The sequence below is a fragment of the Terrapene carolina genome, unplaced genomic scaffold, assembly GCF_002925995.2.
Source record: "Terrapene carolina triunguis isolate 2854851 unplaced genomic scaffold, T_m_triunguis-2.0 Scaffold112, whole genome shotgun sequence".
Taxonomy (NCBI): Eukaryota; Metazoa; Chordata; order Testudines; family Emydidae; genus Terrapene; species Terrapene triunguis.
The window spans coordinates 10,664,069-10,808,247 of record NW_020664463.1 but is presented as its reverse complement, the minus strand read 5'-3'; the positions used below and the strand labels follow the sequence as shown (position 1 = coordinate 10,808,247).

At 41.3% G+C, this 144,179-nt stretch overlaps 2 protein-coding genes across 3 annotated transcripts in view; one reads left to right on the top strand and one right to left on the bottom strand.

The window, feature by feature from the left end:
• The window catches only part of EFCAB6 (EF-hand calcium binding domain 6), a 146,757-nt gene extending 123,143 nt beyond the window's left edge, over positions 1-23,614 (top strand). Inside the window, exons 25-30 of the mRNA XM_026652311.1 lie at positions 1,997-2,209; positions 11,471-11,698; positions 15,115-15,292; positions 16,119-16,303; positions 19,228-19,377; positions 23,492-23,614. Of these exons, the coding sequence (XP_026508096.1) occupies positions 1,997-2,209; positions 11,471-11,698; positions 15,115-15,292; positions 16,119-16,303; positions 19,228-19,377; positions 23,492-23,614 (1,077 nt within the window). The remainder of the gene's footprint in view (positions 1-1,996; positions 2,210-11,470; positions 11,699-15,114; positions 15,293-16,118; positions 16,304-19,227; positions 19,378-23,491) is intronic.
• A 26,073-nt stretch (positions 23,615-49,687) lies between these two features.
• MPPED1 (metallophosphoesterase domain containing 1) lies at positions 49,688-123,745 on the bottom strand. 2 transcript variants are annotated; one of them, XM_024213904.1, is made up of 7 exons: positions 123,676-123,745; positions 109,193-109,457; positions 104,078-104,259; positions 88,345-88,570; positions 61,928-62,043; positions 54,829-54,942; positions 49,688-51,501 (listed from the first exon to the last, which is right to left on the bottom strand). In XM_024213904.1, exons 2-7 carry the CDS (start codon positions 109,342-109,344, stop codon positions 51,383-51,385), a joined length of 909 nt encoding a protein of 302 aa, XP_024069672.1. In that variant the 5' UTR covers positions 109,345-109,457; positions 123,676-123,745; the 3' UTR covers positions 49,688-51,382. The 2 variants fall into 2 exon arrangements, with proteins under 2 accessions (XP_024069672.1, XP_024069662.1); XM_024213894.2 differs by lacking the exon at positions 123,676-123,745 and adding an exon at positions 123,100-123,190.
• Between the last annotated feature and the right edge of the window lie 20,434 nt (positions 123,746-144,179).

The window sequence follows — 144,179 nt, the reverse complement described above, 5'->3', positions numbered from 1 at the left end:
GTTAGGGAATGAAGACTGCCAGGCATTATACAATAGATCTTTCTAGGTTTCTAACATTCTGAAAACTGCAAAGCACTGCACTTCTGTTTTTAATTATTGTAATAAGGCAAAGGACATTATTAGTAAAAATCTAACTGCTTGGGAGTGTTTGAGAGAATGACACATTTTGGAAGGCTAGCTTTTCTTATTTATTTCAAGAACTTTCATGTAATTTTGTTTTACATAAGACTCGATCCATCTTAATGTTAAGGAAAATTAGAATAACAGCAACAAAAAAGAGGGCTACTAAATCTGTTTGCAAAGCTCACACTGACAACTGGAAAATCTGAAAAAATTACAACTTAATGCACCAGCTATGACAATCTATAATAAACATCTCATTGTCCCACCTTGAACACATCTAAATGCTTTATACAGTGGAGTTGTGGTCCAATGCTTAAAAAAATGGACTGGGAGTCAGGAGTCCTGGATACTTTTCCTAGCTCTCCCACTAACTTGTGTGATTTCAGTAAGTCTCTTAACCTTTCTGTAACTGAATTTACCCAATTGTATAAAAGGGGATAACAGAGAGCAGCTGTGCAGCATAGTTCATATCAGTAATATGCTTTTGGATTATGAATGAAAAGTGCTAGATAGGAACAAATACTATTTTGTATACTGATTTGCCACTATTAATTGCGGTTTGCTTCACGAACCTCCTCTAGGATTTCAGAGCCCAAGCCCAGACCCAGGAGCTCTGCAGATTGCATGGATTCTGCAGCCCAGAAAACTCCTAAGGAGGAAGCACCGCTCTAGGGCACCCATGAAGCACGTACATGGGCTGCCAAATTCTTTCCTAGATACTGGAATAGCAGGGCCCACATGATTGTCTCATATGGCAGTCAGATACTGGGAAGGTGCTGAGCATGGACAATGTCTCTCCGATGTCCAGAAAGACATGGGTGCTTCACTGGCTTTCCTAAAGGAATCTGGGGGAACTTTAAAGAATCTGTATGGGCCAAAGACAGTGTCTTTTCACCCTAACCACTGAGGCAATGAACTTTGCACACCGAGCTAACTTTTACTAGCATTGAGCATACCATTGTACAGTTTACAGAGTCTGAGGGTCTTACGTGCCCTAGAGATCCATGACAACTGGGGTCACGATTGGTCTGTCAGTTACTACAACAAAATGCATCGTTCTATTAATTTGTGGGAAGAGTACTTTTCAATAAGATGTGTGGGAGCAGCTGAGTTAGCTGTCTAGGCTTGTAATTGGATGGAAATGCTTGTGTACTAGTGCTCAAATGACCAGCAAAGCATTCTCCACCTCATCTGATAGCAAATTTTGATTTTAGGACTATGTTTAAAAGATTCCATGGTTACATAAAAAGTTTTAATCTTGTATTTTATCACTCGATTACAGTGGGGGCCAGATCCTCAGCTGATGTCAACCAGTATAGCTCCATTAACTGAGGATCTGACCCATGGTTTGCCCACAAAAACATACAGTAATAAATACAATGATATATACAAGATGGAAACTCTATCTAGGGTTATTCTGCAATATACCATTTTTCTTTTGACCAATTTTTTACAGCAGACATGGTTTCAAGTTTATAGGTTACTTTTTCAAGATAAAGTATTATCAAGAATGTTTAGAATTCATAACGGGATGTTGTAGTTTGTACCCAGTGGCACCTCCATCAGAGGTTGAGGGGGATATACTACCCTAAGCTCAGACATTTTTTTAGACCTCTGTAAAACTCAGCTTTGAATTTCTTTGCTTTTATTGGCTTAAGTTTCACCCTTTATGTTATGTCAATTTAGGCTTTTGTTCTTTTTAACATGACCCTTTTTCTCTTTCATGGTATATGCGAGCATTACTTGGAATAGATTGAACTATACGGCTGCCTTCTCCATAGACTTTCCCCACTATGACTGGCTGAAGGCCGCACCATGATTTATAATATATTCTGTGAATCCATCACTGATTTTGTGTGTATGTTCTGTCTAGTCTGAGGAAGGGCAGAAAGTCGCTCAGCCTAAATCTTCTCAGGAACTGTCAAAGAAAGATATCCTTACACGTATACAAGAAGTAGTGACTGCTCGCTTTAACACCATTGCACAAGAATTTAAAGATATCGATTGTGAGAAAGTTAATACAGTATCAAAAGAGGACTTCCGGGGTATTTGCAACCGTCACTTTCTGCTTCTGACAGATGAACAAGTAAGAAAAGTATTGATTATTTAAGTGTACAATTAACTAGATTGGCATAGAGTATAGGGATGTGTGTATACATGCTAGTGTATATATGCAAGTAACCTGATATTTTTGGTGCAAAACAAAAGGGATTGGAGAATATTATTTCATAAATATTTATTGCTGCAATTATGAGGGATTGCTTTTTCAATAATATCTGAGTATGTATGTGAACTACAATAATTGCACGCTCCCTAAAGGTAAGCAGTACGTAGTGCATACCTATATTAGGATACCAGCAGAATAAATTCAAATGTCAGTTGCACAAATCTTTAGGCACACTCTAGGCCTACAGTCCTGATGAGGAGTCTGTCTGTCTTTGTTGCATAACCATTCTGGTCCCTCAACAGGATCTCCACTGGTTAAATTCTGTTCTCAGATATACAGTGCAGCTTTCATTGAAGTCAGCGGGAATAGCATGCGTGTAGCTGAAAGCTGAACTTGGTCCATTGGGTCCAATTTTTCCCGAAAATATATGGTCACAACTCCTATTGATTTAAGTGGAAGTTACACACATTTATACAAGGGAAAATTGGGCTCCAAGTCTACTTTTTTCTTTTGCATCTTCTGACCATTTTTAAAGCTTTCTATGTGCCAGATCCTGCAAGCCAGGCTGGAAGTCAAAACAGCTTGGTCTAAGGGTCAGATTCTCAGTTGGTGTAAGGAGGCATAGCTCCAGTTAAGGCAATGGAGCTATATCAGTTTACACCAGCTGAGGATCTGGCTGTAAGTATTTTATTCAAAGGACTTTATTAGGTCTAGACTATACATTGGTGCACACGAGATGGGGAGAGGATGCAAGAAATCCTCCATCCTTGTGCCCTGTGCAGTGTCTGGATACAGTAGTAGTCTTTACATCTCCCTGAGCCAAGGACTTCTCAAGTCCAGTTGTATTGCTGTGCTCACATCAGCCATCATACGGATTAGCTGAGTTGACTTGCTCATGCAGAGACAGAGACTTCATCCTCTGCAAGGATGGCATAACGGCCTTGCTATCCTATGGACATTGAATACATTGTATCTATCGGAGCCACAAGGACTCCAGGAGTTTCTGCTCAAGTGGCAAGTTTCTGCCCTGCTCCCTACAAAACCTGCACACAGTTTGACTGAAGAGCTTATCCCATCTTGATTCCATTAAATTCCTGTACTTCCATATCAACAGAGAAATCTGTAAAAGTTCTTCTATCATTTGTGATTTTTGTGTGCCAGGAGGTTTTTTTCTCTTGGACAGATACCCTCTTGGCCACTGTATTTTCCAACATTTGCTTGACTGCTTCAGTGAATATTTTTTCAGGTGGAAGATGTGCTTTTGATAGCCCCCGATTCAGAACTGTATTCCATAGGACCACCTGCTGCACTGACTTACTGTTGCCAAAGTAACTACAGTTCACCCACTTCATAGACAGCTGAGTTCCTTGCAATTTTTCAGTTCTCTGACTCTTCATATTCACATATGTTGAATAACCATATTTCTTGTTCTTGAGAATGACTCAAGAGTAGTCAGATTACTTCTGTAGGCACTGGCTAGGAGATCAGCTGCTAGAGGAAACTATGTCAGCAAATTCATCCATGCTGTCTGGCAGTGGTACACAGGGACTCCTTCATTTTCTTTATAGTAATCTTCATAAGTGTCTTCTGTCATTTGCTTGTGTTAATAACTTTACTGTCTGACTGAGCTTCCAGAGGAAGCTTCACCAGCATCAGTCAGCAAGCTGGTGGCTTTGGTTTCCATGCTCCCCTTAGCAGGGAGAAAACTAACAATCGGGAAAAGACAAATAAAAGTTGAAAGTCTTCTAATACCAAGACTTATTGGCACAATTCAGCAGCTCCATGCTAACCTCTTTTGGATGGACACTGCTGCAGATTCTTTTTTGGATTGTACTGATGTTCCCCATGAAATGATAAGTGATTTGTAAACAGAAAACCATCTAGTCGCTGGCCATGTTCCTGATCATACAGGCCCCCGAGCTAGCGTGTTTTCAGTGAGATCTGGTCAAGGGTCTTGATCTGGGTTCCTTGCAGATGGGGTATGCTGCTATGTCTGATCTTCAGTCCCCTCTGCTGAGGTGCATTGGCTGGGGTGTCGTGTGAGGTTTTGCTCTAGGTTCCTTGGCACCTGCTTGGGGTGCCCTTGGTTCGTTGGTTCTCTGAAGTTGAAACTGGTGCTCTTTATCCTACTGTCATGCAGGATAAAGGTACTGCAGGTACTTGCAGTTTTCTGTTGCTGCTTCTTTAGACTGAATGTTTTCTTGTACTATTGATCTGTCTGTATCCATCAGTTGTCTCTTGTCATATACTTTAGATTGTAAACTCTTTGGGACAGGGACTGTCTTTTTGTTCTGTGTTTGTCCAGTGCCTAGCACAATGGGATCCTGAGCCATGACTGCGCCTCCTAGGCATTATGATAACACAAATAATAAATAACAACAGAGGCAGGCATAAGAGTTAGTTGCTGGCTGGTTGCTAAGCAACTAATCTTCTTTCTCGGCAGCTGTTTGGTCTCTCATCCTCCTGGGGCAAAGGAAGTGACAGTGGTTTGGAGCTTCTCTCTAGGAAATCTCTTCCACTGCTCAGCTACATTTCTAAAGCTCCCACTGGATCAGCTGCAGCCTCAGTGGAGCTTTTTATGCCCTGACTGCAGCTTGAATTTGGCAAGAATGACTCTGATTAGCCTGCAGTGCTGAGACAATGGAATCCAGCCCCTCACCCTCCTCCCAGATTCTATATCTGCTAAACCAAATGTGAATAGTGCTGCAGCTTCCTTGGCTGGAGTTATCGTTATTCTGTCAGAATGGGATTTCTGCCCCAAAGGCAGGGTGGATAGAAAAACAGAAGGCAGCCTGAGCAGAGATTTCAGTAGCTCAGCAGCTGTCCAACATTCCTGCTTCACAAGAGCAGCCATGTCATAATGCGACAACCTGAAAAATGTGGATCCTCTAAACAATAAAGAGTTCCTCACTGCTTTCTACAAAATGTCCCGAGTGACTTTTTTCGTAGCAGATACATCCATGGATTTCCAAGTCCCCGCATTTCACAGCTAGACTCCAAACTGTGGCAGAGACTGTGGCCCTATGGCATAAATTTGATCTAGTTGGTACTATTGAAGTCTAGTGGGATGACTTGGATGATTGGAATGTTAAAATAATGGTTATAACCTATTTAGGAAGGATTGAGTGGGGAAAATGGGAGGAGGAGTGGCTCTTTATAAAGTCGACAATGGCATTATCTGTTTCCATGTTACTGGTAACTCAGAAGAAATTGTCTTAAATGCTTATGGATTAATGTCCTAGAAATAAAGCACAAGATGGGAATGAGTTGGTGTCTGCTACAGACCACCAGATGACACTAGGAAACAAGAAAACTGACTTCTCACACACTTATCTATAATGTATAGGGGAAAAGGCTGTATGACCTTGGGGGACTTCAGGTAGAGTAACATATGCTGGATGTCTCAGGCCTCCAGTACTAAAACATCCTTGGAGTTTCTAAATGTTCTAGATGACAATTTCCTAACTCAAAAAGGGGGGATTCTATATTAGATCTTGCCTTGACAGATAAAGAGGAACTGATCACAGAATTAAAAATTTATGGCAGGTTAGATATGAGTGATCACGACTTGATCATACTTATAATGTGCAAACAGAATAAAGTCCAGATCAGAACTATCTCTACTTGGTGCTTTAAAAAGGCCAATTTCACAAAGCTGAAAACAATTGTGAGCCAAATCAGCTGGGAGGAAGAATTTAAACAGAAAAATGTGAATGATAAGAGGGAATTGTTTACGGACACTTTACTAGATGCTCCAAAAGCCACAATCCAACAGTGGAGGAAATAATATGTTATAAATGGAAGAAAGGGGAAGTTGATAGTAATGAACATAAGTCAGAAGCTAGGAATTATAGACAATTGAAAAGGAAAGCAAAGGGACACAAGAAGATCAATGGCCAACAGAGTTGATGACACCAAGAAGGTTTTTAAGTATACTAGGAACAAAAAGAATCCCAACAATGGTATTGGTCCTTTACTAGATGGAAATGGTAGAATTATCAATAATAATGCAGAAAAGGCAGAAGTGTTGAATAAATATTTTTCTTCTGTATGTGAGAAAAAAACAGATGATGTAGTCATATCATATGAGAACACTTTCCATTCCATCTCAGGAGGATGTTAAACAGCAGTTACTAACGTTAGACGTGTTTGAATCAGCAGGTAACTATCATCCAGATAACGATCATTGGAACAATGGGGAAGACTGGAAGAAACCTAATATTGTGCCAGTATTTAAAAAGTATAAACGGGATGACCTGGGTAATTATAGGTAAGGCTACAATTTAATCACAGAGGTTGTGGAAGTCACGGAATCCATGACTTCCGATGACCTCCGTGACTTCAGCCTGTGATGGTCGGGAGCCCGGGGTTTCCCCCGCTGCACACGGGGGCAGGGAGCTCCAGAGTACCACAGGTGGTGGGGGTACCCTACAGCTCCTGGCTGCCGCCGGTGGCAGAGGAACCCCCGAGTTGCTGGCTGCCGCGGGTGGCAGGGGAACCCCCAAGCTCCTGGGCAGTGAGGGAACCCCTGAGCTCCCAGCTGCCACAGGTGGGGGGGAACCCCCGAGCTCCCGGCCACTGCGGGCCCCCAGAGCTGCAGGAGGTACCCAGCAGCTCCTGGCCACTGCAGCTGGCGGGGGGACCCCTTGGAGCTGAGGGCAGCAGAGATACCCTGCAGCCCCCAGCTGCTGCAAGCGGTGGGGACCCCCACAGCTCCTAGCTGCTGTACAGCTGCCCTGCAGATCCCCATTTTGTCACAGAACTTTTTAGTAAAAGTCATGGACAGATCACAGCTTCTGTGAATTTTTCTTTATTGCCCTGACCTTCTTGTGACTTTTACTAAAAATATCCGTGACAAAATCTTAGCCTTAATTATAGGCCTGTCAGTCTGACATCGATCCCAGGCAGGATAATGGAGCAGCTGATACAAGATTGAATTAATAAAGAATTAAAGGAGGGTAATATAATTAATGCCAATCAACATGGGTTTATGGGAAATAATTTCTGTGAAACAACTTGTAATATCAAGTTTGGATGACAAAAGTAATAGTGTTGATGTAATACTTAGACTTCGGTGAGGCATTTGACTGTGCCCTGGACAACATTTTGATTTAAAAAACTAGAAGGATATAAAATTAATATGACTTATGAAATGAGCCAGGAACATCAACCCCAGAGGAAAGTCCTGACAGAAAACCCAAAACACTTCTTCATTCCAAGTAAAACACTCAACACGACAGCTAAAGAATGGGCCTAAAACCAGACCCTAGGTTGGGAGGGAGAATGGGCAGCGCCCAGAATCAAGGTATGAAGTATTTCACTTTCCCTTTTTAGGAGCAAAAAGCCTCCCCCTCCACCTGAAGAGTCCTCCACCCTGGATTCCATAGTCTTTAGAGTAAAAAAGCAGTCAAGGGGAGTGGTAGCTGTTTTACAGCTCATAAAGCTCAATAAGCAGATGACAAAATAAAAATAATGGGATGGAAACTCTGCCATCCATGATAGCAACTAGCAGGGTGGGCCTGATTCTCATTTACACAAAGGCCCCTTTATACTGCCAGATATTATGTCTCTTCAGGTGATATTTTGATATTGACAGGCCCTGCAAAGCCATGCGTACATACAGCTATATGATGTTGCCATGGCAGATCTTTCCAATCTGCATACAGCAATTTCTGCTCCTAATACAAGACCCTGCTGTTAAGGCTGTTATTGCTCAAAGTCTTTACTCAAGTGTTACTAATGGTCATTGCCAGGATAGAGACACAAAGGACCTCACCGTTATCCCTTTCTGGATGATGCCCAACTTTTAATTACATTAGAAAGGCTCAGTTGGAATCCATGTAACACTATAGATCAGAGGTGGGCAAACTATGGCCCGCGGGCCACATCCGACCCGCAGGACCGTCCTGCTTGGCCCCTGAGGTCCCGGCTGGGGAGGCTCGGTCCCGGCCCCTCCCCCGCAGCCTCAGCTCGCTGCGCCGCCAGCGTTCTGGCACACCACTCCTGCTGGGCAGCGGGGCGGCGTGGCTGGCTCCGGCATGGGAAGGGGGCGGGAAGGGGGAGTACTGGGATGCAGTCAGGGGACAGGGAGCGGTTGGATGGGGCGGAGAGTCTGGGGAGGCGGTCAGGGAATGGCAAACGGGGGCTGGATAGGCTTGGGAGTCCCGGGGGTCCTGTCAGGGGTCAGGGGTGTGGATAGGGGTCGGGGTAGTCAGGGGACAGGGAGAAAGGGGGGTTGGATAGGGGGTGGAGTCCCAGGGGGCAGTTAGGGGGAGGGGGTCCTGGGAGGGGACGGTCAGGGGACAAGGAGCAGGGGGGGTTGGATGGGTCGGGGATTTTGAAGGGGGCAGTCAGGAGGCGAGAAGTGGGAGGGGGCGGATAGCGGGCAGGGGCCAGACTGTTTGGGGAGGCACAGCCTTCCCTACCCGGCCGTCCATATAGTTTTGCAACCCCAATGTGGCCCTCGGGCCAAAAATTTGCCCACCCCTGCTATAGATGGAGTATTTCATATTAAAAATAAGTTTCACATGGTCTGGTCATTCTTCGTGAAGCAATGGAAAAATCAAGACTCTGTTGTCATGGACCGTTTTGTAAAAGTAGAGGGCTTAGCCATGGTGCTCTTGCCAAATGCCAGGGAGGTATTTATAGTGTATCTACCTAAAACTCTCTCCCTCCTTTTCTACAGTTTCCATTGTATGAACATTCTGCTTCTTCTCTTCTTGAACTCAACTGTTGCTATATGCCATCCCAAAAGTGGCTGTAATATTTAATGTTTGTAAAGCACTTCGAGATCCTCAAATGAAATGTGAAGTAATTTTTTTTTTATAATTCATGACATGGTAGCAGCCAGGCCAATGGGGGAAAGTTGAAAGAACGTTCAAAATATACGTTTGCCCTTTGAAGTTTGACTGCAAGCTTGCCATATCCACCAAAGCCCTAGGGGTGACTAGCTTCCTTGAGGGTTTACGTTTCTGCTGAAAAACAGATTAAGTCAAGAGCAGTTTAAGTTTCACAATTTGATTATATTTAGAAAAAAAATCAGAAATGAAGGCTTTAAAAGGAGTGCTACTGCCTACTGAAGCATGGTTTAGTGTGACTCATTTGACTGTGAAGTGTGATACCCTTACTTACATTGATTAGTAGTTTATACCATGAGTAGTCCCATTTAAGTCAATGGAACTACTTGTGGAATAAAGTACTATTCAGTGTGGATAAGTGTATTGCAGTCTGGCCCTTAGAATTCTGTAAGTTGCCATTGGGCCAGATTCTTTATTATTATTTGATTGTGGTAGTACCTAGGAGCCTTAGTCATGGATCAGATCCCATTGGGCTCACAACTTGGGGTCTGATCAGAGAACAAAAAGAGCCCTGCCGCAAAGAGCTTGCAATCTGAGTATAAGACAAGAGACAACAGATGAATACAGATAGACTAGAGCAGGGGTCGGCAACGTTTGGCACGCAGCTCGCCAGGGTGCTTGCCCGGCCCGCCAGGGTGCTTACCCTGGCGAGCCGCATGCCAAATGTTGCCAACCCCTGGACTAGAGAATACAAGGAAACAATGAGACGGTATTGGTCAGCATGCAAGGCAATGGTATCAGAATACCAGCAGCCCGTTATTTTTTTTTAGTCAGCATCACAGAAATGGAAAGTTTTAAGGATAGTTTTGCAGCTGTTTATGGGAAGCTCCTCTCAATATATGGGGCAGCATGGGAGAAACCACAAGTTGCCTGTTTGAAAATTTAACAAATGGACCATAGATGTTGACTTAATGGGTCTGTCAAAGGCAGGTGTAATGAATGAGAGATGATGGGTGGGGTGAAGGGCCTTCAGAGTGAAGACAAATAGCATTTTTGGTATGACAGGAAAGACAGAACCAGTGGGAAGATGTAAAGTGACAGGCTAGGAACATGACCTTCGCAGCAGCATTCTGAATTAATATGAGCAGGACAAGATTTGATTGGTCAATGCCAGAGAGAAGGATGTTGCAGTAATCAAGAGGTGAGATGGACAAGAGTGTGTGTGGATGGATAGGAAAGGCTATATCTTAGAGATGATATGCAGAGAGAATTTGCCAGATGTAGATATAGCCTGGATGTGAGGATCTAGAGAGAGGTCCAAGTCAAAGATGACACCCAGGTTTTGGTCCTTGGTGACTGGCAGGATAGTGGTGTTATCCACGGTGATCAGGAAAGGAGATGGGGGAGTCTATGAGGTGAAAGATCAAGAGTTCTGTTTTAGCCATGGTGAGCCCGAGCTGATGGCTAGACATTCATGAGGACTTGTGAGAAAGGCTGAAATTTTAGTTTTGACAGAAAGAGACAAGTCTGGAATATAGAGGTAGTTCAACTAACTTACTGTACCAGTAATCCCATTGGAATCAATGGGACCATTCATGCAGTGAGGGGCTATTCAGCATGAATAATAAGGGTCAAGGGTGCTGGAATAATTTGTATAGTGGTGGTGCTGAGAGCCACTGAACCAAATTGTAAACCCTGTATATGATAAAAACCACTTCAAGCTAGGGTGTGCAACAGCACCCCCAGCACCCCTAGCTCCAGCACCTATGATAAGGGTATCTGAATCTGGCCCCATCTCTTCTGAAGTAATACTGTATATTATACTGATGCAGTTCATGACACTATATTTTAACTATATAAGGCTGTAAAAGGCTGTAAAGTTTTCCTACGGCATTCATTTAAGTTTTGCAATGAGACATTTTTGCCCTCAGAGTGAAATAAAATTGTTGATGCAAATACAATAACTGAAAAATCTGAACAGCCTGTTGAGATGTTAGTAGAATTTAGGTGCACCTGATAGAATGAGAAACTTGCTTCATGGTACTTAGACAGGATGCAGGTGCATCGTGCATTTGATTTACATTTTCTGTTAAAGCATTCTTATATACTGTAGCTCAGTCAGTGTCTAATCAGAAGGTTTAATAGTCTTAAACAGCTCACTAAGGGCCCAGTTCAATTAAAAAACGTCCTACAGAAATCCCTTTTTCATTGTTTTCCCAGACTTACACAGACTTCTGCAGAGAAGCTGTAAATTTTTTTATTAAATTAGGCCCTAGGATTCCTGTGATTCCAAGTCACTTTCAACAATTTCTTTAACAGTCTTAGTACATAATATACTTTTCCAGCTAGCATTTACAAAAATGGTCTTTTGCTTCTCCATTAGTTTGAAAACCTCTGGAATACAGTGCCTGTTGATGCCGATGGAAAACTGAAGTACTGTGATTTTTTGAAGAAGTTCAACTCCGAAGTAGTGACAATGCCATCAGATTCTCCATCCACAAACAATGCTCCATGTTCCTCCAAGCCCACTACCCCTGCTGAGCCTGGGTCACGGTTACCTTCTCAACCTTCACGTCCCAAGACAGCATCTTCTCCATTAGGTCAAGTAAAAGTAGGTGTTTGATCACTTAAGGACTTTTCTAGGTTTTCACATTTATTAAGGGCCTGATCCAATACCAATAGAAGTAAATGAAAATATTCCCACTGACTTCACTGGGCATCAGATCAGGTCCAAATGTCTGTTGATAAGAAGCTTTGGCACTTAGCAGAGAATTTGGGATGATAAAAAAAATGGACTTGATCCTCGGTAGATATAAACTGAGTAGCTCAATTGAAACCAATGGTGTTATGCTGTTTATACCGGCTGGGGATCTTGGCCATTGTCCTACTAACTCACAAATGAGTCATATTGCAAATAAATACCTGTTATTTAACATAGGACAGTCACATTTGTGGAAACAAAGTAAACAGGCCCAGCCATAAAAGCTCAGATGCTGAAAAAGCAACATAAAAAATGTAAGATTTTTACCCGTAGGTCACCAGCCCAAGCTAGTATTGACCAAAAGTTATTAACCTCTGATAGCTGTTAGGCAGTGTGACGGGGCAGACTGGCCCCGCACTGGGACTGAGAGAGTTAACCCTTCCCTGCTGGCAGAGGAAGCCACGCCCCTGAGGCTCTGCTGGGCATGCTCCAACCGGGAGTCAAGCATAAAAGCCTGCAGAACTGCTCAGTCAGGGCTGGTGGCTGGGGAAGGAGGATGCCCAGCAGAAGCTCCAGCCCAGGAGCAGTTGCAACCCTTCCAGGAGGGAGCTGAGGAGCCAGGAAGCAGGCCCAGAGACTGGCAGCTGTGCGAACCCCAGGAGCATCGGGTGCTGAGGAACCTGGAGACCCTGATGCCACAAGGACTGCTACGTTTGGCGGACTGGTAGGAAGTTACTCAGGGAAGGGAGTGGTATCTCCCACCACTCTGAGGGCAGCGTGTTGCGGTAGGATTCCCCGCTGACCCGTGGCGGATCACGCCATCACTGACAGGGCCCTGGGTCAGAGCCCGGTGAAGGCGGGTGGGCCTGGGCTCCCCTACTGGGGGTCTCTAACCCCCCTCCCCTTTTGGGGGATGACATAGTTCACTGACCCCTCTCTCACCCCAAAGGAGGTAGATGAACTCCGGCCGCTGGGCCACGCTATCCCCCGGGGGGAAGAATTTAGAAAGACTCTGGCCACTAGGCTGCACTATCCTGCCGGGCGAAGAGAGTGTAGAGAGACTCTGGCCATTGGGCCCCACTGCTTTAGGAGCACACTATAGGGACTCTGGCCACTGGGGAAGGCGGATTTGAGGGACTCTGGACATTGGGCCATACAGCCCTGACTACCGGGGACGTAGTAAGACCAACGTAGATGCAGGGAGGCGGGGTTAACCTTGCCCCCCCCCTTGAATCAAAGGGGTTGACGAGGTACAAAACCCGCCACAGGCAGTCTCTAGGAAATGTATTGGTGGTCTGAGTCCAGTTTTTGGTGAATGTTTACTTGGGTCACAAAATCTACCATCACAATTGGCAGCCTTCTCTTCAGACTCAGCACGGAGGCCAAAGACTGAATGGACAGAGGGACTAACCTGGCCCCATCTCCCATTTTGGTTAGAAGCACCTTGACAGGGCAATGTAGGGGAGTTTTTCCACTACAGCTTTCCAGGACTGCAGTCTCCTGGAATATCTCTCTGGCATCTCTCCCAAGCACTAACATTCATAGAAGATTATGAAAATCTTAAAAGGAGAAAGAATGAAAGAGTTAGCCAATATTCCTCCTGACAGTTTGAATCTCTTGGCTGTATATTCTTCTAGTCAGCAGCTTATAAATTCTTCAGTGCTTGGAAAAAATGATTCATATTACTGCTGACTATACTTAGATGTTTAGCTGTTGAAAAAGCGGTAGCCAATTGAATAGATTTAAAGATGCAACAAACTTCCCACAGTTGGTAAGTCTAAAAGCATTGGCCTGTTGTGAACTTGATGATTGATCTGTAAGTCCTTGCATTGGAGAGGCCTGACAGTTGGTCACATGCTTCATTTTTGACTAAGGGATTGATCAAATTCCCACTGAAGTCAACGGAACTTTCCTCATTAACTTCAGTGGGAATTGGATCTGGACCCAGAAAGATCATAGAAGAGGAACACAGGCCCCCCCAAAATGCACATCTCTGGAACAGCCCCAGCTCAACCTCATCGCCATGCATCTCCCTAGAAGTGCCCTCGTGGCTGTGCATAAAAGGGGTACGGGGATCATGGCCAAGATTTATGATGCAAGCCTGAGATCTGCAAGAATACACAGCAAAGACCCAGTGAATATTGCATTATACTCTGGCTCCCTTCACAAATGTCAGTGCAGCTCACACCATACTGCTAAAGGCTGAGGTCTTACAAGCCCATGCTTAATCCCTCCTTATTCTCAGAATGAATCATAAATTCTACTGAGTAAGGAACCTACTACAAAGAATAATTGTTCCCCTTCTCCTGGTCACACCCTCTTCTGCTGCTGAGGAGAGCTCCCCTGTGGTGATCTCTGAAGGGAAAGAGGTGGTTGGAGAATATACAGGGAACATACTCTGCACCCTTCCAATTCTTTTCTGTCGGAATGGGGCTTTACTGTTCCTCTCCATGCTGCCTAAAGAGAGGGGAATATATGATCACATTATAGGTAGGCTTGGCAGAATTCGGGTTTTTTTTTGTAATTGACAGATAATATTGATGTTTATTTTTAAGCATTTTTGACATCTATTGATTTAGATTTTCAAAGTTGTAGGAAATTATAGGGAGAACATACAAAGCGAGGGGTCAGACAGCAGTTATTTATGACAGTAGATATTGAGACTTTAAGTTAGTTTTATAACCATTAAAACACAAATTGTCAACACTACATGTTGAAATCTACAAAATAAATATTCCTATATCAAACTCTATTAAATTCTCAAGCAGCATTTTTCTTACTTTGCCTGTCTGTAAATTTCAGTTATAATCTGACAATATTTTTGTTGGGTTATGTGTATATGGTGAAATCGTTGTTTACTGACATTTACTGATAATCTAATACTTTCAAGCCTAATTATAAGGTTCTTGTACTTACTGTTAAAATTTATAGTAAGCAAATTAGTATACTTGCTTTAAATTGTCGCTATCCAAGAACTTGTGCATCGATCTATTTATTGTGAGATTGACATCAAATTACATATCTTTTAAAAACAAATATATCTGCCACTTAAGGAACAATAGGTTCAAGGGGGAATATATACAACTGAGCTATGAGTTGAGCAGACTCAAGAAATTACAGACAGAAAAACACTCGGTAGATTCAAGGTAGATCAATTTCCAGCCTACTAATACGTTCATCCAAGTAGAAGCATTTTTACTTTAATGCTGACCCAAATCAGATCATAAATAAGGATGCATGAGGTATGCTAAAGTTCTGAAGCACTAGAACTGGGATTTTTTTAGTGTTTTGTCTACCTAAATATTCAAATTTGCCTGTTACTTTAGACTCCAATGTCCAGCCGGCCTCGTACTGCAATGGCATGGTCCCCACCTTTACTGAACTGCGAACCAATAGAAAATAAAATAAGAAAGATCATTCAACATTCCTGGAGAGAAATACTGAAAGACTGTAGAGAGAAGGATGTTGACCGACTAGGAGAAATCTCAACATCTGATTTCTTAGGTTTGTTGCCATCTGAAAATTGTGTTCCCTCATGTTAAAATGTGCTCCCGTTTCTTTCTAGGTGCCAATCTATGGGAAAACACTGCCCTCAACAAGTGGTATCAGCTGCATGAGCGATCCAATTCTGTAATGCAGAGTGAGGTTTGGGGGAATGCACTACTAGGCAGACTTCGCTGCTCATTTGAAAGGGAGAGCATGGTTTTAGCTGGTGTTTGCTACACAGCATAGCATATGTACTGGAAGACTGGCCACACTCCCCAGTAGAATACTCCCTTGTGGAGCTGGGGAGTGATAGTAAGTACAGGCCCCGGACCTTTTTCCTAGCGCTCCCTCAAGTGGTCCTATTGAAGTGAATGACAAGACTTTTATATATTTCAATGGGAGCAGAATTTCATTCTTAGATAGGTGTGCTGCTCTTCTGCTGTGGAGTTGTGGGGGGACAATTCTCTGTGCCCTCTTTCCCCAATCAGGGTATCTGCATGGACAGGACAGACTTTTTGCCTAAATAATAGCATATAGATTCGTATACCATTCGTATAGGAACAGTTACAGCTCCACTAATATTGGGCTTATTTCTTGCGCTGTCTTTAAAGCTCATTAAAGTTTTATCACTTACCTGTTATCCTGCTAAATGGGAATTGTTTCCTCCACCCCCCCTATGTATAGCAGGATCCAGATAATCCATTTATGTGACAGTCACTGGAACTGGTGGCCTGTCAACATATCCCTAATAACTAGTCAATCCGAATTTTGTTTGGATACAAAAGTCACCTATTTTCAAGGATAGCAAATTGACTGTCATTTGTTATTTCTGTGTTTCTTTCAGCCATAGCAGAGAAGTTCAGTTTGGATTTAAGTAAAGAAGAGATTAGCCAAATAGTAACAAAATACGACATTAAGAACAATGACAAATTTGCATACTGTGACTTTCTCCAAAGCTGTGTCCTATTAATGAAACCACAAGAAAGTTCATTGCTACAAAGGATGATCATTCAGAAGCCACGAATACCGGTACATTCAGGGGTTTGTCTAACTGTTTCTGGATAGTTTCTGATGCAGAAACAGAGTATTTTAGGGCCTGAGGCTATAGTCATTGTATGCATAGAATCCCAGTGACTTTCCATGGAATCCAGTTACTTCAGTTGACTTATTTTATTCATGTGGTATTTACTTTAGTCAGAGCATCTCCAGAATCAGACCCTGCATGTCCAGTTCATAGTACAATCTAGATACAGTTTGATTAATTATCAGCAATTGACCATATCTGTAAACTTTTTAAAAAATGTGTTGAGGGGTATAAGAAAGACCTAGAGGAAGACAGTTTGGGCTGATGAGTTTCAGGGTTAGATTCTGTCTGAAGGCAACAGAAAGTGGGGGGTACTGTCAGGAAGCTGGTTACTCCGAGTCTCTGCTTCAGCCCCAGCCCAGCCAGAGCGGAGAGCAGCTCTAATCTGTGCCTCTTGTCAATGGTCTCAATCTGCCAGCTGGGGATAGCCAGTATGCATTCCACTCTGTCTACTCTTCCTGACCTGCATCCCCACCACCAGCACACATGCTTCCAGCGTGCCCCTTGTACCAGATACAGGGAAGAGAGATGCATAGAACCTAGCTGTTCCCAGCTGGGAATCCCCCCCAGGAAAGTTACAGGCTGTTTAACATGCAATGGCACCCCCGGTATATCTGGCTTCATAGGAACTATCAATCGTTCATTATCAGTATGGAAACTAAGGCAAAACTATCACCTTTTGCTTCAGACAATTTCAGATTTTTCACATGAAGTTCCCTTTATGCACAGATTTGAAACTGTGAAATTCTGTCTCAGACCTTGGGATGGATAGAGCCATAATTTGAGCCCTTGTCTAGTATCATTTTCTGTTTATTCATTTAAGTTTATAAAGTATAATGAAGTGCCCATCCCATCTTCTGGGCACCTTTACATAAAGTAATTTTCACAATAAATTTTTTATAAGAGATTGCTCCACCCACTCCACTGTATACAAATTCACACCAATAGGCATAATAAAAAAAAAAAACCTTTCCACGACAGGAACAATAATAAAAATATCCTGTGGGTCTCAACCCCCTCCTTTCCTCAAAAGCCAAATAAAGTTTGCCGGCAACACAGAGACTCGGGGATTGTAAATAAGAGGACAGCTCACTAATACAGAGTGATCTGAATTGGTTGGTAAACTGGTCTTAAGCAAACAATCTGAGTTTTTTAATATGGCTAAATGTAAAAGTATACATTGAGCAACAATTTAAGAATATAGGCCATATTTTCAAGATGGGGGGACACTGTCCTCAGAAGCAGTTATTCTGAAGATTTGGGGTGGTGGATAATCAGTTGAAAATGCTGAAAATCAGTGCAATGCTGTGGCCAAAAGGACTAATGCAGCAATCCTTTGATGCATAAACTGGGGAATATCAAGTAGGAGTAAAAGGTAAAATAACCTTGCATTTGGCACTGGTGTGACCACTGCTAGAATACCGTGTCCAGGTGTGGTATCCACAATTCAAGAAGCATATTGATAAATTGGAGTGGTTCAGAGAAAAGCCATGAGAATGATTAAAGGACTAGGAAACATGCCTTATAATGATAGATTCAAGGAGTTCACTCTATTTAGCTTAACAGAGAAGAACCTACATGGAGAATAAAGATTTGATAATAGGCTCTTCAGTCTAGCTGCGAATGGCTGCAAGTTGAAGCTAAACACTTCAGACTGGAAAGAAGGTGTAAATTTTTAAGTGAGAGTAATTAACCATTGGCACAATTTACCAACTATTGTGGTGGATACTGCATCACTGGCCATCTTAAAATCAACAGTGGGTTTTTTAAAAAATACGATATGGTCTAGTTCAAAAGGAATTATTTTGGGGACGTTCTACTGTCTATATTATACAGGATATCAGACAGATGATCACCATGGTCCCTTCTGGCTTTAGAATCTATGAGAAGCTGGGCCTTTAGCTCCCGTGGAGACATGCAGACTCTGAGCTACGGAGAACAGTCTGGGTCCCTACAGCCAAGGTGAAGGGCTCTCTTTATACTGTAAAAGAGGGTCCACAGGGGGCCTCACAATAGTTGACAGAAGTTTACATTAGGCAGCTGAGTTTGTCATGATTGGACAGCAAATCCTTCCTTAGCTCTAGACTTCCTGAGATTAAGGTGAATTTCACGCTCGGTGCTCAGGGCATTGCTCCAGCTGCCCACACCACTTCAGCCCCACATAGCAGCGGTACAGTGCTGTCTGTGTATTCCCTGCATGCTGTGATAGAACTGGAGTTTCCAGTACCCTGTGCAGCATACATGAAGCAACTGCCCGCTGGCTGGAATAACAGCTGGGTGGGGGGCAAACAGCAGCCCCTACCAAAGTCAAAAACAACAAGAGGCAATAAATACTCCCCCAGTTATTCCCATACTAGATTTCGACTGTCCTGCCCCAGCTATTTCAACTGTAGAACTGTTCAGAACCTGGTTACAAGAAATATTATATAAGTGGTTTTTTTACCCTCCTACTGTACTCTAATTCATTGGCAAAATTTGAATATGAAAACTTGCAACCTGAACAGTGAATTTTCCAAAGAGTTAAGTAACTGAAAACAGAGGCTTGGAAGGGGAGCAGCTGTGTGACTTTAATTGCTGCTTCTCTGTAACATGTATAAAAGCACTGAGGCCTTTGTTTTTTAAAAAAAAAAAATCTGATAAAGAATTACATTAATTTTACAAACACAGATTTTGGGCTTTGATAGTGCTTAAGTGTTTCAACTTCACCTGCTGAAGAATATTAAAAGGTGAAGAGAATCTAATAGCATTTATTCTGCACCAGAATTTCACTGTAACACCTTTACATTTCAGCATATGACTGCACTCATCTACCATGTTCTTTATATTAACACATGCCCATCTTTCTCCCGCACCCACTCCACTTTGCTAGAGGAGTCCTGGACCACAGAGCCTGACATTTTTCAATGCAATGCTAAGAATTCAACCCCAGATCTTGCACTGCTGGAGACCAATGAGACGAACGTTTAAATCCTATGATGAAAGTGGGAGCGGGCTGTTAAGTGTTCAGGATTTCAGGCAGGTAAATTGCATTTACTAATCTAAAACTAACAAACTGAAAACCAAAGTCTCTAAATAACCTTACTGAAGCAGTTTCTAAAATCATGACAACTGTACATTTGCAGACTTATTTCCTGTGACATTAATACTAAGTGCTAATAATAATGATAATCACCCTCTTTCCAATGCATATGCAAGCACACAACTTCTTTCACACCAGAACTGAGAAAAGTGGGCTTCACAAGCCCGGGAGGGAGAGAGGGAAGCAGGTTGATGAGGAGAAATGCTTTCTACTATGCCTCTGTGCAGTCACTACTACAGCCTCAGGATTCCAGTGACCCACCAGCTGGTATGTTCGCTTATGAAGGGGGAAGTAGCCTTGCATACTCCTCCTTATCATAAGGCAGCCTAGCTGGAGTGCCACCCTGTTGCAGGCCACAGTTTGACAGGGACACCTGTCTCAGTTTCCCCTTCAAGTCCCCTCCCTCCCCCCCCCCCAAACAGCCCAGAGAGTCTTTTTTAGTGCAAATGGCCCTTGTGGGTTAGTTTGTTACAGGAAAAAAAAACTCCATACACATAATCCCAACACTGTAATCCAGACTATACATTAAATACAGCACCAGGACTCCTCACCACACCCCAGCTCTCCAGCACAGCCCTCTCTGGCCCAGTGGCTTCAGTTCTCTGACTCCAAGAGCCTTTAGGTATCACCCTCTACTGCTCTTAGCCTTCATCCCTCTCCAGCTTTCCCTGGCTCAGGATAGACAGCTAAGTAACCCCTCCACTGGCTCTGCCCTGGTCAAGTAGCCCCTCCTAGCTTTCAGCCCTGGTCATGTCTCCTAGCACTGGCTCTGCCTGTCTGGAAAGTCAGCAGGTTAGCCTCTCCAGTAACTTCATAATAATTCCTCCCTCCTTCCCAAGAGGGCCTACTGAGAGTCTTCTACTCACTATAGCTTTTCCTAGAAATCACCTCTACCAGTCTCCTGGCTTCTCCTATCTACCTCTTACTCACTAGGTTTCTTGCTGATCTTTTATTGCTCCCAGGTGCTGCCACACACCTTTAATTGGCCAAACTGGGAGCACCTGTTCTGGCACAAGGCCACTGGATCTGCTTCACTTACAGGAGCCAGACATCCTTGTATAGTTGGAATGACTCTATCCCCTCTTTCTGCCCCTGTCCTTGCCAGTAGAACACAGATCTGTGGTACACAGGGATACGTATCCTCTGCATGGGCTTCTTTGATCCAGCACCTCGCCAAACAGCAGAACCACACCTTTTTCAGTGTCTGCAAGTCTGCTCCTCACCTGCAGTGCCTTATAGCACTGTGAGGCCAGGGATTAGTGCTGTACTCCTGGATTCAGACTTCTGGGGAGTTTGATTGCTGCTTAGCATACATTTTACTTCTTGTTTCAAGATCCTTGACATTTCTGTAAATAGAAATCAAACTCATAATATGAACTATAGTAACTACCTACATTTACCAGTCACGTTGCAAGGATAAAAAAAAGATCCATAAAGCTGTTTAATTAACGTTGAGTCCAAGTGAGATACCAGTGACCTTCTCCACCTGCTGTCTCTGCCACTCAAAACATCTGGTAAAATAATGGGCCAGTCCTCAACTGCACTGAGTAGTTAGCCATCATTCTGCTCCCCCCTTCCTGAAGCTGCCAGGAGCCAAAACGTCCCCAGGTGTAACTTAAAGCAAACTGAAGACCTAAGGGCAGAGACCCCATAGAAATTGCTCTAATTGTCTGGGATCAGTTAGAGCAAGGTGTGGTCCAGCATCACCACATATACGTTCTTCAGACATGCCCCTACATGAAGGTTGGGGAGCAAGATACATAGAGCTATATCAGCTTTAGGCCTGAGGTTTCCCCTATATGAGAGTAGCTTTCTGGCTGCTTTGTACTATCTCAGGAGTGTATAGTCACTGGAATAGGGGTGAGGATCTGGCCCACTGTATTTTTTTTTTTTTTAATTTTTGTGTAATGTCAAGTTTATTTGTCAAGCATTTAGTAATAACTTTTTAACTTAAGTCGCTCTATCTCAAGCAATTTATTTACATTAAGAGAAAAATGAAACCAGTTCATTTCTGTGATAGGATCTATTAGGTAAGTTGATTTTTCCCCTACAATGCTTAAGTGCTACTCTAAAAAGTTTTCCTTAAGCGATTACGGACACAAAATAAATGTGTTGCATAAAAGATGGTGTGCTTGGCAAGTACTTGGCTTCAGCGGCTCCTTAGATTTCAGTTGATTTCATGAGGTCAGGAATTAACTGCAGCATAAGCAATCGAAGTGCATTTATATGTATTAAACAATACGCATTGAGCATTTGTGTGCCAGGTAATGTTTTGTTAAGACAGTCAAATAAACCCCAAAAGAAGGGAGAAATCAGAAACGGGGTTGCAGTGAGGTGTGATTGAAGTGAGATGTTGTAAGATGGAAGAAGTGAGCAGAGAGATATTTGGATAACTTATAGTAGGGAAAAGCTCTCTGCTATCAGCACTCTCGCAGTTATCAAGGCTGGGAGATATAGGAAAGGGAGGAGTGAACAGACCAATCACTTTTGATGCCAGTGCTCTGCATAAGCACTGAAGTAGACACACATACGTATATGTGGTTACTGTAACACCAGCACTATAGTGATTTCAGATACTGGCTTGGCTCAGACTTATCTGAGTTTCACATAAAATCAGTGGCAACCAGTAAAATACAAAAGGAGTTACTCAGATCAGAAGATGTCAGGTGCTGGTGGAGATCCTGCTGGACAACAAACTATTGCAGAGCCTGTGGACAGCACCTACAGGTACCCTGCAAGGATGTATGCTTTAGAAGCAGGTTAAACTAAAAGTAATACTCAGAAATGAACATCTCATTAGCCTTGGTGTCAAAGGCATTAAGGGCCAGATTTTTAAAGGTGTTTAGGTGTCTAAAGATGCAGATAGATGCCTAGTTGGATTTTCAAATCACCTAGGCACCTAACAATCACTGAACTCAATGGGAATTAGGCACCTAATTCTGAAAATCCCACTGTGCACCTGTCTGTGCTTTAGGCACCTCCATACCTTTAAAAATCTGGTCCTTAATGTCTGTAGCATCAGGTACCACTTGGTCAGTAGTGCTCTCATTAAAGTGCCCCTTCAGAAATGCATATCGCCCCATACATAAGGGTTCTCACAGGTGGAGTGAGTAGATATATTGGACTGGCTTGTTCCTTCCACTTCTTCGGATGGAGGGGACCCAGATCCCCCAAGCAGGGTGCAAAGGGAGAAGCCACAGCTGGTTAGCATCATCTCCTGCTCATGTGGAAGCCCTGTCATGGGTGTATTATGTGATTCAACCTCCACCTGTGGTGAGAAGGTGGGTAGGTGCTAGCTATTCTCAATGGCACTATCACATGGATCCCTGCAGGGCCTCCGAGAGCAACTGCTGTTTGGGCCAACATACAAGAAATCACTACCCGAGGGAGGATTCAGGAGCAGCCACCAGGGGAGCTATGCTGGCATAGGAAAGCTGGGAGGCAATAGGAAGATTCTGGTCTTTGCAGAATTTTTATGAAATTCAAGACTGTGGGGCTGAACCCTCAGGCAGTTTTGCAAAGGGTTTAAGTGAGACTTATGTGGTGCATGGGCCTTGTGCAAGCCCTGTGCCCAGCATTGAATTTCACCCTTGGCTCCTAACTTCACGTGAGCAATGTGGGTGTTGGGAGGCTGTAGAATCCCCATTGCTGGAGGTTTTTAAGTTCAGAGAAACACCTGTCAGGGATGGTCTAGGCATACTTCATCCTGCCTGAGCCCAGGGGGATGGAGCAGATGACTTCTTGAGGTTCCTTCCAGCCAGGGCTGGGTCCAGGCACTAGCGCAGCAAGCAGGTGCTTGGGACGGCCAACGGAAAGGGGCGGCACATCTGGCTCTTTGGCGGCAATTCAGCAGCGGGTCCCTCAGTCCCTCTCGGAGGGAAAGACCTGCCGCTGAATTGCCGCCGAATAATGAAGCAGCGACGGTAGAGCTGCCGCCGAAGTGCTGCCAATCGTGGCTTTTTTTTTTTTCACTTGGGGCGGCAAAAACGCTGGAGCCGGCCCTGCTTCCAGCCCTACCTCGCTATGATTTTATAACATTCTGTGTTTTTTGCAGGTGCTGCGTCAGTATCACATCAACCTGACTGAGGAAGAGTTTTTTCACATTTTGGAATTTTATGATAAATCATTATCTTCAAAAATTTCCTATAATGATTTCCTCCGGGCATTCTTGCAATAGGAAATGGAAGGTGTCATCAAATGCAAGAAACTATAGATAACAGAGCTAAGGACTGATTTATAATTTCTAATTAATAAATTAACCAACTATAGCTTTTTTTGCATCAGCAATCTCAAAATACTTACAATTCTGACAAATACAGTGGCCATAGGTTGTAGAGCAAATCTACATGACAGAACTATTAATATTCACATAATCCATTTATCTGAGAAAAATGATACCACTTAAAGTTGTTATAGTAATGATTCCGAAGACCTTACAGGCATCTGCAAAAGAAATACGGTTAAGAAAATATTTTTTGTCATTAAAGTTTTATTAATTAAACCCCCTTTTTAATTTCAATAAAAAGATTTGAAAGGCCTACTATTCACTTTTATAAGATATAATAGAAATAATACATTTGGAAAATTATATTATCCTTCATTATTAGAAAATTGTCTGCTTTACAATCTGTCTTTCCTCCCACTTGATCATGCAGTGACATATTTAGATCTCCAGTAGCTTTATATGTTGACATGGAACAGCTATTATACTCTGAACAGACACACTAGCTGTGCCTTGACGTGTCATCTTTTTCCAATGAAACCTTTCCCCATAATTTTCCCATATTTTAACATAAAAATGGAAGTTAAAAATAAAATTAGAAAGAGCTAATTTGCCATTCACTATTGTATTTGTCACTGCAAAGGTGGAAGTGTATACCTCTAACTTGCGTCTCCTCATGTTAACCCGAGATTTATTTTTATGAATTTTTTATGGATAAACTATTTTTCATAATGTGTAGTGCACTAAAAGTAAAATATCCAGTTAGATTTATTGGTTTTGCGAAAGTGAATAGTTTGAGCACCTATTAGAAAATTATGGGGAAAGGTTTAAATGGAAAAAGATAACATACCACAAACACACTAGCTGTGTCTTGACATATGTAGATTTTAAAAGAGAAATTAAAAGATAATTAATTTGGCTGCCAGTCTCTTTGGTAAACAGTGAATTTATGATCATCAGGTTCTGTTTTCTGGGCTTATATCAAGACTCAAATGGGTACATTCAGTAAGTATTAGGTCAGTACATCTCTTTGTGGCATCTTGGATCTGTTCTCTGCCACCCGGTCATTTTCACTGATCTACTGAAGAGCTCTGTCACCACAATATGTGGTTGCTTTCCATGTTTCTTTGCTTTCCTTCAAATCAAAAATAAAGTTTATTTTTAAAAAAGGGAAAGAAACCTCTCAAAGAACAAGTTCTACATTTATAAGTGAGTCTCTTCAGTCATTGTCTAGAAAGTGATCTGTGGTAGGATGTTTGAATGAAGGCATAAAAAGTGCAAACATTTTCTATACCTAACATTTTTAATGCATTTACAGCAACATCTTAAAAAGAGTTGGTAAAGTAGCACCAAAGATTTCAATACAAAGCAGAGTAACTACTAACTGGGGTAATGCACATCCAAACAATTTCTCTTTCTTATTGCTGGTGGACTTGCCAGCCATTACTATGGGTCTGATCCGAAGACCACTGAAGTCAGCTGAAAGATTCCCACTGACTTTAATGGGCTTTGAAACAGGCTTTATCTGAGGAAATACTTAATCTCATTTGAAACTTCAAAGAAGATGTTTGGTGGATTTTAAATGAAAAGTGTTAATGAGACTTGGGGTTGTTTGCCTTTGGTGATTTTGGTTCTTGATCTCTCATATCAATATGATCTGTATTTTGTTTATCACACACAGTTCAGGAACACTTGTTATATATTCAAGGAATTATACTTGAAAATTGATACACTTGAGATAGTAGCACAAAGGATACTTTGTTACATTTTCTTTAAAAAGTATTTGCCACATATAAATCCATTCAATTAGAACTGCATTTAGTGCTTAGGTATATAACTAGAATGATGTAAGGGGTTCTCCTCTACCAACCCAATGTGCAAAAGTTCCAAGTTCCATTTACAGGTAATTTATATGGATTCACAAATAAAAGAATCTAAAATCCATTTAACCTTTTTATCTTTAATTTTATTCTGAAAACTGATCTCAAGACATTCCTTTTTAATGAATATTTTCCACACTTAATGTACGTCAGTCAATGAAATTCAAATGCAATATACCTGTATTGAGTTCTGTTATTTCTATGCTGTTTGCAGTTGTAAAAGAATTAATTTTCACCAAATTTACTATTTGGAGTGTACCTAAACAAAGTATAATAAAAATCAAAACTTGGAGTAATTCTTTTGGAAGTAGGGATGTTTCTTTAGGATATATTACTAGTAAGAAAAGAACAAAACTAGAAGTTCAGTAAATTTTCTTTCGTGTTCCTAGGATGGGAGTGTGATAATTTGGTCCGATTTTAGATCAAAAGCAATACGAACACCTCCATCTCTGTGCTGCATTATGGCATGTAGCACAGCTACTGTGATTCATGTCAGATTCAGGAGTCATCTCCTTGCTTCCAATCATCTCAGGATCTCTGTTGTCTTCAGGAGAAATGGCTCCGGGAGGGGGTGTCTCATGATTTCTTGACACTTTATGCCAGTGTATTTTTCATTAGTGCTACTGGCAGGAAAATCAGACTCAACAACTCCAAAGGGATTAAAGAACAATCTTTTTGCTGTAAAAACAAATCAAATCATGCTGGTTTTTTTAGTGAGTTCTTAAAGGCATGGATGGCATTTGCCAACTGTTTATCCAACCTCAAAAACAAACTGAATTTCCACTGCCAGCAATTTGAAATGATCTGGGTAAACTGCTACATACATAAACTTTGCAATAGAAGAGGGTTTGCTTTCTTTGGTGTTTTTTTGTAACTATTATCAGTAAACAATGGTCAGCCATTCAGCAATGATTGGCTGGCACTGATTCCATTTGTTTTCGCTAAGAGATAGATAATGTCAATGGAATTGTGAACATTATCCCGTGATAATGGTCTCCTGCTGCTACATGTAAATGCTGAGGCAAAGCCGAAGCAGTTATGAAAATAAATGTCAAGGCGAAGCTCAGAAATTTATTTTCAAAGCAGAAGACATTGATCCTGTGCCTGTTACAATATCTTTACTTCTTTTATGCCATCGGCTGTCATTCTAACAGCACCAGTATCAGCCTGATAATGCTGCACTGATTGCTTCCTGTGCTATTATTGACCTGCTGCATTGACTTGCTGAGGTGTTTCAGCCAGCCAGAGTAGTTTGTCCATTGTAATGAGTTTTTTAAAGTATCCCCCTCTATAAAATACAAACTTAGTTTGTAGGATGAAGTCTTAGGGCTTGAGTCTGGCTGTAGCAGTGCCTCAGATGCTCTTCTAAGGCACAATTCCCTCTCTGTTTCTCCCTTGCTCCTCCGTGGATGGCCTACACCAATAGTAAACTATCACCTCCTTCCCTGCTCTCTGTGTTGCACCACTCACTCTCGTGAGTGATTGGGAGGTATGGAGCAAAGGCTCCACCCATTCCCCTCCCCTCCCAGTTTGCCTTCTCCAGTGAGGGAATAAGCAGGTGAGTAGCTGCATTTACACCCACCCAGGTAATCTGCATAGGCGTGGTAGGGTTCTTACTCATACTTGCTTGGGCACATTGTCCAAGTCACAATCTAGCCCGTAACGTTTACCTTGCAATAGATGGTCATCCAGCATCTGATCGGATGAAGAAACCATGATGTGCTAGGTGCTCTGAAGTGCTTAAGGTAAGTCAACAATGCCCATTTCAGTTAGTGGGGCTGATATGTTCTTTGACAGCCACTTCTGGACTTGTGTCCTCTAGGCTCTTTTTGGAAATCTCCCACCATTGCAGGTGCAGCTCCACCTGTGGCAGCAAATGTGGGAATGTCAGTGTAGCCCAAGCTCAGGCAGCTGCTGGTGTTTTCACCACCATGACATCTAGCCTTGCTCAGACAGGTCTAGCAGACATGGCACCAGTCTGTACTAATACTCCACCACTGCTGGTCCAAGGGCAGGAGACTTTCAAAAAAGGAAAGGCTTGGATGGACAGAGCCTTTGAGGCTTGTCCAGGCAGAACATGAGGCTGCAAAGTCATTTACTGAATTCAGGATTAAAGCAAATAGAAGATTTTAAGATGTGTTTTTCTTTCAGAGGACATTTTCCAGGCCCCATGCACAGTTTGACTCTTCCTCACCCAGTCCCTTCCTAGACCATCCAAGAAGATTTGCTGCAGTCTCTCTCTGCTGCTCTTGAACTGGACAGAGAAGGGCTGCTAGAAACTGATGGGAATTCCCTCCTCCAGCCAGCGGGTGAATGTGCCACCTCTGCAGTATAGTTTTAATATCAATATGAGTTTATTTTTCCTCATTCTTGTCTCCTAAATTGTCTGAAGAAGGCTGAAGTGACTGAAATTATAACCAGTGCAAAGGAGCGTAATCAGACCATTGTTCAACAGCTCATCCATCCACCAGATACCTCCGCTTATCCTACCGACGTGTTCTCTTATCTGTTAAATACAGGCTGAGGCACTGAATGTGCGCCAGGTTGCAGCCCTTATTCCAGCTCCTCCAGAACCTCCTGCTGAGGTTCTGGCTGCACTTCTCCCCCACACTTGTGTATATTTGCACACCCTATCCATGGCCCCACTAAGTCGAGAGATCTCCTCATCAACCTCATCCTGGCCCTAGCTAAAGTAGCCATCTACACCACCAGGAGGAGGATGTTAGACGAGGGGGTGCTCTGTGACTGGAAGGCCTATTTCCGCTCCTCCCTGGTCTCATGCATCTGGGCAGAGTTCCTCTGGGCGGTGTCCGCTGGCTCCCTTGATGCCTTTGAGGAGCCGCGGGCGCTATCCAGGGTTCTCTGCTCGGTGTCCCTGTCAGGTTCTCTTCGTTTAGCCCTGTGACCGCACTTCTGTCCCTGTTATATCTTTAGTTATCCCCTGTAATTAATTGAGATCCTGGACCTTTTGGATCCTCCCCTTAGGCTGAGGGAAGTCCTTTAGCAGTGGGCGGGCTTCTGCCCACACACTTCCAGGATCCCAACAGGCTGAGACACAGAATGCAGAGAAAAGACTCATGCATTGGAGAGGCTGAAGGTGATTGGTCTCTGCTTATTCAAGACTACCCCACAGGAGGAAAAAATATTTAGATATACTTCAGTAAACCAAACCCCAAATATTGGCTGAAGGGCTGAGCATGCTCAGTAATCAGCTGCTCTCACAAGGGAAAATTCACCCCTGTGTTGGCAGACGGCACAAGGAGTCAGCTTCTCAGCTAGTGTATATCACTATTGCTCTGTTGAAGCCAATGGAGTTACATCAGTTTACACAAACTGAGCATTTTTAAGGCCTATGCAGCTCTAAGTGGGAACATAGCCATCATCCTGCCCAGTGGTGAATTTCACACACACTAAGAGTCCAGGAGAGCTGGGCTTTTATCACCCTCAGACAGGTTTCCTAGCTAATCTGCCAGGCTGGGCTTTACACTCCCCTGCCTTATGCTTTTCCTAACTCCAGGGAGCCGTTAAATCAAGAATTTAACTGTAAACATCTGTTGCTCATTAGCACTTCCTCAAGTTCACCTGCACTGCTCTGCTTCTTTATAAACCCTGACCTCAGGCCAGGTGGCTGCTATTGTAAACAGGGGTCGGAGTAGTGAGGAGTAAGGGAATAGTTTTAATAGCTATTATTTTTAGCTGGATATGGGGCTTCTGAGTCCTTTTAGAACAGTACCTTAGTGAAAGACAGGAAGGCTACCTGTAGGAAAATATAGGCAAGCAGGGATGGGTTTTCTGGGCTAAGAGAAAGGGCTAGAAGGGCAATAGGAAATTGGGGATGAGGAAGAAGCAGGAGAAGGGAATTCACACAATCCATGCTGATCACCCATTTCTCTCTTATGTTATTAGCTTTTATTTAATTTTAATTCTAAAGGCTTAGCCTGAAGCCTGCCTTATAAGGACAGAGAAGGAGATACAGCATGTTAAAATCTTGTACCTGGAACACAGCCATTTCAATTCTGTTTGATTAAAATACTGAGGTGAGCTAATATAGACACAATTACTGTTTTTAGCTGAGTGATATACATTGGGTCACATGTTGTAAGGGAAGCTCCAAATGCTGCAGAATGAAAATCAAATCAAAAATTTTTTTTTTTAAAGAAAATCTCTGAGTTTCTAAACTTTTCTATGCCAAAAGCTGTCATGCAATAGAAAAAGCATTATTATGCTGTGAAAGAGACACAATACAAAATTCTTTTTATATCAATACTTAAAATATGCAAATATGATGTCTTCACAACGCCCCAAAAATTATGCTTGGCATGAATTCTTAGTAACAACACAAATATCATCATCTTCAAATAAGCAGGTATAACATGCCGCTCAAGTAGCTGTAAAAACAACCTTATCACAGTTCCAGAAGCATCCATTTACTATTAGCACTGCTCTAGCAGATTTCATCCTTTGATGCAGGTAGTTTTAAATAGGAATAGAAAGACAGGGAAAACAAACAAATCCCTGTTAATATCAACAAGTATTGAGGTCAGCTTTTAGAGGAACTGCTGCATATTTAACCTGATCTAGAAAGCAAGCTGCTAGTGTGTGTGTGTGTGTGTATGTGTGTGTGTGTGTATATATGTGTGTGTGTGTGTGCAAAGAAGAGCTGAGTCTCTCATTGTCCAATAATAGATTATCATTAGTTCAGAACTTAAGTGGATGGCTCAGCTAGCTGGTGAAATCCTTTTGCAGTGTTATGGTTTCTTTGCAAGGTACTGGGCATGTTTTAAATACTACGTAGCAGGAGCAGAGGATACGAGATTGATTGGCTCTGAATTTGTCAATGAGTGAGCCTGTTTGCAGCATCAGCCACTTATACATCCCCAGCCAGCCGCTTAGCACTGATGCCCCATTGGCTAATTGCAGTGTTGTTAAACCCAGAGATCAAAAATCAGAAGAGAAATCAAAATAAACACATGAGATTTATTATTTCCACCCTGAAATATACACACAACCTGCTCCCAGTGCACACCCCCTCCCGTTCCAGCAATGTTCATCATGGGGCCAATGACAGCAATCTTGGTTCCAGAAATGAACAAGAAACTTGCAGAAAGCATACCAGGGACAGAGAGTGCTGCACTCCTTGATTTCCATCCAACCAGCACTATGGTACTGCAGCCTTGGCTGGCCCATTGCAGAGCTCTCAGGTTTTTAAAGCCAGGTTTGTGAGGGAGTGAACCAGACCACTTACTTTTACAATGTAAAAGGCAAATACTTTTGCCTTTTTTAAGCATTAATTCATGTTGCCGCTGGAAAGCTCCACTGCACTGATGAGTGTGCACACCGCTGTGTGTACAGAGGCTGACACCGTTGTCAATGCCATATGAAAATTGTATTTCTAAATGGAAAACTATTTGCCTGAAAAGAGGGTGTCTGGGTTTTACAGCCAGGATTAGTTAATCTGCCTCAATTTAAGGGAGAGCAGGGAATTTTTGGCATCTTGCATCTCTTGCAACTGCCTTCCCAGGTGCCTCTTCCCTTTCTGTAGAGCAACAGAGGGCTAGCTTGTGTGTAGAGGTCATAGCACTGAGTAAAGGGTGACAGGGAACAGCCTTGTGTGAGTACAGGTGGGGATTATACCATTAGGGTGTTTCCTTTTAAGGAATGAGCTGCCATAATGCTACTCAAAGCAAGCAATTGGAAATGCCTATTTTTCATTGCTGTTATTTGAGGAAGTGGCACCTCCTCTGATGACTGACAACACTGGCCATCTCACTTTGGTGTGAAAAATACATCCAGAGAGAAAGATTCACTGCTTACCATCAGGCTGGCCAAATTCATCCCTGACATGACACCTTTGAACTCAGTAGTGTTACACCAAAGTTGAATTCAGTCATATGTGTCAAGGACCTCTACTTTGTGATATTGACAGCGATCTAGTCCCTGGTTCCTGTTGGTTTTAAAGTCTTACACTCTGTCTTGAACTTGCATTTCAGTCTTAGCTTGTCATTGCTCCATAGCTGTCAGCGGCCTCTTCCTTTCTTGTTTAGATGGAGCATTGTCAGTTCTGGAGGTTAAGGTCTGGCAGGATTTCTGTACTTTGCTCCTTCAGCTATATGGATCATGTATCCAGTGGCTGCAGTCCAATGTGTTTTAAGTTTTGCTTTAGCTAGTATCTGTCTTATTACCACACTTAGAGCTTGGTTACAATAAAAAATAAACTATGAAAAAATAGGATAACACAATACTCGTGCTGTAAATATTCTTTCACACCCACTTTCAGTGAAAATATGTTTATGGGGCTTGATTCTGATCTCATTAAAACATCAATGTACTGTAACTCCATTGACTTTGATGGGTTTACTCCAATGTATATGAGATTGGAATCAGGCCCACAAATTTGATGTTCTTTCCGTTGAAATGAGTTTCTCAGAAAGTAGCCGCTCTTTCTGCTCAAACTAGCACATGAAGGGAAAGTTGATTTTGCCTCGGGAACAACGCATCTTTCTCTGTACCCTATACTCAATTCCCATCTTTTTAATCTCATACATTAGAATAGATGTTGAAACTGTTCTAATTACCATTTTTAATTTGCATTTTAATTGCCTCTCAGGGTGTAAAATGACATGGTTGGGTAAGAGAACATTTTGCTTAGTGGTTTGAAGTACCCTGGGGGTGGGGTAGGGGAATAGATTGATCTACAGTGGTCACCGTTAAAAACTTTCCATTTTGTGGTTGGGAAGTACGTGCCTGATCCAAAGCCCAGTGAGGTAAGTTGAGAGATGCCAATTAACTTTAAAGGGCTTTAAATCAGACCCTTACTAAGTTTATTTCAGTATACAATATGTCCTATACTTAGTGTCCATGGGGAATAGTGCAGGTTGAGGTACCGTATTACTTATCAAAGGCAATCAACTACTTTAAGGAATCACTGAATAACTTCTAAACCAGAATTCTACTCAAAAGAATGAATCTTTTTCCTTGTTATACAGCTAGTATCTGAATGTTCATGTCACTTGCTTTCCATCAAAGCCTAAATCAAAATGCCACTGTTTAACCAAACAAAAACCAACACCTCAGCTGTCTGACTTTCTTACAAAGATAAAAACCTCATCTCCTTGACTAACATGAGGGTGCTCGTCTGGGCCCTGCTGCAGAGTTGATTTTTCACTTTGAAGATCTGTTCCTTTGGACGGCTAAAATGCCTCCTGGAAAACAGCAACAAAAATAAAACTAGCAGGTAGTGTATCTTCAGGCATAATGAGACACAATCTTTCATTAAAAATGATCAGAGTATTTTCTTCTGGAAAGAATGCCATTTCCCTGCTTTGCCAGGAGAAGCGATGCTCCAACATGTCAAATAGCTCTCTTGAGTTATCCAACCACAATTAGAAAATGAAAGTTTGCAGAGAGAAATGGAGCTATTATTGAAAAAGTTCCTAAAAGTTGCTTAAACTTCAGTCAGAAAAGCCAACACAGTGGCTGAGTATGTACAGCCTATTACACTCTGGGGTTAAAAGACCATATCGTCAAATGTATTTAGGCATTTGACTCCCATTAAATCAATGGAAGCTAAGTGCCTAGATATCTCTGAGGCTCTGGGCCAAAATCCTTGGGTGAAATCCTGGCTCCACTGAACTCAGTGGCAAAATTTCCATTGACTTCAGTGGGGCCAAAATTTCACACAATTTATTTTTCTTCAATAGGTTTGATTCTGCTTTTGCATATCTTATGTACATTGTAAATCTCTCCATTGAAGTCCATGGAGTTACACTGGTCTAAGTGAGAGGATAAGCAGGCTCATTGGTTTTCTAAATATAGGGTGAGCCTTTAGGTTGTGGTAGCAGTTGTGCAAACTTGGGCCATAAAACCAGCAATCACCAAGAGCCAAACCTTGCCGCTCCACTGACAGGAGTAGCTCTTACTCATGGGAATAGTTCCATAGGCTTCAACAGGACTACTTGTGAGTGCAGGACACAGGACTAGGAACTGAAGCTAAATACTGGTTTACACTGAAAAACCTATGCGGTGTCTAGAAAAGTGGGTGTTTGAAGCTAAAAAGAACTATTTTCAGGAAAATTGCCTTATTTTCTTTATTAACAAAAAACACTTCGCCTTCTTATCTTTGACTGTGTGTGGGATGTGATTTCTCTGATGAACTGAGTCAGACAATTTTAGAAGTTAACACCACACAATTATAGACCACAACCACTGTTAATAATGTGGATGTGGTGACTAGCAAGACAACAGTGCACTTAAAAGGACACTACCATTTTTAGCTTAGAAACAGCAATGGAGCCAAGAAGCAGAAAACAATTTAAAAGCCACTTCTGTCAAGTCATTTGGTTCATACACTTTGTTAGTCTTGGATTTGGGATTTTTTTATTATTAATATTACTATTATATGAAACCCAAGTTTGGAAGAAAGTGTTGTTGTTGTTTTTGTTTTTTTGTTTTTTTACCAGTTTTGTCAATTTTTCCATTGAGCAAATGTTGATTTTGAGCTGGATTTAATATGGGTGCTTTGACTTAACAAAAACTTTCCATAGTTTTAGCCCTAGCACAGTCTGCTTGCTTGCACCACTGGATCGGTGACTCACCTCAGCACAACTGTGGGAATAGCATTATTAGCTTTTGCTGCTGCTCAGACTTTAGAAAGCTGAACCCCTCCCATTAAAATTTGAAACCAACTGCACGACCCCCGCAAACCTTTCATTAAAGGCCTATCCAGAACTTTAGAATTGTAATGAAACGTGTCCTTAAATGTTTGTGAGTTAAGAAACGTTGGCGACCTGTGATGTTGTTATTTAAAACTGAAAGGAAACACCACTTTCCAAATTGACAATAGTCTAACAGAACACGGATTTGTTGTAATGGTAAGTGGCCACATTAATGTGACCCGCAGTCTTTTTGTGGGATGGATGAGCTCGTTGATGTAGGTCCAGAGTAGATTGTGTAGATCTTGAAAATCTGACACTTCCTCTCCATTCGTATGTGCTGTTGATGAGCAGTGAAATGGTTCACAGGACTGACCTTTTGCAGGGCAGCGACTATCTACTAGTTTCTGTTTGTACAGTGCATAGCACAATGTGGTCCTGGATCTTGGTTGGTCCATAGGCCGACTGTTACACATAAGATAAATCACATTGGCATCTGAGTTAGCATGCATTGAAATGAATGAGGGCAGGTCACACCTTGGAAGCATTGGTTTAGGCTTTCTGTAAACTCAGGTATACATTGCTGCATTGACTGCACTCATCTTGAAGGTTTGGTTTGCAACCATAACAGCTAGTGATTTAATTAAAAAAAAAATGAAAACCAAGATTCTGGAGGAAAATTGAAAGGTCTATCCACATCTCTTTGCCCCTGCATCAGTCCTTTGCACCCTCCCCAAGTGGGCAGGCTCTATATTTTGGGACAGCAGAAGGAGAACAAATGATAGTGACTAGGGGCACGTCTTCACTAGACGCGGATTGCTACCCGATCCGGCGGGTAGCAATCAGTCTATCGGGGATCGACTTACCGCGTCTAGTGAAGACGCGATAAAATCGATCCCTGATGGCTCTACCGTCAACTCCAGAAATCCACCGCGGCAAGAGGCGGTAGCGGAGTCGACGGCGACGCAGCAGCGGTCGACTTGCCGCCGTCCTCACAGCCAGGTAAGTCGACCTAAAATACGCCACTTCAGCTACGCTATTCACGTAGCTGAAGTTGCATATCTTAGGTCGACCCCCCGCTGTAGTGTAGACCTAGCCTAATAGTGGAGCGAGCGTCTTTCATCCCATCCAGAAAGAACCCAAATTGTCTTTTAAACAACGATGCATCAATTGTACTGGTCAAACATGACTTAAGTGTGACAAAAGTGGACATAGCCTTGTGCTGGTCTGTATAGGTATAAATTGCACTCCAAACCAATCCCACATCCTCGCCCCTCATTTAGGGTTGCTATCTGGCCAGGTTTTCCCATGATCATCCTTTTCTGAGGTAGCAATCCCAGGAGAGCTGTGAGGGTACGCAGCACACACTGCCAGCTGTCCGGCTTTATGGACAGCAGCTAGGTGGTCCTCTGACACTGGGGAATCTCCTGTGTGATAGAAGGCAAGAATCGGTGCCACGCTATGCCACCTTCCCCCATTCCAGGGGTAGGGGAACTTCCTGGCAGGGCTAGTGGCATGGAGGGGCATGGATAGAGAGCACAGCCCTCCAGGATCTCCAACTGGCAGTCTGCTGTAGCTGACTGAGAGCAGGCCTGAAACTTAGATGTAGTTTTCTTCCACACCAGCATGATCGGGGGTGTGTGTGTGTGTGTGTGTGTGTGTGTCTGGCCTATAATTCTTTTAAAATGTTTACAAAAAATATAGATTTGTATTCATGTTGAGTGTTTTGGGGACAATACAGCTCCCATGCTTTCTAGACACCACACCCCCTATTTAAACATTCAGTAACCTTTTTAGAAGACAGGTATTTTTGCAAAAATCTCTTTGGCACCGTTCATGAGCTTAGTGTAGTAACAGCTTTCCTGTTTTAGCTAAAGACCGATACTATAATGAGGTTACTGAGAGCTTTTCAACTGATTGCCAAAGAAGTAAATTGGACTTTTTAAACACTCAGTAACTTTAAGAGTAAGCATGTGACATGAAATATTGTTATTCAGCCCCACGGTGCCATTTTCACAAACCATTACCCATGATCTTAGTTACATCCTTCCACTAGCTAGTGTTTCTCAGTGTCATTGCATCTTTAACGCATTTCACAGAGCACGGCACCTGTAGCTGTGCAGCCAGAAATAACCCACCACAAATCCCTGTTTCTTTTCATAAGTAGAGTCTGATGTAAATTCTGACATTTTGAAATGAATGAGCTGTAGGAGTACAATCGTATTGAAATGATTATGCTTAATACGTCCGGTGTCATTAAAATAAATATGTATTCTTCCAAGAGAGCCAAACATGGGGAAATTACACACTGGGGGTGGCTGTCTGGAGACCTTAGCAGGTAAGAAGGCAATGTCATAGCAACAGGAATGATGTGTGGTCCCTCACGTTGTGCTGCTCCAGCAGTGCTAAGGAGTTGGGAAGCTTCCCTCTCAGGTGTGCAATCTGCTGATTCTAGGTGCCAGTTTGGACAGTGCTGTTTGTTCTGACACTGGGTGGGGGGCGGGGCAGGGGCTCCTGAGTGAACTGGCTGTGACGCCTCATGGGGAGCATGTGAGGGTTTGAGACTGAAGTTTTTGTCTGCATAAATACCAGATTCTCTTTCTCAGTGTGGCTCTGGCCACGTGCCTATAGCCCATGTGGTAAGCCCCACTGGTGAATGCGTTCATGATCCTGCAGGTTGTGATTTCATTCAGTTGTCTTTGTGGCCTTTGCTTTGCAAGTTCTCATCGCCTAGGAGAGGTGCTTTGTGGTTTTAGTTCAACCAGAGGTTTTAGTAAATCGGCAGCACGTACTTCCTGCACTAGCTTGTGACATACTCAGAAGCAGAGGCCTGAATTTGTCAGTGGTGTGACGTCAGTGGAGATACACCAGGGATGAACTTGAGCCACAGGCTGTGAACGATTCAGGTTCCATCACTCAAAGCTGTTGAATGGCCAGTAATGGAGAGGGCAGTTCAATGAGTTACTGCACTCTCTGCAATCAAGTGTGTGGCAAGCAGCGTGAGTCACACTGGTGGCTGCACAAGGTGAAGGAGGATGACAAGAAGGCCTGGGATGTGCTGAGCAGAGAAGTCAGTGACAAAAGGAAAACAGTCGGCCTCTGACAGCCTTTAAAAGTAGCTGTTGATTTGGTTTAAAATCAGGCAGCAGATGTCAGTCACAGTGACTTTGCTATGCAAATGCTCTACAAAACAATGCAATAAATACAAACATGGGTGTGATTCCCTACTGCAGCTAAACTGCTTTATGCTGGTTAACTTCACTGGTTCTAAGGAATCTGGCCCAAGATGGTTTGTTGGAAGGTAAAGTTTGCAAAGTCTATGAAACCCTGAGTTACAACAGCATCAACCGACTGTGGGAGGCATAGTATGTGCTTTAGATTAGAATATTCTCTTAAACTAACTTTTCAATACGCACGTAAAAGGCAAGACTTAATGCTGTGCATCTGGAGGGGAGGGCAAGGCAAGGCTGGAGCCTACCAGTTTGTTGTGTGTGTGCATTGCTTGTATCTGCGGAGACACCGTTTCATTTAGCTGAAATGGAAAATGGAAGTGATGTAGTAATTTATCTGTTTGGTCATATGCTGTTTTTTTTTTTTTTTTTTTTTTACAGGGCCCAAATGCACCCAGCTATAAACCTAGGGTGGCCAATGGATTGATCCCACATTTACCCCAGTGCAACTGAGGGAAAATTTAGCCTCCAGCATAGCCACACAGGCCTGCCTACAAGTTCCCATTGTAACCTTAGAAGACACATTTCCATTTCTAGTGGCTAGATCCTAGTCCCCGCTAAAACCCAGCTACACTGCACTGGTGGACCTCTGTTGTAGCGCTTCACTATCTCCATTCACAGCCCCTGGGGTAGGAGGCCTGTTGAGGGGGTGGTCACAAACAAGAGGCTTGCCAGGCTGCTGCTGCACAACAGCTGATCCCCCCACTTAGCCAGACAGTCCCTTGAGGGGTTATTACCAACCCATCTGAGTAACCCTGAGGCTGCTCTAAGTGTGCTGGAGCTGACCTGGTCTAAAGGTGACATAAGGCCATGTTTGCTTTCTTCTCCTTTGGTCCGGCACTGACTGGTGCTTTCCTGTTCCTGAGGCTCACAGCCTGAGCTTATTTTTTATTAATCCTTTCCTTTTGATACAGGCATCAGCTTAATGTTAATATTAAGTTTGTTGCAGCATTTTTATATTATCCAGGATTTTCCCATAAGTGAGCTGACCTTCCCCGAGCTGCACATTAATATCAACAAAGCAGAAAGCATTTTTTAAAAAAAACCCTCTCTGTAATGCTAGTAAGTGAAATAGCCATCCCAACCTGCCCATGCCATTAATTCCCATCATTGTTCTACAGAAACCATGCAATTAGGCTGGAAAAAAAGCCATTGCATCACCGCATGCAATAATTGACACTAAGTTCTCTGTGAGCAAGAAATCTGTTATTTTCAGCTGACAGGAAACAGCTTGTCAGTTAACGTTAAGCAGGCACAATTGCATTGGATTAATGCAAAATGGTTTGGTGCATGGAAACAGTATTCCATTAGCTTAGCTGATATTAAGTGGGGTTAACTACCATGTGCACAGTTTTAACCCTCCCAGGGCTGCATGGTTTCTGTAAAGGAAAATCCTGCCTTTTTAATCTACTCAATTCTTTTGAGCATGTCAAAGTAGTGGGTAGGAGAGGCCTGGTTTGTATAACATATGTGGATGTTTGAAAAGGTTTTGACAAAGTCCCTTGCAAAAGGGGCAATTCATGAGGGGAGAGGCCAAAGTACTGTCATCAGTTAGAGACTGGCAAAGATACAGGAAACAAAGAGTAGAAGTAAATGGTCAGCTTACAACATGGCCAAAAGGCTAACACTGGGGTGCCTCCCAATTTTCTATACTGGCCCCAGGAGTTGTTTAATACAGGTATCAAAGGCGATGAATGGATAGTTGGCTAAACCTGAAGGTGACATAAAATGTTTGAGGTTAGTGAAGACTTCAGAGGGTCCAAATAAAACTAGATGAATGGGCAGTGTGCCAACCATCATGGAACTTGAAGGGAGGAGCACAGGTTGCAGGAGGGAAGAGTTTGGAGGAAGCACCAGGAAGTCAGTCTTTGTGTGCATGGCTAGAATGCTAACTTCAGATACATCTCTGAAATTAGTTCTCTTAATAAAGAGCTGTTTTACAAGTCCTTTCATGTTATTACCTAGCATACAGCACCATGGAAGATGGTGGTGGCAGTCAGTCTAGTGAGATCCACAGCAAGGGACAGTGTGGTAACAAACAAAACAACACCTAGAAACAGAGCAAAAAGCAGCAAGGAGAGACTCCGACACTGGGAATGCTGAATTTTCAGACAAAAAACCTTCCACGTGCATGGAAGCAAGAATCGAATCTATATACAGAGCTGACCAAGAGAGATAAGAGAAAACAAAGGTAAATCTTTTGTACTATCTCGTTGGCAAAAAAGGACAATAAGTGAGACTCTGTTACCAGGAATAATGCCCAAAACACTGGAATGGCTGATAAAAGTATTTCATGAGTTCTGTGTCCCCAGACAGAATGAGACTGTAACAGAAACTGGTATTTTTACCCAAAACCCCCAAAGAAGGGATACTTTCATTACAGAGCTGAGGACTCTTCCATCCACATGTAACGTTGGAGACATTAAAGATCCCCTAATTAGAGAGAGGATTGTTTATGGACTGTGTGATTTTTATCTTACAGGAGAGATTGTTGAGAGGAACAGAACTCACCCTAGAGAAATGCCGCCAAATGGCAAGGGCAGCTGAACTGCATCAAAACCATAACAGCTGATAATGCAGAACAAGAACATAGGCTCAAGCTAAAGGAACCCAAGAAGCAGGGCAGAGACTGACTGAGAATACAGGCATTATGGTACAGTGTATACACTGTGGAAAGCAACACAAAAGGCAGAAAGAGGAATCCCATCTTATGGGTAGTAGTACTTTATGTTCCAATTTTGCAGCTACCCCTCAGAGAAACAAGCAGCAGTTCACACAGTGATTGAGGGTGTAAAGATTTCCAATGAAGACCAGGATATCTGCAGTGAGCTGTTAGATCTGGAGATGCTTATTATACATGCACTGCTAAAGCAGGCTGCCAGCCATTCAAATAGCATATTTGCAACTATGCTATTAGATCAACAGCCAGTTCAGTCCCAGATGGATTGTGGAGTCAGCTGCAATGCACTCCCAGCAAACACTGATAATTAGCAATATTAGACTGGAGAAATATGACCAGGTGCTGGTGATGTACGATAAAACCATTCTGAGGCCAGTGGGCAAATGCAAGTTGTCAGTAAGAAACCCATGAAACAAGAGACATTATCACCTGGAGTTTATAGTAGGCAGCAGGGCAATGCAAGCTATACATTTGATAGCAATACGGTACCGCAATATCCTGAATGTGAGAGAAGGGAGAAGAGTCACCATGGGCCATGTCCAGAATATAAGGACATATTTTGAGGAGATGTACACCTAGAGGGCAAGTGAAGTTAGAAGTAGCCCCCCACATGCAGCCTGTGAGCCTACCAGAATGTAGAGTTCCATTAGCCCTGCTGGAACCACTGAAGAAGGACCTGGCAAGTCTGCAAAGAAGAGACATCATTACAACCCTGGAAACTAGTGTAGAATGGATCAGAAGCATAATAGTGCTGGGAAAACCTGCAGATAACATGAACAATCCTTATAGACCAAAAGGCACCGAACAGAGCATTGAAAAGAAGTCATTACCCATTAGCAGTGATTGAACATACTACCCAATTTATCCAGGGCAACAGTGGTCACTGTGATGTCAAGAATGGAGTTTGGCATATTGAGCCAGATGAGCCATCCAGCCATTTGACAACCTTTGTCACATCTTTTGGCAGAACAACTGGATCTGGATGCCTCTGAGCATCAGTCCAGCCCCAGCGGTGTTCCACCGGGCACAAGAGGGATTCCCAGGCATCAGAACTAGAGCTGAGGGCATACTTATTGTAGGAGAAAGAGATGTCAAAAAAGAAGCAATACAGGACCAAGCTTTGGCAACTCTTGGGAGCTGTGAGCAGAATATTAGGCTGAATGTAGACAAGCTGCAGTAGAGGTGAACTGAGGTCCCCTGCGTCAGACATCTGTTGACTTCTGAGGGATTCCAGCTGGACCCTGAGAACTTGAGTCTTTAGGGAAATGCCCAGAACAAAGGACGTGAAAGGAGTTCAGAAATGTATAGGGATGGCCAACTCTTTCCAGATTCTGCACACTCTAATCAGACACCTGTGAACCCTTGGAACAGTTCACGCCCAGTAACACTGACTAGGAAGAGTCAGACACCCAAGAAAAGGCATTTGAAAGAGTAAAGAAGATTATAAGTGCAGCACCAGTGTTCCCTCTAATTTTTTCCATCCATGCGCGGAATACATTTTGTTATGTGCACCGAGGTATGTGTGGATGTGCGCCACCAGGAGAAACAAAAAACCTAGCTATAATATATTTTTTAAAAGTTACCATACGGATAATTACTCCAGGAAAGGTTAGGCATTTTAGAACTCACTACTCAAAGAATTAAATTTAAGTGTAAGAGAAATAAAAATTATGAAATGCATAGACCAGTCAAAGCACTAAAATAACACACTTTGAAAGAATAAAATTACAGAGAATATATGTGCATTGCAGGAAGTACCAAGAAGTAACAACAACAATAATACAAGTATGTGTTGGGAGGTGAGTGTGAAAGAGACAGTGTGTGACACAGAGTCAGTGTGTGTGCTGGCTGCTGGTTTCTGAGAGACGCCATGTGCTGTCTCCTTAAGGCACTCACTGAAAGCTCTCCTGCTCTGTCCTGAGCCCCGGGGAGGGGGAAAGAGAAAGAGAGAGAGTGAGACAGAGACTGTGTGAGCTGGCTGCTGGGGAAGTCTCAGAGACCATAGACTATCTCTTTAAGAAAGGCACTCACCGCCCCCGAGTTGTTCTGTCCTCAGACTGCAGCAGCTCTGAGTCCTGAGCCAGGCTGTCCCCTCTCCCCTGCTCTGCAGAGATGGAGTGCAGGGGAAGGGGGACACCCTGACATCAGCCTCCCCACTCCCCCGCTCTGGACAGCCAACAGGAGGGTCCTTGCAAAGCAGCAGGGGCATCTGAACACATGCTGCCAGATGACTGTGCATGCTCTGCTAATCAACTGCGGGGCACTTGAATCTCTCTTGGGCGGCCGCCCAGCCGCGCAGCTTACAGGGAACACAGTGCAGCACCAGTCCTAATGTTTTACAACCCCGTGGTGCAGCTACAGCTACAGAGTGATGCCTCAGAAGGAGCAGCACTGATGCAAAGGCAGCAGCCCATAGCATGTGCTACTAGATCCCTGAAGGACACAGAAAGGGGATTGGCTCAGATAGAAAAGGAGCTAGTAGGGGCTGTGCTCTTTGGAAAGGAATAATTCCATCAGTTCACCCTCGGGCACAAGGTAGATGTGACCATATTGTTCCCATCATTAAAAGTGAAGAAGACCTTTTCCCGGGGTGGGTTGGGATTTCATAAGGTTGTAGAGTCTCTCTCTGTTGTGGGGCACTATACTCTTTGGCTCACCTCATGCTGATCCTTGTCTGCGCTCAACTGGGCATTTGCGCCTGGCCAGAAGATACACACCCCAGCTCATCTCAGGCATTCTTCTAAACCCGGATGTGAAATGTGTATCCATCTCATGATGTCAGGTCTGGAATCTGCTGGGATTACATCTTGGTCTCCTTTAAACAAAATCCCATCTTGTACACACAGGACATTTCTTGCCTGATAGTAGGGGGCAACCGTCTGTGACTTGCTCCTTGAGATCTGGCCAAACCTGGAGTATGAACTGTTTTGGTGCCTGTAGCACCTCATCCTGCTCAGCACTTGTTGGCTTCCTTGGAGCCTCCTGTAAGAGATACGGAGCTATTGCAGAAATGTTGATAGACTCTATCTCTTGTTCTACAGAGCCACCAGTGTTGTAGTCTGGAAGGTAGGCCCTGCTCAAGTGCATCTGCTAGCAGTAGTGACTTTCCTAGGCAGGAGCTTATCTGCACATCATAGCTCTGGAGTCTCAACATGTGTTGTAGTCACTTGGATGCACTCAAGAATGGCTTCTTCATGATGCTTCAAAATGGCTTGTGCTCAGTAGATTTCTACTCCAGTTTCTGGGAGGTGGACTAGCTAGAGGGCACTCAGGCAAGAACTGTGCTCAGGAAAGTGAAGGCAAATTTTGCAAGGTCCGACATACCCGACAGGCTACTCTCAGACAATGGGCCACGGAACACTGCAGCAAGATTCAAATGATTTAGGACCAAATGGGAATTTGAGAACAAGACAGCTTCCTCTGAGTGCCCACAAAGCAATGGGAAGGCAGAGTTGGCAGTAAAGACAGCCAAGAGACTAACAGACATAAAGGGACTATCTGGAAATATTGGACCATAGCAATACACCCTCCCAAGGGCCCAGCACAGGGAAAGATGGGCCAGAGACTGAAGACTCTGCTTCCATGAGGGTCTGCTGCTGCCCAGCTAGAGGAATGATGGACAGAACACAGAGATAGTTAAGAGAAGACCAAGCTAAGGGTCAAAGGAGCCAAGGACCTGAGGCCACTACGCATACAGGGGAGCAGGTCTGGGTCCAGCCATCAAATAGCCATACAAAGCAATGGCAAAAGGCAACAATCTAAACTGCAGTGGGGCACAGGCCACGTGAGGCAGCTATAGACTCAGGACAGTGGTAGAGACCTAACTGAAGAAAACTGCAGAGTAGTAGCAGACAGCTGACACACCCAGAGAGATAGGAAGGCCAGGACCCAGGAAGACATGGCAAAAGCCTCAGCCATCAGATGGCCTGATGTAGGATAGTCAGAAGAAACAAGGTCTATGAACTACAGGATGCCACCCAATAGAATGAAGGCAGCAATAGGGTGGAAGCAACTCCACCACCACCACCAACACAAACAAGAAATAGGAGACTGTTTCAAAGACCTGCACACTTGAAGGAATATGAGGCCAATAGGCTGGTGGTAAAGGCCATGTCCCTGTAGTGGGCTTTGTACTAGTAATCTCTAGTCCCTGCACGTCAGCAAATGCTAGCACAAAAAAGCACAACAGCAAAAAATGGTAAAAGGAGAGAGATAGTAATGTGCATGGAACTTGTAGGGGGAAGCACAAGTTGCAGGTGAGAAGAGTTTGGAGGAGGCACCAGGAAGTCAGTCTGTGTGCACATGGCTAGAATGCTAGCTGTAGTTGCAGCATCTCTGTCAATAGTTCTTCTGATAAAAGAGCCAGATTAATTTTACAAGCATGGAGTCCTTTCATGCAGGACCACCCTATACCAAATGGTACCCCCTCCCATTTGTTAAACTTCTGAATACCTTATTTTTTATTGCATTTGTAGCCCATTTCGTGACTTTGATGAACGATTTGCATGCATGATTTATCCCTGTCAAATAAGATGATAAATTTGCATGCTAGCTTCTGTAAATCTGTATTTATTCATGTATTCATTTATAAGTAAAAACAAAAATTGTTTCTGCTAAGCTTATAGAAACTTTTTAATTTGAAGACTAACTGAAATGTGCTAACATCAAGAAATTGAACTGTGCACCAACATTGGGTGGACCAGTATTAAATAGTGTTACGGTAGGTGACAGCCTTAGAATGTTAACCCTAGTCCTGTAGTTCAAAAGGTCGCTTTTCTCACCTTTGCCCTCGCGAACTAAAGCACAGTGTCAGAGAGATCCAAAGACTGGCCAATGGCATTTTCAAGTGGTAAAATAACAAGCGATGTCAGTCTCTTGTTTGCCATCGTTGATCGAAGATATGTTCTAATGAGCCTGAGCTTCGAAAAGCTGCGCTCACCAGTCGTGCCTGTGACCGGCAGCGTGAGCAGACTCATCAAAGTTACCCACACATTAGGAAAAGTGTCCTTCGGCTCTGCATCAGGAACGAATTGGAGAACTTGGAATGGAAAGTGCTTCCTGTGTGGCAAAATGTGATGGATTTTGTCCAATTCAACATAGAGGTCTTTATCATTGATGTCCGAACATTCCCCATGTGTCAGCGTCTTATATACTGGCAAGGGCATAGCTGACAACATTCCAGGAGGTTGGAGGAAAATGTAGTTCTCAGAAAGTCAGGAAGGTTCCATAATATTCTACAAAGGTCCAGAACATTCTAGGAGGTTGGTGAAAAATGAATCCTTATACGGAATACCTGCAACGTTACTTCAAACATTCTATTTTCCTTTTTGTTGCTAACAACAAAAACAACACCCCCAAGCCCAGCACCCCACGGCCCCTAACTCCAGCCCTGCTTTCACGTTTTCACCTAGCACATGGTACATGAAATAGGTGGCATGATGGCAAAGGGAATTTCATGTTGACAAATGCACACTGAAAGAAATAATTTGAAATACTTGTGCACTTTGCAGGATTCTAGATTAAATGTCACCTCTCAAACAAAAAGACCTGGAAATCATTATAGACAGTTAAATGAAACCCTCTGCTCAGCGAGCAGCAGCAGTTTAAAATATCAAACACAATGTTAAAGTGCATAAAACCAGGATAGAAAATCATATGGAAAATATTATAATGTCATGATATAAATGAATGGTACACCCTAATCTGAAATACAGCAATCTGCCTACCTACTTCACTCTCAGGATATACCAGGAATAGAGGGGTTCAGAGGCGGACAACAAAAATGTTTACTGGTAGAGAGACACTTCCTTATGGAAAAAGATTGAATAGATTGTAACTGTATAATTTATATATTAGATGAATAAGAGATGACATGATCCAAGCATATGAAATAATGAATAGCATAAAGAAGGTAAATCAGTGGTCCTGTTTATGCTCGCTCTTCATACAAGAACAAGAGGACATTCAGTGAAACTGAGGGGGCAGCAAATTTAAATGGATACAAGGTAATACTCTTCTTTTTTTTTTAACACCCAGTGTATAATTAGCCTATGGAACTGTGACAAAGTGGGAATGTTCTTAATGTTTTCTCTGAATACTATGTGTGTGTGCCTCAGTTTCCCCTATGTGTTGCACAAGTATCTAGGTGGTGGGGTGAGGGTGTGTGATTTCTGAGACTCCTAGCAGGCAGGTGTGACTGCTGACTGGCTGACTAGGCACAGAGAATGGCTGACACTCTGTATCCTGGCAGCTGATGGCCAGAGCCCATCCTCTGCAAGGAGCCAGCCGAAGGTGTTGGACAACAAAGAGAGGGGGGGAACAGGTGACCGGTTTGCCCAGGAAAGAGACAAAGCATGCAGCTGGGCATGACTGAAGCTGGGTGGTTAGAAGCGAGTCAGTATCCTAGTTTGGAATTCAGGGCGGGGGGAGCCCTGGGCTCTGGATCTCCCCAAGGCGGATTTTGCTGAATGTTCCTAATTTCTGTGCTAACAAGGTCTGTTTTACACTGTGTTCCCAACGACTAATAAACCCTTCTGTTTGCCAAGCTGGCTAAGAGTCACTGCTAACTGCAGAGGTGGGGTGCAGGGCCCCTTTGGGGGAGTGTGTAGGGCTTCCCCAGGTGTCCCATCCAAATGGACTCACTGCAGGGAGCTCATGGTGTGAACAGGGGTGCTGAATGCTCAGAGGTCAGATCCAGGAGGTGCTTGCCCTGGTGAAAGTGTGCTCTGCAGGGGGAGAGACTACCCTAGAGTCCTGTCTGACTTCATTCAGAGCACCGAGCCTGTGACTCCGTGACAGCAACTCACTGCTCCAAGATACCTTTGAGTCAAGGAGCTTAGTAGGTTTCAGGAACGGACTAGGCATTTATCTAGATGGTAAGAGCAGCCACAGTTACATAAGGCTTCATATATTTTTCAGAAGAAATACTAAACCCTCAGACCAACCACTAATTGATGAGGGTAATGAAGAACCTTCCCCATCAGCAGGTTATTCCAGAATTGCTCACTAAGGGGTTTCTTGCATGTTCTTCTGAACTATTGGCTATTGCCAGAGATAAGATCCTGGATGGGCTGGACCATCGTTTTGCACAATTCCAGTGTTTCTTCACCTTCTATACATCTGCGTCCTTCCTTTTTCCTTGAGCCAAACAAGCCCACTGCTATCTGGCTAGCCCTTCCTGCTTTCCTGCCCATTCCACCAAGTCCCAAAATAGTCTGACACATTCAAGGCCCAACCCAGCAGGTCTAGAGCATCACAGCTCTAGCTACCATTTCTTGACATCAGCCTCACTTCTCAAACAGTTGTTTGGGGACTGCAACAGTTTCTCTGTGTCTTCGGCTTCAGTTCTTGTTGAGAACCATCTTCTTACATCTAGTTCCCAGGCTTGATACATGTCAGGAACTAGCATCAAGGATAAGTGGGTGACAGAAGGAAGATGTATTCCTAGGGAGGCTGGGGATGGGGGAAAGCAGGTCAGACTGGGCTTGGTTGCAGAGTCTCAACTAACTCTTTCTTGGCAGCCAAACCTTTCCCGTTCTCCCAGGTAATTAGTTGTTAAAACACTCACTCATCCCCAGGAGTGTGAGAGACTTTAAATCACTTTTGTCCTTATCCATTAGCCTGTAGTGATATTCCCCCCACCACCACCCTTTCCATGTTTGGAAAGGAACTGAAATTAACCAGTGTTTAACAACACTGCCGACTTATGGTAAAGCATCATTCCTTCACAAAGTATGGAGAGACATCAGCACAGCTCTGGGAGCGATGTCAGCTGATTAACTCCCAATGTAAGTTAACAAAGGGAGCACAAACCATTGCCTTGATGTATGTGCTAAACATTCTTAACTTTAAAAAAAAAACAAACAAAACCCACACACATTCTCAAAACTGGAGCTATGTAGAATCTTTCCTAAGTAACTAATACTTTGGAATGGAGTTAAAAAAAAAAGAAGAGAGCATCTTTCTTAATCTCCTCTTTGAGGTCCATACTGACGATACACTCAAATATTTCCAACACTCATACATTCCTCAAAGGGTTTTACCCGCATCCTAGTTATGGACCCCACAATCAAAAGTTTCCAAAGCTATTTTTGCTAAATTAGCCACATTAGCTTTTCCTAAAACACCATATTGTGTAATAGAAGGATTTCATATGTTCCATCCATGGGGATCTTTAATTACAAGAAACAGTTATTTTTCTCTTGTTGCAACCATCGGTTTCAACTCATTCTTTATTTTTTGCCCTAAGGCAAAGAAGTCTCTATTAAAGTGGTGGAGGCATTAAAGAGTGCATCTTTTGCTAAGCCAGCATGCATAGACATCCTTGCAATGACAGATCTTGCAAGATTGTTTGGTATACAATCATGCACAAGGCTTAACACCTTCAAGTCCAGCTGATCTCTCACTAGTAGATTTTAGGTTTGTATGGTAACTGATCCACAGTACGGCGTGCTTTGGCACCTAAAATAAAGGGCAGATGTGCTGTATTTTACAGTAAATATTTTACTACCATGCCAAATGGAATGTCTGATAGATGTAAACAGAACTTTTTTTTTTTTTAAGATTTTATTTGTCTAACATGCTTGACAAAAAAATTACAACATCAAGTTATGCCAAAATGATTAAATAACCTTTAAGCTTTCATGCCGCAAGTCTTTTAATGATAACCTTTAAAGTAACAGCTGCTTTCAAATAATTTTTTCACATAAAATACATAGTATTTTGAAGATACCTTAGGAAATTTTTTTTGTTAAGAGCATGTTTTATGGTTGACATAGAAATATTGTTGCAGCTAATAAAAGCTCCCCCCCTTAACATTTTAGTAACAAGTGCTGAGAGTGAATGTAAACATTTCAGACTTCTTTAACATACAGCCAGTTTCCTGCCACACTTGTTTCATAAAACACTTGAATTGTGACTGGTTAAGACACTTTTAGTCTAACGACACACTATCATTTTTCTTTCCATTGATGGTCGAAATCAGTAATAGGCTATTAACTTCCAGCCCTGCTGATGTGGGCTGATCCTATAACCCTTACACAAACAGTTCTTGCAAAAATAGTCCCATGTAAATCTACTGCAGACCACTCATGTGCATATAAACCATTCACATAAGAAAGGGTTACAGGATGGGACCCACTGTTTGCTTTTTAGTTTCAGCAAGGAGCAGCAAACCATGTTAGGTCCTAATTCACTGAACAGCTTACAAGAAATGAGAGCTTTGTGGCATGTCATGTTTTTGGGCATACCAGTTTGGATAAAGTTACTAGGCTCAAACTTAATTGCTTCCCAGCACCAGGTGGGGGAAGAGTTTTTGCACATATGAAGCATTGGAAATGAACCTAGTGTCCCTCCCAGATTTGACTTTGAGGCTCAAGCTTTCAGAAATAGTGGCCCTAGTTGTGCATGTGAATAATGTACATACAGCTGCTACATGCAAAGCTCACATTTATGAGGGGGGAGGGATAGCTCAGTGGTTTGAGCATTGGTCTGCTAAACCCAGGGTTGTGAGTTCAATCCTTGAGGGGGCCATTTGGGGATTTAGTTGGGGATTGATCCTGCTTTGAGCAGGGGGTTGGACTAGATGATCTCCTGAGGTCCCTTCCAACCCTAATAATCTATGATTCTATGTCTTCACATTGAGTGAGTGTGTGTGCAAAAGGGCACTAACATGCACAATTACATAATCTGTGTGTGCAAATGTGGGCTGGGTACATGCATGTTTTTTTTCTCCAGCATCGGTGTCTGAATGCCTCACCCATGAGGTTTGCCTAACGTGTGTGAAGGTTATTTAACACATAGAGCCTGTTAGTACCACAATTCTGAAAATCCATATCCAAAGTATCATACCCAGATAATCGCAGTTAAGGCAAGAGGTCTCCTTTTGCTTTCTTTGAAGTTGGAGAAATTGGGTAAGGTCAGGACAGAGGCCCCTTTCATGGTTTGCTTTTTAAAGTGAATGTTTGGGCTAGTGTAAAGTGCTGGAATGAAAACTCTGCCAACTCAACTCCTCTGTGAATCCATAGACACAGAGCATGAGCAGTGCTAGTTCTCACATCTGGATGGGCTGTATCTAGGGGTTAAAAAAGATTTCAGTCGCCTGGGTTCATTTAGTTCTTGGTCTCTACTACCACTGTTCACAAGGAGGCAAATGATGGGGCTTGTGATGTGGACACCTGTGCTGGACGAATTGCAGTGAGCTCGCCATTCATTTCACCCATGCTGCTGAACAGCTATTAGAAGGTAAAGGGCCATCCTTGGGGTAACTCCATCAAAGTCAGGGGCGTTAACCCAGGGATGAATTAGCTCAGACTTTTAATCATTCCCAACCTGGGCCAGATTCAAAGCAGTGGCCTTATGAGAGGCTGCCCAGCCCTTTACCAGTTCTTTAAACCAAACAGTCCCGCTAGGCTACCTTTTAAAACCACTACTGAACATCACAGCTTTTCTATTTTATGTTAAATCCAATCACAGATCAGCTCTCATGTTAAACCACATGGAACTCTTTAAAGAAAAAAAGGGAAATGACATTTTTCAGAGCTTACAAATGCCTGAGTTTGTACTGCATTTAACACCATCTTCCTTCTAGAACATTCAGCTGTTTACCACTCACTGGCAGTATGCACCATTTCCTCTTCCATCTGTAATGCCAGATGTGTTGCGACTGCATTACAGAACAGCGATTAGGACCTTCTCCTGCACTGGCTTTGAAAGCATGCAAGGGCACAAACTTCAGAAGGATTTGCAATAATAACTGGCTTCTTTTAACTGGTTCAATACAGTACTTGTGTATTCCTGTACTCTTTTCATATTTGCCATATTATTCAGCAAAAATATCAACATGATTTGATTTTACCAAATACTCATTGGAAAATATTTTAAATGGTTACACCCTAGTCTAAACATTCACGTTTAAACTGTAAACATTCTTTAAGAAACACACCTTTGAAAAGACTTTATACTTTTAATAAGTTCAATATATGGTAGATACAAAAAAAAACCCAGTTCCCTGCTCGATATATACGTGGAATGCATTCACTTTTGTGTATTCACAAGTATTTTAATGCTGAAATTTTAAAGTCCTTAATCGGCTTCTGGCAGATATTGGCACTAAAATGTCTTTGCTTCCCATTCATTTTCATCACTCAAATTTGGTTGTGAAGAATTAAAAGAAAAAAAAAAAAGGGTCTTCGCTTCTTCATTGAACAGTTCATCATCATGTTTCTTAGCCAGCAATAGAAAATTGCTTGTGTGATGGGTACATCATTAAATTCCTATAACAATCATGTGTTCCTTGGAGTAGGTAAGTCAATAACTATAGGTGGATTGAGAGGCTGGTAGTTCACAGTGCACACTGACGCATTCACATAGGTAGTAGTTCCATCAGCCATTACCCCATAGCCTACAAAGAAAACAAGTTCTAGTTACTACTATTATTCACTCATATATTGCCACAAATGGAAGTGTCATTGAATAGTGCTACATCCAAACGCTCAAGGATTTAACAGGGCCATATTCTGCTCTCTGTCATACTAGTGAAGCTTCCATGAGAGTAGTAATAATACCTGTGTAACAGAAGAATTTGTGCATCCTTTTAGATTGTAAAAGAAAGCCAAAGAGAACTCTCCAGCGTGTACACGTAGCGTGATATTGTAGCCACTGAAATGTGAAGTCTTCACAAAAAAGTTTAGTAACTTTAATATTTCTCTTTGAAAATCAGTTTTAAAAAATATTCTCTCTCCCGTTTTAGAAGAGGGTGGGAGCTAGGCTGTACTTCAGGCTTTAACACACTCAAATCTCTTATTTGTTGGAAATCTCACATTCAGAACTTGTCGAAACCGTCACCTTTTGGGGCTGATATTTCCTAGGCTTGGTTTCTGCTCAAAGATAATTTTTTGTTTTTTTTAAAGAAATGTTGAGTGAAACATTTTTGGACTTATGGAAAAATGAACATATTTTTTCCATTATAAAAGAATTCTAATCACTTACGAAAAGAAAAAAAAATCAACTGGGCTTCAGCAAAACCAGCAGAAGCATGAAATCCGCAACTTGGCATGGATATAGGTATGCCATGGCTTAGCATGAAAAAACTCGGTTTGATGTCAAGGTTTGAATATCTGAAAACTATGTGCTCACTAGAAACTGTCTTTAATGGGCTCTATCCTACTGCCACTGAAGATAATGGTGACACTCCAAATCCCTTCAGTGGGAACTTGATTGGATCCAATGTGTGTTGTTGTACACTTAAACATACTAGAGAAGTTCTAGGCATGTATATGTAATTACGTAAGTGCCTGACTGAGCTCCCATTGAAGTCAATGGCAACACTCCCATGTCATGTCTACACTGCAGTTGGGAGTGAGCCGAATAAACAGTTGCACTAGTGGGGCTTAAGTGAGTGCACCAAACACAGCAGTGTGGCTGTGGCAGCTCAGGCAGTGGTGACCTGACCCCCTGAGTCTGAGCTCGCTTGACTGGTTGAGTGTCCACTGGAGCCACACCATCCACACTGCTATTTTTAGTGTGCTAGCTCAAGCCAAGCTGTCTACTTGGGCTGGGAGGCTTGCCCCCCGCTGCAGTGTAGACATACCCTCATAGACGTCAGTGGGGATTGAGTCCAGCCTATGTACACTCTCTTGGGTCACAAACTCCATGAAATAACAGCAGATTCTTTTATTTTCTTTAAAAAGTCAACAAACTCAATGCTACAAACTGTGGGTCCAACTGCGGTCTGCTCATGGAAAACCATACAAGAAGAGTACTTCAGCAAGGATGAAAACTCTGTCAGGTTCCTGTCATGGAGATTTCTCCCAATCATTTGTGGTTTGACACAGAACAATCGTTGGTTGTGAAACATGAACCACAGAACATAAACGTGAATTGCAGTTAACATTGCTAGGGGAAGCTTCAGAATGTTCTCTCTCCCTCTCCAAGTTCTTAAAACACCCAATCACCATGGTACCCAGATACTAAAATGTTAATTTTTGTGCATGATTTATAATATTGCACTTTTCATTCCTATCATGGAGACTCCTGTATCACGACCCCACCTGAGCCCTGGCAGGAGCATGGGAAATAGGATTTTAGATGACATTACTGTAGGCTGCCTGTCATGGTGACAGGTGGGGCATTTTTGGCAGTAGCAGCAGTTCAGAGGAGGAAATGGGGAGGAAACAGTCAGTTCTTTATTCCTCCTGGATATTTAGCAGATGACGGCTGTAGATGTAGCTGTGTTTAGTCAGGGGAGGATATCATCTGTTCATACCATGCACTCACTTTGCAAAGAGCACATTCATTTGCAGAGGCTGTCTATGAGAACTTACTTGGGAATTCTTCTCTGAGGAGTTTTACCATCCCACAGCAAAACAGGCTTGGCAGTTTCCCATTTGTTTTCTCTGAATTATGATAGTTTACAAGAACTCCCTGTCTCTTAACTCTGCTACGTACTGCGACTGAAATGGTAACTGAAATAAGTTACCATTCTTTGAGAGTCAACAGTTTTTTCTTTGGTGAGCCAAATTCAGACATGGGGTAAGCAGATGCAACTCTATTTACCTCACAGGAGCTTACAACAGGTCACTTACACCAAGTTTAAACTTACTTGGCCTATAATAAACTAAAGGGATAATGTCAATTTTAAAATGGGTTTTGTCTGAAAATTGTTCACACACTGTCTTATAAGTAACCTCTAAGACTGTTGTACCTGAAAGTGATCTAGAGAAGAGTCATTCTCTCTGTGCATTCAATTTGTTTACTTTGTACATTTGACAGCACTTTAGAAATCACCTAGTGACAGCCTTATCATCGCAAGGAATAGGCAGTGATTGTACTCCAGGCTGTACACCTTGCAAGATATGAGTAAACACCATAAGATGTATTCTTTCCCCTTTTCTTTGATTGTTAATATGATCCTACTACCATTGACTTCAATGGGAGCAAGACTGATCCCAGTTAATGATTTATAAGAAGGGAGTTCATTTTCCCAATTGAATGCCAAATGGTTGAGAGAACACCCTTGGTGGGTCTGTACACTGAACATTTAACCTGTTAAAAAAAAATCTTACCCCCACAGAGCCAGTGATGACTCCCTAGTGCTCTGACACACACACTCACACAAACACTGAAGAAACGATAGTGTCTCAGGTTGCTGGAGAATCCTGAACTCGCTGATGAAGAGATAATTTGTGCATGTACCATGTATTAGGATGAAGAGTGGGAGGAACCTCTAGAGTTTTATGGAGCCTCATTTTAGCTTTGTATTTATTTAGACCCTTCTAACCCAGGATCTCAGTAATTAAACCTTAGAAATCCCTAAGGATTTTACAGAGAGAAAGTGAGATGCCGAGAGATTACATGATTTCCCCAAAGTCACACAGTGATTCAGTAAGGAGCCACAAATAGAATCCCGCTATCCTAACTTGTAGTCACCTAGTAGACCTCTACCCTTGTTTTGAACCAACTGGATCAGTAGTTCATATGGAACTGTAGGTATAATCCCCGTTTCACAGATATGGAAACTGAAACAGAGATGCCAAGGCCCAAATATTCATACTTGAATGTTAGACACTCATATGCATCTTATTCACCTAAACAAGTGGCCTGACTTTCAGAAGTGTCCGTTAATTTAGGTGCCTATCTTTAGCAACTCAAGTTTGAAAATGTTGGCCATACTGTGCAGTGACTTGGGTGCAGTTGGTTTTAAAAATCAGAGAGAGACAAGCTTGCTGACCTTCATGGATATGTCCAAAAACATGAAGTCGTGGCTGTATTCGTCTCTGGACTGTGTTCAGCAGCTCAACACATCCTACCCTCTGCATTTTCTTAGGAACCCAGTCTAGAAAACCTTTGAAGAAGAAGAAAGATTAATAAACATAGATTTAAAAGGAGAGAGAAAGGAGTCACGTTATCTGTGAAACTTTATACCTGGAAGATGCAAAATCATTCCTGGATTTTAACATCTCTCTTAGTTTCTAGTAAGTGGCCACAGAATAATCTATTAAAATGAACATCTTTATTGCTCAGTGGAGGGGGAATGAAAAATATTTGAGGAATGAAAAAACAGTTGATCCAAAGGGATGGGATTAGTTATTCTTGCCAATATTTCCTTTTTAAAGGAAAGATCGTTGCAAGAGATTTTAAATTAAAACCAATTAAACCATATTTGCTCTATTTAAGGCAAACACTCTAAGTTTTATCCATCCCTGCTACATTTTAAGAAGCTTAGAGCAAAATGTTCAAAACTAGTGCCTAAAGCTAGGCCTCTAAACCCACATTTTGGCTTTTAAATCTAGAGTCAGGGTCTAATTTTAAGCACTGAATATTTTGATTTTAACTTATGTAACGTCTTTGGTGTTGCTAATTATTAAACCAAAACATACTGGCATTGAGGGTTAGATATTTCCATTTTCATACATTAAAATGATTGCCTACTACATCTGCTTGTAAAAATATTTTTCTTTCCCCCTAGAAAATGTTGACTTTTTAATTAAAAAAACAAAAATGGTTTTGGTTTCCATTTTTTTTGTTTTGTTTTTGCCTGTATGAAAAATTCAAAAATTTTCAAGGAAAGCAGGCACTTTGTTAAAGTTACATTTAGTTGCAAACCCAATTTTTCCATTAAAAAAAAATTACAGTTTTCTTTACCAGCCCTATCAGCTACTTCAGAAAGCAGAAATAACAGCAAATCTGAACAGAGAGCACTAAAAATACTCTTTTATTAATGGCACCAAAGTGTTAAAATGATACTAAAAACTGTATCCACATCTGTACCAACAGGAGACTGATCTAACTCCCAGTTAAGTCATTGGGACTTTCCATTGACCTGATGGGACAAGGATCTGGCTCCAGATGATGGTCTTGGTTGGACTGGAGGCTGGAAATTTGATTACAATTATCATATTTTTAAATATCCAAGACTATATGGCAGATCTGAACATGGGCCCATATTAGGTGGGGGAATGAGCAGAGACCCCCCCTGCAGCAGGAATCCCTGGAGGCGTTGTGGCTGAGTTGGTCTGAATTCCTGAAGAGCCTGTGGGAGCACATGCCAGGGCAGAAAGTCCAGTATTCAGCAGCTGAGCTCAACTGGCAAACACAAAAGGATAGTGGGGCCAGAATCCAGCCCTCACCTTGTTGCTTTTGGGAAATCTCATGCAACTGCCAGGATCATTGTACCTCCTCCCAAGGTCTGTGCTGGCCCCTTTGCAGAGGCATGCATGTGTGACTGTTGTATTTACCTGTATGGGATGCAGGGTTTTTGTTAAGGTTATTTTACAATGAAACCTAAATGCCCAGTCTGGACATCAAATTGTATTTATAAACGAACGTCATTTCAGAAGGGATGCTAATTGTTCACTAAATCATGGTACTTTCTTCAAAGCGATAGTGTAACCTAACCAGGATGCAGGGCCGCCAAGAGCGGGTTTGGGCCCCGGTGAAAAAATTTTTTCGGGCCCCCCCCCAGCAAGGGCGGACTGGCTAAACAGGGCCAACGAGGGGGGGCGGGGCAGGGCCCCAGGTCCCCTTCCGGACCGCCGGGCCCCAGTAATTTGTAGCGGCTTCTCCCCCCTCTCGTCGGCCCTGCCAGGATGTGACACTTGAAGTGTGAAAACATCATCTCCTGTATACCTGTGTGAAAGATGGAAGAGCAAAGAGTCCAGAGTTGTGCAGGGAAATGCTATTCTGCAGTGCACATTGGAATAATTTAGTTAATTTCTGTTGGTTTGGAATGATCTAATTGTTTTGTGTTGCCACATCTCTGCCACTATCATAAGATGTTGCCTTCAATTTGGGGTACCTAAAACATACACAATTTTGTACTATTCTTTAGATTTATTTTTCCTTCCGTTTGCATTATGTGCCTATTGCACATTTCCATAGGTACATTTCAAGGGTGTTGTGATATATTGCATATATAAAGGGCTGAGAGAATAAGGATGAGCCAGAGACATACATGTACTGGATGCAGTTTTCAAATTATGGTACGGGGGCCTGCTCCAACATGGCTAACAAGGAGTTAAGCCATTTATTTCAATGAGACCAGAAATGGAGCACTCAGTTGGAAGAGCGCACTGCATGCAAAATGGATATATACCAGCCTAATGGCAGATTCGGACACCCACATGTTTGCATTTCGGTGCCTATTTTTAAAAGTTGGTCTTGGTATATTTTAGGGTTTTGTGACTAAGGGTAAAATTTTCTAAAATGAGTAAATGACAGGTTCAAAAGTCCCATTTTTAAGAGTGACTAAGGCACTCAGAAATCTCTCCTTGAAAGTCAATGGAATCTAGGCTTCTAAGTGCCCAAGTCCTGTTTAAGAAAGGGTATTTTTGAAAATGTTATCCCAGGTCTTTTGGTGTATATATCTTCACAGAAAATCCAGTTACATGCAACTTAATTACAGACACCGATGATCCTCATTAAACTCTGATATTTGACTCTGCTAGTCACTTTTGTCCTCTGTCAGTTTAAAATTTATTCCAGGAAATAATAGCAGTTCCTTAACACGTCAAAATGAGCTGAGAAATTGTATCTTTCAGAATCCAGTTCAATCTCTTTTTCATACCAAGCAGATTATAACCCAGGTTTTTGTTATTTCAATGGTTTGAAACAGTTAATTGTCAAAACGTCTGTGGTGAACATGAAGGCAAAGGTATTTCCACTTCAAAAACTTTACAAACAAAAATTCATGAAATTAACTTCTCCATTAAATTAAGCATTATTTATGTTGAACATGTTTTTGTTTACATGCATTATCACCCTTCTGAATCCTTCCCATATGTTTGCTGCTTATTATATACACCTGACTACACAAACTAAGAATAATTGATTACACCTAGCTAACAATTAGAGTTCATTTTAGGGATTTTTTTATGTTTGGTTATTTGAAACAGGTTTCTGCAACTGTCAGGAAAGTATAAATCTTTGTCACAGACAATCACGCAGACAGCTACAGATAAAGACTTAAAGGTGAAATGAAATCAATTAAAAAAAAAAAAGAAAGAAAGGAAGAAAAGGAAAGAATGCTTGATGAGAAGCCAAAGAATCCTTAACTTAATTCTTTATACGGTAGGAAACTGACTTTTTAAAAAAATGAAATTAATACATATTCAAAAGAAACTTATTTTTGCTGTAGTATTTTTATTGTATTTCCAATATGACCTAATCAAAGGTAAGTGTCTCTCACACTGCTATATATTATGACCCAGTAATATATGGTATATCCTCATTAACAGGTGGCTGAGTACAATGACTGCAGATAATTGTAAACTCTTGGGGAACTGTCTTCCCAATATGTGTGTACAGTGCCTGGTACAAGGGGAGCACATATCCTGATTGTGGCATCTAGGCACTACCACAATGCAAATAATGAAGAATAGTGACTCTGAGTAGGATTTTCAGAAGTGCCTAAGTGACACAGAAGCACAATTCTGTTCAAAGTCAATGAAACTTGTGCTCCTGAATCCCTTTGGCACTTTTAAAATCTCACCAATTTATCTCTGTAGTTCTGTAACATCAGTTGATCAAGAGGGTATTTGTTCCCCTACAGGAAGGGGATGAATAGGGAGAAGAGAAAAGTGGATGGTGGGCAGAATTAAGACATACACTTAAGGGAAAAAGAAAAGGGGAGAAGAAAGGAGGACATGATTTCATGAGGCACCAGCTCAAAAGGGGATATAATCAGTAACAGGACTCAACCTGAGAGGCCACATTGCAGCACCCTCTCTTGGACCACATACAGAAGAGGGTAGTTGTCCTCTGAGTCATTAAACAGACAGGAACCACCTATTACGGGAGTCTCTAAACCTAATAAAAAGAACGAGGAGTATTTGTGGCACCTTAGAGACTAACAAATTTATTTGGGCATAAGCTTTCATGGGCTAAAACCCACTTCATCAGATGCATGCAGTGGAAAATACAGTAGGAAGATATATATACACAGAGAACATGAAAAAATGGGTGTTGCTATACCAACTCTAATGAGACTAATCAATTAAGGTGGGCTATTATCAGCAGGAGAAAAAACTTTTGTCGTGATAACCACATCAGCCACACCATCAGAGGCTCGTTCACCTGCCAATGTGATATATGCCATCATGTGCCAGCAATGCCCCTCTGCCATGTACGTTGGCCAAACCGGACAGTCTCTACGCAAAAGAATAAATGGACACAAATCAGACATCAAGAATTATAACATTCAAAAACCAGTCGGAGAACACTTCAACCTCCCTGGTCACTCAATTACAGACCTAAAAGTCACAATTCTTCAACCAAAAAACTTCAAAAACAGACTCCACCGAGAAACTGCAGAACTGGACTTAATATGCAAACTGGACACCATTAAATTAGGCTTGAATAAAGACTGGGAGTGGATGGGTCATTACACAAAGTAAAAACTATTTCCCCAGGCTAATTTTTCCCCTACTGTTTTAAATGGGCCATCCTGATTATCACTACAAACGTTTTTTTTTCTTCTGCTGATAATAGCCCACCTTAATTGATTAGTCTCGTTGGAGTTGGTATGGCAACACCCATTTTTTCATGTTCTCTGTGTATATATATATCTTCCTACTGTATTTTCTACTCCATGCATCTGATGAAGTGGGTTTTAGCCCACGAAAGCTTATGCCCAAATAAATTTGTTAGGCTCTAAGGTGCCACAAGTACTCCTTGTTCTTTTTGCTGATTCAGACTAACACGCTACCACTCTGAAACCTCTAAACCTCATGTAACCGTGAGAATCACTGCTGGCACTGCAGGCATGGCAGTAGCAGCACTTGTCGATACTCCATGCAAACCTGACAGCGACCTAACAAAATCTGTAAGTTAAAGGGAAATACATTTAAAATCCATAAAAGGAAATGCTCCTTTTTGCAGCATTATAGTCATACTGTGATAGGAAGTTATCTAAATTGTGTGGCTGAATTTGCAAGAGCATTGGATACTTTTATGTTCATTAATAACATTTGTAGTTATGCAGTCTAAGACCAGGATAATAGTAATCAACTTCCAGGTTAAAATAATTGCCTGTGAAGGTCAGAAAGGAATTCTGTTTCCAACCCATCCATGCACAGCCTAATACATAGCTGGGTGCAATACGGTGAGGAGGTTGTCACTTTCCTTTGGAGTGCCACAGAGTGGCTGCTGCAGAAAAGTAAATAACATGTTAGGTGGAGCAATATTTTGATCCAACTCATTAAAGGGTTGCAGACCATTCAGCGCGGAACATGAGTTGTCCATAGATACATTAATATAGACAAGACACCAGGAAAATAAAGCAAAGAAATATGCAACATTTCTCAGAAAAGCCATGGAGGATGGTTGAAGATAAAAAACAAAATAGGATAAATTCTCAGACTAGTTGATAAGTGAATTACAAACACTGGATATGTGGACATTCTTTGGAATTGACAAAGGATAGGGTTTTTTCATGACTAATCAGATGGAAGTTTGGGGGTTTAAGAATAAAAGTCAAAGTATTTCAAATGTTTTAAGTTGTTTTATTTGGACTTATAAATGGGTCCACCAAAAATCCAATACTAACCATTAGGCTACCATTTGGGATTTGGGATTATCTGCTATGCTAAATGTTTAGGGCTAACAGCTCCAGACCTGCAAGCACTGAGGGATGAATGGCTGTTACCAGTTTTTAAGTTCCAAGTCCATATACGGAATAAATCTGATGACTGGAAGTGAGTTATGCAACGGATTAAACACACAGTCTTATTGGGAGAACAAAGGTTTACAAAGAAGAAACCCTTATCTCCAAAGCTTCAGTGAAACACTTAAAGCAAAATCATTTTGTTCTAGTGAAAAACAAAACAAAACACTTTATATACTCTACATGAAAATTTTGAAAGAGAAGGGGAAAAAGTGGTGAGAGGGAGGATTTTAGCACTTAGTGAAATTGTGGACTGAAAGGAGTCTTAAGTTTAAAAGTCAAATTCAGCAGAGCACTTAAGCATGAATTTCACTTTATCATGATTAAATCTGAGTTTTGAGCATGTGTTTACAGTTAAGCATGTGTTTAAATGCCTTTCTGAATCAGGGCCAAAAAGATTTATGTTAATACTTTATTTCCATAATCAAGGTCAGATAACTATTATCAGGAAACATAATAAGCCCTCTACTTGTATAAAGATATATTTTATCTCACATTAATATTTGTAAAATGAAAACGTAAAATGGTTCTTGTTGGCCTACACATGTCAGCAGGTCCTCTCTAAAGAATGGGCACCATAAGTGTGGCCATTTGGGTTCATGAGAAGGAAGCAGAGGTGGCAACTCATGAGGAAAGAAGGGAGAAATAAATACTGGATATTGGATGGAGGGGAATGCTACCATAAAAAGGTGGTGGGGAAGCTATATGTAAGAACTTAGGGCCTGAGCCTCCATTCCTTGTCCAATCAACTCTCCTCAGTTATTTCAATGGAAGCTTTGAGTGGGCAAGGAACGCAGGATCAGACCTCTAACTTATGTAAGTATATTAGGCCTGATTCATCATTGTGTCACCCCAGTTTTGACACTGGTGTAGCTCTATTGATTTCAGTGGAGTCACATTGGCATGAAACTGGAATGCTAGATGCATCAGTGAATCAGGGCCATTGTTTCTTTATAATGTACATTAAGGCAAAATATTTCACATCCCCCGCTGAATTTAGGTAATAGCGATTAGAAACCTTGGGATGAAATCCTGGCCCCAATTCAATCCGGAGGAGCTTTGCTTTTGACTTCCCTGGGGCCAGGATTTCACCCCGTGTCTGAAAAGAGCACACAGTTACTATATCATTATTTGAAATATGTAACTAAAAGTGTTAATGTTTTCTTACCAAGAGGTGGTCCATGTGTTATAAGAATATCTATTCCATCTGGAATAAGGTTCCATTTCTCTAATAGTGCTTGGCCTCGTGGAAGATTAAAGCCCCAGCCATAAAACCAAGGTTGCCTGCCAAAAGAGGAGGAGAATGTCTTCAATGCTACTCATATGCATTGGTCATCTAATTAAAAAATGGAGACTGATTCTCTTCTGTTAAGGAATTTGGAGACACAAATAGCATTAGTTTCCTTCCCCCTACGTACAATGACACCATATCTGCATCCAACCGTCATTATTTAATGTGCGGGAATCAACAAGCTTATCCGCTTAAATATACAGTCTATTGTAAAATATTTATTGCATTCTTCTAATTGGTTTGAGAGGCAACAACTGTAGGAGTTGAAGTACCCTACATAGTGCTATACCTGGAGTTCCATTATATCTATTGGACCACCACTCTGAAGTGTGTGTGCGTATTACATTATAGCATGGCCTTCTTTCCACTTTGGCCCTGATCTTACAATTGAATGGGCATGGGCAGAACCCTGCACACATACAGATCCAATTACGGGCTTGGGGCCATAATCCATATTATGTTTGGTTAACACTGGAAGCATCACACCAGAACAAACGTTTATTAAATTCATATATACTGTACAATTTTCCTCTGTCATCCACCACATTAATTGTTTATAAAATAAAATTTTACATATTCAAGATTTAGTATCTGATGAGAATTTATTTTAGGGTTGTTGTTTTTTTCAACACATTATTTATGGAATAGCTCATTATTAAGTGGTGGGATTATAATAAAGGCAGTCAGAATATAATTCATTTTTTTATGCAATCCCGTTGATTAAAAAGCTATATTTCATAGTAATATCACTGTGGCAGATTATGACTTGCTGATGATGCTACAAGTCATGAAATGTGGGGCTAGTTTTGGGTTGCCTTTTTTTTTTTTTTGACAGACTGACTGGTGTTCTGGGCATATCCATATATGGAGAACAACAAATGGGCTGCTGTGATTTAATAAGGTTTATGATAATTGCAGCCTTAGTGTTTATAAATATGTACACATCAACCAGAGTTCTCCTTCAGATCTTACTTTGTGGAAGAAAGCTTTCCACTCCCTCACGGCATCCAAATGAAAAAGCGAGATTTCTTTTAAACAAATTCTCTGAACTACTCTTTGCATCATGTATGGCAAAGACAAAAGAGAATGCTCATGAAGCTATTATTCTTCCTCTTCTGATACTGATGCTTGACTACCACTTCAGAAATTAACACGTTGTCTGCAATCTTCGTGATCATCTATTTTTCACATCTCCTTTCGGAATGCTGTTAGACATGTGTACGCTGAAAATAACTGAAAAACACTGCATACTAAGAGAAATAAAGGAACACAGGCTATCCTAGAAGGGGAATCAAACTGTAGTAGAAGAGCCCTCTAACAAGCAGAGCTTCTGCGGGAAGTTCCCCCTCCTTCCCATAGGTTAGAGGCCCAATTTCTCTAGAGCCCAAGTGTTGGGTCTCTGCAGTACTGGTTGAGGGTGGTGTCAAGCTAAGAGTCCATATCATGATTCTGCATGGCCCGTTCTCCTGGCTAACTGTTAGCCTTCTGTGTGAAAACCTAACTGGAAGTTACTACTGTTGCAGCTGTGACCACCAATATCTCTCTCTTGGATCATTCCAGTCCCTGTGGTGGGAGACAAAGAGGGTGAGTGCAGGAAAGAAAACTAATGGCAGCAAGGCTCCATTAGGAGACATGCTGACAAGGGTAGGGGTTGGCTGGGCAGCTCTACCTACCAAAGGGAGAATCAGGGATAGAACAGTGAGTTTCAGATCAGAGTTTTTTGATAAGCTTTTACCTTTCAGTGACTTTTTCCTTATGGGGTGCTCTCCCACCAGGAAGAGTAGCATGTGGCTCTAAGGTACATGGTTCCTCACCTTCCCACTGCTGGGATGGGAACTCTGCATCTATTCACTGGCTTATTCTGCAATAAGCTAGCAGTGATCTCTGCAGCCTTATTTACAGGTAAATACCGATTTGGCTGTCTTATATTAAGTCACTCTCTCCCTTGCCTTGCCGCCAGCCTGCATAGTTCCTCCAACTGTGAGAAGACTGGAGTCAACTGCCTCTATAAATGAAGGCAGTCTCATTTATCCAGAGAGAAGAAGGATGCTCCAGTGGTTCGGATACTAACTAGAATCCCAGGTTTAAATCCCTGCTCTGGAACAGATTTCCTGTGTGAACTTGGTGAAGATAATAAAGATAAGTTCCCTACCTCACAGAAGTGTTGTGAGGATAAATATAATAAGGATTGTGAGCTGCTCAGCTGTTACAGTAATAGAGACTGTATAAGTACCATAGAGTTCTTACAGAGTTTTGGCCTGTTTCTTTGAAAAAAAAACAAGGCTGCAGCCCAAGTCACAAATGCCAATGGCCTTCCTTCACTAGCGCCACAAAAGAAATCCTAAGATGGCTGGTATTCTGGTCTCACACTCAACAAATTTTATTTAGTCAACAAATAATGTTTAGCCGCAGGCCCAAAATTAGTTTTCCACAAATATTCTTATGAACAAAACTTCACTTGCAAAAAGCGAATACGAAAAAAGGGGGAAATGTGACAATTAACACTTCCGTTTCCAACTGACCTGAAATGTTCCCGAGACATTTTTCTCCCACCCCTCCTCATCCAGGCCCTAACCAATACCAATGGAGTTAGTGGGAGTCAGTGGGCACTAGATCAGGCCTTCTATTCCCATGCTCTACAGAGATCATCAATGATTGTGGTGCACAAACAGGAAGCAAAATGTAACACAGCTGCTGTGCTCCCTGAGAAACAAATGGAGAGAAAAACACCAATATTTGCCAAAGAGAAAAAGTAAGAAATCAGTATAGAAAAAATAATTATTTTAAAGATACATTGGAGCATTAAAAAAAAAAAAAAGAACGAATCTCAACTGTCAAAGAACTTGACAGTGTCTAGTTGATTCCACTGAAATCCATAGGCTTATGGATCACATATATATACATGTAAAATCCTAGTGGTTTGCCTGCCTCTGTTAGGCCCATTATATACTTTTTTTAAGTGTGTTTCTCTTTCTGAATAGGCATGTTCTGCAGCTTATTTAGACAAGGAATATTGTCCCCCTTTCCTCTCTCGCTTTGTGCCTGCACTGCATATTTGCTTGAGTTAGGGTTTGGTGAGTTATGCATGCTGGAGCTGTTCTTTTGTGACTAGGAAATGTTAGAACTTGTGTGATTTGCCATTATGCTGTCTTTTATGACAATCCCAGGAATGACAGAAATGTCTGGAATATTCTGGCTAAAATCTGAAAGGATTCAGTGCATAATGTCAGTATTCTTTATATTAAATAAATTCATACACTTCAATGCCCAAACCACACAAAAGTAAAATCATTTTTATGTGCAGAGGGATTTTATCCCTCAAGTCTCTTCTTGTGAAATGTTATTACAAAACAGCCATCAAAGTTTCTGTGCAGGAAAAAAAAATCTACCCATATACACACGAACAACTGTCTGACCTGGAAATCATGTAAAGACAACTTTGTCTAATATTTCCATCCATCATAGAATGTGGAAGCAAAGTTACAGAGTTAAGATCTGATGCCTTTTTGGATCGCTTTTCTTAGTGTTTACTCAGTGAAAGTATAACTCTTTTATAAACTAGTTCACATAACTATCTATTTTATATTAATATACTTAGGGAGAATAATCTGCTGGTTCTAGAAAAGAAAGGTGCAAAAAATGTATTTGGCAATTAAACACCTATACCATTAATGTACTTCATGTTAGGAGCCAAGTACCCATGATTAACAGTGTACTTTGATTTAGGTTTTGCCTTCTTATAGCAAACAGCTATATCTTATTGAAATTCAGTGCTTTTATTATTATGACAGAAAAATGACTGACTACATATAAGGCTGTAGGGAGAAAAGTATATTGCAAGTAAATATGTTTATTGCACAATTAAGCTTGTGTTAAAAACACATGAACAAGTTTTACAGGTCAACTCATCTTACGTACAAAAATGCCTGGATTCTCAAAATTTGTGCTAGCAATCGGATGTTGCTTTCTATACTGAATTTCTGTCTTTCTGTTCTAAAGAAACCATTGGAATAATTTTCTTACAGAATGATGGTTGCTATGACAACCATAGCAAATTTTCCTTTTCTGAAACAGATGTCTCATTTAGTTGAAAATTAGAATGTGAAAAACCCATGGGAAAAATTAATTCAAACTTTAACAGAACACTGACTACAATGTAATCTCTTATAGGTTAACCCCTTAACATCTTTCTGCACTCCTATAGTAACCTTCAAATAAACTCTAATTAAACCATTTTAACCTCCTATAAATGACCTTCTTAGCTATCACTGGCACTTTAGTTTTCTTTGAAGTGTGCATTTCTGTTACCCATAATAACAGAGAAAAGTGGCATTAAAAAAGTGGTCAAACACATTACTCCCTTAACTATTTATCACTGTTTGTTCTTTTATTCAACCACCATTGGAAAGAGGAACAGTGCAGTTTGAGTGTTCTATTCTATTCTTCTGTCACTTAAATGGGGCATAACTTAGTTTTACATGTAATTTACTGTACAGGGCTGTGATTCATTACGTAAATCTGACCTGTAATTTATGTGAGAATTGAGGGTTTGTGTTCTTATACTGATACATCTCAAATTGCTTAGCAGATGTACTAATGGGTAAGGGATACACAAAAAGGGTACCGGAGTGGGCAAACCAAGCAATATATATGTATTCTCCTATCAGAAGAAGTGAGAGACTGAAATGTGTTTCTTTGTGGCTTTCATTTAACTGCTTAACTAGAAGGAACCATTACTACCTTCATCTACACTTACTAGCTGAACATAAAAACCGCGATCATTGCAGGTCAGTTACACATGCACATCTCCAGAATTAGTAAGCAATTAAAAAAACATTCCAATTTATTGCATGACCCCCCAACTCCTGGCGGTCTGGTACACTGAAAGAACTTGGGGACTGCAAATTTTACTGCAGTAGCTTAATCAAGAATGTGCAGTCAATTGAGCCTGATTCTGCGACTGTTAGTTACACCACTGGTCTCAATGACATCAATGGGACTACTCACATGAGTAAGGGTTGTAGGATCAGACCCAGTGTCTTCAAAGATGTATGGGTGACACTTGTCCTTTCTACCATTGCAGAATACTATTCCTCAATGAGTAGTGTCTTGAATACAACGTACAAGCAACAACATATGCTAAAATTTCCGCTATGATGATCTCCCTTCTTGACTGACAGGCATTTCTGTGTCCCATTCAAGCAAGAGATTGCTCTAGTTTTCTCTTTGCTTATGATATATATTTAAAAGGATCACAGTGAAGTGTTACTCAGATTGATCCCCTGTGCAGAATTGCTATTTCTCTGTTGTAAATGAACAAGTAGGTATTAGCCCATCTTCATACAGAAACTCATCAGGAAAACAAATTGCTCAAAGTTAATCCACTCAGCTCCACTCCTATATACAATTATACAACTGCATATCTTGAACATTAAAAGATTGGCTCATGCATGCCTCAAGCCATACTGGCAAAAAGTACAGGTCAAGGAACATGAGCGTATGATGTACAATTAACATCCTTGTTGGCAAAATTGCAGCCAACAGGCCAAGGACTGAATCAGACAGGATAGAGCTGGAAAAGACTGCTTCAGGCCATTATGTCCATCCCCCAGGAACCCAGGCAGGATTTTCCCCAACAGGACATTTTTTAGTATTTTGTCTAGGCTTATTGTAAATGTGCCAAGCAATTGGGGCTTCCATTACTTCCCCGGGAAGCTATTCCATAGCCCAATACATTTTACTGTTTGGAAATTCTGACTGATATTCAGTCTCAATTTTACCTTTCTCAGGGCAGTCTACACTTACTACAGCGGCACAGCTGCACTGCTGTAGTGCTTCATTGAAGATGTTACTATGCCGATGAGAGAGCTTCTCCCATCGGTATAGTTATTCTACTTCTGCGAGAGGTGGTAGCTGTGTCGATGCGAGAAGCCTTCCTGTCAACATAGCGCTGTCTACACTAGGTCAGTATAACTCGGTCACTCAGGGGTGTGGATTTTTCCACACCCCTGAGTGATGTAGTTATACGGATGTAAGTTTATTGTGTAGACCTGGCCTCAGTTTCATCTTATTATTCCTAGTTATACCCCTATGAACCACTTTAAATATTACCCATGATTGCCTGGAGTTTATACCCTTCAGATGTTTGTAGTCTCATGTCCCTTATTATTGGATTAGTTGTCTTTTAGCCAACCTATGTGTAGCTTTTTAATCTTTCCTCAAAAGTCCCTCCAGTCCACTAATCATTTTTGTTGCTCTTCTCTGAACTCCCATCTTCAATTCTCTTCCCCGGTTCTCAAAGTGCCTTCATGATCCTGTCACATCATCTTTTGCTGGGGTTGGTTGTTCCCACAATGACTGTTAATGGGAAATCCAAAATGTTCTTACTGTGCTATCACTTGACCTTGTACCCAGAGGGTAGAAAACGATCTTGAATGGGCATGGTGACTAAAGTAGCTATTCATCATTTAGAGATAAGAAACTTTGATAGGGCAGTGTTTGTTTATAGGCTTTTCTATGGCATGCATCATCTTAGTACATGACTACCTCACAAACGTTCAAGAAATGTAGGGCTGGAAGAGATCTTGAGAAAAATCTGTGCTGAGGCAGAACCAAGTAAACCCAGATCTTCCTAACAGCTGTTTGTCCAACCTGTTTTTAAAAACCTCCAGTGATGGGGATTCCACAGCTTCCCTTGGAAGCTTATTACAGAGCTTAACTAATCTTGTAGTTAAAAAGTATTTCCTAATATCTAACCTAAATCTCCTTTGCTGCAGATTAAGCCCATTATTTCTTGTCCTACCTTCAGTGAACACAGAGGACAACTGATCACAGTCCTCTTTAGAACAGCCCTTAACGTATTTCAAGATGTTACCAGGCCCCTCCTCAGTCGTCTTTTCTCAATACTAAACATGCCTTGGTTTTTAAACTTTTCCTCTTAGGTCAGGTTTTCTAAATCTTTAATCATTTTGTTACTCTCCTCTGGACTCCGTCCACTTTGTCCATAACTTTCCTATATTGTAGTGCCCAGAACTGGACACAGTACTCCAGCTGAGGCCTAACCAGTGCCAAGTAAAGCGGAGCAATCACCTCCCATGTCTTACATATGACACTCCTTTTAACATACCCCAGAATAATATTAGCCTATTTAGGAATTGCATCACAATGTTGACTCATTCAATTTTTGATTCACTATCCTTTTCAGCAGTACTACCACCTAGCCAGTTATTCCTTATAACCCTATTATCCTCTAGGTGCTTACAAACTGATTGTTTAATAACTTATTCTAGTATCTTTCCAGGTATTGAAGTTAAGCTGACTGGTCTATAATTCCCTGAGTCCTCCCTGTTCCCCCTTTTAAAGATAGGGAGTACGTTTGTCCTTCTCCGGTTCTCTGGGACCACACCCATCATCCATGGATTCTAAAAGATAATTGCTAACAGTTCCGAGATTGCTTCAGCTAGTTCCTTAATATCCCCAGGATGAATTTCATCAGCCCTGCCTACTTGAATAGATCTAACTTATCTAAATATTCGTCAACCTGTTCTTTCCCCTATTTTGGTTTGCGTTCCTTCTCCTTTTTTTGTTAATATTGTGCTGAGTATCTGGTCATCATTGACCTTTTTAGTGAAGACTGAAACAAAATGGGTGTAAAGCACCTCAGCCTTCTTGACGTCATCAGTTATTAGCTCTTCCTTCCCTGTTAAGTAGAGGACCAACAAGTTCCTTCATCTTTCTCCAAAGATATTTAAAGAACCTCTTCTTATTGCCTTTTATGTCCCTTATTAGGCGTAACTCATTTTGTGCCTTAGACTTCCTGCTTTTGTCCCTACATGCTTGTGCTATTATTTTTGTACTCCTCCTTTGCAATTACTCCATGTTTCACTTTTTCTAGGATTCCCTTTTGATTTCCAGGTCATTAAAGATCTCCTAATGGAGCCATATTTGCCTCTTACTATTCTTCCTATCTTTCCTTTGCACTGGAATAGTTTGCAGTTATGCCTGTAATATTGTCTCCTTCCAAAACTGCCAGCTCTCCTGAACTCTTTCTTCCCCTTAGATTTTCTTCCTATGAGACCTTAGGTACCAGTTCTCTGAGTTTGTTAAAGTCCGCTTTTAAAAAAATTCTTTATTATTATTATTCTGCTGCTCTCACTCCTTCCTTTCCTTCCTGAACAGGGTTTAGCAAATAGAAATAAATGAGGTTTAGAGATGGGAGATGAGAATGATTGGAAACATAGAAAAATGTGCACATGAAACCAGTTGAAAAGACTGGGACTGTTTACATTTAAAAGGAGATCTATAAAAGGGGACATGATAGGGGTATACAAAACAGTTTACTGTATTGAGAAAGTAGATCAGTCAATCACTTATATTCACTATCACAATTCACTATAAATTCAAGAACAGAACATTAAATGAAACTGAAAGGCAGCACATTTAAAACTAATAAGGAAATACTTTTTTACACAATGCATGATTGGCCTGTGGAACTCATTGCCACAAGATATCAGAGGCCAAGAGGTCAGCAATATTCAAAGAGAAATTGGGAATTTATATGTGTACAAGAACATCTAGAATTACAAGAGAAAGGATTAAAATAGCAAGATCATTGGAAGAGATTAAACCTTCATGCTTCAGGGCATAAACCAATCTCTAACTGGTGTACATTAGAAAGGGAGTTTTCTGGGGGTAGGTTATTCCATAACTACCTTCTGCAGGGTTTCCTGTACCTTCCTCTGAAGCAGCTGGCTCTGGCCACTGTTGGATTCAGGATACTGGACTAGATGGACAATTGATCTCATCTGGTATGGCAACGCCTATATTTCTGTGTTTGCAATATATCCTCATACACCCCTATGAAGTAAGCTAACATTATCATACCCATTTTAAAGAGGAGGATCTGAAATAAAGAGAGAGTAAGTGACTTGCCCAATGCCACAAGGAAATCTGTGACCAAGCAATGAATTCAGATTAGCTTTCCTGATTATCAGTCTAGTGCCTTAGCCACAACAGCATCTTTTTCCCATTGTGGAGAAGCTTGCAATACCTCTGTTTTTGCTATACATGCTCAGTGGATAAAAAGCTACGGTATCCAGGGCTGTCATTTCTGCAACTTTCAATATAACTGATTTAAAAAAAAAAAAAGGAAAGCAGTCCAAAAATTGGAGCAGGGCCCTTTGTCAGTAATTATTTTTTCCATTTCTAGTTACACATGAAACCATTCATCTTTTGTTTAGTGAAGGACTTCAGACATCTCTGACTGGAAAGCAGAAAGACTGAATAGTGACTAATATGAATTGATCATTTCTAAACATGAATCTGTTATAAAATAATGAAAAATAAAATGAAATCTATTTTATCTCCATACCAAGAAAAAGCAGGATAACAGGCAAGGAGAAAAATTCCTGAAGTGCTGATTTTCAAAACAAGCCAGTACCAATGGAAGTAGATTCTTTCATTCTGCTGGAAGCCAAATGGAAATCTCCCAGTTGACGTTAAAAAAAGAAAATCACTCAAACTTTAATGATGAACTGGACTAAGAAGCAAAGAAATTCAACACTAGAGATAAAATCCTATCACTACTTAATATCGGGATGTCTGCTCACCCTACTAAAGGGACTGTCCCGATATTAGGGGCTTTGTTTTAGATACGCAATTATACCCCTCCACCCCCTCCGGGAAAAAAGATGTCCCGATTTTTCACACTTGCTATCTGGTCACCCTACTACTTAATGACTCAACACTGTGTAGTAGACTGAGCATAGGACTAACAAGCTTATTTCCTGAAATGTCAGGAATTGTTTCCTCAGTTTCTCATCTCCAGAGAGTTAATCCCAAAATCAGAGTGCAGCCAGGTCCTTGGGGCTACGCACAGTAAAGTGGCAGTTTCCTATGGAATCATTTCCATAGCGGCATAGTAGCAAAGGGAAACAGAAGCATGAAAAGTGGAGCAGCACTATTTTTTGAGGTCCCACAGTCCACTTGGGTGTTACCATCTTGTTTTAAATGTAGAGCTCCTCAGGAATGAACCAATCAGCAAGGGAAGGCAAAATCAAAATTCATCCATGCATGGACCCTTTCAAAGATTTTTTTCTTCACTGTCAAAAGAAATGGCCTCCTTCCCCATTTGGAGGTCTCATGGAGTAGGGTTGGGGTCTCCTTAAAGAAGTCTACTATAGACCTCTCTGGCCTTTTTCTGAAGGGCATCTCTTGTCCTTTGTATGGCAATCGAGCTGAAGAAGAGCCTCTGCTCTGGAGAAGGGTGAAGAGGGGGGAACACTGAATGAAGCATCTATCACAAGGTGAAACTCACCCCTGTGCAAAGGGCCAGAAAATTACTACTTAAGTCCCATTAATTTAAGTAATGCCTAGGCCTTGTGCTGGCCCATGGCACAAGTGTGAATTTTATCCACAGAGAGGAAATGTAACCCCAAATAAAGATTAGCCTCTGTGGCTATAAAACTCAAAGTACTTGTGAAACTTCCATGGACTTTTGAATAAGACAAAACAAGATTAAGTGCATTCAAAATCCACAAAAAAAGGCCTGAACAGGAGCCACTTTTCAGTTTAGAAAAATGTAAATCTCACCAGATTTACATTTTTCTTTCAAAATTCCAGGAGTAATTAGACCATATGGACCTGCTCCCTGCCAATTTTGTTTTTTACAAAAATCAAAACCCATTTTGAGTTAAATGAGCATAAAAATGCTTCCAAAACCAATAAATAATGAGTGCATATATATGTATAAAGTATATTATTTTTAACACGTATAATTTAGCAACAGCTGAATTTATTTCTTGTTTTAAAAAAAAAAGGGCTCCTATGCTGACACCTTGTGTGCCAAGTTTCCACCTGAATTGAACTAAAAACAGCTCTGTTAATAATTTCCTGAAATCTTTAATTCACCCTTAAGTATGGCACTGCAAACTCATTGCTATGATACCTGCAGCTTATGGCTTGAGATAATCTTCTTATAAACTACACAAGGATGTTCAGCTCAGCTGGCTGGGAATTCTGACATAGCCTTTTGAAAAAGAAACATATGTGCAAGACCTTCACCTGGTGTAAATCAGACAGTTCCATTCACTTTGGCAGAGCCATGTGGTACCAACCAGGTGAGGATCTGGCCCATAATGCTTTGCAACAGAACTTCAGATAGTCTAGGGTCATGGCCAGGGAAGAGGCTGTTAACAATGATGGATTTAAATTTTATCAAAATAGATTTTAAAAGCCCCACAGGATGCTTTATGATATTGTCTCTTTCTTGGGCGTTAGCACAAGCAGGCAGAGTCCCCAGAATGATGACACAGGCATGAGCTCAGTAACAGCAGAACATGTAATTGTTACTGTTCCCCTCCAAGGGCTGATGCTACTGACTCCAAAATCCTTCATCTTCTCTCCCCGCCTCCCCCACCCGGCAGAAAACACTCCTCCTCCGCCCTTCCTCTCAGGGTTACTTGCAGAGTCAGGAACCCTTCTCAGGAGGAGCCACACCCTTTAGGGACTGTCTGTGGATGTGCCCCACACAGGCAGACCCAGCCAGCACAGTCACTCTGCTACAATATAAAACTGTTGCTCTGCTTATTGGCTCCACAGGTAGGGATGGACTAACGTTCCCCTCCTCCAAAGCAAGGGGGAGCAGGGAAAGAACTGGTATATGGTGCATCAGAATTTGTTCCTTGGTGGGCTTCTGGGTGGTGCAGCTAAGCGCTGCCTTTTACTCAGGGTGGCTTGTAAAATTACCATCTAGTCACCAAGTCTGTGCACCGATTGTGCCTGAATCTAAGGAGATGTACACAAGCTGTTGGGAACAAGGTAGTGGTGGTGGTGAAATAGAAACAATCCTCAGCTAGGGTAAATCTTTATAGCTCCATCAAAGCCAATGGAGCTAAGACAACTTACACCAGCTGAGGACCTGCTCCCAGGAGTGGTGTGTCTGCAAACCAGTTATCTGTTTGTGTTTTCCTTACTTGGAATATTGCCAAGGGGCTCCACTGTTCCCAACGAAAGACAAAGCACAGTAGATTAAGGCTGGCATTATGTGGGGGTTTACATCTTCCTCTGAAACATCCTGCAGTAGCTGCTGTCGGAGACTGGAAACCCGACTGCAGATGGGTCATTGGTAGCTGGAAGTTCTTTTGTTAATGCAAAAATAAAGACACTTAAAATCAGCTCTTGCTCACAAAATTAAACTTTTAAGTAAATGTGAAAAAGAAAAGAGAAAACTGCTCTTGGGTATTGCTGTTTCACTCTTGTGGTTTATGAACCGCGTGAAAGGGAAGCATTCCCTGAAGTGAAATTACAGGTCTCTTATTCTATAGGTCTTAATTTAAAAACTAGCTGTATCCAAAGTGGACTAGTTTACTGGATCTGAAGAGTCAATTATTTCTTTTAAGTAACTGAAATTGAACTACTTTGCCCAAATACAATATACAAATAACAATTATTGTTCAAGAAAGGATATTTCCCCCCTAAACTAATTAAATCAGCGAAGTATATTTTTCTATTATCCTCAAATTTAATTAAAATTAAAGATATTTGTACTGAAGTAAGCAAATGCAAATTTCATTCATGGAAAAATCTTACAGAATATTAAAGTTACCCAATGTGGACAAAGATATTACAATAAACAAAGTAATTTTAGCACCCACAAAACATGCTCTGAAAATAACTATAAATGATATAACTATATAGAGATATACACACACATATAATTCTCCACAGACTTGCACTTTGTGCAATCATTTGTGCTGTAAAGTGGGTATAAAATGCTACCATTCAGATTTGGTAACAATTTAAAGTCACTTTGCACACATGTAAATGACTCCACAAAGTGCAGCACAGTGAAGCATCAATCCCTATCTATAATACACAAATACATGTGGGTACGTAATCTGCAAGGTGGTTTAACTCACTGTTTTCACTGTTCCAGTACTGAGTATTACCAATCCTCAGCCTTGGACTAATGTAATTTTGGAGAGAAATCTTATTTGGGAGGAAATATTTTGTGGCAGATTGATTAAAAAATAAATAGCAGGTATTTGAAGCTTCTCAGAGGCTTGAACTCTTATAATAAATCCTAGGGGAAATACAATAGTGGGCAGAGTGCAGCTAAAGTGCTCAAGAGTGATTTATCATATGGTTCTGCAATTTATCTCCATTACAGATGTGGTATATGATATGTATAGTATTACACATATACAATCACTCATAGTGTATATCAAAACTATATGCTAACACCCGACATGTTCATTTAACATGTAATGGAAGACTAATCTTGAGTAATGGGAGTTCAGTTTTTTGTTTTACTTTTTTTTTTCTTTTTCTAGCACCGTAAAAGCAATTTTTCCTACCGTACATCAGTCACTTGACTGAATACTACAGTACAAATTAAGGATCCTATCCTGAGTTCTGAGAAACTACTCACATCAGTTAAGGAACTCATGTGCATAGTCTTTGTAGGATGGGTCCTGTATTTCCTACATTTTCAAGTTATATCATGGGGAAAAATTTCCAAAAAAAGTTTTGCTACTCAAAATGCATTCATTTTAAGCAATATGCTGTTAGCCAAAGAAATGGATTCAGGCAAAAACTTGTTTGTTAGTTTACACAGTTATAAATACAGGCTACATGCACTTCTCAAGTCTTGCTTTCTGCCATTTGAGAATCTTTTACATTTCAAGTGTTATTCAATATGAAAAAACCTGAACATCCGAATTTAATAGCTCATCAAAATCATTTTTGCAGGAAGTACCATTCATATGATCTTCCAGATGCTGCAAATTAAACTATAGTGTTATGGTTTTAAGCATTTTTAGACACAGCACTTTCCAAAAATGGAATATAGTTTCTGATAAGTACAGAATGAGGGAAAAAAAAAGTCACTCCATCATTCCATTCAAACAGCGGTTCTCAAACTTTAGAAACCTGAGGACCCCCATTTTGATTTGAAATTTTTCACGGACCTCCAAGCCAGCTTCTAATTTTCCCCAGGGGTGCTCAGCCCTCATTCCACCCCTTCCTCTGCCCCTCCTCTTCCCACCCCTGTTCCTCCAGCCTATTTCCGCCCCCTTCCCCAAGCGTGCCCTGTCCCTGCTCCTCCCCCTCCCTCCCAGCGCCTCCTGCACACCGCTGAACAGCTGTTCCACGGCATGCAGGAGGCACTGGGAGGGAGGAGTTGATCACTGGAGCTGGCAGCCCCGGACATGACTCGTGGACGCCCTGGATTACCCTTGCAGACCCCCACGGGTCCGCGGACCCCAGTTTGAGAACCGCTGCATTAAAATATAATTAAACCTGGTTTTACTTGCTCCAGACTGTAATTAATATCTTTCACCAGAATGATCAATTTTGTTTTCTCTTTTCTAAAAATGTTCCTATTCTTTATGCATCTGTCACATGTTCCATTTACTGAACACCTGAAATAAAACATCTTCAGCAGTCTCACCATAATGCTACAGCCGTATCAGGCTTAAGATGTCAAACCTTTCCCCAAAACACCAGTATATATGATATGCCTCGATTTTCAATAACTCAGGGAGTCTATTATTCACACTCATGATTTTCATTTTCCTGGAGAAGCATGTCAGTCTGCCTAAATTACTCATTATATTGCATACCTCCAATGGATTGGTTAAGAAACAGCTCCAATCCCAGGGCTTTTAACAACACAGAACATCCATCTTTTTTAAAAAAAATATTTCTGAGCTATCAAAACCCAGCATCCTGTAACAGGCACTGCCAGAGCTAGACATTAAAACATGCAACTAGCTTAAAAATCTAATTAAACCGAGATCTGCAGGAATTTTAAATTGCAATTTTCTTTTTGCTTAAGGTAACAGTACAGAGGTAATTCTGCTCTGACTACCCCATTCTAAACTGATGAACTGAAGATGGGGAAGGGGGATGTAACATAAGATGAAAATCTCCTTTTCTGTATAGCAGCTTCTGTGCCATTCTGCCCCAGACCATAGGATGGAGAGCCCATTTATGTATGGGTGTGGGTGTGTGAGAGAGAGCATAAAGAAATACGGGAAAGAGGTTTTCTCAGATCACTTTGCATATGTCTATGCCGCAGCTGGGACGTGCCTCCCAGCCAGGTAGACAGATACACGCCAACTCCGCTCAAGCTAACACACTAAATATAGCCGTGGGGATAGGTGGTGGCGTGGGCTAGCCCCTCCCCCCCCCAACGTTGGACCCATGGGGTCAAGTGGGCTTGTACTCAGGTGGCTACCCAGTGCTTCAACATCCACACTGCTATTTTTAGTCCACTAGCTCAAGCAGAGCTCACACGTGTCTGTCCACCCAGGCTGGCAGGCATGACCCAGGTGCAGTGTAGACCGACCCTTTGAGGCAGAACAGCAATTTGAGTATTTTGTTTGCATTTTAGAAATAGGAGTCTGACATTTACCATCTAATATTGCTGCTGCTGTACCTGTGAGCCATACTCCCAACGGAGGGAGCGGGGGACGACTAATATTTAACATGGTATGTTAAATGGAGTAAATCTTTGATTTTAATACAATTTCATTTTAATTGATGTGCACCTCAGTGACTGTAAAGATTTGTACAAGGCCTGGCAAAACAAACATTAGATGATTCATCACTGGCAAAATGAAAGTGCGTCCCTCTTGTGAAATGAACCTATAAATCTTTGTTACATTATTTTACTGACGGAGACCGAGCTCAGTGAGGAATGAAAACTATGATAACTGTTTGGTAAGGTGGAGAGGAAAGACAGAGGGCACCAAAATGGAGGCTCAGATTGCAGAAGGGTGTGAACTGGTATAAAGGAAAAGCAAGCTGGACTAATTTGTCACTTTGCCATTTTTACCTAAACGATTACTAACTGTATAACTAAAGTTACCATTCCCCTCCCTGAATGGATGTAGCAGAGTCCCACACAACAATCAGAGCTACAAACTCAGGACTGCAATGGAATAAATAGTTAGCCTGAATAAGCCAAGCAGGACTTGGCTCTCAATATTACATCAGAGGTAAATTGAGTCAAGAGGAACAGTAACAGCTAGGACCAGAATTGCAAATTCAACATTACAAACAGTGGAGTGGGGATTTTGATCATTAGTGGCCAGATTTTCCCCTGTGTTAAGGTTGTTTTTGCACCAGTCTGAAAGCTGATGTAAAGTAAAGCAGCCTGAAGACTGTTCTGTTTTATGGCAGGGATCAGCCACACCACACTCCTGGGCATTACTAAGCACAGCAGAGGAACTTGACCTACAGGTTATTAATTTATGTGCCACTGAATGCCCATTACCAGAACAAAAACCTTTCCCATGAACTGGTGGGAGATTGTACAAGAGCTGTGTTGCTTTCTGAAAATTGGCACGGCTTTATCCAGTCAATGTGCATTAGAGGCTTGGGGGAGAGAACAAAAACTTGAAGTCCAAAATGGATGGGCATCTCTCATTGCAGATCAAATGCTTGTGAAGGACTTCCTAGGGGAAAGTAACCTTCACCTTCCATCCTCCCCCCAAGAGTAATGAAAGCTCCTGAAGTTCCAGATGGCCTGGAACAAAAGGATACAGGAGCGGATGGGAACAATACACACTAGAAAAATGTAAATGCTGCCAAAAGGAAAATGAGGAATCATTTCACAAGGATAGACCCCTGCAAACAATTCCCACGCAAGCAAAAATCCAGCCTTCAGGAAACCAGTGCTGCAGAAAATCCCTTGCTGAGGGCTGCTTCAAGCTATCCAGAGCAATATCTCATTCCGACTAATGAATTTCTCACATTTCATAATAGTGATTTCCCCCCATTTTCCACAGGGGATGTGTCCTGACCCAGACAAACAGAACTCTTTTCTGCCACGCTGCCTGTCTGGGTCAGGACAAAAATGTTCCTTTATGACCCCTCTACAGCATTGCACAATTGGTCTGGGACATTATGAGGTTTTAGTGATTGTGGTATTGTTGGCTGGTAGTTTATGGGTTGTTGTTGTTTGTTTGACAGTTCTCATCTTCTGATGGATCAAGTATTGCCAAAGGTGGGATCTCAGTGATGAATAGTCTGATACGTGTGTCGAATCCTATGTTTTCCAAAGGAGGGAAACTTGCACTTAGGCTGCACACAGACCACAACAGTGTTGCTTTAGTCTAGGGGAAGCTTTATACCACAGCACTGTGGCAATGGCAGGGTAGTGGAAATAGTGAGGGCATGGGCATAACTCTTCTCATCTACAAATGGATTCTGATTTGAGAAAGAGCAAGAGAGACACAGAGAGAGAGATAGGGCTAGAAGAGGTCCTTTAGCATACTTAAATCCTGCCTCAGCATGGAGAGGAAGGACTAGAGGACCTCCTGAGTCCCTTCAAGCCCTACATTTCTATGAATCTTTGATTCTATTATTACTGATTCAGGGAAGCTCCAGCCTGCTGCTACTCACCCACTAATTATACAATACATGAACAGAGAATGGTGTGCTCATCCATTGTGTTCTCAAGGAAAAACCACTATATAATCCACAAAAGCACCTTTAACTAAATTACAAGTATTCTGCAAGGGATAGGCACACTTTTAAGGGAAGGGATGGCACCAAAGAAAGAGGAAATCTCTTATAAAGGCAGGAAACTTTATTTATAGTTAGGGCTCCGTATCTGTCATGGAGGCCACGGAAGTCACGGATTCCATGACTTTCCGTGACTTCTGCAGGGGCCAGGGTAGCTGACCTCACAGCTGCCCCAGCAGCTGGTTCCAGGGCCAGCTGCTCAGGTGGCCCCCAGGACAGCCATGCCAGCCACGTTTGCAGCAGCCATGGGGACAGCCACATCAGCCACTGCACCAGCGGCCCACAGCGGTGGTCCCGGGGTGGCTGGAGCAGCACCAGTCTGCGGCCCCAGGCAGTGGTCCCCAGCTGGAGTAGCCACGGGCAGCGGCCCTGGGCAGCGGTCCCCGGACAGCCAGAGAAGCCCCGGTCCATGGGGCCAGGCAGCTGGTGCCGCTGGCCCCAGACATCCCGCCCCCAACAGTGGCCCCCTTGGATCACCCCCCCTCAGCAGCAGCCCCCCGATGGCCCTCCAGCCTCCCACTCCCAAGATTTAATCAGGTATTTTTGGTATAAGTCATGGACAGGTCACGGACGTGAATTTTTGTTTATTCCCCATGACTTGTCCATGACTTTTACTAAAAATACCCATGACTAAGTCGTAGCCTTATTTATGGTCTATTTAGCTCAGAACACATTTTACTCTCATACCATTGGAATCCTGTACAGTAGAGAAGCAGCAAGATCACACATGCAAGGGTAGATCAAGCAAGATTTGTTCATGTTGATAAAACATGTTGAAAACCTATGGGCGCCAGTGGATCTGTTTATTTCCACATGGTGCTTCTGTCGCGGAGACAAGGCAATTAATCCAAGTAAGCACAGTAAGGGCAACATTTTCCTGATATGAGACCCATTGAAAGGCCCTCCTGACCACTTAAGAATCACATCGGGAAAGAGGATGATACTGACAAAGTGGCCATGCAGGTGGAGGCCTCCGCTCCCCGTTATGCCAGCCCAGCACAATCAGTTTCCCACTGCTGTAAAAAGGACATAGTACATACACACCAACCTCTCAAGGGTATTCTGAGGATTAAATAATGTCTGTAAAACTGCTTTGTTCAGATAAAAAAAAACCAGGCATTCTGAACGATCAGACCCTAAGTATCAGAGGGGTAGCCATGTTAGTCTGAATCTGTAAAAAGCAACAGAGGGTCCTGTGGCACCTTTAAGACTAACAGAAGTATTGGAGCATAAGCTTTCGTGGGTGAATGCCCACGAAAGCTTATGCTCCAATACTTCTGTTAGTCTTAAAGGTGCCACAGGACAATCAGACCCTAAGTGTCTCAAGTTGGGTGCCTCATCACTGAGGCACCAGAAATTATTGGACATTTTTGAAAAATTTGGCTTTAATTTCTCTCAGATTTCCTCATCTAAAAAATGGGGATAATATAAGGCACTGTGAAGAGAAATTCATTGACGTTTCTGAAACACTCAGATGCTATGGCGACAAATGCCATAGAAACACCCATGAGGCAATTAATTCTGTATTCAATGTTGAGTTTGTTAGGTATGTGGTAAATAAGGCAGTGGCCACAAATCTCAGGAATGATGGGGACATAAAGAAATACTGAACAGCTACTCCACTCAGTGAACATCATCTATCCTGTGCACTGAATGAAGCTGGGGCTCTCTAGAAAAAAACAGTACGTGATCATCTAATTAAAGATAGTATCATAATTAGTCCTGGGGGAATTCTGTGCCAAAAAATTACAAATTCTGCGCACAATATTTTAAAATTCTCTAAATTTTCTGCATATTTTTTGTCAAAATAACACAATATAATCATGCCAGTTTCAACTATTTTGGCAATTTATTTCAAAATACCTGTCAATAAGTATGTCTGTAACAATACAGACAACAAAAAAGATTCAGGAAATGTTTTTTGACAAATAGCTTCCTTCCTTGGCATATTAATACAGAGCTTTGAGTAATAATTCATTTAAACTACAATACCAGAAACTAGGGCTGTCAATTAATCGCAGTTAACTCACACGATTAGCTAAAAAAAATTAATCGCGATTAAAAAAATTAATCGCGGTTAATCGCATTCTTAAACAATAGAATACCAAATGAAATTTATTACGTATTTTTGGATGTAAAGTGCTCACTTTATATTATTTTTTATTACAAATATTTGCACTGTAAAAATGATAAACAAAATAGTATTTTTCAATTCACCTCATACAAGTACTGAAGTGCAATCTCTTTATCATGAAAGTGTAACTTACAAATGTAGATTTTTTTTTGTTGCATAACTGCACTCAAAGACAAAACAATGTAAAACTTTAGAGCCTACACGTCCACTCAGTCCTACTTCTTGTTCAGCCAATCACTAAGACAAACAAGTTTGTTTACTTTTATGGGAGATATTTCTGCCTGCATCTTATTTCCAATGTCACCTGAAAGTGAGAACAGGACTTCGCATGGCACTTTTGTAGCCAGTGTTGCAACGTATTTAAGTGCCAGATATGCTAAACACTGATATGCCCCTTCATGCTTTGGCCACCATTCCAGAGGACATGCTTCCATGCTGATGATGCTCATTAAAAAAATAATGCATTAATTAAATTTGTGGGGGTGAATTGTATGTCTCCTGCTCTGTTTTACCTGCACTCTGCAATATATTTCATGTTATAGCAGTCTTGGATGATGACCCAGCACATGTTGTTCATTTTAAGAACACTTTCACAGCAGATCTGACAAAATGCAAAGAAGGTACCAATGTGAGATTTCTAAAAATAGCTACAGCACTCAACCCAAGGTTTAAGAATCTGAAGTGTCATCCAAAATCTGAGAGGGATGAGGTGTAGAGCATGCTCTAGAAAGTCTTAAAAGAGCAACACTCAGATGCGGAAACTACAGAACCTGAACCACCAAAAAAGAAAATCAACCTTCTGCTGGTGGCATCTGACTCACATGATGAAAATGAACATGCGTTGGTCCGCTCTGCTTTGGATTGTTATCAAGTAGAACCCGTCATCAGCATGGACACATATCTTCTGGAATGGTGGTTGAAGCATGAAGGGACATATGAATCTTTAGCGCATCTGGCACGTAAATATCTTGCAACACCAGCTACAACAGTGCCATGTGAACACCTGTTCTCACTTTCAGGTGACATTGTAAACAACAAGCGGGCAGCATTATCTCCTGTAAATTGTAATCAAATTTGTTTCTCTGAGTGATTGGCTGAAGTAGGACGGAGTGGACTTGTAGGCTCTAAAGTTTTACATTGTTTTATTTTTGAATGCAGCTATTTTTTGTACATAATTCTACATTTGTAAGTTCAACTTTCATGATAAAGAGATAGTATTTTTCAATTCTTCTAATACAAGTATTGTCGTGCAATCTCTTTTGTTTTTTACAGTGCAAATATTTGTAATAAAAAATAAATATCAAGTGAGCACTGTACACTTTTATTTCAATTACCATACAGAATACAATATATTTGAAAATGTAGAAAACATCCAAAAATATTTAAATAAATGGTATTCTGTTATTGTTTAACAGCACGATTAATCACGATTAATCGCAATTAATCTGTTTAATTGCTTGACAGCCTTACCAGCAACTTATTTCCCACCCCCCTCAGAAGCAATGCAAAGGCTTGGGGGAGTCAGGGGTAATGGAGGAGCCAAGGGAGCGGAAAATAATTGCTGGAAAGGAGCCTAGGAGCGAACCGGGAGGGTTGTTGGGTGTGCATGGGAGAAATATGGAACAGGGACTGTTAGGGAGTTGGGGAGCCTCCCTTGTGCAGATCCTGGCTGACCCCTAGCCTCTCCCATTCAGTCAGGCACATCTGCCCCTGTCCCCATGTGTCCCTGCACCCCCACTCAGCCACCCCCTATCCCCAGGTAGCCCTGCACCCCCTCAATATCCATGTATCCCTGCACCCCATTCAGCTCCCTCCTGCCCCCTGTCACCACATGGCCCTGCACCCCATTCCCATTCAGCCCCTGCCCCAGTCTGTCCCCCCCACTAGCTCTTCTGAACCCCAGTCTGTGACACCCCCAGCAGTCCCATGTGACCTGCTCTGTCTGTCCCTCCCCATCCCGTGCCTCTTAACTTGGCCCCACAGGCAGGGCGCTGTGAGTAACACTGACCGCTAGCTGACCGCTAGCTACTACTGCCAATGAGCCGGCAGCCCCTGTTGGGCAAAAGGCATAACTGCGGCATCTCTCTGGAAGAATGTATTTTCTGCAGAGAAAAAAACTGCGTGAGACATTAATTCTGTGCATTTGCAGTGGGGCAAAATTCCCTCAGGAGTACATAATGCATATGCACAAAGGGTTGAATACAGGTTGCTCAGGCAACCTTAATTCTGGAATTTAATATTTGAGCACTTGCCTTTGCACAATTAACAATATTCTTTTAGTGTAAGTGTCACGGGGTGGCACCAGCCCTTTAAGAGGGAAGACGCCAGTGCACCTAGGACTGGTCAGCTGACCCCCACATATAAGAGAAGGCACCTGGGCCCTAGGGGGGGAGCATGGGTGAGTCAGGCCTGAGATGCAGTCAGGAAAGGGGCAGAGAGATACGACCTGGAGCTCTTGTTTTCTGCTCGCTGGCACTGTGGAGACAGGCTAGAAGCCAGGAGGCTGGGGTAGTGGGAGCAGGAACAGCAGGAAATTCCCTGAGAGTGGCTGGCAGAGTGCCCTGGCAGAAGAGGCAGTAGGAATGGGGGCGGGGAGGGAAGGGAGCCCTGGGAGGATAGGCTCAATTAACAGAGATTGGGAGAACCCTGTCATGGGCCCTGAAACATGAGAAATTGAGAGAGGTAAAGGGAAAAATCATCAGGGAGCTACAGCCCACAGTGGGCTGAGGAACTATGTTCGACAGGTTTTTGCGTATGTTTGAGAAATAAAACTGCCTGCAAAAAACCCAATCTTGCACCTTGAAGTCAATGGTGCAAGGGAGTTTTGTCACTAATTTCGAGGAGAGCAGGATAGTGTTTTATTTTCTTTATAATTAGACAAAATTATTGTCTTTTAGATTATATTGGAAGTCAGATGATGTTAGTACACAAGTGCAACTAAAAATATTAACCACCCACAAGTGGTACCGGTTGAAAGGCTTTGGGAGACAAGATAAACAAACCAATCCAGCTTTCACACTTTACTTTGTAACTAAAATAACATCAACTTCAATTTGTACAGTTGAGGATCTGTATAATGTAAACAATAACAAAAATTGCATTTCTCTAGCACCTTACATCTGAGGTTCTCAAAGTACTTTGCAAACATGAATTAGCCTCACCTACCTCAGAGATGTATGGTCGCTGTGATTTATACTCATTTTTAGAGTAGTTCTAATGGAGGCACAGCATCAGTGATAGAGCCAGGAACAGAAACCCACGAAAGTACTGACACTCAGTCCCACTTCTAACCACTAGGCAATGCCTCCTTCAATCAGATTAAGTGGAATGAAAAATGAGTAATTTAGTCCATCTATATTCAGAATAATAACTGATAAAGATTTCTTGTAAGGGTTTTTAAAATTAAAAGGGCTCAGAATTAGACAACGTATATCCGTAACCAGCACATGGGAACATTAATTGGGAGAGATATAACCAAACCATTTTAAAAGCTAATTTATATACATAATCTCAAGATCTGGCATTATTGAAAGAAAGTGTGTTAGAAGACTCAGCAAGAAACTACAAGAAACTCAGCTTTCCTGTTGAGCTCTGCAGGAAAGTTTTAGGAACTATTTTAAGGTATCAATGAGGTCTTAGGGACGATCAGGAACATAGAGTATTGTGGTGCAAAGCAAGGAAAAAATCCAAGGAAAGTTTTCACTAACCTCCTATCATTCTTTTGAGATTATCATTACTATTGTGTATAAAGGCACTGAGATTAATTTCCCAGAAAGGCTGTGACAAAGGTTCCATGTCAGAAGGCATAAAGTTTAAAAATAGGAATAAACTTTAGTAAACTTTTAACATTCATAATTATTACTCATTAAATTATTCATCACTTCTAGGCAGCTGTGTCTCCTGTCTGGGGTCTGTACAGCCTCACTGGAGGACAAGGCTGGGGGCGGTAAAGCTGTGCCAGAGGAGCTGCCGGCACAGGGCACTGGCTTCTGGGAGCGGCAGCCCCACATTCAGCTCCTTTCGCTGCTGCAGTTCTTGGGAGAGCCCTGTGGTTCAGTGGATCCACGGATATCCGCATCCATGGATATAAATTTCTATCCACACAGGGCTCTAGTCACGGAACATTTTTTTATGAGGAGGGTCAGGGTTGGGGAGTCAGTACTGTACCAGTAAAAGTTAAAAGCTATTTGCACCACTGGTCTCCAGACAGGTATTGAATCGGAGGACTCCTATGCACATGGGCTATGCCCCGTTTTGGGCAGCAACACCAATTGTTGATGCTCTGTTGCACTGAATTTTTGTCATGTCCCCAAGAATGAGGTTGTGGTCACTTTGCCCCCCTGTAACCTAGCCTCCTGGCTGAAGTTACACCATCAGGAAACTCTGACCTTTTGTATAAGGCAGCACAGACCTTCAGTTACATTTTTCCAGCTTATCCGTTAGCTGAACCAACTCCTTGGATCTCAACACTGTCAAACAATGAGGAAGTTTTGATCCAGTTCTAACACTACAGTTCAGAACTCTTTAGAATAAATTAGTACATAAGCACTTAGAAGAGAGTAACAGAATGAATGGGAAGCACCACAGATTCGCAAAGAACAGGTCAAGCTAGACAAACCTGATAGCCCACAGAACTTGAGCAAAATTACAGGGTTAGTGGACAAGTGAAAACAATAATTTTAATTTAACCATAACATTTCATGTTAGTGGGGAGGCAAAGATGTCCCCAGGAGGCTTTCACAGATTTTCATAGGTACAGGAAGTTCAAATGGTTTTCTTGAGCCTCTACTTAGTTATTTCACAGATCAATTAAATTTATATATATACATCTTGTCTTTTAATGAGACTTTTGGTACATTATTGCTGAAAAATTAATACTAACATTGGAAATATGGTGACTGATTAGGATTACTGTAGTGAAAATACTAAGTTGCCAGATACCCTGAAATCAGAACATAGTTACTGTACTTAAACTTAAATATCAATCTGGGAAGAGGTGGCAAGTGGCATTCTCCAAAATTTTATATTGCGACTGATACTATTTAATATCTTTCTGAATAACTGGAAAACAAAGTAAATTGTACATTGATTGAATGTACCGGAGACACAGGATTAAGCTAAGCTTCAACACAGCAGGTGGGTAGGTTGAAAATAAAGAAATATCTGGAAAGCTGAGAGAGATGGGCGTATTTAAGTGGGATGAGATTTTAATATAGATAAATGTAGAATAATAAGCTTGGGAAAAATTAACACCCAGCTAAAGCAACCAAATGGGAAAATGCCAATTTTCATTATAAAAAAGTTTCCAATAGATTTCACAGTTTATTCACACTGTGAAAATTCACACTGGGTATATGCATCAGGTCTGACAACTTGTTTGCTACATTCCAGCCTGATGTGATTTCAAAAGGAAGAAAAACAGATTCCCTGAAAACCTACCTTTTAAAATAGAATATTAATTTCCTTTAAATATGCATACAGTGTTCATGAAATGTACCAGATTTACAACTTCAGTAACAGAAGTGTAAACTTCATTTTACATATCCACCAATGAGACCTAGAGGGACCCCCTGTAGAGGGGTAGTTCAGTCTACAACCCAATGGAGAATTTCTTCTTTAGATGAAGTGGTAAGGCCCAGTCCTTTGGAAGCCACTGGACCAGAGTTTTCTCCTTGTTATCACAAAAAAGTTCCAAGTGGCCTCAGAGTACAGCAGAGGGAAAACTGTGAAGTACTGGTTAGCCACTGATTGGTTACTATGAAAGCCAACATTATTCCAGAAACTAAACTGCATCTTGATGAAGGGTATTAATATATAAAAGAAAATAACATTCTGAGGAATAGCAGCTTATACCAAACTAAGGCCTGGTCCACACTAACCCCCCACTTCGAACTAAGGTACGCAAATTCAGCTACGTTAATAACATAGCTGAATTCGAAGTACCTTAGTTCGAACTTACCGCGGGTCCAGACGCGGCAGGCAGGCTCCCCCGTCGATGCCGCGTACTCCTCTCGCCGAGCTGGAGTACCGGCGTCGACGGCGAGCACTTCTGGGATCGATTTATCGCGTCTAGACAAGACGCGATAAATCGATCCCAGAAGATCGATTGCTTATGGCCGGACCAGGAAGTAAGTGTAGACCTGCCCTAAGAGACTGAGAGAAAGAGAGAGAGAGAGAGAGAGAGAGAGAGAAAGAGAAATAATATATTTTCTCTTCTCTGAATGATAATATATCTAAAATAGTGAGCTTTCAATATCAAAGGACAAACTCAAAAGACATATTTGCAATGCACTCAAATTAAACTGTAATAATGTAAACTTGTTAAATTGTATATCCTTTCCACATACCAAGTTAAAGCTACATGGAATATTTAAATGGCTCGCTCTTGAATGGGTGTCTAAAGGATACATTATCTTATCTTTGTCTCATTGATTTCATGATCCACATACTCTGATAGTCAGATATTTTGCCAAAGGAAAGATGAGCAACAACAAAATAAAAGTTTATAGAACTGAGTATTACTCTTTTATTCACACACTAATCCCAATATGACGGAAGGGCGTGAAATGACTGGTGTGGTAGTAATCAATGCTATCATTTTATTTATTTGTGATGAAGAGTTGCTTACCAGGGAGAGCCATACAGCCTGAACCCCCTCACCGTCACTTCAGAGTCTTGAAGATAGATGCCATTGGTTAGAAGAGACTGCACATTCTCATAGCTCTCTGGTTTCAGCTTAGACACAGAAGGGAAATAGTAAAAGTCCTGCTTGATTAAGTCAGCCATGAACTCTTGGTCAAAGGTCAATTCATGATTTCCTGCTATCACAATCTTGTATTCATATGGCAGGCTACCTAAAATAATGAAAAACAACAACAAACCTCAGTTATCTTTTAGTTGCTGAAAACTGAATGAAAGAAACAAACAAGAAACACAAAACAGTACCACACAACATTCTTACACATTTGAAACAACCAAATTCTGCCCTGAGATGTGTGACCATAAATACCATTGACTTCAATGGTAGTGACATGTACCTTTCCAATAGCAGAATTTGACTCTTAATATATATGGAAGTAGTGTGATGACTCTGCCTTAACTATTTAATATTTTTTAAAAATTATGCACACCTCTGCATGATATTTACAGCTGCCACTTGTCATGATGACAGTAAAACTCTCAGACAAGTGTTTGGGTATAAAAGCCACTGATCATAACCCTTATTAAAATAAACACCACCTCTAAATTTCCTGCAACCTGCTAGTGCTTAAATATCATTTCATAGTAAAGAGGCCTTATATGTCCAAAGCTTCTGCCAGACTAATAGACCTCCTGCCACCATCCAGAAGCCAAACCTTCAACCAAGATAGGGCTCAGGCTTACCTATTGGGATCCTTTGTATCTGTGCCTGATTTGCCTTCCCCCATAGCCTTTAGCCCTACCCATTTTCAAACCTGTGTCCAAGTTTTGGGAAAGGGGTTAAGACAACCACGGGGGGGCAGGCACTTGCCCTCAAAGCTGCAACAATAAAATTGCAAAAAGCCAAGATCAATGTAGCGTAGAAAACTTCTGCCTACTAGGAAAATTTTGTGAGTGCTTGCAATCAGGCCGGCTCTAGGTTTTTTGCCACCCCAAGCAAAAAAGTGTTTGGCTGCCCCCCACCCCCACCCCAGCCCTGGGCTCTCACCCCCCCCCTCACCAGTGCCCTCCCGCACCCGCACCTCCTGCCGCCCCAGCCCTGGGCTCTCTCTTCCCCCACCCACCCACCCGCACCCCTGCTGCCCCAGCGCTGGGCTCTCCCATGCCCCAACCCCAATCTACCTGCACCCCCTGTCACCCCAGCCCTGGGCTCCCCACCAACAGTGCTGACTCCACCTGCTCCCCCCTCGCCTCCAGCCGGTCCGGAGCTGGCAGGGTTGGGGTAAGCAGGGGGGCTCCCGGGCCGCGCCTCAGCCCAGGGTCCCTCCAGCCAGGGCTCCCACCTCCAGGACCGGCCGGGACCCAGGAGGGCAGAGCTGGGGGACCGCCCCAGCAGGGGGCTGAGGAGCCGGGGCAGGGTAGCCCCAGAGGGAGCGGAGCCCCGGAGAGCGGGACGCGGGCCTCGCACAGCAGCGCCCCGCCCTTTATGGCCCCGCTGCTGCTGCTGCTGCTGCTTCTGGCCACCGTGCCGCAGTCCCTGGGTGGCTCGGGACGATTCGCCCAGCCCCAGCTGCGGCGCTGGGGGGTGGCCACCCTGCGGCACCTGCAGGCAGCTCTGTGTGCCCCACGGGGCGGCCCCCAGCCTGAGTGTCCTCCGCTCAGAACCTGCCCGGCCCAGCCACAAGGTGCGGGCGCTGCTCCCCCGTGGCGGGAACCGCAGCGGCCCCAGGGCGCCCCCGTGCACGACACGCTGCTGCTGCCAGGGCCGGCTCTAGGCTTTTGCTGCACGAAGAAAAAAAACAAAAACAAAAAAGATGGCCAGAATGTCGCCCCTGAAAATGTGCTGCCCCAAGCACGTGCTTGGTTTGCTGGTGCCTAGAGCCGGCCCTGCTTGCAATGAAGAATACTAACAAGATAACATTCAAAGCAGTGAACTCATCATACACAGTGAAGAGTGTTCAATATTATACTCAGCAACTCGCTCTGAGTGTTGATCCTCACAGCATATTACCACAGGACGGCAAGAACTCCTAATTCCTCTGCCCACAAACTCTCTCTCACATACACTCCCGAGCAGCCGCTCTACAACAGAAAAATTCCTACCTGACTCCACGTGGTTATCAGCTGGACCCTGTACTTGAAAGCACGGATCACCTGAGGGACCTTAACACAAACCTTTGAATGTGTCTACAGAGGACAGAGAGGAGACTAAAAGATACATAAGGAAGAGGAAAACACTTTGAATAAGGCTGCTTCCAGCCAGAATATGGGCAGGACCTAACATTGCTTTTGTACTAGTGATGGTGGTTTGTGGGGAGGGGGAGGAAATGACTTCATTGCAAATGCATGGTAGTTACCTAAATCCACAGAAACCTAGTCAGATTTTTTTCTTGATTAAAAACTACAAGGTAACATTATATAAAACTTCACTGATAACTCTGAGCCCAATTCAGAGCAAGAGTAACAGGTGATACAAATCACCATGTCTACGTAAAATGGCATAAAAGTTGGCATGGGTAGGACCGAGGAATAAAATGCACCCACATGGGATTTACAGCTAGTGAAACAGCAGTTAGACAGGGCTGGTGATTGTATACAGACTGTGTGGAAATGGGGAAAAGAGGTGTGGCTTACCAAAGCCCAGGATGTACAGTCTAACAGCTGTCATAAAATCAAATTGCCCCCGTCTGATGTAACACAGGTAGAGATTACACCAAACATCATCCATATTCTTAGCAAACACTGCAGAGTTACCACATTTCCTCTCCTAGACAATATCCCACAGGGCATTAGGAGAACACTTTCAAGTGCAGATAGCTGAAATTAACCCAGCAGAGGAATAGGAGAGGCCTCCAGAAAGGTAGGCTTGCAACCATCTTCATCCCTGAGGTTCCAAATGGACAGGCACACCCAATAGCACTTGTCTAGGAGTTTCACAGGCAACTCCTAGAAACCAACTTAAGACATGTCAAGCCCTCTGAACATTTATCAGCACAGAACAATAAGTGCTGAAATGCTTTCTTGGTATTAGAACATGTAACAGATACTCAGGGGAGTTTTGTGGTAGAGATCCATGAGCTACAGCAGGGGTCGGCAACCTTTCAGAAGTGGTGTGCCGAGTCTTCATTTATTCACTCTAATTTAAGGTTTCACGTGCCAGTAATACATTTTAATGTTTTTAGAAGGTCTCTTTCTATAAGTCTATAATATATAACTAAACTATTGTTGTATGTAAAGTAAATAAGGTTTTTAAAATGTTTAAGAAGCTTCATTTAAAATTAAATTAAAATGCAGAGCCCCCTGGACCGGTGGCCAGGACCCGGGCAGTGTGAGTGTCCCTAAATCAGCTCGCAAGCTGCCTTTGGCACATGTGCCATAGGTTGCCTACCCCTGAGCTACAGCATCAACTCCCCACAAGATACCACAAGATTGCACTTGATATATGCAGAATGAGGAGGACTGGGGTGAAAAGTTATCACGGTTTCAGAGACGGCCCATAACCCTTGATGGTGTGGGGGGGGCACAATTTAAAGGCTTGGGGGAGGGGCACATGACTGACCCACACATTGCCTCTGGGTCCTTTCCCACGCCCCTGAGCCTCCCACACCCTCCAAGCCAGCACCACCTTCCCCCCACTCCCCTCAGAAAGTTCCTTCCCCACTTCTCCCATTGCCTCCCCACTGTGAATGCGGCATAGGCCGGAGCGTGCTCTGGATACCTACCACCAAGCAGGTAACTGTGGCTCTGGGCGAGAGGAAGGGACAGGACTCAGAGGGCTTGCCTGTGCCCCCTCTGGCGGAGTTCTGCTGCCAGCCCTGTCTCTCTTCCCTGCTCTGGGCGCCTCCTAGTAGGGCCCAGCAGGAGCGCTAGAAGCTAGTGCATTTACCAGGCACGTCCCCCTCAGTCTTGTTCAGCCCAAGTCCCACCCTGGCAGAAATCTGGGCGGGGCACGTGACCCCGCATACACTCCCCATGCATCACCACTGCAGGGGCGGATGTGTGTTGTTGGCCAGCAATATAAGGATGCTGGCAAAACACAAAAGAGGCGCTAGAAAAAAATGCTACATTGAGTGGTCTGTAAGCACAAATGAATACATGAGTACCCAGCAGAACATATCCCATACGCTTACCCTATCTACACAGGACACTGAAGTGGGGTGGATGCACTGGCTGAAATCAAGCACTTAACCACAAGTCCACTCCTGAACACAAAGCATCACCTTAGAGATTAGGGATAGAAAGATTCTTCCCCTCCAGGTCATGGACTGACGGTGAAGCTGCTCCATGGCTGCAATACCAGCCTCTGACCCATGTCGGTGGGGGCAGGGAGAGGGGAGATGTCCAGAAACAGTGCACTACCTGATGACCAATGGCAGATCCATCATCCCCTCACCTATGAGATGCTACATCCTTACTGCAGAGTGATATGCTGGGTGTCCACAGAGCTAGGTTTCATGGTGCTCCTGGCAAGAGCACCTTATGTGCCAACTCTTCAAGCCTGCACCAGAGCTGTAACAGTTCTGCAGCATAGCCTTCCATAACCACAGTACTGGGAGCAGAATTTGCTCCTTAGTACAGCAAATAGCAGTGAAAACATACGGAGGAGGCTCACCATGTTCAAACACCCATAGCCAACACAGCTACACATCATACTGATGGCATCTTCCTACTGAACCTCTGCTCTGAGCCAATAGCCCATTACCATTTTTTTTTTACCCTAAAGAGAAAGAAAGCTGATGATCATAAAAGTACTCTTTGGTCAAATGATTTCTTCCCCCATTCCCAGATCAGATGTATATTTAATCCTGGTTAATCTTCATACATTCTCCTATAAATAGGATTTTTTTAATAGGGGGAAAAAAAGCATTTACACTTAGTATCACCTCTGTTTCTTTGGGAAAATTTAAAAATAGGATATCAGGATGTTGGGTTTTGGTACATTTTGGAATGCTGAGCTAACATTAAGAATAAGTTTTGTACTCTGTTTTTATGCCAATATTATACTAATATTCAATTCTTTCCTGTGGACCATAAATGCAATTCCCCAATGGCAGATTCCTTAGCAGAAACACTTTTCTGATTTATGATTTTCTGGTACATTTAGATGATGAATGCTGGAGAGTCAATTAGTTATTTTAAGCATTTTTTAAAATTAAAATATTTTTATTTCCAATTCTGAAGCGCTTAACATTCTGCAGAATGTCTAACACATGTCCATATATCAACATACACACACAGGCTGATAATGTAACATAAGTATTACAGTATGTCTAGGCATTCACAAGTATGATACAGCAATACCATTGCCTTTGACAAATACTGAAGAAAACTGCATGCCATAGTTTTTTTAGCAATTCCATTTCTATTCTATTTTCTAACTCTTTTCCAGCTCATCTGATCCATCCATCTACTAGCCAAGAACCTGTATGAGCTGGTTATAGCTGTTGCTTCCGCTAATGTATTTGTGTCATGTTGCTGTCTGTGGGTGTTACTTAGGCAAATTAGCAAATTACTCTAAACGTACAGTTACATTTATTATAGTGGCGGCCAGAATCTCTGCTGTAGTTACAGGTCTGTCAGCTTTTCAATTAACAGCTCTGTTTTTGATGAGTTTGCAGCTCAGCTTTCTTTCTTTCATTCCATACCTAGCTGGAACTTGCTAAATCTATTTCCCCTGCTTATCTCTACGCTTCCCCCCCACCCCCCGCCCCCTTCAAACCCTCCCTCTTTTCACTTAAATTAAGAGGCCCATTGTTTAGAAAACAGTAAAAAAATAGTTGATTTTTGGCTGTTTTTTTTCCACAGTTTTGTTCCCTTCTAACAAAATCTTTAAAGCCTGATCCTGCAAAGACTTATGAACGTGCTTAACTCGTCATCCTGACTACTCACAGGGTGTAAATTTAAGTGCATGCGTAAGTCTTTGAAAAATCGGGGTCTTCATTTGTATCTGATCGATTAGAAATGTGGATATAATCTGCGACAGAGAGAAGCACTGGACCATTCTCAGGGCTGCAGAATATGGTACTCTATTACTGTGGTTCCTTTCTGCCTTGATCTTATGCTTACTACACAACAGTGCTCAGTTTACCGCAGATACAGAGATTTTCTCACAGCCCTATGCTATTTTCGGAGCACTGTACAAATTTCTCTGCCCTGTGGGCCTGATGCTCCTACCTTTGAAGTCAACGGCAAAACTCCCATTGATTTTAGTAGGAACAGAATCAGGCAACATGAGCTCAACCCTGTGAGGTACTGAGTGCCTCTTGAATGCCCTATACTGCAGGACTGAGCTCTGGCAAACATCAAAGATCACTCATGTGCAACATATTTACACAGTAACCATTACATTAAATCATCAACTTTCTTGCTTACATATGTTTAGTACTTAGATTATCCTGAAGCAAGCCCCTAAAATCTTTGGATGGATTTCTTGTTACACGGTTATTTTCCTTGATTGTTATCATTTTTATGTAGTTATATATTATATATGAGGGTTATCTGAAAAACAACAAAGAGAGAATTTTTAAAAACCTGAAATGCTGATAATTAGAATAATTCGCATTTAAGGTTATGAGTACCATTTCTCATTTGACCAACAGATCATTTGGAAATTAATCTTTATGTTAAATGTATTGACAATTCTGCATGGAATTTTCTGAAAATTTAAAAGCTTTGATGAATCATAGCAATGTAGGGGTGGAAGGGACTTCAAGAGGTCCTCTAGTCTATCCCCCCACGATGGGGCAGAACCTGATTCATTATGCCGTTACACAGCCTTTTTACTATTTTCACCAATAACTGATGTAAATGAGTTTATATTAATGTCATAATCAGAGATGCAACATTTGAGGAAAACAAGTTGAAAAGTTATTGTCACTGAATGTACTCTCTCTTTAACAGAATAACTCCACTGCAGAGAAGCAATTTAATAGGAAGAAATTATACATTCTACTGAGTGCAGTAAAAGTTTCTCGTTTTTAAAAACATTGGTATTAGTGTTTGGCTCTGCTAGCAGGGAAGCAGCAGACCTGGGATGGAAAAGGAGCTAGCTGTGTGTGTGTGTGCAAACAAATCTGAGACCATATACTGCTCTCATGGGAATTCTGCATATGGATCCAGTACAAAATATAGCTCCCATTGAGCGTATACGGCATATGAGAGCACATAAGAAACAGATATGCCATTCAGGAATGCCATAACGTAACATACACCACACGTCCGGTGTGACTTACAGACGTATTTAATGCTAAAGGAAAAGAAGGAAGTCTGGAATTTTGGGAAATTATATATTCTTATGACTGCTTATTCTGGTCTGCAAAACTCTCAAAGACTCCCCCTAAAATGCACATGTGTAGCTGCCCCCTGCTGGAAAACACAATATACTGTGCAGGGAAAATTCTAGCTAGAATTGGTAGCAAAATTTTAGGCTATGTCTACAGTACATCCTATGTCAGCATAATTTATGTCGCTCAGGGGGGTGAATAAACCACCCCCCAGAGCAACATAAGTTACACTGGCATAAGTGCTCGTGCACACAGCGCTATGTCAGTGGAAGAGCTTCTCCTGCTGACCTAGTTTCTGCTGCTCGCGGAGGTGGTTTTTTTATGCCAATGGGGAGAGCGCTCTTCCGTCAGCATAGAGCGTCTTCACCACATAAGCTGCAGCAGCACGGCTATATTGGTTCAGCTGCGCTGCTGCAGTGCTATAAGTATAAACATGGCCTTTATCAAAATGGTTTTCCATCTGAAAATACTGTTTCAATTAAACCAATTTTTTGTATGAAATCATATTAATTTCTGACAAATTTCCCAATGGGGAAAAATGTCAGAAAAATTCAAAATTTTGTTTTGAAATGAAAATTTTAAGTTTTTCTGAAATGAAATTTTCAAAACAATTTTTTTCAGAATTTTCTGTTCACTAAATATCCACAATATTTGGTTTTAATCAAATTTGGAATTAAAACAAATTTCAAAATGTTGAAATTTTGTGAAAAATGGAAATTTTGAATTTCAAACAGTTCTAATTTCAGCTACTGGGCTCTGGAGCACCTTCTCCCCAAGCAACTTCCAGGGCCTCCCACCCTGGGAGGTGGGGCTCAATGCTTCCTTTTTCCCCAGCCACTTGCAATGCTACTGGTTGAAGGTGGGGATGAGAACTCAACAGTTCTCTATTCCCCTCCTCCCCTCTCTTTACCTCCCCGTTTTTCTCATTTCCTCCCTCCCCCCGCACACACAAAAATATGTTGGAGGAACACTGGCTTGGACCTAAGCCAAGCAGTTTCTATAAGAGAAGAACTTTTTATAAATAGATATCACCACAAACTCTCCTATTAGACTATGGGGACTTGGTACTTAAAAATCTGGGTGATCATATTTGATTCATGTGTAGCTGAAAAAACTGTCACCTCCCCTCAACCCCCAAATTACCTTTACATATTGTCTCAAGTAAATACACATTTTTTCCAGTTCTGGCAAACGTTCATCAAAAAGTATCTTATTCTTTGTTCACTTAGTGCAAAAAAATTATAATAGCTTTCGTAATAGAATAGAACCTTACGGTTATGAAAACTTTGGGAATGGAGGTTGTTCGTAACTGTGAAATGTTCGTAACTCTGAACAAAACGTTATGGTTGTTCTTTCAGAAGTTTATAACTGAACATTGACTTAATACAGCTTTGAAACTTTACTATGCAGAAGAAAAATGCTGCTTTTAACCATCTCAATTTAGGTGAAACAAGCTCAGAAAGTTTCCTTACCTTGTCAAATCTTTTTTAAACGTTCCCTTTTTTTAATAGTTTACAATTAATGCAGTACTATACTGTATTTGCTTTTTTTTTTTTTTTTTTTTGGTCTCTGCTGGTGCCTGATTATGTACTTCCGGTTCCAAATGGCGTGTGTGGTTGACCGGTCAGTTCATAACTCTGGTGTTCGTAACTCTGAGGTTCTATTGTATGTGTGTGTATATATATTTGATTAATAATATTTTTGTTTTTCTTTCATTACAGTAGATTACTAATTATGGAAATCAACTGAACATCTAATTTTTTATGGGCCAATACAAAATTATTATAGCAATTCCCAATTTTCAAACCACAGTGGGCCCCTTTTATAGGGAAGATAATTTTTAAAGAATTACCTGAAGTGCTGGTTCACTGTCACTTGAAAAACAGACTGCAAATACTAAAAAACCCTGGGACTTTCATTTTCTAATTCACTGTCTCAGAGTTATCTGTAAATGGACTTTGTATGTATTTAAAGGTGAATCATCCTTTGGCAATGCTTTTTTCTTCTTAAATTAGATAAAATTGCAAATAATCCAAAAGCAAATGCATAGCTTTTATACTCCAGACTTCTCTTGTACTAAAAAGTTAGGAGTCTTTACCATTTATCCACTTTATTTAACAAAACACACAGACTTACAATTGCATCCCCATGCAACTTCAACAAGATATATGCAAACTCCTAACAGCAGCTGTGCTTTGCTTGTCTCTGGGTATTGTGCTAAGCAGAATTTTTAGTATTCTCTAAAAGCAGTGACAATCATACAAATGCCCACTTAATGTTCCCCCCTCTCATTTCAACCTTTTAGAATACAGCAGTGAGTGATATAGTAAAAAGACTGTATAACAGTCTCAGATTGCTTTTTTAGCATCTCTTTGACAGTTCTGTGTTTAAACACTTGGCTGATGTCTGGGAAATTTACATTAACATACTTTTTTGTATGGTGTATAATCTTGAATAACATTGTAAATCAACACTCCTCCTTAAGTCATTTGTAAACTGTTAGATCTAGCCATTTCTGCAACATAAAAGTCAGCAATTAAATCAAACACTAAAATAACAAATAAATACAATATTTTTCACCGCTACATTTGCAAATTGGGATTTCTTTAAATACATAGATATAGATAAATAAAACTAGGAACATGTTAGAAAAAAAATCTGCTAATATTCAAGCATATATACCAGGATACTCTGTTACATGTACGGTAATTGAACAAATTTATTTCTAAAGGAAAATGGACTGCGTTCCAGCCTAGGACCTTCATTTGCAGATCCTTGGTTCCTGCTTTAAACCATCTCTGCCTATGCAGAACCAATGCACTGCCCTCCTGTGTACAGGAGTCATTGTGCAGCATAGTTCAGCCCCTAAGCCACTGGATGAATTTTACTCTGTAAGAGTATTCTCTTTATATTTAAGCTACAGTATGAAATTCTATTCCCGATTCTACCTTTAAAAACAATTCTTAAAAATTCTTAATGGAGATGAAAAAATTCTACAGTACGTTTTTTTTTTTTTTACCTTTTAAAATAACATATATATCTGAGGGACAATGAAAGGACAGGACATAGAGAACTGTATAAAAAAGTAACAGTAAAAATCACTTCACACTTACTACAAGGATTTCATCACAATTTGATACTGACTCCAATTCCGATCCTGCAAAATAATCCCCCGTGTCCCCAAGTGCTCATCTTCTCAATGGGAAGACTATAAAAGGGTGGGTACTATGTCAGTATATGCACACCACTAATAATAATGTTTTATGTTTGTGTATAATGATTTATGGTATATGTTCAAAGCAGTGTACAAATAGTCACTAATTAACATCTCTGTGTGGCATGTGGCTAGGTATTATTGTCCCTATTTTAGGAAGGGGAACAAGACAGAGGCTGTGATTTTCAAAGGTGTCTAACGGAGTTAGGTGCCCAGTTCCTACAGGATGGGATTTGGGTGCCTAGCTCCCTTAGTGAAAATTCTAGCCAAAGGTCACAGCCATGTCAGAATTAGATTCTGGACCTCTTGCCTCCCAATCCTGCCTTTGTGTCTCCAGACCCCACTGCCTTCATGGAAAACTCCACTAAAGCCAACAGAGTTAAACACCGGAGTAAAACGTGTGACTCCAGACTCAGACCCAGTGTTTGTAATAACAGAACTAATTTTTAGACAAAAGGTGGGGGGAAGCCATGCCATTGGGGTATTATGGAAATAGGAGTCATTCTGCAGTTCCTAGAACAGGAGGAATCATAATTTTGACTTTAGCAATACCACCGCTGTAGAATGCACACTGACCCACATTTCAAACTGCTGTGGTACAAATGGCCCTAAGTTGGTGCAGGCAGCCTTGGGAAGATGATCAGGTGTAATGGGGGAGATCCTCTAGTATAGCAGCACCTACATCATAGGCTCCCCGCTGCCAGCTCAGGAGGCGTGGGTGGAAGAAGGTGATATAGCTCAGCTTCCTTACCCTTTGGTGATCCCCAGCTGCCTTGTTGGCCCTTGAGGCTATTGGCAGCCAGTGTAATTTACAGAAGTCCTCAGGCTGCCCTAAATTAGGCCAGAGGACTGGCCCAGCACAGACAGCCCAGAATTGTGAGAGACTATAAATTCATCTTTGCACCCTTCTCTCCTGACCTACGCTGTGTGCTCCTCAGTTGTAGCCAAGGATCTGGGACACTGTATGTTAAAGAAGTGCAATGAAAACCAACTTTTTTTTTTTTTTGTATGCCTAGTCTTTTTAAAATGACATCTGTTCTAAATCCCTATACAGCTCAGTGTTTCTCACTGCATTTCCAAAGCCATTCTTTTGTAAATAGATAATTAGTACTTAAACACCCCTTTCAAGGGGTTTCTACATTAACATAAAAATAGTATAATTACTGATGGTCAAAATGGCAAGACTACACTTTGTAAATTCTAATTTCTTTTGCTGCTCAGAAGGATGAATTTTTTTCTTCTTTGCCACCATTTTACACTGTCTTAAATATGAATATTATTGCACCCTAAAATATACAATACCTGTTAAAACAAGAAGGAAAATATCTACCGTCACTGCAGAAGATTCCATTTTAGAAAGGACCTGAAACTAAGATTGTTTTCTTTGATGAAGATTTGTATCTTAAAATAGGGATACTGACTGTTGATCAAAATTAGCTGATTTTTATATAAACAGCAATGCTATAACAATCATAAACTGTGTGTATTTACAGCAACGTAGAATACTGGTATAATTCTGTTAGTTTTGGAATGAAAATGCCTATTTTATTTTCAGGTTACTTCAATTTTCGGAGGGAAAAATTTGACCCTTTGTGGTGAAATTTCATTTGGCAAATCACAGCCCTGAAGTGAATTTGTGTTGAGAAGTTTGATAAAATTCTGCTTCTCCATTTTTGCAATTTGAAAATAGGAATAAAATGGTGGTTGTCACTAATTAAATGTTCCAGGTGTGTTTCATTTTTGCACTGTAACTCTAAGCCAGCTTTATTTCAAATTTGGCATGAACTTACTCCTCAAAGAAGAATGCCTTTGACACATTTGAGGAAATTTCATTCAGAAATAATGAAGCTAGGAACATTAGAAAATGTGCAGCACAATTAAGTAATCTTCTAAGTCTACACACAAGAGTACAATGCTCCACATACACACTCACACAAGTGGGTGTAGAACTGGAGTGTCAGATTGAATATTTAGCTCAAATGTCATTAGTGTAACTCAGAGCCATGTTGTGCTCTAGGGCCTTGGCGTACATAACATTTGGAAATATTCATGCAGGCTGGAGCAAAGGGAAGCACAAAGGCTGCTGAACCACACAGATCTTTTCCAATACCATCATTAAAGAATGTATGGAGGTGGGGGGGAGGGGAGTTGCATGTATAATTTGATGGCTGCACTAGGGCAGAGACAATGTTTTTTGTGTTTGTTCTATAAAGCACCTCATGCATTTTTGGGTGCCAGATAAAAATAAATTAATAAAATAAAAATAGTAAGAGGACTGAGTGCAGGGGATAACCACAGCACAGCGTGTCCCTAGTATTCAAGGATAAGATCCAACTTAACCATCCTGCATTATATATTGATGAATAATATCTAGGCAGAAGGGCTCTGGATTATTTTCAAATGCTTAAAGTGACGTCAGTATGTGGGGCACATTGAAAATCTAGCATATGCTCAAGTTCTCTTCCAACCCATTCCTTATGACAGCATCCGAAGGCTCAATGGTCTTGTGACCCATCTACACCATCTACTTCACCATCTACTTCAAATTTGGAACCTTCTGAAATACCAAATGCACTTTGGGCTCAGAGTGTTTCATGAAAAATGAGCTCACGGAAGACTGGGACAAAGAGAGGAAAATAACAGAGGTTACAGTATCAGAAAAAGAAAAAAAACAGGCTTGAAGAAAGAGAGAAAGGGCTTTAGATCTGCCCTATTTTGCATAGCACTTAAGCACATGTTCAACTTTAAACATTAGCTTAAGTTCTATTAAAGTCAGCACTTTTAAAGTAAAATATATTTGACATCAAAGACAGGGAGTCTGAATTTGATGTGGAGAAGAAGGAAAATGGAGAAGCAGACACAGAATTTGGTCAGGTGACCTCGGAAAGGTTGAGAGGAGAATATAGGCAGAAATCGAAATGCCGGGGATCCAAAGGAGTATGAGAGAAGAGGAAATCAAAGAGTGGCAGCCAGCATCGCACACAAGAAACGTGGACATAACGAGAAGGTGGGACATGGAGCTGTAGGTTGAAAAGCAGGTGAGCAAGGGAAGGCTTTCTAAGGATAGAGGAAACTGTTGTATGTTTGAAGGCTGAGATTGACAGAGCCAAAATAGAGAGAATGAAGATAAAGGGAGAGCTGAGACTAGGATGAAGGAGAGAATGCAGTCTGGGAGGGAGCAGGAAAGGATGTGAAAGATCCTAGGCAAAGAGGGAAGAGGAGGAGAAGGAGCTGGCTGAGGAAAGGAAGAGGCTCTAATAGTTCTAGATGCATTAGTCAATAAGGAAGGCAAAGTACAGCAGGTTTTCAAAGAAGATGGATGAGTTTTTATTTTATTTAAATTAAACACATAAAAACACCCACCTATTCAAATGCTCTAGACACCTTGACAGAGATTTAAAATATAAATCCAGAAAATATAATATATAAACCCAGTCCCTTCAACAACAAACAACTATCATAAGCATAACAAGCAAAACATTCTCATCCCAGACTACACAAATGTGCACCGCTCCTTAAGAATCCTGCCTCTCCCACCCCCCAAAAGGCCCTATAGCTTGAAATCCAACGCCCCACACACCTCAATCCTCTCCAAGTGACCATTCAGAGAGATCAGTTTGGCAGCAAGCCTTAAGGATCAGCAAATTCTCAGACTATTTTGGAGCAAGGAGAAAAACAATTCCATTCACAAGGCCATCATGAAGAAGGCCGTGCCAGACTCCCTCACCTATAACCTATAAATTGAGGGGATTTCAGTTTGAGGACTTCTGCTGTTCCCAGCAGGGGCAGTATCATGTAGGAGGCCAGGTAGTCTGTCAGGTAGACAGGAGCTCAGCAGCAACTCAGACATGCAGTCCCTTTCCCTGCTGACTAACAATGCTCTAATATCGCTTCCCTTCCACACTACTGGGTAAATATTGATTTTGTGTATAACAGATAACCATGGGGTTTGGAACAGTTTTTGTGCACTAATGTTTGTACATTATTGCAATATAGTGTGAAGACTCAGAGTGAAATTGAACATTGCTTAGTGTTGTAAGAGTGTCCTATTGTCCTGTAATGCCTGGGCACAAAAAGATTGAGTGGAAGGTACTGTTACAGATTTCACTGAAAATGACAATGCTTTTGTGTGTGTGTTTCCACCTTAATGCATTGTAACTTTTTTTCTTAATTATTTTATGTTGGGCATATTATTGGGCTTGCAGAGTCAAATCAATATTTATTAGCATGAGTCTTCCAAAATTAGGGTAAAGGCTTGCTTGTAAATATTTTTGTGAACTAGAAAGGCCTGACATTTTTCTTATTGCATCTCAGTCTCCATGCTTCTGACAGCTTTGTGCTGCTCCTAGCCAATTCCACACTGGGAAATGCCATAGCACGTAGCTAAGAAGACAGGAAAACACAGGAAAATATAAATTAAAGAAAAAAGCCCAGTCCCTTAAAATGTGTACTTCATGCAGAAGTTTTTTTAAAGCCACTCAACGGATCTGCACATTTTTTGATAATCAGAAACAAAAATCTGTGTTTATGCTATATCCGGGCACCAGCACAGCAGGAACACAGACCATGATTTTTCTCTGGAAGCAGCGTACTCTTTCCAATTTCCACTGTAATTTTCTTTTTTTTAACCACATACATAACACTGTAGAAGTGCATGTAAATCACCACTTGCCTGCCCAGTGGAACAGAATTTCAGCTATCAATGCCAACAGTTGCCTACAGAAGGCATCTACATCTGGTCTTCCACATCCAAGACAGCAACCACAGACACGCGTTTTGCTTTGTTTGGAATTCATCGCTGCGGTGCAGCTGAGCCTCAGATAGAAAAACTATCAGCCTCCAGGGTTAAACAGACAAATGCTTTTCTCACCACAACTTTTTATGGGGAGGGAAAGCCATAACAATGTCTGTAAGAGTTCTTATGCAAATCATAAAAGGCCCAGTGACTTAAATATCAGCTAATGCCAAAAGTTGCTTATTGTACCTTTTCCCCCTCTTAAGAGCAGAAAGGCAGAATGGATGAATGATCACATGAATCTCATTTGCTCAGCTGGAAAGAACACAATATTTTTAAAAATCCAAATTCTAAATGTTGCCATTCAAACATAAAGCTAAATTAATATTAATCATTCCTACGTGCACAATGTTTTACTAGGAGGCAGAGAGAGTTGGTACATTCATTAAATCACGTTTACTTCCGAAATGGCATGTAATCTGATACTTACCTAACCATTCATTGAATTTTTTAACTTCACTAGGAAGTCCCAGTTCAGTGAAGTCACCAGCATGTATTAAAACATCTCCATAGGGCATTTGGATTGGATCAGTTCTTGAGTGAGTGTCAGAAATACAGACAAATCGGGTATATCCTGGAGGTTTGGGGGCATCATGGGGCACAGGATCCACCCTATGGGAAATGCATTATGAGAAGGTTATGAAATAGAGTTGACTACATAACCTTTTTAGTATTTACTTTGCAACTCCAATACAATTTTCATTGTTACTAAAAATGACGTATTCTGGATCTGTGTGGCGAAGAAACTCACAGAATTAATAGGAGGTGTAAGAAGAAACTCACAGAATTAATAGGAGGTGTAAGAATTTTGGAGTTCACATCATAGAGCTTTCAATATTGGCTGGGTAGATGTATTAGTTTAAAGGGATTATGGAAAAGGGATTGTTTCAATGTTGTTGTCATATTTCAGACACTTACAAATAAAACAAAGGCATTTCCAATTTCAAAATAAGAATACCATCCTGTGTTCATTGTTTAAATAAGATTGCACGCTATACTGAGAGAAGCATTTTATCACATATATAAATACATTTAAATGCATTTTCCTAATCATATTTTTTCTGCAGGTTATAAAATTCCAACAAATTTAATTAACACATTTTTGGAGATATGGTTCAGTGTGTTAATGCACCGGCAGATAAGAACTTTACTGACAGCTGCTGCAAATGCACATTCTAACCTTACTATTGTCAGGACAATTGTGGTAACTTTCTGGGCTTAATTATACTAAGTAAATCAGATGCAGTAAGGGGTGCTGCTGCATTGTATAGTGCCCAATTTCAAGACTCCAACATGAGGAAAAGAAATGATCTGACCCACTTTTATGAAGCTTCCTCATGATTTAGGTAAGGAAGGCAGAGAAAACAAATCTGCTGCATGAGATATACTTATTTGCAACTCATTAAATTCCTTCACCCTCAACACATTTCATTACAATATATAGAAGTATGTATGTGTAAGTGTACCATAGCTGCAATTTCAGTGGGGGTAATTTTGGTGGGAAAAAAACAGAAAAACAGAAATCCAAGAACCTTATTAATATCAGTAAAATCTCAGACAGAATTATAGTTTTATATGAACAATTTAGTTTGTAAACATTTGTCTTTAAATGACTCAGAACATTAATTTAGTTTATTGTTATGTATAATTTGGATCTTTCCCCATCTGATCTGCTTCTCTTCTGGCTCAATTTTAAAAATTTAATTAGGAAAAAATAAAGTTATAGATCTTTATTATTATTAATGCTAACACTTTGGTGTTTATGGGGAAAGCTTTCAGAGGACCTCAAATTGTTTAACAAACGTAAGTTAATCTTCACAACATGGGACAGATAAGAATTATATCCATTTTACAGACGAGCAAACTGAGGGATGGATGTTAAGTGAGCTGATAAGTTCATGTTGTCAGTGGTAGACATTTGTGAGACAACCAGGAATAGAGTCCTGTTCAAATCATTAAACAACACTTACAAAAATTCTCATTTTACCATTTGATAAAACACATTAAAAAGCTAATGTATGTAGATATTCTCTTTGTTATACTATTTTTCTATACTTTTCTGGGAGGGTGTATGTCTTTTTAAAAATCATTACATCTATGGGCAGGTTCTAGCAAAAGTCATAACTTTTCAAAAGTTTTTTTTTTTTTTACTTTACTAAATCCAGGGAGTAATAACTATTTAATTTGAGTGCTGTACAGCAGGAAGTATTAAGCCCAAGCTTCCTAAAGTTTCACACCTTTTGTCAATTTTTCAACAGCCAGAAGCAAGGCCAAAAGTTGGATCATGAAACAAGCACAAAAGCAGAAACTTGAGGTCTTACATCCCTGACTTCCAAACTTTTGCTCTCCCCATCCCTAACTCCACAATATGGGCATCTCTCCGTTATGCAATTTAAAATTATGGATACTTCTCAACTGCAGAAGAAGGTAGCCAGAAAAATAATGTACTTCCCCAGGGTTTTCATGTATTTGTACAAGATAAATAAAATGCGCTGATCTGAATTTACATTGCTGAGTTTTCAGTGTAGCTCATAAAGTGTATCCCTTAAATATGCCTCTTCCTGCTCACCTATCACTGAAACAAAGCCAAGGGCAGCAGTAACTTGTGCATCAAATAGTAACATAAATTTCACATGGTCCTCCTCTGGAGTTGAATGAAAACACAACAGACTTACAATGGCAATGTATGCAGCACACAATACATATGCTTTTCCTTATGCACAATTTAGAACTTTATTTTGTGGGAAGCATTTTCCTGATTCACACTGGTCAGCCAAGGTATGTATTGCTTTAAAACCTTGTACAAAGGGCCAAAAAATGTATTGGGTATAAATAAATATGATAAATAAATGAAATGCAGATCACAGTGTCACAGAAATATGCACATATTAAGAATGAGTGGATTGCTTTTGCAGTACAACAGTGCAAAAGTGTGTCAGGTTTCACATAAACACATTTAATTGTACTGTAGGACACAATTTCTTAAGGCCTGAGACTGATGTCCTTGAGTAGAACCTGACTCCCTGAGTAGCCCCACTGCTGTCCAATGAACTGCTTGCGCTGTGAGTAACGGAAAAAGAAGAATGAGGACCTTATGGTCTGTTATTTTTTAAAAATAACATATAAACTTGCATATAAATTGAAAAGCAAAGCTAAAATTTCAGGCCAATACTGGAGGTTGGTATATACACAGGGCTTCAATGGGGTTTCATACAGGAGCAGAGGTTTGCCTGCATACAGCCAGGATCAAGACCTTAATCTTCAGGGGACAACTGTCATGATTTATGTCTTCTACAGCTCTGATTGCACTATCAGTGCTTATCAAACAGTAGATGACAATTATCATAATAATAAAATACATTTGCCAACTGTGGCAACCCAAAGCACCTCGCAACAGAGGAACAGGAAAGACAAAGATGGAGCCAGGAAAATGCTGTGAGAGGTTGAGAATACTCCTGGATGGTGCAGTTAAGGTAAGAAAGGGAGTGCAAGACAGTACTGAGGACCAGAAAAACCATGTACTAGCTGTAAGCCTTTGGAGGAGAGCCAAAAGCACTGAGGAGAAAAGCATTAGGGGGTGAGTAAGTTTATATGAGGTTTATTCATTATTATTTGCATCACTAAACTAGGGATTTTGCAAGCATATAATTCACCAATAGGGTGAAATCCTGGCCCTGCTGAAGTCAATGGAGCAGCTACTATTGACTTCAATGGGGCCAGGGAATAAAGGGGATGCAAGATTACATTTCTCACCATTCTGTAAATTTGTAAAAGCCAAGAACAATATCAATACTATAGATATTCACAAAAATTCTTCAAGATTTCTAGTGTCTAGACAAATAGTTGGTCAAACTACTCTTATGAATATTATTTGTTACAACTTAGCCCATTTTCTGGTTTGCATGAATGTTTTTCAAATTCATTAATTATTCATGAGTGTTGAACACTTTTGGGGAACAATTTTCAGAGAATAGCTTGTTTGTGAACTGCTCCCTTTAGAGTATTCACTGTGTTGTGTGGTGGATCACCAAAGTCACATGCTATTGTATTCACTCACTGGCTGGGTGACTGCAACATTAAACAAGAGATAATGAGTAGCAAATGGCTAATAATGAATAACTAATTTCCAACCCAAATTTTGTGATGAAAACCCATACATGCAACTTTTGGGATTGGCAAACGTATTCATGAATGCCCAGCGGCTGTCTGAATACTCACAAATAATGAATAATATGCCCCACAAATCTCAGAGATCTGAACTTGGCACTTCTATTTGCCAAAATATTTGTGAATCAATTTTTTATTTGTTTGTTTTCTGTTACCATTTGCCAGCTCTGCAAACAAAAGATGTTCCCTGATGCAGATATTATATTTGTTTTATTCATTATTTGTATTGGGACACTACCTAAAAGCCCCAACTAGGGGTCAGGACCCTATTGTAATTGGCATATATAACGAAAACCTGCTCCAGAGAGTGTTATTTACACATTCAAACTCCGCCCACATGCAGGCATGTGTCCACATTAGCCTTTAGGTTTCCTTTCTATGGTGTACAATTTGTACCACAATTTGCATGTAAAATATCACTGAAAAGATACATACCATCCACTCACGTTTTTTTTTAAATGAATCATTTCCTATGTTTAGAAATTACCAAAATGTATTAAATGTAGTGGATGAAAGTAAGCCAATTTATTCAGTCCTGCTAAAGTAAAAAGTTGTTTTTTTTTTAAATGAAAATCAGTTCTCTGATCAAAATATAAGATTGATTCTCTTTTTAAAGAATAGAATAAAATATGTTACATTTTGATTTCCTATAAAATATTTTGCAATGGATTTATATACTTAATTTACTTGTAATTGCTTAACAGTTTTGCTCTTCCTTCTGGCTCTCAACTTTATGGCAGGTTTCATTTTGTAATTATGATCCTACACTTGACATTAAAAGTAAATCACCATTTAGAGCAGTTAACTTTACTGATGTCATCATTACATATAAAAAGTCAAAAACAAACACATTATTTTAATTACTCTTTAAGCACTCTATATCTTTCACACGCTGGTATTAAAGTAGGTTGTTGGATGGGTACCCACACTATTTTATTTGTTGCTGTCGTTTTTATTTTGTAGTACAAAGCAGTAGTATAGCTAACCAAACAACAGGAGAATGTTTATTCTGAATACAGTCTTGGTATTTCAACAGCTATTTACACGTGATGCAAGTTGAGAATACGAGTTCACAAAGCTGATTAATGCTTCTGTGGAAAATATTATTTATATGAAACCTCTAAGATTAATTACATTGCTTGTTGTTGTTTTCTTTTTATAAAGACCAAATTGTGCTAGCACAGTCATTCCTCTTCTATCCTTTAAAAAAGTACCTATGCTTCCCCAATGGACTGAATTGTATCAGTAATTATTATTAGAAAGACAGCAAAACATTGTTCTCTGAATTATTTCTGACTGGTCCATCAAATACCACATTGACAAGGCAATAACAATTCTGAAGGCTGTGTTAGAGCAATAACAAAACTATAATACTTACATTTGCACATGTGGGGGCTGAAAGCGTCCCTGGTTAATGTTGTAGAACGTGAACGCCTGTGTGGGGTTTGAGCTGTACTCATCCACTTCAATTATGAGTCTACTGTGTTGATGCCTTCTAGCGGCCATAATGTGCGACTGGGCGAAAGCCATGCTTGCGCTGTGTAGTACAGCTTTTTCAGATAATCATCTGTGCTATCTTTCTACATCGACAGAAGAAGACCATGTCGTCTCCTTACCTCATCAACGTGCTCCCCTTCTGAAACCTAAAAGCAGATTGAAGAGATGGAGCATAACTGTTTGACAGTTAATCTGTTTTGGGTTTGCTCTATTTAATGTCAGATGAAGATTTAAAGGGGGTGGGGGAACACTTACAGCTCAAAGAACTCATTACAAACCTTTCCAACTCAGTAATTTGATGAATATATTGTAGTCTGAATTTGGAGGGGAGGGACACTTGCAAAAGAACACATGGCGCAACATGTTCAAATAGTTAAGGCTTTTAAACACAAATCTAGCACCATGCAGTATTGGTATGTCATTTTTAAGGTTTTGTCAACACAATTATTTACTCCCCCCGCCATTGTATTACTGAATATTTATATCATAGCCCTTCAAAAATGTTCAATTGACTGTCTCTGAATGACTAAAGTGCAAACACATTTTTAAGTTCACTAAAAAACACCAGTTTAAGGCCTGTTTTTTCAGTAGTGCTGTGGCATTCATGAAAGGTATGTGTTGTCAAGTGATGCTCCCTTGAGACTAAGAAACAGGTATCAAAATGGGTTTCCCATTCACATTTTATTATATTATGCCTGGCTTTGTAATATTTTTTAAAGAGCCTCCTAGTGCAGATATGAAAGCTCAAAGTGCTACTGCTCCACCTATCACACCTCATATCCTACTGTGAGGTAGTTTAGGCCCAAAATAGAGGATTCATTGGAAAATGGGCGGTTTCACAGCCTTATACCAATAAAAATGTTTTCATTAAGTTTTAAAAAGAAAATCAGTTGAAACCATTTTGGATACTCCTCACAATGTATCCAACCCTAAAACAACAGCAGTGATTGTTTGGGAAGTGAAACTGACTGACTGAAATGCTAAAAGTAACCACTGAAAATAGCAGAAAGTAAATTAGATTAGATTTTTGTCCGTTCCCCTTCCCCCCCCCACCCCCCGTTTTAATAAACTATTTCATTATTGGCAATAAAAGTAAGGCTCTTTTATGAGATTTAGTTTTTGTTTACTTATTGAAAAAATGCTTTGCTTCAAAGGAACTAATTTTACAAATATTCACATTAGAAAATAGTTATTCACTGAATACATACAGTCTCTGGGCAGTGGTACTGAAAGTATCTCACAGACATGGTCACTGTATCTCAGTTCCACTCTGATGGGACCACCTCCAAACATGATGGGAATGCAGTTCATGGTCTGTAATCACTCAGTCCTTTGCCTAGCTATTAAGACTGGGTGGCAAATCTGGTATTAGTTTTTGTAAGGTGGAAGTTTGTTTTCTGTGAAACTGGGATGAGACCTCTAGTTCATTTCATTACATGGCTGTAAAATGATGACAACTTGCTGTCATTACCAACCTACAGGGACATAGCCTGAGAATTTAAAAAAAGAGCATATTTCTTCTTGACTCCACTAGAAATGCGTGGTAAGGAAATAGTAGAAAAGCAGCCAAGGAAATTTTGGATTTTAAACACTCTCTGATGCTGTGTGCCTGTTATGGAGCAGGCTGCAGAATGGAAGTGTTTGAAAGCAGCAGGAGGGAAGAGATAAATGATCCTTGTAAAAATAATAGAGTACAAATCTTTGCACTTAAGAAATAAGGCCTGATCTACACTTAAAATTTAGGTTGACATAGCTACGTTGCCCAAGAAATGGAAAAATCCACATGCCTAAGCGCCATAGCTATGCTGACCTAACTCCTAGTGTAGATGCAACTAGATCAATGGATGAATGCTACCTGTCACTGTAGGTTGTGTCTACACTATGGGGTTATGGCAGCATAGCTATGCCAGTATAGTCCCAGTAGTATAGATAAGCCCTAAAAGATTAAAATGGCAGATATGAGGTCTTGCCCTAGAAGCACTGTGTGCAAAATGGTGCATTTTCAAAGATGTTCATATGGACCATGTATGTCAAAGTCAGAGATTTTATATTGGACCAGCTGCTCTGAATAAACAGACATCTGTTTGAAGTAAACTAATATAAATGGTGATTTTTAGAATTAAATTCAGCACAGTGAGTAATTTGCAATTCTAAAGTGTCTACAAAAGGGTCTTGCAATACTTTATAAAGCATTAAGTTTCAACAACACCCTGGTGAAGTGTGTAAAAATTTTCCCCATTTTACAAATGACTAATCCAAGGTTACAGTGAGGCTGAGACAAATATTTTCAAGATTCGGAGCCTAAAGTTGGGCTCCTAAATCTATATTTAAGCACCTGCCTGATCCTGAAAATTGCTGAGCATCCAAAAGCTCCACTGACTTCAGTGAGAGCTGCTGGGTGCTCAGAACTTTTGAAAATATGGCTAAATACGCTTCATTTAGGCTCCTATTATTGAAAGTCCTGGCCTGAATGATTTACCTAAGGTCACATAAAGAATCATTGGCAGAACCAGTCCTAGAAGCCAGGAATCCTCACTCTGAGTTAGATGCTCTAACTACTTCCTCCTCACTGGACAAGGTGGACAATAGCACTTGCTGACTCCACTAACATTCGCTGCTTTTAGTAGAATTCATTACACTTTGTTCCCAAACACTGAGAAAAGTGTACCAAATATACTGCTCTGATGGCACTTCCTGTAGAAGGGTTTTCATAAGTGAGGATCCAGTGTCCTCACACATGGGAAAGCCTATGAATCACAGCACTAAGCCAGCCTGCATGGATGCTAGCCAGAGACACTCAGCATGATGGTCACCCTGAAAACAGGCAGAAAATTAGAAGCCAGCGTGTCTCACTTGAGAAGAAAAAATTGTGTTATCATTGCACTACTGAGCCCTCTACCAAGTGACAGCCATACAATGTCCACCCTGGAGACACATACAAATTGTCCAGGATAGGAAAGGGAACCAAAAAGCTGGATCTTACCCTAAAAATAAAATAGCTAGCAATCACATGAACAACTAGTCCTAAACAGAAATCAGAATAATATAATCACAGTACATAACTAACAATATTAATTCAACAGATGAAGCTACTGTCAGCAACATACACAAATGTCTTTGATCCTTACCTTTCACTCTCTTGATGCCTTGCTGAATAAGTGGCTGGCTGGCTGCTAACATTCTTGGTGACTGATAGAACAAGCTGTCTCCCTCTAGCCTGACTGCTATCCAAACTGACACTAGTCACTCCCCTTTATTTTCCTTTACAACATTCCTTAAGATTTTTTAAAAATAATTTGAATTTTCCCCCATAACCCAAAACAGCGTGTGACATGCAGTAGGAAAATAATTACCTGCAGCTGTACCATGTAAGTTTTAAAATCACATGGCCAACACTACCAACATACAGCACTAAGACTCAAATCCCCACAGCAACAACATGCTAACCACTCTCTTCCCCCAGACTTATGGAGCTATGGGATGGCTGCCAGGGAGATTCAGAGAAATGTAAAAAAGCTTCCATGAATATGAATATTAAAGTAAAAATCACAATCCCGGATGTTAGTTCTTTTTCAATCTCCAACATTTATGATTCTATTAAATGATCTATCCATCTTCTTACCAGTGTAGGAATGTTCTCTGCATAGTTATTTTTCTAGGACTTTATCCAGTTTACTTTTAAATGTCCCCAAAGGTCTGATCCAAAACCACTGTACTAAATGGATGTCTTCCCACTACCTTCAATAGGAATTCCACCACTTCCACTGGGAGATTATTCTGCAATGGGGCTACTCATCTACTTGAAATTAGGCACGTTCTTAAATCCCCCTGCTGAACTGGGGCCTTAGAGAACTCATTGTATGGAGTTTTCCTGATTTTTTTTTTCAGCCCTAAAATTTTCCTTTCTTAATGTCACCCCAATGTTCTCTTGTATAGGTACCAAACAAAATAACTCCAGTCCATCTTTTGCGTGAGTTATCTTGCCTTTGTTTAATTTAACCTTTCTCCTTCACTTTTTCCATTGCAAACCAATATTTCACTTTAATCTCCCTTCCCCCATCCCCACTGTGATTCTGGTTCTGCCTTTTGTTCTTCCTCCAATTCCTATCTTTCCCTGTCCATTGTTCCTCAACTAACTTACTCCATTCTCTGTGCTACAGTCTCCACTAACACCTATTTTTTGTCAGTCCCATGGCAAACATCTGTTTTGAGGCTTTCTCATAACCTTCCCAGCTACTGGACAAGAGCCTGGATCCAAATCCACCATGGCTCAAGTACAGTAGTTGTCATCTTAAATAATACTTAGGTTGTTAAAATAAAATAATATAAGCAGAGGATAGAAATTAAGAAGTAAAAGTGTGAAGAAGAAATGTATTGTGAGATGAGCTTTGCAAATATATGAAAAGTCAATGAGGCAGAGAAACATATGATGGCTATTCCAGATCATAAGAGCTGCAGAGGAGCAGTTGCAGCTCTTGCACCGACAGTAGTGAGGTAATGTGAAGAGCAAGAGAGACAAGGCCAGTGGTAGATGAGTGGGAACAGTGTAGACAGAGAGAAGATATGTGAGGTAGGCTAGAGTTTGTTCATGGAGAGTCTGAAGAACTGGGAATTGGGGATGCAATTGAGAAAGAAAGTGCAGTAGCAAACTGAGAGGAGATTAAGGCATTTCCGTGCAGCTTTAAAATAGTGAAGCCCACATTTTTCAGGGAAAGAGGTGCTTAGAAAAACAATAAATTCCCTTAAAGAAGTATATGAGAGTTTGTGATGGCTAGTACAGTCATACAGTGTGGCTGCTTATGGTGCAAATACATCTTTGATGGAGTAAATAAACTCAATAGTGCTTGGTGGAGAGTTCAAATCTTCCTCTGCACTGCAGGCAAAACTGCTCTCATTGAGTTTCTGTCTCAGGAATAGAAGCAAGTTACGTTAGATGAGGAGGCAAAAACCTTATTTTTTTAAAAATCCAGTGCCACAGAGTGTTCTACAGTAAGGGTGCCAACTATCACAGTAAAACTACTGTAAGATATAGCATTTGGATCCATTATTACAAAATACTCAAGTATGTTTTTGTTTTAAACAAGGGATGGGTTGATGGAGGTAGGCCAGCATTAAAGGAATCTAGTGCTATCAGTAAAGAAACAATTATTTAATGTAATGTGGGAAATGGACTGGATGCTCTAATAGGTTTTCTCTCTAACTTACAATGTTTACATAATCCTGACAAAAACTGGTAAATAGGATCATTTTGCTGCTCTCAGTTCTGCCACCAGGAACTGGATAGATGTTCTTCTAGAAGAAAGTTTGCAATTAAAAACTGTTTCAAAGGATTATGTTCTTTTTTTGTTTGTTTGTTTGCTAAGGAAAATAATGACAAAAATGCTGGCAAATCACAACTACTGAACAGTCTCTTCCGGTTGGTTTGAATTTACCTTAGAATGAGAGCTCAAATGTTCTCAACCTAGTTATGGACTTTAAAACAAAGGTAGCACGATTAAATGACAATTAGATGCTGGTAGCTGTTGAGGCTGATCATGTACAAATGTACTTCTGGAACCATTAGGCTTCAAGTACTCCCTGTGAGCCAGTAGTTTGTTGTATAAATGCATATTTAGGGAACTTTTTAAAATGTACATTTTCTGAACTACGACTATAATGTGTAGCACTGAAATATGCACTTAAAAGTCTACTCTTCCCAATGTGAATGCGTTATGTACCTGCCATTAGTGTCAATGACAGTTAAGAAAGCATGCTGAAAGGAGAATAGATTCCTTGGGGATATTTAAGTTATAATCTGTAGTGTCATTTAAGGTGTTTTCCTCCCCCTGCAAGCTCCCCAAAGACTTCTATGTTATGAATTAGTGATCTAAAAGTTCTATTTAGAAACCTAACCCCGTTTTAGGTACAGAAGCACTACATTAAATGGCACCATTAACTTTTTAAGATGTCAGCTTAGTGCTGCTGAAAGGTGCCAGGGTGACAGCCTTGCAGACTGAAGTCCTCTGCAAGCTACCCTGAACCACCTTTTTTTCTCAAGCCTGCCTGGAGAGACCTGTTCTTGAGGGTAAGAAGGGTAGTTCAGACACCATTCCCATTCATTCTATGACCTCGTTGCTGTAACTGCTAAGAAGGGTGCTAATTATGGTGATTTTTTGTAACATGGATACCTCTCCACTGGGAATGCCACTGAGCAGTCATGAGATGGCACAAAAGTTTTATAGTGTAAAAATTTAGAAATTGCTCTCATCACAGGTTTCACCGTCCTCAATTCTCAATCAGAGCATATACCTTAGGATATAACTGTAGCTATGCTGGCTTAACCCTGTGGTGTAGATGCAGTGTACACCAACAGAAGGGGTGCAGATACACCCTCTCCCCAAGCTATGGTAGCTAGGTCGACAGAAGCATTCTTCCACTGACCTAACTCTATCTACACTGGGGGTTAGGTTGACACAGCTACATCACTCAGAGGTGTGGATTTTTTTACTCCCCTGAGCAACACAGCTATGTCAACCTAAATTTTAATTGTAGGCCAGGCCTTAGACTCAAAGTCCTTTGCTTCAGGAGCATGTCTAACTGAAATAGATCTCTAGCATCCTTCTTTTTAAACGTCACTTCTCACTGGAGGATTTTGATCATTTGTTGGCATGATGTCATCCTCATTATCTAACAGGACTTACCATCTCATCAAGCCCATCATTTGTTTCCACAGATCTGAACTGCTTTGAGTAATGTCTGATTTGTAATGTGGAATAATGTGCTTTGGTGACTCAATGAGACCTCTTTATTTCACTTTAACTGAAACTCTCCCAACTGTTTTTTAAAAATTCAAATTCTTGTCCCCTTACTTAAAACAAACAAAAAAACCTAATATTGTCTTGCTCCTTATAACTACCTGTCATATACTGCATAAAAAAATCCTTTACTGAAATTAATTTTCTTCAAATTAGTTTTCCTCCACTGATCACACATACAAGTAAGTTACTGAACATGTTATTGTCATTATTTTAGTTTTAAAGAGCACTGCAGCAGTTGTTGGGTGAAACTGTCACAAAAAAGATTATATGGATACTGTAAATAGATATAAAAGGAGGAAATAAGATACATTAAAGTCTGTCTCCTTTTTAAACTATGCCTCCTTGCCCACTTCTGCTGAATTTCATCAATGGAAATGTTTTACTTATGGTATGCCACAATTCTGGACAGTCCTGTGGACAGACAGGCACACAAGGAAAGAAGATGAATGCAGTGAGAATACACTGAATATTAAAATACTTCACCTAAGTAATCTAATAGCTATACTGATTTAATACGTTTACCGCTCAAAAACCTTTTAGTATGTATCATTTTGAATTATGACTACATGATGGCACTTTCTAATTTTCTTATTTCAACACCCGCAAAATAGTAGTGCTGGTTCTTCATTTTATAAAAATTTGTTTCATTTTTAAATTATTAACAGTACAACTTACTGGATCATGTCCTGGGATACTTGCTCACTTATTCTTTTCATTCTAAAATACAAATGCAGCACAATAATACTTCTGTTTTCACTTCAGACCCTAAAGAGGCTCTATTTTACAATACATCATGCGCACCCAGTATATCTTGGAGATAAGAATATTACAGTGTTTGCATACACCAATGTACTGAGCAAAGAGAAGATATTTATTGAGACTAAATAAATTATTATAATGCTACATTAGATCTTGACTATATGTATCCAACATATCATACTTGAGTAAAGTATTAAAGTGGCCACATTTTCTTACCGTATAAACCAAGTCCTCTTTCAGAAAAATAAACAGTTTTGGTTTAAGGTTATTTATATTAATCCTAAAATAAATTAGAGGTAGCTAATCTACGTAAGTAAGTCTAGTCAAGAAAATTTTATATACATACATAAAAGCTGCAAAGCTCTTCCATTACTCTTAAGAATCTCTTTTTCCTCTCCTAATGTTCATCAAACTTCATGATATTATTACTGGAAGTTAAGGATACGCATTAAAGAAAAATGATAAACCAAGTCAATACTCAGTTTAAGGAAAAAATAACTGTAAATGTATAAAAGCCATGAAAGCAAGTTAGTGCTGTGATTATTTAATTCTACACTTCACTCTGAAATTTGGGTTTGTCATTTTATCCAGCAACTAAGGTATGTTTAAAAAACAAAATATTTTATATTTGAGAAATTTACAAGTAAGTATTAAAACATACATGCAACAAACTAGTACTTGGAGTGTCTGGTTTAAACTCACAATTGAAAAACTCTGTTCTCAGCCATCCTTTGATAGTTTTCATCCAGACACTGCATCACGTGGGTTATGTTCTGGGGACAATTGGCCAAATCCTGGCCCCTGAACATACATATATGCAATTCCCAATGGGCCAAACCCTGTTTGCCTTATTCACATAAGTAACACAACTGACTTCAGTGGGACTATTTACAAGAGTAAAGAAAGCAGAACCTGTCCCACTAAGTTGTGCACACATATCTCAGGGTAGAATATGGCACCCATTAGCCATTGAAGAGACATTATCTGGTAGTTTCGCCTATCTCCCTCACACTGAAATTAAGGTGGGAGTCTTACAAAGTCTAATATTAATAGAAATGCTATAATTTTTAAGTCTTCAGTTAAATTTGTTTGTATTTAAGCATTCAAATTCGGTGGTGACAACCCAGACACTGCAGCATTATGTTAGTGCAAGAAAATTAGAAAGTAAAACTTACCAGTCTATTTCTGTTGCTCAAAGTGAGTGAAATGCAAAAAAGTAAGAACAAAGTTTAAAATGGGGAAAAGTAAAGTAGAATTTTAAAATGCTCAGGTTAATAACCTAAGGTGCTGGCAGTATTTTTTTTTTTAAATGATCTAAAATGAATCAACAATGCTTTTTTAAAACATAACATTTCTCTGTACTGATAGGTAAAAGATAAGACTGTATTGAAGATAAAGCACACTGCCCTATCAACCATTGAGCCAGGTCATCCCCTCCAGTGGTAAAATCTTTGGAAGGAGGAAATCTCCACAGAGACCCTCTCATATCATCCCTATTAGGAGTGAAAAGACTGGGGTAGCAGAATATGCCTGTAGAAAAAGTCACAGGATCAGCCCCAAACCTGTCAGATCTCCAGGGATCTGCTGGAAGCCACAGCCATCTGTACAAAGACCCTGCATTTACATGGGAGCTGCACTACAGGACTTCTATCAGGGAAAATATATTATGGGCTCAGACCATGTTATCTTCTCCAGGTAGCCTCCTTGGGCTGGACAAAATGTGTATCAGCTTCTGGGCTCCCTCCCCTCTGAACAAACTCCAGATTCACATGGTGCCCTCCATAAGGGCCATGGGAGAGGGGAGGATGCAGAGGCAGCTGAGCCCTCTTGCCTTCCATGTCAGAGAGGGGAGAGCTGTGCAAGGAGGAAACCCTCAGTGCATGCGTCTCAGGAAGCTGAGCTGGGGCACTGATTTCTAATCCTAATACACAAGTGTTATGAAATGAAGCTGAAATTTAGGTGGCTGTTTTGTATATTCCTTATGTACCAACATGGTTGAGTAGGGATCCAATCCCGCAACCCCTTCCTCAAGTGAGGAATGACAAGTCCCACTGAAGTTAATGGGGCTACTCATGTAAGAAAGGACTCTCAAGATCAGGTGCTATATATAAGTCTGAGAAAAGAATTTGTTAGTTTATGGCTGTAGAACCAGTAAGCAGAACTTGTGTGTTTGGGCATCCACTGAACTCACTGGTATTATTATTATTTATTATGTTTATTACAGCACTACCTAGGAACCAACCCAGATCAGGGCCTCATTGTGCTAGGCACTGTACAAACATAGAGCAGTAAACAGTCCCTTCCCCAAAAAGCTTAGTCGGCAATGCCACATTAGTTCTTTTACTTGGGTGGGGGGAAAGGGGAGTGGTTAGGAAGGGATTAGCTGTTACACAGAAGACATGGGAAGGGAGAGGGGTTATAGGGACAGAGCAGGTGAGAAGAAGGAAGGGATGGAAGGTAAGATGGGCAGGCATGGAGTAACACTGAGGTGAAGCAACTGGAGGAGGTTGGACCAAACAGCCAATCATCACAGAGCAGAGAAAATCCTGTCAAAACTGTAGAAAATATCAATGTCCGTTGACCCCTGCTTCTGCTGCTGCTCTGCTGGATTCAGTCTCTAGCTGAATAGTAAGACTTTCATTGACCTTAAGAGGAGTTGGACTAGGTCTATAGAAAGGAACTGGGGTAGGAGGTCAGGAAGAAAAAATTCTGAAGAAAAAGTAGCTTTTAAAAATATATTTATGCCATTGACAGTATCCTTGTTATTAATAACAATTAATTCATAAGCTAAAAAAATACAAGACAAGCTTCAATCAGAGCAAATATTTACAGTTGAAATATACAGACCCATACCCCTGAAAATAGGCATTTTTAATGGAAATCCTGACCCATCCTTGCCATATTGATTCTAGTAAGTACCTATGTAATTAAATACAATAGAGTATGTTGAAAGAACATTAAGGGCCCAATCCTGTTCCCATTGAAGTCATTTAATTCAGTGACTGAATGGGGAAATTAAGCATTTTACATGTAGTCAGTGTAATGAATCCACTCCAGATTAACTGTGACTGGAAGTGACATAGCGAGGGTTAGTTGGTAGTACTGACATAACTCCTGGTAACATATCACATCTGGCACATTTGTTGGCAATTTCAACAAGGAGGGCAAGGAGTGAACAGACATAAAGAGTAAACTCCTTTACCCCTCTAAAGTGGTCCCCGCAGCATCAGTTGGATATTAATTAGCAGAACAGTTCTGCTACTGTCCACACTGTATCTGTTCTACACAGAAACAGTTGCAGGACTCCATTTCCACTCTTATCACCTTTCACAAGCAGTAAATTCACAATTATTTTACCTGGAAGAACGTTAGATCCAAAGCATGGGCTTTTGACGGGGAATAAAGAGGAGAAAATGAACGTTGAGAACTCCCTCTCCTACATGCACAAAAAAATGCTTAACATTTCTGATAGACATAATCCAGAATATTGAGGGTTAACATAAGAACTCCATATCAAATTCAGAGATAATGTGTAGGGTGGTGCAAGATCACCTTGTACGCAGTCAGACACCCTTACACCCAACTCTATTCATGTGTGCATTCCATTCACAGTCTAACAGTGTAAGGTCCAGAACATGGAAGTAGCCCTCATCCTACTTTAAAATAATCACGTTCTGTCTCTTCCAGTTCAGACTCCTTTATGTCAATACAATACATGTAAGGGAGTCTCACTTACGCTACCTTACATATTGCCTCTGAATTTGGCCCTTCACCCTTAGCTTCTGTCAAAGCAAGGTCTGGAACATTGACTTTATGGATTTCTTTTTTATTATTATTGCTAATAATTTGGATGAAAATTGTTATTAATGTTCTGAGTATTAAAATTCTCACTATACACTATTTTTCTTTGTTCACTAATTATTGTTTTGTTTGTCTGGAAACAGGACCTGTTTTGATAAATGGAATATAGTTTTTCTTTGTTTTACTATTTATTATTGATTCATCTGTCTGAAAACAAGAACTGTTTTGATAAATGGATTAAATAGTAATCTGGTATCAGAGGGTTTAATCCTTTTCCCGTATAATTCAATGGCTAAATTCCTATTGACTTCAGTGTTGCAGAACTGTGCTCATAGTGACTTCTTCACATAACTCCGTATCTTCTACTGAAATACGAGGGCCAAATCCAGTGGAACTACTCAGGTAAGTCCGATTTGGAATCCAGAGCCCAATTCTGTTCCCAATGATTTCCACAGGAGTAGGAGCAGACAATTATTTTTGTGACTTTTGAGAGAACCTCCTCAGTGAATCACAATAGATATTCTTACAAAACCACACTGTTAGGGGAACTATTTCTCTCAAGAGGCTAAAGCGTCAAAAAAGGTGGTGTGCTTTCAGACCTCTAGCCCCCTTTGCATTGATACCAATAGCTCCCACACTGAACATGCAGAATTAAATAAAAAGCACAACCTGCGTAAATAAGACTAGAGTGTCAACTTTATACATGTATTTGCATTTTCATATGTTTACAAGCTAACACCATTTCAAATATTTTTAAAATCCCAGCTTAATGGATGGTTCTAAAACATGTATTATAGATTTGCTCTAATCTATCAAGCACATTTGTATATCTTGGAAATGAGCGTTTTTCTATGTGTGAACTCATATAGGCATTTTTTAAAATGGTTATTCTACTTCTAATAAAACCTAATGAGGGAATGGTGTATGTGTATATAATGTATATTCACAGAAAGATAAAAATTATAAGGGTGCTCAATCAAGATTTTCTTCCCTCTGAGATAAATCACAACAGCAAAGCCAGATCATACCAAATAAATCCATGGCTGAATTACAGCATAAGTAATGTGTGTCCATCAATTAATGCATTTATAATATATAGTGTATCTCTTAAATATAAGAATGCCAAGAAAATCCATATGTAAAATAACAATTCAAAAAGTATTATGCATGCAACACACTGCCAGTGTGTCTGGCACCATGAAACACAGTTTATTATTCATGGGTCTTATTACATGCTAGTACTCCACTGCAGGATATAATGGCCCCTTAAATACTTGTCTCAAAAGATATATTCTTCTCATAGGGGTCAAAAGCCTATTTTGGGTACATAAATTTAGAATACAAACTTGTATTTAAAATACATAGTAAAATCCTTTGGAAATATTGTTAGTATGTGTCAGCAGTAGCCACTTTCATAGTTTAATAATCTTGATTAGTTATTGATTTATCCAGAATACCAAAAACAGTTTTAGACCATATTATAAATTAATCACTTGTTACATTTATTTAACTTTTACTGAAGTTGGAAAAGAATATTAATAGTATAATCATTAGCAGACCCTTTTTAACTATGGCATAGTGAAGACAGGATTGTGTATAGCGAGTGCATCTTCAACTATTGATCTTCTTGCCAAACAGTGATGGAATGTTTTAAACCTTAGGAGTTAGTCCGATTTATTTAAATCAATGTTTTATTTTCCTGATTCAATTTTATATATAATGTACACATACACCATGTCTTATAGTGACTATACTATATTCAGTAAATAAAGGTTATTTACAACTGCAACAGATAAAATACAATTATTAATACAGCCACAAGTTAAAAGTAGCTAAACATCCAAATCTCCAAATGTCCATTTTTTCTATTCCCCCCCCCCATAAAAGAATATAACGTATAAGATTGTATACCAAACCACAACCGTCTAACATAATAGATGATACCAGAAACAGCCTAATTTCCTAAAAACTTATAGAACAGTTTCCTGCTGGAACAAAACTTTGGAAGGTCACTAAGCCTCTCCCACCACAAAGGAAGCAATTCAACCTCCACCACCCCTTCGTTTTGCCACTCAAGCGTGAGGGCACAAACAAAGTGGCAGTGGCATGAAATCTGGGGATTTCTGCAACGGGAGGCTGGTGATATTTGAAGATAGGGCGAAGAAAATGACACTGAAAGCCTCCCCGCCCCAAAGCGCCACTGCACAGCGAGGTCCAGCCCCACCCCAGTGTCTCTGGCTCCAGAGGAGAGGTGGTGCAATGCCCAGGCTGCCCTGAGGAGCCACCACGGGAACTCTGCAAACAAAGTAACTTCCAAGGTGACATTAGGAGACTGGAGCACAGGTGGGAAGGGCTCCTCTCCTCCTCGCAACCCCTCTGGATACAAGAGAGCGAGCGAGCCCTTCTCAGCACGCAGAGTGCCAGTCCTTACCTTCAGCCAGCCCCTTCCACCAGCCCAGCAGAGCCAAGCATCAGCAGAGCCGCGCTGAGGCAGGGGAAGGGGAGACGAGAGGATTGCAGCTGCTTTCCCTCCTCTTCTTCCTCCTTCTCCTCCTCCTCCTCCTCTCCCGGGCCGGGAAGCGCCGAGCAGCCCGTTCCCCCCTGGCCGGCTGCCGTGCTGCCTCCTCCCGCTCTAGCTCTGGGGCAATTGTTTGTTTGTTTGTTTGAAGGGAGCCCGGAGCAGCCCACGGGGCAGCCTGGTTGGGAGAAGCCAGCCCCTGACGCGCTTGGGGGTGGGGAGGGGTTTGCGGGGGGGGGGGCCCCCCCCCCCCGCGGGGCGGCCCCCCGCCCCCCCCCCCCGCACCCCGGCCCGGCTCCCCACCCCCGAAGGGAGACGAAGCCTTGGCGCCTGGCTGCCCCTGGCCACCCGCCTTGCACCAGGGGAAAGAGCGCTGCGGCGAACCCCCCACCCCGCCCCAGCCGAGAGACACCCCCCGCCGCCGCCCGCGTAGAGGGGGCTGCAAGGATCCGCCCCCGTCCCTGGAGGGGAGAGCCCCCCGAGACTTACCCTCCCCGCCGGGGCTGCTGAGAAGACGCAGCATTTTTTATTATTATTTTGCAAGCCACCTTCTTTTCCGGCAGCCCAGGCTCCCCTCCCCCGCCTCCTTTGGGGGGCCGGGGATTCCCCCCTGCCTTCCCGCGCCGCCTCCCCGGCTGCTGCCTGCCCCCCGCGCCTGCCCGCCTCTCCCCGCTGCAGGGCCGGTGTGACTGGGGGGGGCCACTGCTCGGCCCCTGCGCTCTGGACGGAGAGAGAGTCAGAGCCCCCTGCGCTGGGCGGGCAGAGCCCCCTCTCTTCCCACCTGATGTTGGGCGGTCCCCCGGGGATGAGATGGTTTGGGGATCTCAGGGCGCTCCCCGCGCTGTCTGGTGGTGGTGGGAGTGCCTTGCATGAGGGGCCCCCACCCTTGGGCTGCTTTTGGTGATCACAGGAGCTGGGGAACCACCACCACCCCCAGCTCTGCCTGGCTGAGGGAAGAGGGTGCCCCAGCTCTGTGGCACCACTGGTTTAGGGGTGCCAGAGATGGGGAAGGGGAACCCCGTGTGTCCCAGTGCCCCTCTCTCTGGCTGGTTTGGGGGCCCCCTCTATGTTGTTGGGGACTTTCTCAGAAATCCTGTCCCAGGCTGGGACTGTCTGAGCCCTGCTCCTCCCTGCCACCCTGTGCTGGGTGGTCCCTGGGCATTGACTGGCGCCAGGATTCCCACCCAACTCCATAAGAACGTCCATACTGGGTGAGACCAATGGTCCATCTAGCCCAGAATCCTGTCTTCAGACAGTGGACAGTGCCAGGTGCTTCAGAGGGAATGAATAGAGGTCCCCACACACACGCCCTTTGTGCAGATTTATGCTAATGATTTGACACTTATTCAAGACTAAAAAGTACCTGTTATCAGCTCTGGCAAGAGCAAAAATATTCAGTGCTCCTATCATGACATTTTAAAAAAGGAAGAGGCATATGAACACTGGGGTTTTCCCTGGTATCCTTGGCCAAAATTTCCCTCCTCTGCTGTGGTGAGCCAAGTAGAATAGTTGCTGTCTTGCCACCTTAGGGGTGACTATGTTTCAGTGGTGCTGCCTAAGAGGCACTTAGCAGTCCTTTGGGGGGAACGACGCTATACAAAATGTAAAATATTTATACAGCACCACTGAACAAGATGAGACAAGGTCTCTGCCCCAAACCAATTGTGACATGGCTTTCAAAGGTACTGAACATGCACAGCTCCTGCTAGTTTCAAAATCAGGCAAGGAAAACACTATGATATATTAATGATCCTATCATATGATATTATAACTAGAGAACATGAAAGTTAAATGAATACATAGAGGAGACACTAATTATAAACATATGAAGGGCTATGCTACACAATCTTCTAGTACAGGGGTTCTCAAACTGGGGGTCAGGACCCCTCGGGGTCACGAGGTTATTACATGGGGAGGGGGTCACGAGCTGTCAGCCTCCACCCCAAACCCCACTTTGCCTCCAGCATTTATAATGGTGTTAAATAGGTAAAGAAGTGTTTTTAATTTAAAAGGGGGGGGAGGCGCACACAGCGGCTTGCTATATGAAAGGGGTCACCAGTACAACAGTTTGAGAACCACTGTTCTAGTAAAGGAGTTGGCAACCTTTGAGAAGTGGTGTGCCAACTCTTCATTAATTTAAGGTTTCGCATCCCAGTAAAAGGTTTCGCGTGCCAGACTGGCAGCGTGGGCGGCAGACGGAACTGCAGACCGGCAGTGGGCCGAGCAGCTCATCCCGCTGCCGGTCTGGGGTTCCGTCTGCCGGCCTCTGCCGGCCAGAGTCCCGGCCGCTGCCCCCGCTCAGCCCGCTGCCGGCCTGGTTCCATCCATCCAGGCTGGCAGCGAGCTGAGCCGGGCCGCTGGACCGGACCCCGGCTGGCAAGGGGCCGGTGGCCGGGACCCCCAGACCGGCAGTGGGCTGAGTGGCTCATCCCGCTGCTGGTCTGGGGTTCTGTCTGTCGTCCCCTGCCAGCCAGGGTCGTGGCCGCTGGCCGTGCTCAGCCCGCTGCCGGCCCGGGTTCCATCCATCCAGGCTGGCAACAGGCTGAGGGGGGCCGGCAGCCGAGACCCCGGCTGGCAAGGGGCCGGTGGCTGGGACCCCCAGACCGGCAGCGGGCTGAGCAGCTCATCCCGCTGCTGATCTGGGGTTCCGTAATCCAGGCCGGCAGCGGGCTGGTGGCCGGGACCCCAGCTGGCAGCAGCGTGCCACTAAAAATCCGCCCACGTGCCGCCGGTTGCTGACCCCTGTTCTAGTACAATAGAACCTCTGAGTTATGAATTGACCAGTCAATCACACACCTCATTTGGAACCAGAAGTATGCAATCAGGCAGCAGCAGAGACAAAAACAAACAAGCAAACAAACAAACGAAACCCAAATACAGTACAGTTCTGTGTTAAACGTAAACTACTAAAAAAATAAAGGAAAAGTTAACATTTTTTTTGACAAGGTAAGGAAACTGTCTGTACTTGTTTCATTTAAATTAAGATGGTTAAAAGCAGCATTTTTCTTCTGCATAATAAAGTTTCAAAGTTGCATTAAGTCAATGTTCAGTTGTAAGTTTTTGAAAGAACAACTATAACTATTACGAACATTTCAGAGTTACATACAACCTCCATTCCTGAGGTGTTCATAACTCTTAAGTTCTACTGTAATTCTAAGCTGAAATCATTCAAACCCCTCCAAGAATACATTGGACACCTGTGCACTGGTTCGAATGTGACCTACTGGACAATGATGTGTGCTAGCTATGTGGGAATAATTAGTAAATACACCTCTACCCCGATATAACGCTGTCCTCGGGAGCCAAAAAATCTTACCACGTTATAGGTGAAACCGCGTTATATCGAACTTGCTTTGATCCACTGGAGTGCGCAGCCCCGCCCCTCCGGAGCACTGCTTTACCGTGTTATATCCAAATTCATGTTATATCGGGTTGCGTTATATCAGGGTAGAGGTGTATTGGGGCTAAAATTTTAAAACTGAGTTCCTGCCTAAGTGAAGAAGTGGGCTGATTTTCAAAAGTGCTGAGCCCCTCCTAGGAACTACCGGGTGCTCAGTTCTTGACAGTCAGGCCACCTATTTAGATGGCTAAATATGAACTTCGGAGCCTAACTTTAGACATCCATTTTTGAAAATCTTTGGGTATTTGGTTGCTCCATTTCCTCATCTGTAAAATATGAGTAATATGTAACTTTTTGAAAGACTTTAAGATATTTAGAAAAAAAGTTCTATACAAGTTCTAAGTATCATTATCTATTATTAATGTCCTTATAGAAAATTATGGTCAAAAGCTCTAGAAATATTCTAGAATCATATGTTACCCAATCGGTCATTTATGTATACATTTGCTATATGATTTTTGTTCAATTCATGGGGCTACAAAGCTTTTTAAAAAATGAGCTGCAATTGCCCTTGGTTATGCAAAGAGATTGATCCTTGAAGGTGGAGAAGCTTTTATATCCTATTTTTAAATGATTATTATTGACAGCAGAAATTGCAACATATGGACGTTATTTATGCAGCAAAAGACAAAAACTGAAGAATTTAATGTGATACAGAAAGATGTACTTATCTAAAGGAAAACAGTTGTGCAAAACAAGAAGTTCATGAGTTCAGCAGGGATGGAGAGAAGTGGTGGAGCAGCGCATGACTTTATTTTTGCAAAGTTGTTTTTTCTGGCTGGGTTGTCTATGTTGTTAATTGACAATATTTTATATATAGTTTTATTTAGTTCATTGCATAATTGTGGGGAGGGATAGCTCAGTGGTTTGAGCAGTGGCCTCCTAAACTCAGAGTTGTGAGCTCAATCCTTGAGGGGGCCATTTAGGGATCTGGGGCAAAAATCTGTCTGGGGATTGGTCCTGCTTTGAGCAGTAGGTTGGACTAGATGACCTCCTGAGGTCCCTTCCAACCCTGATAGTCTATGAATTGTAGTAAGGATATTTATTAAGTAAACAAAGGGTGCAGGCTTCTATAACCAAAGTGCCATTGCAGAATGGGATATAGGAGTATTAGTATGGTGATGAATGACAGTTTGTAGTCAAATGTGGGTAGCCAGTGGTGCTTCTGGGATCTGCAACCCACCACTGTTCTGCTACCCAATTCCCTCCCTCCACCCACTTCCACATCCCTAAATCCTTCACCCACTGTACATCTCTTTTCCTTCCTCAGCCACATAATCCCCTTCTGCCAACCAGCTCCCTTCCTGTAAAGTTGCTGTCATATCCAGTTTCAGATTTGGTATCTGACAGATATTGACACTTCATGGATCAAAACCAAACAAAAAGATATATTTGTTGCTGTGAGGTTATTGACATGAACTGTGACTGTATAGATCATTGTTGCAACCACTGTCATATATTTGCAGCAAATATTGTACAAAGGTTGTCATGTGAGGTGTCTATGAAGAGGTTATGATTTGCTGATTACAATTATGCTATCTGTATGTGTGTACCATTTTTGTAGATGAAGTTATGAATATTGGCTATGTAAGAAACGAGATCCCAAGAAACAGTGGTGGACATAAACCTTTGTGAAGTGCTTCAGAAGCTTGCGTGGAGGGGAAACTGAGGAAGGGTGGCACAAAGACAATCCAGGCCAAGAAGGGGCACGTGAGAGGTGGCTGATACTTTTACAAGGTGCAGTAAAAGGGGATGGCCAAGTATCATTACACTTAGATTATGACAAATGAAGCAGAAAAATCCCAGATCATCCACTGTACCTGATAAGCCACAACCACAATGGAATCTATTCTCCTCCTCATTTACCCAGACAAACCCCACTAATACAGGGTTTGATGAGGGTGATTATTAATGGGGCACAGACCTTTGGTGGAGAAAATCCTCTTCGTGGGGTTGTGTAGGGGGTTATGTCTTGCTGGAATTTTTCTTGAGCTTTGCTGATTGTTGGGGTAGGGTTTTTTGTATTATTTAAAATAATATCGGAGGTACCCAGAGCAGCAGATGGTTGCCTATTTCATGTCATTATTAATGAAAGGAAATAACAGTATTCATCCTCATCTCAGAAAACCAGGAGCTATATTTTTGAAAGGCTCTATAGATTCCTCTGCTAATGCAATGAAAAATGAAAATGAGGCAAGACCATCCATATTATTAGCAAGTTGTATTTTTCATCACTAAAATATATTCTTCAATTAGAAAAAATGTATATTTCCAAATTACTTTTAGCAACAATCAACTGTTAATATTTGTACTTGTATTTTTAGGAATGTGGATCCTACATTAGATATAGTTTCTAATGGAATTTTTCATTGAATACTACAACTATTTTGTAGAGTGTCTTTCATGTAAAGTGTACACAAAGGGCTTAGTGTTGGATTTGGGTCCCTCCTCTGCCTTTGTTCTTTTGTTTTTTCTTTGGAGAACTTCCCCCAGCCCCTTTTTGGATAGTTCACATAATCTTTTCCATTCGTCATCAGCCAGGTTGCTGATTACGAGAGTAACTGCCAAGCTTTCAACTCCTTGTCATCAATGGGCTGTGAATGACAGACAGCATTAATGCTGGCAAGCTCCCACTCTCCTCTTCGCCTTTCCCAAATGTAATTAAACTGCACTAATATGGCAAAAGAAAAGCTGCAGCTTTATTTTACTTACCCTAATAACATAACAATTAAACCACAGAAGCACACAATATAGTCATATTAACCCATCATGACCAGGAAACTCACAGATAAGTGAATGCCTGTCTCGAGATTAGAGCAAAAGGCTGAGTTAAGACTACTCTCTTTTGTTCATGGCTCTGCTACTAATTTAGTGTGTGACTTTTTGGGCAAATCATTAAAGACAAAATTTCCAAGAATGGCCACCCATTTTTTACTTTAACATCTCTACCTTTCCCCCACCATCTGTAAAATGGGGATAATTATAATACCCTACTTCACGGGTGTTGTGAATCAATGAGTGATTGTAAAGGCCTTTTGAGATCCTCATATAAAAGGCACTGTATAAGTAGGAAGTACTACTAAATGAGTAGTTGGGAACCTTTCTGAAATAATAAATAGTCATTCTGATACCGCATCCATCAGGCTTCATAAAAATTAGTAACTCTTGCCCTCATGCCTTTTGTTTTTCACAAGATATAATTTAATATACATGTTATGAAGTATCCAGTGACTCCTATCAGGATCTGAGGTCCATTGTAAAAACAGAGGCAAAGATCCAGTCTCTGCCTCAAAGAGCTTACAAACTAAGAATATGGATAATTAAGGCTGGAGTGCCTGCCCTTGTTTTAACCTGAACTCTGAATTTCAGAAGGTTGTAGTCCAATAATAATGTTAACAAAGTTGTTTTATTATATTAGTTAGTCAGAAAAAGTGGGGGAAATATTTCTAAATGACACTGCAGCACTTCAAATCTATTAGACATTTGAAAATGGGTGAGTCTTTCACTTGGTACTTTGGGTTTACTGGCTAAAAATAATAGTAATACCTAGCTCTTACACAGGCCTTTTTATCAGTTAACCTAAAAAAAGACACTTTGAAGTGCATTTGAAAGTGTATTATTTTCTCCATAGATCATTTTAAGACACTTGTTCTTTAACTTTTTTAATATTATGACCCTCTGAATCCTTCCCTCTAGCAGCTAGATTGTGCTTAGGTGTAAAAGTAATATTAGGGGAGTATTGAGGAGAAAAATCAACTTTTTTAATGCAATGTTTGCACTTTAAAACAGTGTTTGCTTTTTGATTACTTCCTGCTATTTCCTATCTGAATATCTTTATTTCCTTTCTCTGTGTGTAGGGCTTTACATTTATTAGGGCACCTCTCTTCAGGTCCTGAAGTCCATGATGCTCTGATCTTTTCAGGTCACTTTGCAGCTTAATACTATTCTCCTTATGGCTCTCCAAATTTGGAGTCACCTGTACATTTGATTGTGGCTCAGTCTGCACCACAAAAACACCTGACAAAACATGACCTGAAACAGTTATGCAGGGTGAGGGAAAGGGCTATGTTTCTTTTACCTGGTCAAAAAAAAAGAATTTCAGTGGAGAGAGAAACTAAGCCTAATGGCCAAATTTTCAAACTTGGGTACCTATATTTAAGGTCCTAAAAAAGTTTGGTCCAATTTTCCAAAAAGCGGAGTACCTTCACCTTGAGTTCACCTAAGGGGGGAATGGAGGGGGCTCAGCACTTTGAAAACAAGCCAAACCTATTTAGAAGCTGTAACAGGTGCTCATCCTCTGGTGTTTCCCAGTGCCCTGTGTCTCAAGTCAGGTGATTGATTGCAGCCCTAAGGTGACACTTCCTATAAAAAGGAGCCTGCATGGGTGGAGAAGAGGCTTAGGGTTAGGCTATAGAGAAGGCTCACTGTCCTATCCAGGTGGAATGCCTGGTAGGTGCATGCAGGGAGTAAGAGTAGAAGCCACTGCTGGGAAAGACCATAGGAAAGAGAGAGTTTTAGAAAGAAAGTGTGGTGTTTGTGGAAGAGGGCTGGGAGATTTGAATGATGTTTTGTTAATAAACCAGGAAGGGAATGTTGTATGTGCTGTGTGATTCTGTGTATTTGTGGGGAACCCAAGAAAGGGTAAGCAGACCATAGTATTTGAGCCTTGCTTTAGGTACTCACTTAAAAAATATAAATTTTGTTTTAAGAATTCTGGAGGGGGCTACATCTAGACAGAAGAATGGCTGCTTGAAGACTGATAGGTTCTTCATCAGTTTGATAAAAGGAGTTTTCTATAGCACCTACTGTTGCTTTGTGAACCAGTCTGAGAATCACTAACCTAAGAAATCTCCTGCTTTAACCGAGGGTACACAGGAAGAGGAACTTATCTTACTGTATGTCATGCTTCTACTTGTGGTAGCTAAGTAGAGAGGGATAGCAGCTGACTAGGAGCCATCATAGTGGTAGCATGATTCAGGTAACATATTTAGTAGCACTCTTACTATTGCTCCAAAAAAGAGCAACTTGTGGTCCTCTCAAGCAATCAGTGGCTTCCTTCCCTCCTCCCCCCCCCCCCCCCCCCCATCTGCTCCTACTATAACTGTGAAACGCCACCAGCTGAGATAGCCAGCTCCCCCTTCCAGTAATCAGGGTAATGCTGTGTTGGATGCCTGCACAGCTAGTGGGGTGCAGTAGGAGAGAAAGGGAAGAGAATCCTTCCTTTGAACCTCTCCCAGCCCATCAGCAAGATTTTATCCTATATTTAAAAAAAACAAAACAAAAAAAAAAAACCTGTCTGGGAATAAATAAGCTCTCTACCAAACTCAGGGGCAAATTTCCCCAGACAGTGCAGATCTCTTTCATATTCCTGGTAGAGGATATCAGGTTACAGCTGCTAGTTACAGTAAGTGCAGATATATCCTGTGCCCATAATGTATTTTAAAAAGACCTGGATAAATGAGCAGGCATGTTTTTTAGAATTTTTTTTTAAATAAATAATGTATATTAGAAGCACCAGATATTGTCCACATAATAACTCATAGACCATCTAGTCCAGAAGAAGAAGAAACTGGCTACTCAATCCCACCGCCTTCTGGCAGTTGCAGAAGTTGTTATGCCAAGCTACATATATCATACGGTTGCATTTAATCCCTATCAAGTGATTATCTCAGCTCATTGCCCCAACTCAAATTGTGAAATCCTGGCCCCATTGAACTCAATAGCAAAGCTCCCATTGACAGCCAGGATTTTACTCAAGAACTTTAAATCTTTGTACTGCTTTTCTTCCAGCTTTTTCTATGGCTTTCATTCTGTCTGCATAGTGCTTCCACACACGTGAACGCTAAATTCTTAACTATAGTTTACACTATTGACACAGGCAGAGACTTTAAAAAAAAAAAAGAGCCTAAAATCAGGGCCCTAAATTCCTATTGAGGCAGCTGCCTGACTTTGAAAAGTGCTGAGCATTCAGTAGCTCCCTTTGTCTTATGTAGGATGTCCTTTCCTCACACGCAGGAATGTAGTTCTATGGAAGGCCCACAGTAAAACCCTAAGCCAAGCCACTTTGTGTTCTCTGAACTTCTGTTTGTGAGGTAGGGAGAAGGAGGGAGCAGCTGTCCCAGTATGAACATGGTGGAAGAGGAGAAGGATGGAAGATGCTCCACCTGAATCCTCTCAAAATTCTTCAAAGGTAAGAGGTGGGAGTTCTGGGGCCTGCTGGGGAAAAGTGAATTGCTGAGGACTGAAAAAGCTATTGTGACAAAATTCACCGGTTGCATGTATCTGGGGTTCATATGGGTTGGTCCTATAATTTTGGTTCTATGTGAATCTGAAATGCCAAGCAAACCCAACAGAGATAAGATGGGTACAAAAAAATATCCACTAGTTCAAGATTGCAAAACCCACTCACACTGAATTAAGTGGGGTTTCACACAGCTCTACATACAAGCTTATTAGACTGCTTTTGTGGCTTATTAAAATAGACAACAAGGGCATTAATATTATTATTAGTTGTATTGTGGTACTGCTTAGGAGCCTCAGTCATGGATCAGGATCCATTGCTCTAGGTGCTGGGCAAATACAGAACAAAAACATGCCCCAATGAGCTTAAAAAGTAAGTATAAGATGAGACAACAAGTAGATACAGACAGACAGGGAAGTACCAAGAAACAAGGCAAAAATGGTCAGCATGAGAGTCAGTGGTTTCAGCACACCAACTCCCTAGCTGTTGTCAGGTTTTTTGTAGGCATTATGGCAAAGAAGAGTTTTAAGGAGGACAATAAGGTAGCTTTGTGGATGTTCATGGGGGGAGCGTCTCCCAAATATAAGGGGCAGTATTAGTGAGTGATTGTCCTTCATAAATTGGAAGATCCCATTTTCAGACCAAGGCTAATAGGTATTTATGTGTAACTTGCCTGCCAGACTACCCTGGTGATGAAAATATTTATTCATTTTTTGGACACAAAAAGAATGCCTTTTGTCATCTTAAAGTGGGCAGTGGAAAAACATAGGCACAGGCAGAAGTGGACCCCACACACTAAGGTTGTGTAATTGGGATAGACAGCACAGGAAAGTCCAAAATAGGAACATTTTTGTTTACATTGTAAGAAAAAACATGGAAAAGGATACTATTAAGCTTGGAAAATAGGAATCTTATGCCAGTGATGTTAGAATAGCAGAAAATAATGTGTCAAAGATGTTGGAACATTTAGAAATATAATCTTTTACGGTTTCAATGTCAACAACATGTTGTTCTCACTATTTTCCATGACAAGAGAATTTATTGAATCAATTTGCCTTCAACACATGTTAAACGTACTGTATGTGGGTGGGTAAGCTATTGTTATTTATATTGTACTACAAGAGAAAATGCTAACAACACATACTTAATGCCCCTAGCAGTCTTTAAAATTGTATGTCTTTTAACAGCAAACCCAGTACATCTGTTCTTAACCATTACACTTTTCTCATACCTGACATTGTATAGTTTCACAAATGAATAACTTCAAGGGAGAGGGCAAGGGGGCAATATGATTTGTGCCATTGAAGTAAAACTGAAAAATGTTGATTTGACTTCTATTAATGTTGTTTGAACAATTGCTCTACAGACAGACGTTGCTCTTACATTGCTGCAAATTATACCTAAAAATGAGTCCTATTATTCTGACGTGTTCCCCCTTCTAATCTATGTTTTGCATCAACCTTGTCACTTCCCCCTTTTTCACTCTTTTATCTTTCATTCCCTCTTCAGTCCCAAGTGTCTTGAACATGCAGTCTGCTCTTCCTGCCTCAGATTTCTCTGCTTTAGCTCAGATATCCTGTGCAATATGGCTTCCATCCCCTCCACTCTACTGGGACCTACTAATGTCCTGCTTCTAGCCAAGAGCAAGGAGCTCGCTCTCTGTGCTAATTCTCCCTGATCTTGCTGCAGTCTTCAAAAGAGCCAGCATTTTACTCCTCTTTTACCATCTCCTCCCTGGGCTTTCTTGGTATTGGTTGATTTGATTGATTATCGTCCCGTCTTCCTGAATGCTCTTTCATCTTCTTACTCAGTGGTTCCTCTCCATCCCAGGTGTTGCTCTGGGTCCTTGGTCTCCCTCCTGTTGTTCCTATACACCCTTTTACTGAATGACCTCGTCCACTCTCATGGCTTTAATTGCCACCTCTTTGCCAATGGCTCCCATATCTACCTCACATTCCCCTGACCTTTCCCCCGCTGTCAATCTAGCATCTATAACTGTTTGTTTAAACTTTCATCCTGGATGTCTAGTTACCAGCTCATACCAAATGGAGCTAATATGGATCTCGGTATCTTCAACTTTTCCCCAAAAGCGTCTGTCTCCCTTTGTTGTCAAAGCTGATCGTTCCACCACTCATCTTTTTGTTTGCATATTGATTTCTGTAGAATTTTATAGCACCAAATTTCATACTCCTTAAATAGCAGCAATAAGTATAGAAATTCAAGTTACTGGATTCAATACATAAATTCAAGCAGCTAGCCATCTACCTGCATCTAAATCACCCAAATCAACCCTTCCCCAACCCCAAGTGACCATGAACAAAGGTGGGGTTTGTCATATGCCTAAATGAAGATTAACAAATCTTTATGACAAATGCACCCCAAAGTCAAAGAGAACACTCTACCAGCTACTTCCTCCCATTTAACCTGAGGTGGCACACATGCCTCTGCTGATCACGATTAGGATATTATCATATAGACAGAGAGATTCTCAGATAAACAGATACCAAACTAGCCATACAAGCTCACAACTTCAATGTCATGCCTGAACTTCCTTTCCTTTTCCCCACCGCATTCAGGCTGCTGCTAGATCTTTGTTTATTTCTCTATAAGATCGCCACAATAAGTCCTTTCTTCATCTCAGTTGCTAAAACACTGGTTCTTACCCAGCTCATCTCTTGCCTTAACTATGACAACCCTACTCCTCTTTGACCTTCAGGATTCTAAGATCTTTCCTCTCCAATCTATCCACAGTGATTCAGCAAATATCATTTTCCTTGCTTACCACTCCAGTGGTGTTACTCCTCCAATCACCCACACCGCACCTTTGAATCTCTGCATTGGCTTCTTATCTCGTTCCACATCAGATTTAAACTCTTCATTCTTACTTTCAGAGCAATACCAGCTCTGTGCCTTCCTATATATCATCTCCAAGTTAGTCCCCAGCTCACACCTTGTGCTCTGCCAGAGAAGTGTGGCTTGTCACTCCTCTGCTGGTTGCTGCGACTTTTCTTAAACCACACCTGTGCCTAAAATATTCTCCTTGATCCCATGCCGCACAACCTTACTTGCCTTCAAATCCTTCCTTAAGACACTTCTTTCAGTTAGCCTTCCAACAACCTCTCCTAATATTCACTCCACTTCTTCTGTCCTTTAAAGTAGAGTACTTCCAAAAGAAAAAAGGAATTAACAATATGTTTATATACAATAACACATTCTTTTACAGTTGCAATGCTTGCAGTTTCCCAACCTCCACCATCTTACTTTGTTTGCCATCGTTGGCTGTGCTGTCTTCACTATAAATCTACTAGGCATAGTGCTTGCTTCAATGGAATTACGCCTGCTAATAAATATTTACAGGATCAAGTCCTTAGACTGTAAGATCCTTAGAGTAGGAGCCTGTCTTTTTATTTGTCTAGAACACTACCTGCAGAAATAGTAAATAATAGAAATGCAAAGGAATTGGTATTTCTTATTAGCATGCGTAAAATTTTGTATGCAAAATGCTCTCAAGAATCTCCAACAGTTGACACAATAAAGGGTTTCAGCAACTCGGTGCTATATAATTGAAAGTATAGTTGCATATATTTAGAAAGAAGCTTGAATTTTAGAGCAAAAGTTTCTTATGGGAGAGGTCATCTCTGCCTCTGTTTTGTACAAAGTGAAGCATACTGTCACTGCTCCACAAATAATAATTGATACATGAGAGTCCAATTTAGAAATGTGGGTACTTTAATAGCATGTCTAAATGCAGGAATTGGACACTCTGTTAAGGTTCTCCTGGGCTCACATGGTTTGAGTCAATTTGCCAATAATTTTGGGCACTTTATGAAACAAAGACTGAACAAAAAGAAAAGAGAGAAACATGAGACTCACTTCAGATATGGAAACTCGGGCATTATTCAAACCACAAAGCAAAAGGGGTACAAGGGTAATGTATCTGGAAATAGGAAGAATCATTCTTGAGTATCTCTTATGTAAATCATTTCAAAGTCATGAATTAGGGGCTCAGCGTCAGAAGAAAAAAAAAACCATAAGTAACAGCATTTCTATGGAAGGGGAAAAAGACTTGAGTAGTTTCCGTCATTTGCATGAAATGATAATTACATTATAAAACCTTCCATTTTCTAATTATGAGCTTGAGTTAAAGTGTAAGTACATCAAAATTCACAGCTAGTAATAGAATGCAAAGTAAGACATAACGAAGGTCTACTCATATACTGTAACCTTCATGTTGTTTGGATTTAACTGCGAGTGGCTGTAATTAATTCCAGATCTAGCTTTTTCCAAATATGAAAAATAAAGAGATTAGCATTTCCAATATTGTGTTTAAGAAGGAGGCAAGTTTGTGGGAGGGAGAGGGTATAAGCTCTCTGGGGCAAGGACCGTCTCTTCCTCTGCATTTGTGAAGTGCCCAACACAGTGAGGCTATAGTCCTGACTGTGACCTTTGAGAGACTACAATAATAGTAAATTTAAGAGAAGAGGTGACAAAATAAACCTTTAAAGAACACACATTCACAGAACAAATTTTGTTTGCCAGAAAATAGTTCACACTATGAATTAAAATTCTCTAAAGTGTTGCTTTACCAGAGAATTTTTGATATACACAATTCATATTGAACTCTGTGTGTAACAGGAGATAATTGATAGCTTCCTTAATTTGTTTAATTATTTACATTTTTCTTTAGGCCTATGCTTAATTTTGTTTCATTACTTCCCAGAGCACTACACTCTCACGTGGAAAAACAACAGCACTTATCCTTACCCTGATTTTCAAGACACAAAAGCATAACCTTTTTTAAATTCTATAAACCTGCTAAGGGAGCCAGTGTTGTGCAAGGGGTGGTGAGTCAGGACTCCAGAGTTCTATGCCCAGCTCTACCAATGATGCATTCTTAAATCCAATTTAAATCAGTGTTAATACTCCCAGTGACTTGTTAAAAGTCATATAACCATTCTGTGCCTCAGCTTACCTACATGAAAAATAAAGATAGTAATGCTAATCTACTACTTAAGGGTGACACTAAATTAATGAATGTGTGGTAAGTGCTTTGAGATCTTTGGATGAAAGGTACCATAGAAGTTCCAAGGTACTATTAGGTTTATTTACTGTAGCTTTTTAAAAAGGAAATTAAGGTGACTGAGGAAATAACCAGTATTTTAAATGTACATTAAATATGTTTGGAATATATAGTCTGTTGGAAAGGAATGAATGGTTTATTTTATTAGCTGGAAAGAAAAGTATATATAATCCATTGTTTGTGGTTGCCATCAAAGTTCTGCTGGGAATGTAAAGCTAAATGAGCTATTTTAACCTTTATTTTTGCTTTGTTTGTGGTTTTGGCAGAACAAAAAAGAAATGGGTAAAGAGTTGTTTTGCATTCTCGTATGGTGGTTTTTGAGAGATTCGCCTTGGGTTGGGCACAGAATAAGCTTTGTATTATTTATGTGTATTGTAGTAGTGCTTAGAGGCCTCAAAGAAGCTTGTGGCTCCATTGCTCTAGGCGCTGTGCATACACATAGTGTGAGAGCTCACGTTCTAGATAGGCAAAGGGGTGGGAGGAGAGGAAACAGAGGCACAGAAGGGTAAAATGTCTGATTATATATCAGAGCTAGGAATTGAAGCCAGGTCTCCTGACTTCTAGTCCAGTGCCTTATCCTCTGGATCATGCTACCGCTCCAAAAATTATTCCCCCTGCCCCCAACAAACTCACCCTAGGTCAAAGCACAACCTTTGAAGTCTTCATCTTGAGAGAGGCATACATGACAGTACGTTACATTTGATGTGTTTAATACTTGTATTATTAAAAGGTGCATACAGAGAGATACCTTTGTTTTAATTTTGTTATGGCAGGATTTTTTAAAAAAATCCTTGTTTTCCAGAACATGACCGGGCAAGAACATTCTTTAAAGAGCCAGTGATAAAGCCAAACAAAAGATTAATCAGTCTTAAATCCATACCATTTGTAAAGGAAACTGGGATGGTATAAGTCTAGTCTTATTTTATCTCGGTATTTTAACAACAGATGCAATACTGTCTTTGTTATTATCCTTTGTTCTTCAGACAGTATTTTTTTCCTAATTATTACTTGTCTTCTATGATAAGATTGAGGAATAGCATTCTTTTAGCTCAGGTAAACATCAAAGCAGTCTTACTTGTAATGGCATGGCTGTATTCACTGGAGAGATAAATATAGTGAATTAAAAAAGAACTTAGTACTGTTTCCAAATTAAAGAAACTATTAATTACTTTTGAATTACCCAGTTCACCCAGAAACACTTTTTGCTCATTTGCTAAGTTACTGGGCAATTTATGAAATGAGTAAACTGGAAAAAGATTTTGGGCCAGATCGTTTGCTATAGTGCTCAGTGGGATGGAGCAAAAGATGCCCATTATATCCCTCTGCTCCCAGTTGAGGGAACCTCCAACTACCGAGTAAGTCCACCTGGTAAATAAAATCAGCCTCAGAGGAGTGAAAATTGACATGAACTACCAACAGCCTCAACTGGATGTTCTAGCAACCAGAGATTACCAGGGTACTGGAAGGACACTCTAACCATGTCCTGTCCTGTCCCCCAGCCATGCCTCCTACACCAATGGCTTGGAGGGAAGGTGACATGAGAGCTTTTATGGTAGCTCTACACCACCCGAATAACTGTACACACAGGTAGAATCCTCAGTTTTGCTAAATCTCGTAATTGTATCACAATTGTCACAACATCTTGCACTTTTTAAAAGCCTCGGCTCTTGGAATCATGTGATTACATGATAATCTCAATTTTCATTTAAAAATGATTTTTTCTAGCCTTCCTAATTGTGGAGAGAAGCTTAAAAATGTCAACTCTAACAGCCCAAAATGAAGAAGGTAAATAAAAAGAATCCAAAACTTATTTTTAAAAATCTCACAACTTTTAAGCCAATCTCATTTATAAACACTTTGAACTGGCAATACTGAATTTTTTGTTGGGGGGGGGGAATCACAAAATGGGGGGGGGGAATCTGTCAACATTTTTCTATATGAAAAATGGTAATTTTTCATTGAAAACAATAGTGAACAAAAATGTCATCCAGCATTAGTTGTCTGGATTTAGTAATAAATGTGTGTAAAGTTCTTTGAGATTTTGGGGTGCAAAGTATAATTATAAGTAATAAAAGGATGCCATTTTAACTTATTCTTCATTTTCTTACAAAAACATCCTTCTGCCATAACATGGGCTACATATTTATGTATAAGTGAGAATCTTGAAATCTTGTTTCTGATTTTACCTGACCTTTTTATATTCTTTGGAGGAATTTTCTTAATGTGACTGAAAACTCATACTTTATCTAGTGTTTACCCCCCTTTCTATATTCCTTAGTAATTTTACTGTCCTTGTTTTTTGGTAGCATACCGAAACCGTTTTCTTTATCATTATTCTTTGTGCTAATGTGATGGCTTCCACCTTGGCCAAAACATTGAGGATTGAACCTGAAGCCACCAGAGCTAAAAGCTGTTACAACTTGTGCCAGAGAGCCAAAGTGGGGCTCAGATCCTCTCTGGATTGGGCTCTGAGGGGAACCTGTGACATACCACTAGTAGGTTACATGATGGGTATAGCTACACTTTGAGCTGGGGGTGTGATTCTCAGTTTGAGGAGACATTCTCACCGAGCTAGCGCACTAACAGGAGAATGTAGCCACGGCAGCATGAGCAGCACAAGGAGCTCGCTGCCTGCGTATGTATTCAGTGTCTGACGGGCACGCACTTGGGGCAGCTAACTCCTCCCGCCATTCATACTGTCACAGCTACGTTCTGTTTTAGCACGTGTTTTAGCATGTGCAGACGTATCCAAACAGATGGATGAAATAGGAGTCATGACCTTTTGAACCTCCAGTCAGACTCAGAATTCTACCCTAAGGTGGTATGAAATAGAGAAAAGTGAGGAAGTTTGTAGATGTAATCACTGCAGCTGAGAATAAACATTTCCACAAACAAAGACACTATTTTTTAATTAAAGAGAGAAACAGACTTTTGAAGGTGTCATGAAATAAAAGAAGACTCACTGGAACCGTGAATTTGGCAGAGCATGAAGGAGAGTGTGACTAATTGTGTTTAAAAGCTTTAGACAATATAGTTTTGTAAATTGTTTGTACACTTTTGGTAGGAGGATGGGGCTTTGATTTGTACTGCTCATTGAAGTTAGATACAGACAGTAGTTCTCTAGAGCAAACAACCTATCATAATACTGATTTGGGGAGGGAGAGTTGCCTAGAGAGTCTGGCAGGGGGCTGGAAGTCAGGATTTTGGAGGCCTGCCTTAGCTCTGGCACTCACTGTTTGAACTTGAGCAGATCACTTACGTACAGAGAGGCTCTTTCTCAAGATGCTGTGATGTTTAATTAACATGCTTGCTTATCTTCGGAAGTAAGGTGCTATGGAGGGGCCTAATTCTGCTCCTGCTGAAATCCTCAGCAGATGTAGGATCAGATCCGAAATGGAAATTATTATAGATAATATAATAGTAAGGAGTGCATTAAAAGCACCTAAGATAGATTCATTTTATTTTGAGTTAAGAATTAATATATTAATATTCCACAAAAAGTGTAAAATCATGTGAATAATTATTTTAAAAATCATATGAAAGTCCCATTATAAGTTGTGATTTCTAATACAACTGTGACTTTAGAGCTGCATATCACTGTATTGTTTGGATCTGTGCTTGAATGCAGATCTTAATACTCATATTGTTTTCTGCCGTGGTTGTAGTTTACTTTGTATTATTTCATATATCCATGTGTGGAAAATATTTCTAGTTCACTTCACATGTTGCTGCCATTTAATATTAACTACAATCCCAATCTCAGGAAAAACTGGTAGATTTAAGTCAAGTGCTACCAGGACTCAGAAGCTTTTATTATTATTTTGTTGTTTTATAATTAACATACCCACGCACAAAAAAGAACAGGATCCATATTTTCAAACAGGCATTTTCACAAGTGCCCAGTGTAGAGACACAAATTCCCCCATGCACACATACAAGGTGGGGTTGCCAGTGTGCATATCTTATATACATGCGCATAATTTCATCTTGCATATTTACATATGGAGAAGTGTGCATCTAAATTGTACACATTTGAAAATTTGAACATCAATATCTAGCCTCCTTCACTGAACTGAACAAAGAGCAAATTAGGAAAAAGGGGCATTTTACTTTTAAATCCCTAAAGCTACAATGATTGAACTGAGCTCTGTAAAATATATAGGCTCCTTCAATCAATCTTAAACTATTTCTTTTTAGACTGATGGAATTCTAGGCAGATTGTTTATGCCGTGTCTCTTCATTTTTTCTTTTAGTCAACATAAATTAAAATAACACACAAAATTAAAACTAAAAAGCATAATTATCTCTATCATCCTCTTCCTATTCTAAAACAATGACAGTGGCTGTATTTAGCTACTTTAATGCAGAAGGAACAGACAGATTGAATTCAAATTGCCACTTCGGAGCTGAAGCTACCATTTCTGGGATGCTTGAATATCAAGATGTTTTAAAAATACTATTATTTGTGACGCACCTAGCATGCTTTGGGGTACAATGAAATAACAAATAATTAATACATAACTAATAGAAATATGGGTAAATTTAGAAATGGATCTTTCTCATTTAATTTACATTAGATAAAATCCTGCAGCCTTTACTCGTATGTATATAGGTCCTTTATTTGTTACAAAACAACTGACTGAAGTGCAAAATCTTCAGGTAGGCTAAACATACTGATTGTTTTTAATGATAAACAAATATAACAAATGCCATGAAAGGCTTCTTAAAGCTGTAGGCAAACATTAATAATGCATTTATTGACATTACACATTCAGGATTGTATTCTTCGGTCTCCTGCATATACGTTTTAATGTGTATACCTTAAATGTACTTTATTGTACCTAGAATGAATTAAAATTGGGATATATTTATATTCGTTGATGGATAGGATACATTTGCAAGAAAGTCTGTTAGAAGCCACAATGTCTTTATGTGACATCTTTGTACTGTTGAAGTTGGCCTAGCAGTCCCCTCTTGTTAAAATAAGGCTGTCTGCTAGACCTGCTGTGTGTGTTGTGGAAAGTTGCACCACCTAGTGACAGGTTCTGCAGTCTGCATATAGGCCTAGTTAAGATTCCTGGGTTTGATCCTGGAATTCACCCTCAGGTTAGATGTTCACATCAGCGAGAACTTTTCCAAGTAAAGTATGCAGGATCAGGCCTTTGACAGATCATGTCCCCAGATATTCATTACATTAAAGTAGTTTGCAATAATCAATATAAGCACTTGAGAGTTGTATTCAACTAGTCACACCTATGGCTTGCTGCAAAACGTGACTCTTGCATTCCTACCCAAGAGGCTGCCGCTCTCCCTTTGCTATACTGGCACAGTAGAGATCAGCAGGGCAATTGAGGTGAATTCCACCCAGCATAAATGAAAGGGGGCTATAGGCAGGGCATTCTGTGTGGGTGGCACTTCCGAATGTGCTTCCCCCAAGACCCTAAATCTGTTTATCTTCAGGAAACACTGCAAAAAATATCATGTTGGGGTTCCTGACGAAGCAAATATAGTTGGAGGTGATATTTAGAGGAAGCGGGGTTTATTTTTGTGCAGGCTGGTTATTTAGCATTTTATGGCATTGTAGTGAGTCGGTGTGGCTCCCCTCCTGCCCAGAGGAGGGAGCACTGGAGCAGACACCTGAGTGGGCGGAGCCACCGCCACCTGTCCCCGCCCCCCGGAAGTCAAGGGGCGGGACAGGAAGTATAAAGCCTGGCAGCCAGAGCTCAGTCAGGCGCCGGCCACCACAGGGAGCAGACGTGCGGCCAAGAGCTCCCGACCAGGATACCTCTGAGGCCCGGGGATATTCGCCTAGCTGGCCGGAGCTGCCCCGGGCTCACTACGAGGAAGAGCCGCCGGAGCCCGTCCGTTCCCGTCATTGGGGGGAGCCCTTGGAACCCCCCCCACAGCGACCCCGAAGGTGAGACCGCACCAGAACCCCTTCGGCCCTGCTGTTACCCGGAGGAACCGCCCGAGGACAACTGGCCGGACTTCCCGACGGAGCTGCCGGACCTGCCACCAAGCCCCGGCCGGGAGGAGCCTATGCTGGTGGACTGGACCCTGCCCGGTGCCGCGGACGAGGTAGGCCCCGAGGGGGAAATCGGAAGTAGCCCGGGGGAAGCCGACCCCGGTCAGGCTGTCGAGACATGCGAACCCATGTCAGTGTGTTTCGGTCAGGATACCCCACTGACCGGCAGCGGCAGTAACCGCTGTTAGGGCCCCGGGCTGGAACGCAGTGGAGTGGGTGGGCCTGCGTTCCCCCCCTGCCACCCCAC

What these genes read in the sequence shown, in the direction of transcription:
- MPPED1 (XM_024213904.1), bottom strand. Translation starts at nt 109,344, where the DNA reads ATGGCTTTCGCCCAGTCGCACATTATGGCCGCTAGAAGGCATCAACAC. An exon ending in AAAATTCAATGAATGGTTAG is followed by an intron (nt 88,571 to 104,077) that starts GTAAGTATCAGA and finishes TCATTATTTTAG; the next exon opens with GTAGCCTGCCATATGAATAC. An exon ending in AGGCTGTATGGCTCTCCCTG is followed by an intron (nt 62,044 to 88,344) that starts GTAAGCAACTCT and finishes CTCTTTTGGCAG; the next exon opens with GCAACCTTGGTTTTATGGCT.